Genomic DNA, 135,706 nt, shown 5'->3' with positions numbered 1-135,706 from the left:
CTCCTTTTTTATAGCTGGAATAACGCATCGCTTCTTGTAAAAAAAAAAATAGTAATGTTTGGAGGAATTCTTGCATTAAACGAGATGGTAGAGAAATTGTTACGAGTCGCGGCGGTGCCAGCCTGCCGCGACTCACTAGCCACGTCCCGGCAGCCATCATATCGACCGGGACGTCCCATACGATGATGTCATCCGCATGTGCAGGTGGGGTATATTCTGCAGTAGCCTTTAGGGGCTTCTTTAATTATTTATTTAGGTGGCTGCTGGATTCAGGATTCACCCCTAGGCTGCCATTGGTTCATTCTTGTATTTAAGGCAGGCAGGGCTTAGCCTCCCTGCGGTTATAGCGTTTTCTATCTGTGTGATTGCTGACCTGCTCATTTGTCTCCTGTTCCACCTGCGCTATGACCGCCATTCATAAACCTTTACTACGCAGAGCTTAAGACCTGGGGGCATCCAAGTACCTGTGAGCACATTCAGCTCTATGGGACAGGCGGCTGCTATAGGTGAGGACCTCGATACCTATTGTTCTAAAACTTTATCTTGGTAGCCGTTAGCTGTAACAGAAATCCTGTCAGAAAAAGTTGACTGCAGGTAAGAGGTAAAGAAGGGAAGAAGGGAGTAGAAGAAGAAGACGACTCATGAAAGAGGTTGTTATGTGCAAATTCTGCCCATGGTAGTGGGTCCATCCAATTAGCTTTATTATAAGAAGTGTAGATTCTAATGAAAGCCTCCAAGTCATGATTTCATCTTTCTGTTTGGCCATTAGATTGGGTATGGTAGGCTGAGGAAAAGTTGAGATGGATATTAAGACATTTACAATCTGATCTCCAACATTTTGGAATGAATTGAACTCCACAGTCCAAAACAATCTCTGGGGACTTCCATATAGACAATTTATTTCCTTGACAAATATTTTTAGCAAGAAAAGAGGTAGAAGGTAAACACTTATTGGGATGAAATGGGCTATTTTAGAGAAATGAGCCACAACTACCCAAATCTTGTTACATTATTTACTAGGAGGTAAATCAGTGATGAAATCCATGACAATGTGAGTCTTTTGTCTTACAGGAATGAGCAAAGCAAGTAGAGGACTGAAAGTGCTTGATGAGGGACTTTGTGTTGAGCACAGGCTGTACAGAAAGAAACATATTGCCTTACATCCAAATAGTTAGCCACCAATAGAAGTGTAAGGAATGCACTTCCAATGCAGAAGATTCTTTCGAGATTTGGAGGGGACAACGGTCTTGCTGTGAGGAGGAGTCACGGGGATCCACAGAAACAGAGGGGAGGAATTTTGGATACAGTATAGGACAATTCTCCAGATCTTCTAGATTCTGCGCGTCTTCAAATGCTCAAGAGAGAGCGTCTGCTTTAATGTTCCTGTATCCTGCTCTAAAGGTAATATAAAGATCCAACTGAGAGAAAAAATAAACCAGCAGGCTTGGCGATGGTCAAAGCATTGAGCGAATTGGAGACACAGCAGATTTTTATTATTGATAAAGATGGTTAGAGGAAAGCGAGACCCTTCAAGAAAATATTTCCAATCAACAAGGGCAGGTTTAATGGCCAGAAGTTTCTTATACCAAATTGTATAATGTCTCTCAGCTGGAAGGAATTTTGGGAGAAAAAAGAGTACACTTTCCACATAGTAGATCTCTGGGAAAGTATGGTCTCCACACCAACTGAGGAGGCATCAACTTCCAAAAATAAAGGCATAGAAGTAGGACTGGAGCTTAAGAGAACATTATTTTGAGGGAAAGAAAAGCTACTGAAGTGGCTGTGGTCTAATTCTTAACATCCACACCTTTTAAGAGTGAGAGAAATTATGGGAGCGGCTAGAGTGTAGCATCTATGAATAAAAATTGTCTGTAATAATTGTCAAAGCCGAGAAATCATTGGATAGCTTTGAGGCCTACGGATTGTGGTCATTTCAGGAACAATATACCTGAGAAAAGGCAAGTTTGATGGAACACTTCTCTAATTTACAGTAGAGGTGATATTTGCGTAGTGAAGATAAGACCACTGAAAATTGTGATAAGCTTGCAGAACAGGTAGTAGAGGTCTTCACCTATAGCAGCCGACTTTCTCGTAGAGCTTTTCTCGCTCACAGGTACTAAGAAGCACCCAGGTCTTGAACTTAGTGTAGTACAAGCTTATGGATAACACCATAGCGTCCAAGGGCATAAGCAAGCAACGAGGTGAGTTTCAGGCAAAGGGTCAGGGCCTGCAGATAACCAGGAATCACAGGCAAAGGTAAGGGTCAACAGCAATATATGACGTTCCAAGAAACTAGCCAGAGGTCATACACAGGAAGATCAATCCAGAAGTCCGCAGAGAATACAGGAGCAGGTCAGCAGCCAGGAACTGAACGTTATAACCCTGCCTTAAATACATAGATGGACCAATGTAGAACCAGGACTTTCAGCAGTGTAATCAGTCTCAGGAGGCTAGTACTTAAAAAAAACATATTGTGCAGGCGTCCGGAGCCCCTTCATGCTGGGGCGTGACGATTAGAGACAAGGCATCCCGATTGTTGCCTTAACAATGGCTGGGATCAAACCGGAAGTGACTTCCCCGTTGTCATAGAGATGGGTGGGACGTAGGCAGGGGGGAAACAGAGGGTCGTGGTGGCTGTAGGCACCACTGCGGCTCATAACATTACTTCCCCCCTTGAGGAGAGGTCGAGGCACCCGGACATTCAGGTTTCCCAGGAAATTTTTCTAAAGAACTCCTTGAGGAGCTTGTCAGTGTTGAGGCGCCCTTAGGGAACCCAGGATCGTTAATCTGCCATTGAATTTTCTTGGAATCAATAACTTTTTCCACAATGAATTTGTCACTCACTCCCATTCACATTGACTGGCTGCTGTCTATGTGATCTATGCCAATTGAACTTGCTAGGGGCAACAACAGGTTTCAACAGAGAACAATGGAATGTGTTCGGAATTTTATAAGATGAAGGCAGTTTAAGTCTGAATGCCACGGGATTGATTTTTTTGATAATTGTAAAAAGGTCCAATGAATCTGGGTACAAATTACTTACAAGGCTGCTTGAGTTTAATGTTCCGGGTGGAAAGCCAAATCACTGACTTTTAAAAGGCAAGCTCTACAATGGCGATCCGATAGAGATTTGAATCTGAAGGATGCCTGAAGTAATGCAGATTGCACCTTTTTCCAGATAGATCTGAGCTGTGAGGCAGTAGCACGAATTCCAGAAAAAACTTGAGTAACAACAGAAGAGAGAGTGTTCGCTCTAGGATGGAACCCAAGATTGCAGAAAAATGGAAATATGCAGGTTGAGGAGTGACAAGAATTATTATAAATGAACTCGGCCCATGGCAGTAGTGAGGACCAATTATCATGAAATTTGGAGACATATAAAAGCAGAGACTGTTCCAAGGATTGATTTTTTTCTTTCCATCTGATTGCTGGACTATGGTAAGTGGATGACAGGCTAACCTTCATTCCCAGTAAACTGCAGAAGGATCTACAAAAGTGAGCGACAAACTGGGAACCACAGTCAGAGGCAATGTCCTCAGGGAGACCGTGTAAGCGGAAAACATGTTGAATTAACAATGAGGCCAGGGTTCAAGCTTAAGCTAGTTTAGGTAATGGCAGGCCCGGCGCTCCTATTAGGCAAGGTTAGGCAATTGCCTAGGGCGCCGGGACCTGCAGGGCGCCTCGAAATAAAAAAAAAAACGGAAATCCACGGGGAGGAGAGGAGGGAAGGGGCTATTGAATCTTACCTGCATGAAGCTGCTCCTCTCTGCTCTGTCTTCTCCCCTCCGCTCACTGACAGTGACAGGCCGTGATGATGTCATCAGGTAAGTTAAAGAAAGACATGGGGAGGGGTGGGGAGGGAAGCGCAGCGGCGATTTTTAAAGGGGGGGCGGCGATTTTTAAAGGGGGGGCGGCGATTTTTAAAGGGGGGGGCGCCAATTTTCACACGGGGGGGCGGCGATTTTCACACTGTGCCTAGGGCGCCAAGGACCCTAGCACCGGCGCTGGGTAATGGTACAAAATGGGCCATCTTGCTGAAGCGATCCACAACCACTCAGATGATATTGTGGCCAGAGGACCAATGAAGTCCATCAAGAGGTGTCTCCTTGGTTTAGCTGGAGTAGGCAAAGGCATTAACTGACCCGAAGGGCGACTTCTGGAAAATTTCCTTCTAGCACATTCTTAGCAAGAAAGAACATAACTCCTAACATCGGAGGTCAAGGTGGGCCACCAAACCCAACGTGAGAGAGCTTTGATGTTCTTAGATACTCTTGGATGCCTCGCAAGTTTGTTTTCATGGCATTCAGCAAGCACCGCTTTCCTGAGATGAACAGGAACAAATAACCTGCCTGTATGAGTTGGGGAAAGAGCCATCCTCTGAAATTGGCACAGTGTAACCCCAAGATCTTGAGTTAAAGCACCGTGGATTGAGGTAGACGGAATGATGGGTCGAGGATCAGGAGGCAGGACATGGCAAGACATGAAGCTCCCGGACAATGCATCAGCTTTGACGCTTTTAGAACCTGGCAGAAAGGTGATTGGTAACTTGAAACAGGGAAAAAAAAAGGCCCATCGGGCTTGTCTAGGATTCAAGGTCTTGGCGGCCTGGATGTTTTGAAGATTTTTATAATCAGTGAAGATAGTGATTAAATGAGTCGCTCCTTCTAATCAGTGTTGTCACTCTTCAAAGGCTAATTTGATGGCCAACAATTTACGATTGCCCATGCATAGTTGATCTCAGCGGGTGAAAATTTCTGGGAAAGATACACATAGGGATGCAGTCCTTGATTCCATGGATCCTTTTGGGAAGGAATAGCACCAACCCCAACATCCGAACAGTCCACTTCAACAATAAAAGGTAATTCTGGGTTCGGATGCCTGAGGACTGGAGCAGAAGTAAAGGTGTTTTTTAGGGCTGAGAAACTTGCCAATGCTGCTAGAACTAATTAGTAGTATCAGCTTCTTTGTGGGTGAGAAAGGTAATAGATGTCAATAACAATGAGAATGAGTGGATGAATCTTCTATAATAATTGGCAAAACCAAGGAATCTATGAATGGCCTTTAAGTTGGTGGGAAGCATCCAGTCCTGGACTGCACTGACCTTGTCAGGATCCAGAGAGAACCCACTAGGGGAGATGACATAACCCAAAAAGGTCACATGGGTAACTTCAAACTCACACTTTTCAAGTTTTGCGTATAGCTGATGTTGGCGAATTATCTGAAGCACCTCCTGAACATGCTAATAGTGCTGAACCAAAGATTGTGAAGTAATCAAAATGTCATCCAAATAAACCGCAACAAATTTGACTAACAATTCCCACAGTACATCATTGATAAGATCCTGAAAGACTTTCAGGAGCATAACAGAGACCGAATGGAATGACCAAGTATTCATAGTGCCCTGAGTGAGTATTATAGGCTATTTTCCACTCAACTCCCTCTCTTATCCGTACGAAATTAGAGGCACCCCACAGATCAATTTGGAGAAGAAGTGGCTCATCTAAGTTGATCGTAAAGTACAGAGATAAGGGAAAGTGCATATGTGTTCTTAATTATAATTTTGTTCAAACCGCAAACGTTGATGCATGGTCTCAAACTGCCATCTTTCTTGGCTACAAAGAAGCATCCGGCCCCTATCTGATATTTAGATGGTCGAATGAACCCTTTCAGGAGGTTTTCTTCCACATACTGCTCCATCACTTGAGTTTCAGGAATAGATAGGGCATAAAGACATCCCTTAGGCAACTAATACCCACCCAGGAATAAGGTCGATTGCGCAGTCATACTCCCAATGAGGGGGGGGGGGGATGTCTGCTTTTTTCTCGGAAAACACATCCTGAAAGTCCTGATATGGAGCAGGAAGAAGTTCCAGAGTAGGCCGCAGATCTCAGAGAGGCAATGTTGAGCAGGTGGAGGAACACTCAGAACTCCAGCGAATGATCTCCCCTTTCTTCCAATCGATGAGAGGATTATGGCTTTAAAGCCAAGGATGCCCCAACATCAAAGGAGCAGAAGGGTCTGAGATCAGATAGAATGAGAGGGCCTCCTGGTGGAGTATACCCACAAACAATTGCAGAGGTGGAGTCCTGGCAAAGACTTTGCCCCCTGTCAAGGGGTTGCCATCCAAACCACAGACAGTAACACTCAAGTCCAACTTAATGGATGGAATTCGGAATGTCTGAGTCAGTTCTAGGTCTAGGAAGTTACCGCCTGCACTGTTATCAAGAAAAGCTGAAGCATCAAAGGACTGAGCACCATAGGTGAACCGAGCTTAGGTCAGGTAGTGGCGGGCGGTGAGTATGTTAGAGGTTCACGGCGGTGGGTGGGAGAGCATCGCAGTCAGCAGTTTGATTAGCATGTGGTGCTGTTTAGAGTTAGGTCAAGGGTCACTACCCCTCGTCGAAGTCTTTAGACTCTTGGTCAGCCTGTGTGGAAGACCCCTTGGTCGTATATATACAGGGAACACCATTATCTAGTCCAGAGGGGGCGTAGTCAATCCTTATCAAAAGTTATCACCTGCCAATAGATAAGGTATATGTTAGGTTGGTGGTATAATGATCTGACCTTTCCACCTTTTTTGGTTATTGCAAGAAATTAGCTGACTGCTCTGCTCCCGCCGCCACATATTGCTCTATTTGTTTAAATAAAACTGTGTTCTTCTTCCAAACCTTATATGTTGTCAGTGTCGTTTAATGAATAATGCAAAGATGTTGAAGAATCTAATGTGGTTGGTGGTAGGGACTGTTAGGAAGCATACAATCTATGCATTTTAATAAAATAAACTTGTGTGATCCTGAGTTAAATATATTAGTTTTATATATACATGTTGTAGGGTTTAATTGAAAACTGGCAGCTTAACTGACAGTAAGTAGATACATTGCTTCTCATTATCTTGATATGACATATCAACTATTTCATATCACTGTGTCGATAGCTCCTCTGTAAACTGATCGTATAACTGTCCTTTCTGTACTTCCATCAGTATAGTTAGTAAGCGCTGTTCAGAACTATATTTATACTTGTGCAGTCATGGGTTACAAATATTTTTGGTCCAGCCAGCATATGAAGCAAATGTATGTGGGTACAGACAATGCAGTTCCCATAGAGTTCTAAATACATTGAAACTGCTGTCACTGTGTGCTGAATGTATCTGAACATCAAATGCATGGGTCTGGTCTGGAGCCACAATTAAACTTCAGAGGACATTTCCTTAGTCACTAAGCATTAGACTGCTAGACTGCACTAAGCAGCCACACAGCAGATCACCTGTCCAAAGTGTTAGGTGGCAACAGTTGCTGGGAAGAAGCTGTGCAGACAATCAGCAGCAATCCCTATTATTGTAATCTGACTTGAGACAAAGGTTTGAAGTGTAATTCTGTTGGTGGTGGAGAGAAGAAGGGGTGCACTTAAACCCATTGCATTAATGAAATGCCCCAGCTCCTTGTGATGTGGTGTAGTTAGAAATATTATTAACAGTTGGATGCAACTGTGAATGGTAGTAATTTTGTCAGGCACTCCTTACGTTCATGAAATTCTTTTTAAAATGTATCTTTCACTTACGAGATATGACTGTAAACCTTACTTCACTTTGTTAGATTCATGTTGTAAATTAAAATAAACTTTCAATTGAGAAGCAGAGATTCCGAACCTCTTTCTCATTGACTCCGCAAAATATTTTTAATCTGTCCAAAGGTGATAACTGTAATCTTGATTTCCTCTTTAATTTCTTCCAAATAGTTGAAAGTCTCTGAATCACATCACTTCATCTGTTTCTCAGCAGTAGTAAACCATACTGTATAACAGCAATATTCAATACAGACTAATACAATAGCAACCATTTCAATTAAAATCCATCTTAAAAGTAGTATATCCAAATCCATACATTCTTGCCTTAAAGTGAATTAGGAAGTAAATTAAAACATAGGTCAGCCCTTAGGTGTAAAATCCAAAATATAGTTTTCTAAAGTTCATTACTTCCTATGGAACTGAGGTTACACTCAGGAATGGTCTCACTCTACTCATCTCTCTTTTTGTTCTCTCCATTTCTAACACAACATACTAGGGAAAAATCAAGATCTGGGTACGAGGCTCACAATGACCAGAGACACATTTCTTCAAATCAGGTACAATTGGTATTGGTGCATAGGTATAGAGTAGTACTCTTAGTAACATAGAGGATATTATCACCTGAAGGCTAGTAGAGGACTGTTTGATGTTAATTTTCTATAGACAGACACAACATTCAAGAATTAGCTGATAATAGTATTGTGGGGACTGGGTTCTGTGAGCAATGGGTCTAACCTGGGCTTTTTGTCAATGTAAAGGACACCATGGCCTATCCTCGAGGGGATTACCAGTCTCCTGCCTTCTAAGTCAGGTACCCAAGAGCAGTGTAACGATCCCCACTATTCAACATTAACTGTCTTACCAGCTATATGACTTGGTGACCCAGAGTTTCAGAATGGTGGTTCTAACTGAGTAACCATTGGAATGTCCAGGTGGGTGCTCTTTTGTTCCTAAAGACTTAATCAACCCAGCCCTCATGGTTGAAGTGAACTGAAACCTGATTTTTTTTTAACTCAGCAATTAGAATTAACAATTCCTTGTTCCCTGTAATCTCTCTTTACCCAGCCCCATCATGGTGGTGGTCTCTGCTCTACATTTCTGCAGACCAGTAGCTAGTGTTAGTGGTTTGGCATTGTGGGTCCAGTCTGTAGGCCGTATGGCTGCATGATATTGCTGCATATTTATGATAAATTCCTGACTGAAAGTTCTAAATATGAATTCAGCATATTATTCCATATGCATTTGCTACTATAAATAATCCTGCAGGATTAAAACAGATTAATGTCAATAAAGGGTTATAGTTTGTGGTATTGCATCATTAAGTACTTGGAACAGTATTATTTTTTTTTCATTTTCTCTCTAAACAAGCTATCTAGCTGATAAAAAGTACCATTAATTATGCACACAATGTTTGAAAGGGTCCCAATAGTAAATTACTGTCAAGCTGCAAAGCATTAATATCAATTTCTAATTTGGTGAAAAAAATTACTTTGCATACATGATTGATGCAAAGACATAGCTCAAGCTTTTCATATTATCTTATTGAGTGTTCAATTGGAATCCACTCATCTCTCTGAATGCTGATAGGTATCTTCTTAATGATGATTTTACTTGCAGCCTGCTCAGAAAACACCAGGTTGGATAAACACAAACAGGATGCACTTGCCAGGAAAGCCGTTGGTGGCATTGTAAATGCGCAAATATTGCTGTTTTGCTCTTGATGACTCAGTACATTACTAAAGGACAGATTAATATACATGCAACTAAAATGACCAAATAACCTATTTTTCTATGTATTGATTGAAGAGTAGTTAACATATAAAACTAATGCAGCATTGCTGTATGATATAAACCAGTAATGGTCAACTTTGGCATCTTGGAGGGCAGCTTTCGTGGTCCTCCAACATTCCATAGGGTCAGTCTGAGGAAGTACACACTACACTACCTCCTCAGACATTGTGACCTCCTTGCGTCACATTAGGAGGTCACATGATGCAGAAGTTGACTACCCCTGGTCTGGAAAAACATAGAAACATAACATAGAAAAATAGAATTTGACAGCACATAAGGACCGCTTGGCCCATCTAGTCTGCCCATTTTTTATTAACCTATGGTACCTTAAACCCTATTTGATCCTTTATTCTTTATCAGGATATTCTTATGTCTATCCCAAGCATGTTTAAACTCTACTGTATTTGCCTCCACCACCTCTGATGGGAGTCTATTCCACTTATTTACTACCCTTTCGTGAAGTAGTTTTTCCTCAAATTTCCTGTGAACCTACTTCTCTCCAGTTTCAACACATATCAATTTAGATGACTTAATATTCTGATTGGTTGTGTTGTAGACTGCTGAAAATAACTTGATTACAAACATCGACTTCTCTTAAAGCGCCGCTGGACGGAGCCGCCTGTTATTTATTTCCTGTATTATCTTAGGGGTTAGGGGTGTTAGGGTTAGGTGTTAGGGTAACCCTAATTCTAACCCTAACCCTAACCCCTAAGATAATACTTACAGGAAATAAATAACAGGCGGGTCCGTCCAGCACCGCTTTAAGGGAAGTCGGTGTTTGTAATAACATCATTTTCAGCAGTCTACAAAACAGCCAATCGGAATATGAAGTCCTCTGGATTGCGATCAGTAGTTTTCTTAGAAGGTCATGTTACTAGGTATTCGCATTCCTCATGCCGTTCTGTCCCCTGTCGGGGTAGTCAGTACCGTGAAACTGACTACCACCAAACATGTCAATGTCCCCACAAGCATATGAATGCAAGTACACACACACACACACACACTTGCCACATCTAATAAAGTACCAAAGTCACATTTCTGTCATGAAGACGTTAAATAAAGCAGTATTGTAAGTAGAGATGGGCGGGCTCGGTTTCCTTGAAACCGAGCCCACCCGAACTTCGGGGATCCGAGTACCGAGTCGGCTCAGTACTCTCGTGCCTATTCGGATTCCAAAACGAGGCAAAACGTCATTGTGACGTCGTCGGATGTTGGATCTCAGTTCTCACGAGATTTAGAGTCAATAAATACCCGTCTCCACGATGATCTAGCGCCATTTGAGAGAGGGACAGAGAAGAGTTAGGTCACAGTATAGAGCAGGAGTAGAGCAGTATAGAGCAGGCATTTTTCTGAATTTGCACTACAAAGTGTTTGGGGTCTCATATACCCCCTTCTAAAAAAGCTGAATTGTCTGAGTGCTGAACTCCTAATATAGCACTGTATTTTTCTGAATTTGCACTACAAAGTGTTTGGGGTCTCATATACCCCCTTATAAAAAAAGCTGAATTGTCTGAGTGCTGAACTCCTAATATAGCACTGTATTTTTCTGAATTTGCACTACAAAGTATTTGGGGTCTCATATACCCCCTTCTAAAAAAAAGCTGTAATTTGTGAGTGCTGAAATTTTAATATAGCACTGTAATGTTTAGGGAGGGCCTAACAGTGATTAAACTGTATTTTTCTGAATTTGCACTACAAAGTGTTTGGGGTCTCGTATACTCCCTTATAAAACAGCTGTATTTTCTGCAAAGAATGATGGAGGATTATTTTCAAGAGTTAATTGAAATCGAAATGCCAGACAGTCCCTTTCCATACTGGGAGGAAAAACAAGCCATTTGGAAACCCATGTACAAACTTGCTTTGTAATACCTAAGCTGCCCATCCTCCAATGTGTACTCAGAAAGAGTTTTTAGCACAGCCAGGAACCTTGTTAGTGATAAACGTAGGAGGTTACTTCCTAAAAATGTGGAAAAGATGATGGTTATCAAAATGAACTACATCTTCCACAAGGAAGGCCTTTACCGGCAAATACATCCAAGAACTGACACTTCTCTAATGGCGGATTGCAACGGAGATTAATTGATAGTCTGTGATGATTATGTACACACTGATGAGGGTGTCCTTATCGCTGAAGTGCTTGGTTTGTTATAGTGTGCATGTCCTTTGTAAGACCCAACATATGGATGGGTAGGAGGGCCCAAGGACAATTCCATCTTGCACCATTACTCTTTTCTGGCACTGATGTGTGTTTCTGCCATTACTCTAACAAGCCCATTGTTATCTTGTTTAGGGAGGCCCTAGCAGTGTATGTCATTGTATGTTATATGTATTTGTATCATGATTCTCTAAATGTACAGCACTAAATAATATATTGACACTTTATAAATAAGGGATAATAGGTGAGATGTGTACATCTGTACATGCTCAGTCTTGGGGCCGGAGGGGGGGGGGGGTCATATAAACAGGTGCAAAGCACATAAACAAGTTTTTCCTTGCAACTGCATTCACTTTAATTTTAACAGAGAAGAAGGTTTCACAGATAAGGTAATACAAAATACTATTGTATTGTGATTTTGTTTGTCTCTGTACGGCGCTGCGGATGCCTTGTAGCGCCTTATAAATAAATATTAATAATAATAATAATAACAGATGACAGATTTCTCCGGCCTCAATCTACTTACGGCACTCACCGTGGTCTCCATAGACTGTGCATAAGGATAGCACTTCCTCCTTTCGCCAGTAGTGTTAGGCTCAGGGGCGGATCTAGAGAATACTGCTACCTGGGGCGATGTGGGGGGGGGGGGGGGGGGGGGGCGATTTAGGCCCCGCCCCCTTTTTGACATCTGAGGCTGCCGGCGGCTGCATACTATGTGCAGGTCCATTCAGCAGTGACAGGCAGGGACAGTGTGCTGCCCGGATGCTCTGATTGTGTTTAAAACACAATCAGAGCGGCCGGGCAGCACGCTGGCCCTGCCTGTCACTGCTGAATGGACCTGCACATAATGTGCAGCCGCCGGCAGCAAGCCCCTGCTAGGGGGGGCGATCGCCCCGATTGCCCCCCCCTGGATCCGCCACTGGTTAGGCTGCTGGTGAATAGGAAAAAAATCTTAGTGGAGGGGGTCTTCATATGTGCTCTCCGAGCAGCCCAAACATGGTAAGTAACAGTGGTACAGCACTATACATTATTTTGATTGTTGGTAACCACACTAAATTGAGTTTTGCAATGTTTTCTCACTTGCAGTCTAGGACAGAATAAGCATAAAACAAGTAATTGAAATTGCTGAACATAAATGTATTTTTCTGAGCTTCAATTACTGTGTGCCTACGTGTCCTCATTGCTCATTGACCTGTTTGCACCTTGTTTGTTTCTTTGCAGATTAATGGTAACTGTTATATCCTGATAATGTCTTTTTTAATGATAGTAAACTAAACTAGCTAAATTCACTTTATTTGAACTGTCTGTCTAGTTGACTAAAACCAAGTTTATGATTTCATGAAATGATTAGAATTAAGTGTTGTGTCTTTAATGTCTGCTTTGTAAAACTACTTACTAACAGTTATTTATACATTTTTTTTCAAGTATTAGGGTCATTTACTGTGCCAAGTCAATTTATATATGACACCAGCAAAAGTGACCCTGTCATTGTCCACTACATAATCGTTTGGAGCAAGGGACGTTTCCTTACATAGAAGGAAGGGACTTTTTCTTACATATAAGAAAACGTCCCTTCAAATTAAGAATTCGTGGGTGACGTTTGTGCTGTCATTGATTCCTTGCTAAATCTAGATGAATAGCGGAGAATTCCTGGTGTATATTTATTCATTTAGGTGATATTCAATGTGTCACTGTATTTTTATACATATGTGAATATTCTGGTGATTCCTATTCTTGCTCCTTATGATATTTAGCTAATTAGGTGTTTAGCTTATTATGTTAAACACATATTTATTTTAATAAATTTTATTAAGTGCTTCTTACAATTTTGTTTATTTTATGGTGACATTTTCATTATATTTTTAGATTAAAAGATCTATAAAAAGATTGCCAATCCCGATCAAAATCTGATGAGGAGTCACCTGATGCCGTTCGGGACAGATGGTAAATTAATTCAGATGATGACAAAACTAATTTTGCCCTTTTCATTTGACCTGAGCGCTGAATAACAATATCTTTCACATTTGGCCACATACCTCCCCTTGCAGATTATATGAAAAACACCACCCAATTTTATGATGAAGTGGCTAGCTTCACCCTTCCTATCTTGTTTCCTGGACTTATCGGCCCAGCCTCTCCAGCTGATCACCGGATGGATGATATATTGCTTGTAGCGATGGGTCCTGGATCACACAGACAGCATATCATCATCATCATTTATTTATATAGCGCTAATAATTCCGCAGCGCTGTACAGAGAACTCACATCAGTCCCTGCCCCATTGGAGCTTACAGTCTAAATTCCCTATTATAGACACACACACACAGACACAGACAGAGAGGGGGAGACTAGGGTCAATTTTGATAGCAGCCAATTAACCTACCAGTATGTTTTTGGAGTGTGGGAGGAAACCAGAACACCCGGAGGAAACCCATGCAAACATAGGGAGAACATACAAACTCCACACAGATAAGGCCATGGTCGGGAATCGAACTCGTGACCCCAGTGCTGTGAGGCAGAAGTGTTAACCACTAGGCCACTGTGCTGCCCACAACATACATACAATCTATACAATGCTGGAGTTGTTAGTAGAGTAAAATCCTTTGGTGATTATGTTTTCAGCAGATTCTTTTCGTTACATGTTTCTTTGCCCCATGTGTTGGTGCTTTCATCAGTGGTGTAAAGCAGCCATCAGTCTTTAGGTACCTAAAGTGGAGGAGCCCAATAAGAGCAACCTCAGTCTAACTGGTACAGGTGTAGTAGAAAAGGTTATATATAATTGATTTCATGTTATAAAACAAACATCAAATATTATAACGCTGTTGCAGGTATTTGGATGATAAAAATTATTAAATTCTCAACAAATACACAGGAATGAATCCTCTGTCAGAAAATAAATAAATACACTCATGTTTTTAATCAGTGTGTCTCATTCATTATATTGCCAAAGTTACAACATTCAGCTCCGAGTCAACCACAAAATGAAACACATGTAGAAAACAAGCACAACCCCAAACATTACTTAAAAAATACAGTTATAACTATATAAACCCAAAAATTGGTATAAAACATTTTTTAAATAACATTGATATGTATTCAAGAGCAGAAGAAAATGTATTAAGCAGAAAAACGCGTCACAAAATCGAACCAACAACCTTGCCTTCTATAATAACTATATTAATAAGAGGAAAAGGGCAGAGAAATACTTTTGACCCAATCTACAAAACATTAAATTGTATTTAATTCAATTGATACTTAATACCTAAAGGCTAATGGCTGCTTTATACTTCTGATGAAACCGCCAACATATGGGGCGGAGAAACGCGTAAACTAAAGAATCTGCTGTAAGCTGAATCACCAAAAGATTTCACTCTAATCACAACTCCAGTATTGAATAGATTTTATGTTGTCTGTGTGACCCGGATCCTGTCGCCACAATCCAGTGATTGGCTGAAAGGTAAAATTCATATATATATATATATATATATATATATATATATATATATATATATGTGACTCCACTAGAGGAGTTCTGACTTTTATGTGGCTAGGGAAATTATCTAAATGCTATGGATTTCTGGGCCACTGAAAATCTCTATGATTGACGATGGATTTTAAAAGAAGACATACTTACCTCTGTATGAAGGGGTTTTTTCTTACACGTTTTCCAAATTAAGAATTTGGGAATGACGTCTGTGCTTTATGAGTGTTCTTATCACACAAATTTATTCCTTGCTATACCTGGATTTTTGCACTGAATAGCAGAGAATTCCTGGTGATAATTTATTCATTTAGGTGATATTCAATCTGTCACTGTATTTTTAAACATATGTGAATATTCTGGTGATTCATATTTGTGCTACTTATCATAGTTAGCTAAATACGTGATTAGCTTGTTATGTTAAGCACATTTTTATTTTATTCTAGCTTTAATAAATAGTAATTTTTATTTTGTTCTGTGTGCTGGTATTTGGATGTTATATAAGAAGGGAATCTGAGAGAAATGAAGCGCTTACAGTTTTATTTCTTTTCATTTTTTCCCTAGTGGCTTTACACACAGTTATCCATTAGTAGGAGCAGCTCCCCCTTTCTTTCTCCTATTCCCCTCTCTCTTTTTTCTGGTGTTTAAATCAAGAGAAGCTCTTCTGGTATTTACATCGTTTTTTTATTGACAAAAATGTTTAATATTTTTTTGTTGGGTTGAGCACCTGACTATTGGCTCTTTAAAATGTGCTCAGATTTTCAGTGGCCTGATAAATTTAATCCATCCAAAAAGAAAGCTAAATATTCCAATGAAACAATACTACCGTACTAAGCTACTAATACTTACCTATTGCTTTTAAATGTCAGACTGATAAATCGAGAGGTGCCTGAAGTCTGTGAAGTGAACTTATGCTAAAGCATATAGACATGATGCTAATAGGACAGTTGACTTTATTTATACATCCAATCTAAGTCAGTGAACTAGAAGTTACTACTGCTCTAAGAGTTTAAAAATGTTCTGCAAAAAAGAGTACAGCTGCTTCCTAAATTTGTATCAGTAACTCACTACAATATGCACTATCTTCTGTAAATAACAGCATTTTAAATGCTTCTGAGAAAAATATGAAAACCAATATACAATATTTTTCTCTCTATTGACATTTAAATGAAAAGTAAACAGCATTGTTTACAATCGTCTTATTGATTTTTATGTGTTTTTTTTTCCAGACAATTATTTAGATGTTAAACAGACTGCATCTGCTCTACTTAAATAACTAAAGTGATAACATATTTCAGTATTGAATCCCTAAAATAATCCTATCAATTTTGTATGCATATTTTCTGGTAATTTACTAAAGGCAGTGTTGGTACACACTTCAACCTGCTTTTACCCTGACAATTACCAGTGTGGGGTGCCGACCAGCCAGATCTTGTCCTGATTAACCAACTACCTGTGTGGCAACAGGATTGGCCCATCTGTGGCCAGCTGCAGTCTGTATAATCATATATATTGACTTATCTAAGGCTGTTCTGTATCAATTCTTTCCTGCAAACTGATCTTAGCATAACTTTAGTTTAATAAACATATCAGAGATAGGAATGTGCTCACTTAGGCTATACTTGGATCTCCCATAATTTTTTTTAAATGAAGTTCCTGTATCCAATAGATTGCTCCATGTGTTTTTTTTATTGGTGCCAGATAAACTAACCCTATCCCAACTCATCCTTTCAATTCTGATGCAGCATGAGTGTAAATTGTAGGACAAATAGCTGTTAAAGATTTAAGATAGATAAAAAAAGACTGTCCTGGGATAAATAAGATACTTGAGAGCCTTTACTATATAAATAGATCACAATGTATTATGGCAGGTACTAAATGAGGTAAGACCCACATTATAAAATTATAAACTGTTTTGTAGGTATCCATCGGAAAGAGGTCATCTTGATGTGGTAGATGGGCATCCACAGTTTCATCAAAATGTGCACTAAGAACCTCATGTTAATTCTAGTTCTATTATAGTTTATATTACTGCAGAGTTTAACATATATCTGTCTTTAATTATGTATAAATATGGTCTTAGGGCTTAAAGAGTGCACCTAAATCTTGATCACATATACAGTATATAGATCACCTAATACCTAGTACCTAATCTCTTGTGGCTGGCCTTCAAGAGACTGCCTTTCCCTGCAATCTGAGCCAGTTCATCAATTTTTATTGCTGCTGCTGGCTTCTCTGTACATTCTTGTGATCTGATCCTGACCTGCTTCCTAGTATTGACTCCTGCTAGTCCCTCCATTATACACCTCTTCTTGTGACCTAGGCTCTGGCTTTGTTTTTACCCTTTGACCATTTTGACCATTCTGACCCACCATTAGCCTGACACCCCTAGATCATTCAGAGCCTCAATGCTCCTGGTTGACATGGAATCCTGACACCCATGAATCATCCAGAGCCTCTTGCATCCTGGCTAAACCTGAATACTATTACTCGTGGTTTTTACAGTTTCTCCTGCTTTCCCTACATCTACAGCCTCAGAGGCTTACCTGGTAAACCTTCTACACTGTACTGTAGTACTCCCTCTGTGTATAGGAGCGAGAATTTATCCTTAAACCTGCCATCCCTGTTGTCTTGGACCTGCTGCCCCTTTGAACTGAGTTGCCATTAAACATCATTACATCTGTTAGTTCCTGTATAATCCGTGCTATACTTGCTATTTCCTGCTGACTTGAATCTGCTGCCTCTAAGAACTGAATTGCCGTTAACCATTGACTGCACCTATTGCTCCCTGTGTAACAGTGTTATCAATAAAGACATTCTGGTTTCATTACCATAACTCTCCATAGTATTCATGCTAGGAATCCTGACACCCTAGCACCCTTTCCTGTAATTAATTTCCCACCACAAGCATTCATACATTTTGCCATGGAATTTTAAAAGATAATTCCATCTTAGCTGCTGAGGTAGTCCCTACTCCGAGGCCCACATCCTCTGTGCTGTTGAGATCCCTAAAGAAATCAGATCTCCACTGTTGGCATAGCGGACCACTTATTGTATAGATGTATTTATATTATAAACTCAGTGAGTACACATTATTGTAAATGTAGAAAGGGTATTACGGTATTGACATTTCTGAGGCAGGATGTCCACAGAATGTTTGTGTAATGCTATGACACAGGATTTAGCATGTTTGTTAAGCCTGTAGTCTGAGCCTAGGTAAGGGGAAGGCAACATCTTGACAACTCCATTACTTTGACTGCAAACAATGGAGAATTCCAGTATCAGAAAAGATTAATAGTGGATATTGTCAATGATGAACCATATCATTATTTAAGCATCAAATTAACTGTAAATTGTGATTCATTCCCAATTTTATACAATGCATTGTTCTTTTCATTCAGAGCTATAGATGATAGCCATTAATATGTAATAGTGCTGTGGTGAATGCTGGCCAGTTTGCAAAAGGAGGAGTCTATCTTCATGATTATCCAGGGAAGTAATGAACTGCACATGAGCATAAAGCTCTTGCTCATTGGCCCAGTCAAATCTAGTCTTGATTGCTTGTGCACTCCATTCCCTCTCCCAGATTGACCACCCTAATCACATCACCCACTAGGATTGATTCAGTATTTCAAGTGCTTATTTGAAATTTATAGCAAGGTTCAAAACTGCCTTTGGGCCTATATAAAAATCACTGTAATCTGCCTGTATAGTGTATTCTCTGGTGTGTATTCCATATCAGTACATGTCTGTGTTGTGTAGCATGTATATAATGAACTGTTATTGAGCAGTGAACACTACTCTTCCTGCAGTTTCTGCTCTATTCTTACAAGACGCCTATATCAGTTGAATACCTGGGACCCTGCAGCCTATACTTTCAATGGGGTGTCTATATCAGCTTCCAGGTGCACTTTAAGTGGGTAAGCACATTTTTAGGAACATTTTAAACAATGTATTAACAAAGATGTGTCACATGTAATAAAGACATTGGGCTAGATTTACTAAACTGCGGGTTTGAAAAAGTGGAGATGTTGCCTATAGCAACCAATCAGATTCTAGCTGTCATTTATTTAGTGCATTCTACAAAATGACAGCTAGAATCTGATTGGTTGCCATAGGCAACATCTCCACTTTTTCAAACCTGCAGTTTAGTAAATATACCCCATTGTGTTCTCTCAGTCACAAAATTAATTTGAGACATAAATTAGGCTAAACAGAACAGTGTTTTAGGAGAAAAAAATTGAAATGAATAAATGGCAGTTTTATAGTTTCGGTAAACTGGACTTTTACTCTTTCCTCCATGCTCCTTTCCAGCCAAACTTGCAAAGTATGTATAGAGTTTTTAGATGTCTAAAAACAGGTAACAGTAGTTATTCTTTCCAGGTTGGTTTGTTAAAATCACTTTCTGATAAAACTGGTCAGATCCAGCCATTCATTATATGCTCTGGCCAAATAGTGGGATTCTATGAGACCTAATTGGTGTTCTTGGATATTGACCACACACATTGTTATATAGCGGTAAGTTTGCAATCCAGATGTTGGTCAGGAATAACTGTCATTTTGGGCCCAAACACACAGTGTTTACTAGAGATGGTCACTGACCCCCGTGTTTTGGTTTTGGATTCGGTTTTGTATCTGGATTACCGTCGTGTTTTGGTTTTGGTTTTGCAAAACCGCCATTGCGTGTTTTGGCTTTGGTTTTGGTTTTGTTTGGTTTTGTTTTGCTATTTTGTTGGAAAAATCAATGTTTTTGGGCCTAAAATAACTCAATTTAGTGCTCCAACTGTTTCATAGATAAATAATCTAATTGTAGAGGTAATAAATCATCCAAAAAACAGTTTAATTCCTAGTAGGTAGGCCTTCATTTATTCTACACACAAAACAGAATGTCTTCTTCTTCATCTATGCATATTGGCAATGCAGCCATCGTCTTTGGATGTATATTACACCCTACACTTATAGTTCAATATGTAAAGAAATGGAAAAAGGCAGTTTGCTTTCTGTCTCTATAGGCCCCCCTCCACTTGTTTAAAAAACCAAAAAATTCAGCCATTATAGACTGTACAATATTAAGAGAAATGGACAAAGCCAGTTTGGGGTCACTCTGTCTATGACACCCTACCCTTAAGGATGGATTGTCCAAACAGCAGCCTTTCAAGACGGTACGTGATATAGAAATGCCACAAGTCCCTTTCCTCTTTGGGGGTATATTGCACCCTACACTTACATAGAAAGTTTTAAAAAGATGTTATCGTCATCATCTTCAGCTTCATCCTCACCCTTATCAGTGTGTACGTCATCATCACAGACTATCAACTTATCGCCGCTTGAATCCGCCATTAGAGAACAGTCAGTGCTTTGATGTCTTGGATGGTGAAGGCCTTCCTTGTGGAAGATGTAGTTCATTTTTATAAACATCATTTTCTCCACATTTTTGGGAAGTAACCTTCTACGGCGATCACTGACTAAGTTCCCTGCTGTGCTGAACACTCGTTCAGAGTACACACTGGAGGGTGGGCAGCTTAAGTATTGCAAAGCAAGTTTGTACATGGGTTTCCAAATGGCCTGTTTTTCTTCCCAGTAAGGAAAGGGACTGTCTGACATTTCCATATCAACTACCTCTTGAAAGTAATCCTCCACCATCCTTTGCATGTTTATACTTGTATTGGATGGAGTTATGGGCAAAGTGACACATTTTTTTGAAAAATCCTTCAATCCAGCCCAGATGTTAAATTGTTCTGGTCTGCCCCCTGCGTCTTCCCTGCTTCTTTTTGGGAAATTTAATTTTTTACGAGCAGCAGCAGCTTGAGAAAGTGAAGGAGGACACGTCGTCAAGCCGAGACCCAGTTCAGCGGTCAACTTGCTGAGCAATAGCTCCTTGCAAAAGTTCACATCTCGCTCATTTACAAGTAAAGACTCAATGTAGGTTTTAAACCTTGGATCAAGCACAGTGGCCAAAACGTACTGATCCGAGTTCAAGATCTTAATAACTCGAGGATCATTGTGAAGTGAATGAAGTACTTGATCGACAAGGCCAACATACTTTGCTGAATTGCTTGCATTCAGCTCCTCCTTCATTTTCTCAAGCTGCTTTTCCAATAGTCTAATTAAAGGAATGACTTGGCTGCACTCACCTCACACGTCACAACTTCAAATGGTTTCAGCACCTTGCACAGCACTGAAAGGATTCCCCACTGTGCAAGAGTGAAATACATCCCCCCTCCTTTCCCAATATCATGGCTTGTGCAATATGCTTGGATGGCTTTGCGCTGTTCCTCCATCCTCTGAAGCATGTACAGGGTGGATATCCACCTAGTTACCACCTCTTGCTTAAGTTGGTGGCAGGGCAAGTTAAACTGCTTTTGGAGCTGCTGTAATCTCCTACATGCTGTGGCTGAATGCCTGAAATGGCCTTAAATTTTACGTGCCACTGAAAGCATCTTCTGCACCTCACGGTTATTTTGTAGGAAGCTCTGCACCACCAAGTTGATGGTGTGAGCAAAACAGGGAATGTGTTGGAAATCACCCAGCTGTAATGCTCGCACTATATTGTTGGCGTTATCAGAAATGACATACCCTGGGGAGAGTCCAAGTGGTATAAGCCATGCATCAATCACATCTCTCAGTTTGCGTAACAAATTGTCAGCTGTATGCCTGTTAGTGAAGCCGGTGATACAAAGAGTGGCCTGCCTGTGACAAATGTTACGTAGTAGTGTACATGCTGCTGCTGTTCCTGCTGGTTAAGGTGAATGACCAACTCAGTGGGCTGTCACAGTCATATAGTCTTTGGTTTGGCCACTTCCACTTGTCCACATATCTGTGGTTAAGTGGACAGTGGGCAGAATGGCATTTTTCAGCGCAATCTCTACATTTTTACACACTTTTTGGTATAGTTGTGGAATTGCTTTACGGGAGAAATGGTGTCGCGATGCAATTCTGTAACGCGGACACAAAACCTCAATTAACTGTGAAAAGCCAGCTGCATTTATTGTGGAGATTGGACACAGATCTAACACTAACATTGCAGCCATGGCGTTTGTGATTCACTTGGCGACTGGGTGACTGCTGTCATATTTGCTTCCCCTCGCAAATGATTGTTTCACAGTTAATTGCTGAAATGTAGAACTGCTCATTTTCTTGACCTGCCTCTGGGATGACGATTCACCCCCAGCAGCAGCAACAGCAGCAGCAGTGGGACTAACGCTTTCTTCAGAGGAATCATTAATAGTGCAGGAGTCATCCAGCCTTAAGTGGGATGCCGGGCTAACTCTGAGCGCTACTGAGGATATTGATGAGGATGGTGTGGTGGGTGTATTTTGTAGCCGTCGGGATGTCGGTGAGCGGAGGGTCTTAGCTGATGATGGAGTGCTTGTAATTTTTTGGGAAGAACTTTCAGCTTTTCCCAACACTTTGCCATGAACTCTCGTTAAATGGCGTAACATAGACGAGGTTCCAAGATGGTTAAGGTCCCTCCCTCGACTGACTGTGGCTTGACATACACTACAAATGGCTATACAATTGTCGTCTGGATTTGGGTAGAAATAATTCCACACATAAGAAGTGGATTTTTTTGTTTTATGCCCAGGCATGACAATGGCCTTTTTCTTGTCACGTGCCAGAACTGCTGCCACTGGTGCAGGACTGACACAAACAACCTCATCCTCATCAACATCCTCATTAGCGCCCTCGTCGCCTACACAAATCTCCCCCTCATCCGCTTCTAATTCCAAAGTGGCATCCTCAATTTGTGTATCACCGGCTACACTCGGGCTATTAAGGCACACATCAGCAGAATGCTCAAGATTAGACATCCCACTGTTGGATGGACTCTCCACAGGGATTGGTGTCATTTGTGAATCAGAGCAAATATTATCCTCTAATGCCTTACTGTTATCTTGCAGCTCGGCTTTGACGCGTAACAGTAGTTGTGCACCAATTGTAGGCTCGGTAACTTTTTGGGATCTGCCACTAATAGCCAAAGGTGAAGGCCTCATTCTCTCTTTGCCACTGCGTGTGGAGAATGGCATGTTGGCAATTTTTTTTTATCTGCACTTAACTTTTGCTCAGTAACACTTCTTTTTCGCTTCAACACAATAATTTTTTATTTTTATTTTGTTTTTTGGACTGATTTCGAAACACTCTGTAGTTTGACATCGCCTTGCCCAGATGTCGTACTGGGAACACTAACATCAGGACTGGTGACAGAACTTGGTTGCTCATTCTGATCATATGTGGACTGCTTTGAATCCATTCTGAGCGCAAAGCACTTGTAGTGGTAAAAATTATTTGGTAAGATACTGCTGACAAATATAACTTTTGACAGCCAGAAATATTTATGCACAATTATGGGGGACACCCCAAAAGCACTGGGGAGTGCTAAAAATTATTTGGTAGATACTGCTGACAGATGTGACTTTTGACAGCCAGAAATATTTATGCACAATTATGGGGGACACCCCAAAAGCACTAAGGAGTGCTAAAAATTATTTGGTAGATACTGCTGACAGATATGACTTTTGACAGCCAGAAATATTTATGCACAATTATGGGGGACACCCCAAAAGTACTGGGGAGTGCTAAAAATTATTTGGTAGATACTGCTGACAGATATGACTTTTGACAGCCAGAAATATTTATGCACAATTATGGGGGACACCCCAAAAGTACTGGGGAGTGCTAAAAATTATTTGGCAGATACTGCTGACAGATATGACTTTTGACAGCCAGAAATATTTATGCACAATTATGGGGGACACCCCAAAAGCACTGGGGAGTGACAAATATTACAAAAATAAAATAAACCTCTATCCTCCTCTCTTCTCTAGCGATTTTTGTTACAGCAATTGGAATAAGAATATTGTATTCTCTGTCCCTGCTCTAATCAGCCTGTGACTACACCCTGCTCTCTCCCTCTGTCAAATGGTGATGGATTGCTGTGGAGGCGTGTATTTATAATCTTGCATTATCGCGAGAACCGAGCCACGAGATCCGACGACGTCACGATGACGTTCGGCCTCGATTTGGATTCAGAGCGTGCGGGTGAGTACCGAGCTACAGCTCGGTACTCGGATACCCAAAGTTCGGTTGGGTTCGGTTCTCGGGGAACCGGACCCGCCCATCTCTAGTGTTTACAATCAGTTTAGTCCACAACTACCACATTGACCATATTATATACAATGTGTATAAGTGTACGATCAGTGTCAATTAACTGAAGAAACTAATTCTTTCATATACAGTAGGTTACGATTTACAAATTTCTAGGCTCAGGACTGGATTGGTGACCTGAGCCGTAATATCCTAACCCTTTTTTTCCAGCGGGGACCAAATTCTGGTGTATGTGTTTCAATAACATTCTCTTCTGTTCCCAGCGAGTAATTTGATAAACCCAGATTTAAAGTTGGGGAAAAAGCCTGGTGAGAATAAAAAAAACAATGATGTGCCCAGATCTTACAAAACTCATCTTATAAAATGGAATATTTTAAATGGTACAAAGCAGTCCAAGCCATGAGTTATTGGGTCCTCTTTGTGTTGCCCTGGGAACTTTATTTTGTGTGTAGAAAAAAGGCTCACTTATGGTTACCCGCTGGGCTAATGGGACTTATTTCCTTAGTTGGGTTATCCCTGCTATAGTGATACAATAAAGTTTACATATCTAAGTTGCAGAAAAGAGGGGCAGCTTATAAAAAAGAACAGTTCTGGTATACAAGCACTTCTGGTCCCACATATGACAATGATTTGGGCAATTAATTTTGCAGATCTGATTCATGGATGGCTGTTTCACAGTGGGTGCATCGGGCTGGATGGATCGTCATGTTGGTTGGTGGAATCTTTGAAGGTGACCATGTCCTCTGTTAATCTGAAAGTGCAATGTTGCTTGCCAGAGTTCAAATAGGAAATTTAGAAGTAGAAGTATGTAAATTTAGAAGTGGCGGTATAGAAAATGTAAGTGAATGGAATTTGATAGGTTTACAATCAAAACACATAACAGTAGGAGAAGTGACGGTATGGCATACCACTGATATGGTGTACCACATGGCTAGCCTATACTGTTCTGCTTCACAAGAACTGGCATTTTGAAAGGGCTGATCAAATTCTTGCCAGGGACCCTATTGGGTATTTATACTGCTCTGTTTCAGCTCACCTGTGTATCGTTTCATTTAATTGATTGAATGTTAATTTCTGCAGTAACTGTAGATATTACTTAGTTACAGTTACTGATTAAACAGTAAATGATGTCTGAACTCATTAAATCCAATATATACCACTGCAGAAAAGGTCCTCAACAGTTGTGAAAGTTTAAACGGTTATTCTTTTTTGGGTTTTATCTGCCTTTTAATGATTTGCTAATTTGCATTCTGCAGTTTTTCTTTTAAATTCCTATTTACTCCTTCCAAGAAAGCAAATAGGCCTGTTTGGCAAGATGTATTTTAGTTAAACAACTGCTACTTATATTGTTTTCTTTTAATAGATATTTCTGAGCATTGTTTCTAAGCAACCATTCAGGTTTCCCTACTATTAATTTCAGCCTGTTTTCATGATTCACAGGTTTTCGTTTTCTTAGATAATGTCCCCACATCAGTCTTAATTCAGTGAAATGGTACCAGGGAACTTTAGTAAATGTATCAACTTACATTTCTGCAGATTTTTCCTTTTCTCTCTTTTCCACACATTAAATCTTTGTCATATATCTTTGTATATGGTTTAATTTTATTGTATATTTTGTTTTCTTTTTGTGTTTTTTTTCCCATACCTACTAGCATTATATTTTAAGGTAATACTTCTATTATTAGTCAACATTTTCCTAACTTTTTTATGTTTTTACTTTTAAGAACCTACTATACCTTCCCATTGATTATTTGAGTACTACATGGCCCGCCAAATACATTTACGCTCTGGACTATCTTTGCCCCTCTACTGGATTTTATTCATGCGCAGTGAAACCCCTTTGAGCCCACAAGTGGGATTGTGTTAAACTCTTATAATCGCGGTGCCCTCTTACCACGCTTACCGGTTTCTGCCGGCCCTAGTTCCATTAATAAAAATGAAATTTCTGATATGTGGGATATTTAGACATGGGGCTCACTGATGAATATTATTGTTGATAACAGGCTATATATACATTTGTACCCAATTCAGGAAGTTCATTATTAGAGTGATACCTGACCTTACATCATGCAGAAGAATGGAAGGACCAGTATTTCTTTCACCACGGAGCAAGTTAGACTTGTATGGCTTTAAGTAGTAGTATTGAGAACTTGTTAAATAAGAATTTTATTAAGTCATTTAGTAACAGATACATTTTCACTTGTGTATGGAGTTCATTATTGTTTGTTGTTTTTGCTTCTGCCATTGTCAATTACTGAACTGCGAAAATAACAATTCCACAATGGCTAGCACTAATATTCATTATAGTAAAGGAACAGTTTTTCACTTACAATTAATTCTAGAGAGTCTCATTGTTCTGATTGAACATTTCTGCAGCAAGAGTATAGTAGTGCATTAATCTTATAAAGCAGCAAGAATTGCAGACATTTGTTTTTGTAGTGACAGCACAAATTTCAGATAAAATACTCACTGTGTTTTTCTATCTGGATTATTGTCACTGGAAATACTGGTGCCTTGAGCAGTATTGTTCAGACCAATGAATAAAGATACTGTGTGCACTTCTAACAGAACATTTTTGTGTTACATTATTATACACAGTGAATCAGTTTATTTTATCCCACATCCCCCCACCCATCCTATTATTTTCTTTTGAGAGTGACAAATCAACATACTTATTTGTAAACTGAATATAGTCTTGCAAATTATATGAGTAAATTTGCTACCATCTTTAATGCAACTCTCCTGCAGTTCAAGATTACTGCCTGCATGGTGAGAGCGAATTGGAAGCGATATGCTGCCAGCCAATCAGTGGCCGGGACAGTGAGCCAATCAGTGCTCAAACCACCATTTGAACATTTGGAACTGCAGCGAGCCTATCGGGGCTCGCCGCTTCAATACTCAGCGCCCATGCGACGGCTATTATATAGCCATCCCATTCAACATGGTTTGATTCTGTTGGTGAGAGTCAAGAAGAATCACTCCGGAAAGTAGGAGACAGATGGCAGAAGAGAGAAGATGGACTGCAGAAGGAGATAACAGAAGAAAGATGTTGAACAGAATAAGGAATTCAATCCAGAAGCCAGTGAAACCAAGAAGACAGACAGCGGCAGTGCGGTGAGGACTGCGGCAGCCAGTGGACATAATCAGGGCAGGGAGGAGACCAGCGGAGACTGCTGAAAGTAGGTAAGACATTCAGGCGAACCTCTTCCACTTCCACGCCTCCACTCGGTCCTTTTCATACAATTTGTACACTGGGCTGAAGGCCCTTTGCACATATGGGCCCTCGGTAACTAGGTAATTTGTATTTCTTTCTGTGGGTGCATTTGTGCCCTTTCAGGCTCAGCCTTTGTTTGCAGTTAATTTCAGGCTTAGCCTGTGGCAGCAGTTAACTTAAGGCTTAGCCTGTGGCCCCAGTAAAGATAGGATTAGCCAGTGAGCACGTCTAAGAACAGGATTAGCTTGTGGTCACAGTTAGGAGGTACCCTTTTGTTGTGAAACCATGCCCAGTCTGTCCCCACTGTATTGTATTTAGGGGTCCCTTTCACTGTACTTTATTACATTGTATTGTACTATATTATTGTGTGGTATTTTCCCTTCCAAGATCCAGAAGTCAGGCTCCCATCAAAGGTATACAACACAACAAAATACAGCGCTGATAACTGATGTACACATAAATTGGAAAGGTAATCCGTGGGGGTAATATAAACACTTTATTAAAAATGTAGATACAAATGAACCATAAAATAAACAAAATAAAATCAACACTGGCCAGCGGATAAGGATAGTACATCAAATGGAACCAATGAATAGGTATACCATATACTGGAGGTAGAAAAAATATATAGATATAAACGTAACAATAGCTCTCTAATTGATTGCAAATATGGGATCCCACAATGGAGAGTTGTTACTGTCCAGTAACCCAGTCACAATGCATAAAGTGGAGCCGGATTGATGGTACGAGTGTGGCCACACTGCTAGAACAAGATTAGTTGGTACCGATGATATAAGGAGCACCACTTATAAATCTCTGGCCCGTGAATCCCGGAGATAATGATGTCATAAATGCCACAAGTTAGATGTAAACTCTGTTAAACGGGAACGTGTCCCTGAACTGCTGTGGCAGAAGATAATATAATATATTCCACAAGTAAGATGTATACTCTGTTGAACGGGAGTCTGACCTTAGACTGCCGTGGCAGAAATCGCGCTACAGACCTGATCCCGATCTCAGTCCCGTATTGAAAGCTGTACGTGTGGTCTTCTCACAGCACGAAGCTCCGTAGAGTCTGTGGAGACACTGTAGCTGACTGATCCAATCCGATTGGGGAAATCTGAAGCGGTTACTGCAAGCGTGACACAGAGTGTAGATAATAAAACAACTTGAAGTGGTAATAATCTCGGGGAATTCACTAAACCAGAAGCCAGATGCATGAAACTGGGATGTCCAGCGGCTCAGTGTGATCTCCAAGTCACCTGACGCGTTTCTTCACCTGCCGGGTGATTTCACCAGAGGAAGTAATCGGCTTAGCTCCAATCCTTCTTTAAAAAGCCTGAATGCAATTAATCAATCCACAGCTGATTTCAGCTGTTTGGTTCAAACCAAATTAGCCGGTTCGAATATAATATTTACTGTGAGAACAGGTCGCCAATTTAAAGCAGCACTGCTGTCCTGTCTGCTGAACCAGATGGCGTTGTAACTCCATCAATGAGGACACCCATCAAAGGTAGGCTTTTGGTATCCATGTTTCCCTGTCATTACTAATAAGCTCCTTTGGATTTCAGTATCATCTCTAATTTATATATCTTCTCCTGACCTCTCACCATCTGTGTTGTCTCGCGTTACTGACTGTCTTACTGCCATTTCATCTTGGATGTCCTCTCGCCAACTCAAACTCAATCCTTTAAAAACAGAATTAACAATATTCCCACCCAACAATAGAAGCTTACTTTGAATAAAAAAAATGATATGCGCACTGAACTAGATAGAAAAGACTTGTGTCCAGTCCAAGCAGCTAGATTAAACAAGGTGATCCAAGCTTGTATTAGATATAATAATAAATGGTGATCCAGCACTAAAAGACAGTTCAGTAGATGGACATAAACTGTATATGAACAGTGCTTGTAAAATGAAAACGATTTTACTTTATAATGCTGTCGAAGTCATATAATTGGATGAATGAAAGTATATTGCTTAATATTGTTTTATCGCGCGATTGCACTCAGTACACATGGCATTGGGGCGATCACGCGGTAAAATACGCACTCACACACTCGCACTACAACATTTAGTTAATTATATATTTCATATTTATATTGATTACATTCCACAGTGATTTGTAAGCAGATAGTATTTAGTTTATTATTAGTTTATATATTATGATTATATGTACACTTTAGTGTTATTTAAGGTTCAGGTTACAGGAAATGTGTCATGTCTGGTATCATTTTAATCCCCTATTCCTCAGTCCGGTTGCTTCGCCGAAGAGATCGCACATTGCATACTCTAGTTAGCGATGTTAGGGAATAAATGTGTAAAGAAATACTGACTATAAAATGCTAATAGACTAGTTGTAACTGGATTCTTGGCGGGAAAGTCAGAGCACAACCCCTGGAGAGATGACCCCCACCTTTGGATATTTTGGTTTGAACTGGCCTATGACCTGTAGCACTCTGGACCTTCCTGATACCTGGACCAATAGAAGCAAGCCACACCATCTGCATTGTTTTCACTGTAACACTGAGTGTATATAATACAGCTCTCACTGGCACTGGCCTCAGTCTTCTCTGACCACAATATTCTGGAGTGAAGTACTGTCCGCGGGTACCAGTGGGAGCGCAGCTTAGCGAGCGCATGCGGGTGCGGTATGTATGTTTCTTTTTGGTATTGGCTGTCCTGTATTATAATTATGTATTAAACTGTTAAATTTTACATCTGCTAAAATAAATTACTTTGTGCTTTGGAAACACAATACAATCGCTTATGCAATGCTTATTTGAAAACTATAGAATTACTTTAATAATGCTCCTTTAATAAAATCAAAACAAAATTCAATATAAACAATTGACAATATAATGAAACATAGAATACATAGAAAAATACAATGCACATTTTTGAGGCAAAGATGTAAAGGGCTCCCAAATAACACAATGAGTCTTATATGGAAATGTCCCGATAACAATGAAAAATTCCAACTGTAGGATAAACTAACATGAATCACTGATAGGTCTAGAATGAGACTGCCTTTAGTATAGGAAAAAAGTTCCGAACATTAGGTAAAGATATGGAGTTGCGATGTCATCCCTTGAAAAAGTCACAGCAGTGATGAAACCGGTTGGGATGGATCACAGACAGGAGACAGGAAGCAGGAAGTAGCGTGTGTTCCACGGTGGAACGCACGCCCACTCCTGAACAAACAGCAAATTCCTCTAGCTGACGACATACATCAAGGAGCAGTTACTCTTCTGCAGGAGCACGCTGTATGGAGATTCAACAATCTGCCTTTACCATATCGCAAGTGGTTACGCTTTGCATCGTCATATCTTTTGCCTCTTGTTCAGGAGGAGACCATGGAGGGAGCCGGATCGCCAGCTGACAGCACGGTAAGTATTTTCTTCTTTTTTTGCAGGGTTTTTTTTTTTTTGCCTCCGGAGGGCCCCCCTGGGCTGCAGGGCCCCCGGGCACCTGCCCAGCGTGCCCAATGGGAAAGACGGCCCTAGATAGGGTACCCCATGCTACTGGTCTCTTTGCTATAGTTTGACCAGTCCAGACTGACATACTCGGATGCTAGTTGCCATTTTTGCAGCGGGGCCCAATGCTCATTGTCTCCCTGCTTTAGTGGTAACCAGCCCAGGCTATTGAACTGGTGTTGGTTACTTATTTCTAAAGGAGGCAACATTGATTTTTTTTAAATTGTTTAATTTTAATGTAAATCAAATTAATAAATGAATCTCTGTTTTTAAAAACTATAAAGACAGCAGTAATCACTATCAAGTTGATGATGATCATCTTTGCTCAAAAAACATCAAGATACTCTTTATGTGGCTGCATATTTACACTGTGTTTGGAGCTGCATTTATGAATTTGGGTTTTTCATATTTTGTGTTAAGAGCTCCTTTAAATAATTCTACCTTTATATTTTGATACCTATCTGAAAAATTGTGTTAAGTAAATCTGGCATACTATACTATAGCTTGTTGCAATTGATGATTTATTAAGACATTTATTCTTTTCGCTGACAAACTGCAGATTAAATTTAAGCCAGTACTGTAAATAGATTATATATCACTCAATGGCTGTTGCTTACAATATGCATTTTTGTAAGTTATTTTGTGACACTTGCACTGGAAAATATACTCTCACAGAATAATTATTACATGAAGAACTGCAGAATGAAGCTCACATAAAATTGCTTTATTCTAACTTAAATCTTAGGTCACATCAAGCAATGCACATAGGCATTATGCGATTTGCAGGTCTTTGTTCTGCATTATGTTTTTTTTCCAACAAGACTATTAAATACTGTGAATGACTAATGTGGGCCAGACATGCAGAGATATCATAAATTATATAATTAAATTGGTCTACTATAGTAATGAGGGGCCCAAAAAATGACCAACATACCCAATAATAATTTGTTCCTAAGTGATAAAATTGTTTTCACAGTATAATGGGCAATGTTGAAAATCTAGCTGACGGATGACTGCAGTCATCCTATTTTTGTAGTCATCTGCAAGCAGCAATTTTAAGCCCCCGTGCCAACCAATCCCTCATAACTAGTGTCAAAAATTTGGACATATCATCATCACCATTTATTTATATAGCGCCACTAATTCCGCAGCGCTGTACAGAGAACTCATTCACTCTTTATTATGTCAGGTGAATTTATACTTATGTAAATTAATTTAGACTAAAGTGGCTCTTTAATTCGCTAAATCCACCCCACCCCCATTCAAATCTTCCCCCTTTTACACACATATTTCTTCCCTAAGACAAAAATAGGGCGCACATGAGAGGTCCTCTTTAATTTATTGCACATGTGTCACTTGTGTGCATTGAATTATGGGTGGTGAAAAGATTCAAGGATAGTAGAATTCAAGCACAAATATGATCACTAATAATAATGAATGTATATTTTATTAAAAACAACAACAACATAAACACTCTTTAATTATTAAAAAAATATATTTGTATTTCCCAAATTCCATCCAAACAGCTTGGGCCAGGAATTTCTTCCCCAGGCCAAGCTTTTTGGATGGAATCTACTTAAATTAAAATAAGTGAATGACTAAATAAATAAATAATCCTCAACCATCCCCAGTGCTAGACAGCCTGATCTGGTATCCTCTTTAACAGGGAAACCATGAGCATGTGGTGGTAGCTAGCCCCAGGGCTGTTGTCACTAACGGAAGAGAAGCGGGCCAAAACAGGGTGTCCCCATTCACGGAGCTTTCCAACCCGGCACTGAAAAGCTCTGGGGCTCTTCCTGTAGGGCTAGAGTAATGTAAGAGAGAAGACTTCAGCCCATTATACCAAAAAGTATACATTAATAAATAAGACACAGAGACACATATTTTAAAATAAAATTTAATGGAATAATATAGACTGTAAAATCTTCGATTACCACTTTATCATAGAATGAAAGCTTCTTTCTTTCACCTTAATCTATCATGGTCCAAAAGGAATTTTTTCCCCATTTAAGATGAAACAACAGCTGGATACATGGTGGTAGTGACGAAGGGAAGTCCCTATCAGTTCAAATCACAGTCATTAAGTGGTGGGAACTTGTAGCAGGCAATTGTGTGATTGCTGCAATGTCCAGTGTGCTTGTGCCCAGACCATCATTATATGGGGTGAACTGCAATAAACTTTATATTGTTTTTACTACAACATCACTTTGTAGTCTTATGACTTCCTAACAATGAGATTGGAATGAGGATGTGATGAGTAAAGCAGAGGGCAGAGTCAAGAGTGAAGCCAAGGAAGCAGGTTTGGGAGACTGAGAAATTGTGGCATTATTGACAGTGAAGTAGATTTGAGGGGAGGTGATGACTCTAGGAGAGGGGAAGATGGTAAGCTCTGGTTTGCACTTTTGAGGCTTAGGTAGTGCTGGGGCATCAATGTGGAAATAACAGAGACAGTGGGTCACATGACATGTAGAGAATGGGAAAGTTTAGCGGAGGAAAAGTAGATGAGAGAGTTCTGAGGGACCCCAAAAGGTAGTGGAGTGAAGCATGTTCCAAAAATAGAGACACGGAAAATGTAGTTGGATATGTAAGAGGTGAACCAGGAAAGAACTGTGTCACAAAGGCCAGTAGATTGGAGGGGTGACGAAAGGGTGATCAACAGTGTTGAAGTGAGAGGTTCAGGCGGTTGAGTATGGAGAAATGAGTAATACTGGAAGAGTGTATCATATAGTGTACAATATGTGTATATGCTTGTAGAGCTGTACTTTATAATATACAGTGGGACATTTACATTTTGACAAAGGGGAGCTTTTTGTTTAGTTGACAGTTGGGATTTGCATAAAATGGACAATGGGTGACTATGCTATCTAATGGACAGTGAGAAGATATATTTAGTGAAGTAGACCGTACTATGTCCTGCACAATGGGGGTGGGTGGGTTGAGAGTATGTGTCTGGTGATGGGAGCTGTATTGTGTATTTACAATGGTAGCTATAATAGGCATTGAACAATGGGAGCTACAATATATGCACAACAATGGTAGTTTTTTTGAAGTTGTATTAAATGCATATTGGCTGTTATAATAGGAAGCCAGGTACAGCAGGCTCCAGCTTATAAATTGCATCTGGGTCGAGTGGCCTCTAGCTACACCGCTGCTCACAAAAACTATATTTATTTGCATTGATGTGTGGGTCATTATATTTATTTGCAGTGAGTTAAACTAATTTGGTGTTGTTTCATTTTCAATGGGGGAGGAGAAAAATACTCTTAAATAATCTATTGACAAAGTGGGTCTTCTTCATACATTGCACTTTTGGGAGGTCTGCCTCATGTATTGCAATAATGTTATAAGGCCTTTTTCTTCATAAGCCAATTTTTCTTGATCTTGCAAAGAGGTGCTACACATGACAGCTAAGTACAACCTGAGTGTTTCACAGGCAAAGCATACAAAATGCCTATACACGTGCTGCTGAATACCTTCACAGAGCTAGTGACACAACGCCATCCATGAGAGTAGTAACCACTATAGATGCTTAATCAAGCAAAAGTTCAAAGTCCTCAAACTTTATCAAAGACCAAAAATATTGAAATTCCTTTTTGATTCGACCACTATGGTGTATATTTTATAAATGTTAAGGTGTTAAGTGTACTTCAGTTTGAGTTTAAAGTTAGTATTCCCAGTTCCCAGTTAAATATGTTAATCTATGAAATGTTGCCTTTTTTTGCCTGTATGATATTAAGTTACAACTGTGTTTTTAAGATTTTTTTAAAATCGAATAGCAAACATTACTGTGTTCGTGTTTGAAGTGAGCATGATAAAAGTTAACAATACTATACAATGTAGCTATTTAAGCTCTAATCAGCTTGAAAATATTCAAACTGGCTGAAACGTTGTTGAACCTGTTTGCCTTTCTCAAATTTAACTAACATTTTTGGGTCCATCTAAAGTTCGTAAGCTTATTGCAAATTGTCAAGCTTTAGAACATGCTTAATGGACGGATTTGAAAACCACTTTGAAAACTGTTGAGCGTTTTTAGCAACAGGTCATATGGAACACAAACTAGACCAATAAGATATAGGGAATATCATGCTGGAGTGAACTAATGCCAGTTAAAATATTACTATTCCACATGAGGGTGAAAAGCCTCAGAGGGAACATTCAGATCTGTTGTAAGGAGCAAACAAGTGAGAAACTATAATTAAACTGCAGAGAATGCTGGTATATACATGCAGATATCACATCATAAAAACTTTGATCTTTTAAATCCTAATGTTTATACTATAATTATTTCAGTGCTTTAATGCTTTTCAAATAAAATAGTAATGTGTGACTATAAATAATTCAACGTATACCTGACATAAAGATTTTGACATTCAAAGATTTTAAGATGTTGAAATTTGCCAATTTAAAGGGGCCATTAGAGCTTTGAGAGAGAGAATAATAAATAGAAACACTTGAAGAACCCCCAGCATATTGAAAGCAAGGACATCCACACAATAGTGGCTCATGTGTCAATTAGACAAAAGATGCCCCAGCATCAGGGTTTTATACAAAAAGCTGGATTACAATTATTACTAGCATGGCTACAAGAGGAGAAGGAACTTCAGTGGCCCAGTGACCAAGATGTGATTAGAAAAGTGCACAGACACCCGTGTTTTGCTTTTGGTTCTAAAACCATCTTTGTGTTTTGGTTTTGCCCAAAAATCCTCATGTGGTTTTTCGTTTTTTCGTTTGGATTTCCCAAAAATTGTGAAAAACTGGTAAATCATGTGATTTTCAGCTGTTTTTGTTCCTACATTAGTATTTATAGCATTAATATTCATTTACAGTTTATTTTCTAATGATTTCTTCACAACTGTCAACATTTTCAAGAACTTTAGCCAAAGGCTGCAGTGTGCTGGCTGGCTAAAATTAGTAATATTGCAGCAGCACAAATACATGGTGGTTTAATAAAAGATACAATCTCTATGAAACATTGTGGCAGAGCAGTGGCAGACAGAATGGCAGTTTAATAAGGTAAAGGACACCTGTAAAACACAAAGGCAGAGCACTGGCTTATAGGATTGTCATTTTAGAAAAAGAAGAGATCCCATGGTACGCCCTGCCCACAACTGGTGTTTGAGAATGGTTTGGAGAGAATCACTGAAGCATAAAAAGTGTGAAATTCCACCTCGTTGCCACCTCTTGCTGGGTGTCACACATATGTTCGACAGTTACATGATCGGCATTTATATGGTCAACACTATAATATAGACAGGGCTGGAAAGTCAATGGTATTATTAGGTCGACAATTGAAATGCATCCCTAACCCAAACCCTATTCCTAGCCTTAACACTGACTATATAATACTGTCGACATTTGATATGCCAACCTAATAATACTGTCTACATTTGAATTGTTGACCTAATGATACTGTCTACATGTCAATTGTCAACCTAATGCTACTGTCTTCATATCAATATTTGACCTAGTCATAATGTTGTCATTTAAATTGTTGCTATAAGGATACTGCCGTCATTTCAATTGTTGACCTAAAGATACTGTCGTAATTTGAATTGTCACCTAAAGAAACTTTCGACCATGTGAATTGTTGACCTAATGATACTGTCGATCATGTGAATTGTTGACGTAATGTTGTCGACTTTCTGAATGTCGACCAAATGAATGTCTAACCATCGACTGCATGTACTCTTTCTTCAGTTGGTGGCATGGCAGGTCATTGTTTTTGTAGCTGCTGCAATGATCTACATGTGGCCCCTGTATGCTGAAAATACCGAGAAATTTTAATGGCCACAGACAGCATCTCCTCCACCGACCTCTAATTTTTTAAGAAATTCTGAACAAAGTTTTGTGTACAAATTAGGGTACAATCCCTATGAAACATTGCAGAGCACTGGCTGACATGATGGTCATTTTAGAAAAGAAAATAGACGAAGATGGCCCTGACTCAGAAATTAAATGTTGGGAGAAAGACTACGGACATAATATTTTCAATGTTAGACAGCATGTGTCATGGAAAGAAAAGAGGCAGTAATCAGAGCTCATTAGAGCAATATAGCACAAGCACTCCCCATTAGCTACTTATACCAAACATGTCTCTCAAGCAAACAATACAGAAGTGGAAGTTGCTCAATCAATTAATAGGTTCATAGCAAGTGCTTGAAAACGTGGGGTTATACAGAAAGGAACAAATATCCCCAGGAACACTGCTATAACCAGTAAAAGAGCTGCTATTTCTATTTGTACATAATGCAGAATTCTCAGTTGACCCAGAAGTGAAATGGTGGGAGAAAGACCACGGACACAATATTTTCAATGTTAGTCAGCATGTGTCATGGAAAGAAAAGAGGCAGTAATCAGAGCTCATTAAACAGACAGCAGCATCAATATTCAGACAAGTAGATAGATGAAGGTGGGCTGCGCCCAGAAATGAAATGGTGGAAGAAAGACCACGGACATAATATTTTAAATGTTTTTATACCATAATATAGACAAGGTTGGAAAGTCATCAATAATGATATTAACACTATTATTAGGTGAAAAATTTTAATGTATACAGTATTATTAGGTTGACAATGTAAATGTCAAATGTCAAATATTATATCGTTGACAATTCAAAGGTAGACAGTAGTATTAGATCAACAATAATATCCATATTCCTATCCCTAACCCTATCCCTATCTCTAGCCCTAACCATACCCCTGACACTTATTATTATTATTATTATTATTATTATTATCGTTTATTTATAAGGCGCCACAAGGTTTCCGTAGCGCCGTACACAGTACAAACAATGGACCGTACAGGGAATAACAGTACAAAACAATAAACGAGTAGTACCAAGACTTCAGAGTCTCCAGGCAAGGCAAATATATTGAAGTGGAGCAGAAGATAAGGTAGCGAGACAGGAGGGAGGAGGGCCCTGCCTGCTCATACGAGCTTACATCCTATAGGGAGGGTAGACAGACGGCAGGCACAAAGGGAGTCGGAGGAGGGGAGCAGGTGCTCCCCACTACTGAGGAGGAGCAAAGTGAAGAGAGTGAGCGTGGAGAGAGGGTTAGGTGGAAGGCTGGTAAACTTTGAGGAAGAGATGAGTTTTGAGTGCCCGTTTGAAAGAGCACAGGTTAGAGGACAAACGGACGGAGCGTGGGAGGTCATTCCAGTGCAGGGGGGCAGCTCGGGAGAAGTCTTGAATTCTGGAATGGGATGAGGTGATCAGAGAGGAGGAGAGGCGGCGGTCATTGGCCGATCGCAGGGACCGGGCGGGAGTGTGGATGGAGAGGAGATTGGAGATATAAGGGGCAGTGGAATGGGAGAGAGCCTTGTAGGTGAGGGTAAGAAGTTTGAAGAGGATTCTGTAAGGGAAGGGGAGCCAGTGTAGGGCAAGGCAGAGAGGGGAGGCAGAAGAGGAGCGGCGAGGACACTAACCATATAATACTGCCTACATATGAATCGTTGACCTAATTATACTTAGACTATGTGAATTGTCTATCTATTGTTGTTGACATTCTGAATGTCGATCAAATTAATGTCTAGCCAATGACCGTATAGAATTGTTAAACACAGGAACTACAGCAACAGGTATTGCCACCTTTGTGGCTGAAGTGTTTGATTTGTTTGGCCCCCCACAAAAGAGAACATTTTGTTTGTTGGTTGATGAACTTGAGAATGAATAGTGATTTTCACAATTTACTAATGGCATTTGGCTAACAGTGGTCATCTTCTTCAATGTTGACAATATCATCACCCTCATCTTCATCCTCATCACTGAAGTCAAGATCCATTTAATTGACATCCCTAGACCAATAAAATTTTAGAAAAGAAGATACATCAAGTAAGTAACTTTTAGGCAGCGTGTGACACCGGAACAGAGCATTATCAGTAGACACTTGATAGATCAAGGCCTAATGTTAGATGGTGCAAGCTGGATTTGATATGCATATGCACAGCTGTCATGGCTTTAGTGATTTAGTGTGCAACAGGATGCTGGCTGTCATACCTGGTTCCTCTTTAAAACGCATGCTTAGTCTTCTTGCTCTCCTTCTGTAAAGAAGTTTCACCCCCAACAGCAGTAGCAACCATAATGTGCAAGTATACCTCTTGGGAATCATGAATTACATTAGGGGTTGCAGTTTTGAATTTGGAAATTGGATGCTGGACTATACACTAATAATGAGGAGGTTGTTGATGAAGGTGTTGACGGTGAAGATTGCATGAGGTGTCTATCAAGTCTGCTGCTAGCTGATGCTGGACTGCTTGTTACTATGCATGATCCTTACATCAAGAGCTGAAGTTTTCTTTGAGATTGAGCATACTTTATTACACTTTCTTCCCGCAAAATCTTTTACTTACTAGTAGAGGTTGAAAATGTACTATTACTGCTAGCACTAGTACTGGAATGCTCCATGATCTATGATTGACAAGAAGAGTAAAACTACTTGAAGTTGGAAATACATGTAGCTGCCACTGCACCAAGTGAATGCCCAATGAGATATGGAAAGAATGGAATGTTACCTTACAATTCTTCAGACAATGATCCACAATTTAATTCATGCTCACAGTGAAACAGCACCCTGCTTTTTGTCCACTAAATAGTTCAGATGTCACTGAAACTAACTCTTGCAAAACTGCCTTCAGATTGAAACAATTGGGATTGCAAAAGTAAGAAAGAAATATTTTTTGTCCACTCTTAATTAGTTTACTTTATATACTGTACATACTATTAGAACCAGTTGCCACTACTTGTCTACTCTTCACTCTCTCACACCCAATTTATTAGCACATAACAATTCCAACAGACTGATCTCTAAATATAATGTTAAGATTTGTGCAGTAAAGTCATAGCCATTTCAATATACATTGCCTCTTTCACCCTGTCCAACCCTCTGCAAGCCATTTTATGAGCACAAAATTGCAGCAATTCCCATATGCTATAACTTCTAAAATGGCTTGGATTTAAAATTCGGGAGATCCAACATTTTACCAGAAATTACATTTTGCCTCATTTTCAGATCTGAATTTGGTACAAGAAACTGAGTCATAACTTGGTTCGACTTAGTACCCCATAATTCGGGTCTTTCGAATTTCTCCAAATCCAAACCGCTCATCTCTTGACATGATGTCATCATGGAACTCCATGCATTAATTTAAAGTACAAGGCAAAACTGGCAACCAACTAGAGCGCCAGGATCGTGAATTGGATGGAGCTACTAACTAGTATTGACACAACTGTGCAAGGAGTCTAACGCATCCCTGGTATTCACCAGGGACCCCTGCAAGGAGGTTTGGACTTCACTGCAAAGGGTGTTCAGGTAGCAGTTCTCCAGGACAGTTACCAGTGTAGTAGTGATGCGGATGGTCAGGACAATCTGGGTCAAGCCAATCGGACAACACAGTATCGAGGGAGATCCAAAGGAATGGTCAGAGTAGCCGAAGTCAAACCAGGAGATCAATCAAACCAAATCAGGATCCAGGAGAATGGTCAAAGAACAAGCCGGGTCAAACAAGAGGTCAATAGCAGGAGAATAACACATGGAACACTGGAGGCAGGAAAAGACCTGATACTCTGGCACCCTAATGGTGTCAGAGACAGGTACAAGGCGAGTGATAGGTCAGCGGTCAGTGACATCACAGACCGCCGTCGGGGAGCCAGAACAGCGTCCCGTTGCTTATCAACTGGGCGTGCTACTGCGCCTGCTCGGGGAGCATTCAGATGGCTGGCGGGAAGTAGCGTTTCTGTTGCCTAGCAACAGAGATTCCTCAGCTGGAAGTGGCAGGCAGCTGTCCCCATTTGATGGACGTGATGCGGGGACAGTACCTAACATAGGGATCAAATAATTGCATATTTTACCCTGTGGTGTGAGCAGTCAGATTAATAAAAAATGGTCAGTTGAGATTGCCACGGAGCAGGATACCATAGCCGGGTTACTGTGTATAAAACGCTCATCAAACCTGGCAATGCCGTTTGTGAGTTGAGTGGTACAAAGAGCACATGGACTACCGAGCAGTGAAGGAAAGTGTTATGGTCAAATTAATCATCTTTCACCATGTTTTCGACTATGGACGGGGTACATGTGGCACCAACTAAAGGAACTCTACAGCTCTAAGTGCTTGTTTTTAACAGTGACAGGTACTGCTTGTTCTTTAATGTTGAAGGATGTATTTTCCTTACATACTTTGAGTGTAGTCATTCCCTTATAAGAAATAACTACTAATAATACTGTTGCTACTAATGTTACTGAGTGATGACATCACCAAGCCCCCTACCGCACTTGTCACCTGATCTCCCCTCTGGGTTGTCCCGGAGGGTAGGTTTCAAAAGTCGTTAAGTATGAGATAGATAGATATATATATATATATATATATATATATATACACACACACACATACACACACACACACACACACACACACACACACACACACACACACACACCACAGCCCTAACTTGTTGGAAGGGGGGTCATTTTGCAGGTGCTCTGTTTTGATTGCAGACATACCCTGTCAGGTTGCTGCTTGCTGTGGTAAATAGGTTCTTCTAAACCACTTCAAAGCATGTAAGTTAAATCAGACTCTTTACTATTATTTTGTCACACATATGTCCTCCACCTGTATCTTCTTCACTTAGGTAAACCACTGTACAAATATGTAACTCTCTTTGCAGCCTTTCTCTGCAGATTGCTAGCTAAATACCTGCCTCCTCTTTTAGAAGCCTTTGTCACAATACACACACACACAAATTAACATATGCACATTTTACAGATCACAGCAAAGCTTTTGCATTTGCTTTGCCTTCACAGATTCTGAAGTACTTTTTTGTTAGATCTTAAACAAGAAAAAGGAAATTGGGCTTATAGTAGTGGTAATGTAACTTATCCTGATTATGTTAATGGGAACTAGGGGAAATTATTTAGCAATTTACATATATTTAGTTGCTCAATTATCTGGGCTGCTAGCTCTCGCTAACAACAACTGGATGATCTACTGCAAAGCAGTTTGGCATGTTATTATGAAAAGTGAAATTAAGCCCTGCACACAAGTAAGGTTGCATTCAGAAACAAGTACAGTAGTTTTCCACATGTTTTCTGCATAGACCATAGCACCAACTATCTGCTCCTTGATGGGCGGCCTTCAAAACAAATCCAAATATTTTAAAAATGCACTAATGACCATAGCAAGGGTACAGTAATCATAAGGCTACAAAGTGACTCAGTTACTATATGCATTCCCTTTAGCATGTTGCTAAAACTAAGCTTTAAACTGCACAAGAGTAAAACAATTAAGACATATTTACTATTTTGACTATTCTTTATTTATAAAGTGCTGACATATTAAACTGTGCTGTACATTGAAAGATCATTATACAAATAAATTATGTGCAATGACATGAAACTGGGATAAAGATGACCCTGCCCAAATGAGCTTACAATTTAAGAGTTGTGTTGAACAATTGGTACATAGGATGGAATAAGAATTTTAGATCAGTGGCGCACGCAGGGGGGGGGGGGTTCTGAGTGTCCAGAAACCCCCCCTGCGCTAACTCAGTGCCCTCCATATCGGCACTGTCCTATACAGCAGGCGCGGCGCTGTCAAAGAAGCATCCACGGTGGTGCTTTGTTGTACAGCACCGCCGTGGACGCTTATTGGCAGCGCCGCGGCTGCTGTATAGGACAGTGCTGCCGAAACGGAGCTGCTGCGCATGCGCGGGTTTTTTTTCGTGTGGGTTTTTTTTTTGGGTCGGGTGGGGGGAAACCCTCCCCCTGACAATCCTGCGTGCGCCCCTGTAGATGGTGGGGAAAGTGTGTGTTGCTGCTGTAAGGCTACAGCATTATCAACCAACACTATTAAAGCAACTGTTGAGATTTGATAATCTGTTTCAGAGGTTAAAGGTGTTATATTGACTATAACCTTTCCCAACAGTAAAGATAATGTGTTAGAATGAAGAAAACTTAAAGGGACCATTTGTACTTATTTAAATATTTAGGCATGGATACATAAACATGTTCTTGTTTCTTGGACTTTTACTAGTTTCTATGAAGGTGTTGGTACATGAGGCAGAGCTCACTATTTACTATGGTTTCATTGTGTTATGACTAACGACTACTACCATGAGCTTGTAGAACAGGATGTAGAGGTCTTCACCTATTGCAGCCGCCTTTCTCTTAGAGCTTGTTGTGCTCAGAGGTACTCAGATGCTCCCAGGTCTTACACTCAACATAGTACATTGCTCATGAATGTAGCGCAGCGCGGAATAGCGGTTGATGACAAGCGAAGCGTGGTTAGGAACAGGCCGTGGTCTAGGCTCTGAAGCAGGAGACGTGGTAAGGTACAGGCAATAGATCAGGGTTGGCGGCAATCAAAAGGAAGTCGAGATACCAAAACAGAGGTCAGGGCATTAAGCAAACAATCCAGAATCCAGGAGATCAAGCAAAGAGTCATACACAGAGAATCAATCCAAAAGCAGCACAGACAGGAGCAGGCAAGCTAATAGGGAACTGGACGCTCTAACCGACAGGGAGGCTAAGCCAACCCTGCCTTATAAACACAGACGGACCAATAGCAGGGTGAGAGGCACAGCTGGTGCAAATCGGCCCATTAGGCTCTAATTACTAATTAAACAAGTTGCGTACGTGCCCGGCGTCTACACACAGAAGCGTCCTGACCGTTGCCTTGGCAACGACCGGGACGCATCAGCCAGGGAGTATGAGTCACGGCGGCTTGAGGCACCACCGCAACTCTTAACACATTGTCTCACTTCTGTTCCCCATAATCCATGCTTGCCAAATTTTGCCTTATCCCCTCCAGGAGATCCCGGCAATGAGGTCAGCTGGTAAGTGTGGATGAGGCATCACCGTTTGTCAGTATCTGCCTCTGAATGCACTGTAGCAATGCCCATCGGGATGCTGCTTTGTCTCTGCAGCTTCTGTCTGCTGGACTAATGTTAGACTCTGTTTATTGTATCAGGCCTGCAGTACCTCTTTCTTACCAGAGATGCTGCTATTGTTCTTCTGCCTTTTCCTTCACTAGCAGGAGTTAACCTGCACCTCTTTATTACCACACTAGTGCTACTGACTATATATATGCCTGCTTTCCACAAGGCACCTTGCTGGTCATTGCTGTTTGTTTATCCTTTGGACTACCTGTATTGCTAAATTCTGTTCCTGTCAAATCCTTGCTCTTGCCTGTACCTGCTGTTCAGTACCACTTACTACTCACCTGTACCCAGTCACCAGGATGTTAACCTGAAATCTGTCTTATGCTTGGACATACTGCAAACTTACAGTTCCTGTAAATTACTGGCCCTCACTGTTAATCTTTGTTCAGCTAAGTTACCTGTACCTAGTATGTTGTTTTCATTACAATTTACTTGTAATCCTACCACACCTGCATGTGTATTTACCAAGCCTTACCTGGTCTGTGTTTACCTTGCATTACCTGGATTGTATTCTCGCTGCAATAAATAGTTTTTATGTTTTCATCATATTCCTGGCTCCACGACTGTCATTGCAAGGATCTAGTCTTTGGAACAGAATTGTAACATCCTAGCCCTGCGCAATTGCACATATGGAACAGGGCTTAAAGATGCAAATCACGTCATTAAGCCCGGCCTCTGACCGGGATCATGGAGAGTACCTACTCTTCCAAGATTCCCCGGAGGACTCCACAAAATTTGGGAGACTCCCGGACTTTATGGGAGAGTAGGAAAATATGCCATAATCCAGTTGTTTCCAAACTGTGTGCCACGGTTCCCTGGTGTGCCGCAGCCATGGGCAGTGGTAAGCAAGGTGGGGACTACTAGGTAATTATATTGGCTTAGGGGTGCCTTGAAAAAAATTGAGACCCTAAGGGGGCTTTGAACCGAGAAAGTTTGCGTATAATCACTTTATTTCCTTTCAGTGTTCTCCTGTAAATGTCAATACAATATAATAGCTAGGAGTATGGTCTAATAGCATGAAATCTGTGTGAACTCAGTGGGGACAAAGTATGACATACTTGTGATCAATTTAAGCCAGGTATGGAAAGGTATGAAAATATGACAGAGAGCAGGCAAAAAGACAGCAGACACAATCCTTTAAGTTTTCTCATAGCCTACACTGAGCTCTAGTGTAAAACTATGTCCAGCATATGAATACCTTTATGCTTGGCACAATTAAACAAAGGAAAGTTGAAAGGTGTCTATAACTAAAAAAACAACTTTTACACTATTACACTTTTCTAAAAGATAAATATAAATATGCTGAAGTACCTGTGGGCACCTGTTTCAGTACTATTCCTGCTGCACCAAGAGAGTTGATTCTCTACTTGGTTGTGCAGCACAGAGCTCTTTGCCAACAGAGTGACTGGCAAGCAGAAAGAACAAACAGGGTGTGCTGCCCATTACTTGGACTTTGCCTGTACAACTAAGAGAAGCTAAAGATGTTAAAAAACTATAAAGACTAAAATTTGTACTTGCACCCTTGAGTAAAGTAAATATATTTAGTATTGCTATTATCAGAAGTAGTATATTCTGGAGTATGTTTTTCAGGTTGCCCTAGAAGCATAAATGCCAGAATCATATATTTTTTTTACCTTTCTTTTCCTTCTATATTGCCAGTGATATAAAACATATTTACTTTAATATGCTACCACAGAAAGCACCAAATGTCATGAAATAAAACCCATATAATAATGCTGTACTAAGTAACATAAAACGTAGTATTGGTTTAATGAACACATAGCACAAAATGGGCAGCACGGTGGCTTAGTGGTTAGCACTTCTGACTCATAGTACTAGGGTCATAAGTTTGATTCCTGACTAGGGCCATATCTGTGTGGAGTTTGAATGTTCACCCCGTGTTTGTGTGGGTTTCCTCCGGGTGCTTCGGTTTCCTCCCACACCACAAAGACATACTAGTAGGCAGTGTTGGACTGGCCCACCGGGACACCAGGAAAATCACCGGTAGGCCCTTGCTGTCAGTAATCCCCCAGTCACTAACAGTGAAGGATGGGAGTCATCATTGTCTCCCTTACTAATTACATAGATGTGCTGGCTCTGGCTGCCGCTGCAAAGAGATACCAGGAAGATGGACAGCAGAGCTGTAAATCTGTGACTGAAGGAAGTAACATGTGCAGACTGAAAAGCCGGCAAGAGACCTGGTGCTGGAGGAGAAGAGAAGAAGAATAGATAACAACACCAGAGAAGCAAGATAAGGGCACAGCATAAGAAGTAAGGGGGCAGAAAATAAAGCAGAGACCAGGGATCATCATCATCATTTATTTATACAGCGCCACTAGTTCCGCAGAGTTGACCCTAGTCTCTCTGTCTGTGTGTATGTTAGGGAATTTAGACTGTAAGCTTCAATGGGGCAGGGACTGATGTGAATAAGTTCTCTGTACAGCGCTGCGGATCAGTGGCGCTTTATAAATAAATGATGATTATGATGATGATCTAGTTTGCCTTAGAGTTCACCATCGCATTTCAGTGATTTAAGCTGCAGTGACTGCAGTTTTAAAAGCATATATCACGTTCCCAACATGACCACCCATGACTATCTACCCTCAAACATCTAGGATGTCTTAATGATCCTGTTGTCAAAGCAGCCTACATATCTCAGGCAGTTGGTTCTTTTAAGGGAAATGAAATCTGCTCTGCAGTGCAAAAGGACAAGTAACGTAAGAGTATTAGAATTTTCATGTAAAATGTTGATTAATGGGAAATCTGGAAATAGGAAAAGTGATAGACAATTGTGGCTGGAAGGCGTATATTTTAAAAAGCATTGGTAAGAAAAAATAATTCCAACTGTAGTAGCACGTCCGGCCGTTGCATGCCGAGATGACTGCGCTTGCGCCCCGGCAATACAGGGCAGCCGGGCACGCTTCTCCAAGCCTGCTGGCTGATTAGGCTACTGTTTTTTAATCACCACTGCCTGGGAGTGTTTTACAGGGCAAAACCCTGATTGGCCAGTATCAGTATTTAAGGCAGGGAGGGCTTAGCCTCCCTGCCGGTTATAGCATTCAGATTCTCTGTTTGCCTTCCTGCTCTGTGCTGTGTTGGTGTATTCCCTGGATTGCTTTTCTTTGTATGACCCTCTGCCTGTTACCTGGACTCCGAACTATCGCTTGTTGCCCTGAGCTTCTGCCTGTACCTAGACTTTGTTTACTGGACTCCGCTATTTACCTATGACCCTGACCTCGGCCTGCCTCTGACCATCCGCTCCAGCCTAGGCCAGCGCCTCCTATTCTACCTGTGCTGCGCCATCTTTGATGAGCTTTTACTACTCTGAGCCTAAGACCTGGGGGCATTTGAGTACCTGTGAGCATAGAAAGCTCTACGGGAAAGGCGGCTGCTATAGGTGAAGATCTCTACCCTACTTGTTCTAAAAGCTCATCTAGGTGGTCGTAGGCCATAACATTGACTAGTAATGTTTTCACTCCTATAACAGTCTAATATGCAATAAAATCACAGATTTTAAGGCTCTGAGTGCAATCTTATTTTAAGTATGTTTGCTGGCCATGCTAAAACATCTGTCTATTGTTGTCATCTTCTGCCGCATCATTCTACTGATGTCATTGGATAACTCAATGCCCAATCAAATGTCTTGGTTTTGTGATGCAGCAGAGGAAGCCAGCTACTGACAGGTGACTTAAATGCACAGCCAATCAACATTTAGCTTTGACACATCTGATCAAATTGAAAAGTAGGGACATTTCAAGGGGAAATACTTTCCTGGGTAAAATCTTTAACACATAGCACTGTACCTAAAAGTTAGGGACAATGGGCAACTACACATTGGACATGTTTTTTTTAGATCACCTCATTTGCAAAGAGCACATTAAACAAGAAATGACAGTGTAAAATAAACAAAATATTCAAATATTCCTTTTGTCCTGTGTATAGCTATGCCTTTCAGTACTAAAAGTACAAGTTAATTAGAGACATCACTCTTTCCCTTGCAGTCTTGTGGAAGCTTAGAGTTAGGAAACATAAATCACTGTCATGATATAGGAAGGATCCTATCAGTTATAGTCAAAGTCAAGCAAATCTGACATTTTTAATGGAAATGTAACAGTTTGCTAGAGAGGCAACTTAAAAAAAAAAAGCTCCGGTTGGTAATGTTAATAGAGATACGCTTCAAAAGTTTCTTACTTGTAAACTCTGAAGAGTAATGAATTTTACAACGTGGTTTAAGAATGTTTTTTTTCTGTACAAGAAGATAAAACACTGTTTTATAATTTATACAACATGGTCATTTACTTATTGATAAGAATGTGGATGTGCAGCACATTTAATTTTGCTTAAATACACAGATTTGTCCATTGAATACATAATAAGGACCACACTCACTTTCTGATTTAAAAAGTGCCCACATGCAAATGCTCTGCGCAATCATTTGTATGGGTTCACTGTAAGATGGCAATGTGCATGGTGACGTGGGGCGCCAAGAGAAATTTTGGGCTTATTGAGGCCCCTTCCATATCCACGGAAGGGGGCAGGGCCACACCAGGTAGGTGAATTCTCCACTACACCTGCAAGCCAGGACCCTGGTACTTTGTAGCTGCTCCTTTCCCCTCTTGGCACCCCTGATGGTGACAAAACTTACAATGTCACTGTCTACTATCAATCTTGTCCAAACCCCTTAATAACTCACAACTTTTATATTTTTGTGGTAAAATACAGCTTGCTGGAGCTTTCTTTATGTTTTAAATGGATCATGACAGTAAGAGGACATTGGCACTATTTTTTATATGTGTAACATGTTAATGTTTTAAATTACATTGCCATGTGTGTGCATGATTTCCACCTCCTCTTAGCATGTTGCCTAGCAATGAGGACGCGCACGTACTGTGCATGTGCCCACCAGCCATAACCAGGTAGAAGAGTTACGTCCTGTTGCTAGGCAATAGGACATGACGGGGCTGCAACAGAAGAAGGTGTCCGTCCCTGGCACCAGGTAAATGTGCAGTGGACGGCGCCTGACAGTACCTCCCCCCTCTTCTGGAAGAAGGTTCAATTGATGATTGCTCCTTAAGAAAGTGGGCTAGTAGCCGAAGGGCATGGATATCTTCCTCATAAACCCACAATCTTTCTTCAGGACCATATCCTTTCCAATGAACAAGATATTGGGGGCGACCATGAAACTGGTGAGTGTTCAGGACATGACTAATCTCAAACTCATTGTGAGAGGCGGTACTCGAAAATTTGTTAAGTACCAAAGGTTTGAGTAGTGATATATGAAAGGTATTATAAATCTTAAGAGAGGGGGTAATACGGAGCCTGTAGGTCACGGAGTTGATGACTTGGGTAATAGGAAAAGGACCAATAAATCTTGGAGCCAATTTCATAGACGGTACTCGGAGCCTAAGATTCCTGGTGGAAAGCCCTACCTGGTCTCCGGGTTGGAGAATAGGAACAGTCCTATGGTGGCGGTCAGCAGCCCATTTGTATTGTTGAGCAGATTTTAGTAATTTGTCTTTGGTAGAAGCTCAGATATGGGACAGATCAAGAACCAGGGAATTGGCAGCCGGAACTGAAGAAGCAGGAAAATAATCAAAATCAGGCACAATGGGATGGGTACCAAACACTGTAAAGAACGTGGAGAAACATGAAGAGTCATGGACGTGGTAATTATGGGTGAACTCAACCCAAGGTAGTAGATTGCACCAGTCCGAGTGATTCCCAAAGGAGAAGCAATGAAGAAATTGGGCACCAAAATCCGAAATAATTTCCTGGGGGCACCCATGCAGATGAAAAATCTCTTTAATAAAGACTTGAGCCAGTTTCGGTGCCAAAGGGATCCCTTTTAATGGAACAAAGTGAACCATTTTCGAAAACCTGTCCACAACCACCCAGATAGTATTGAATTCATTACTGGGAGGTAGGTTGGTGACGAAATCCATAGAAACACTAAGCCAAGGACATTCTGGAACAGGAAGAGGCATGAGTAACCCAGCAGAAGAACGCCTAGCTGTCTTATTCCGGGCACAGACCTTGCAAGAGGCTACAAACTCTTGAACATCGGCACACAGTGTGGGCCACAAAAAACGCAGAGAGAGAAGACCATAGTTTTTTTTTACCCCGGCATGTCCTTCAAATTTGGTACTATGGCCCCAGTGAAGGGCCTTGAGACGCAAAGGAGGATAAAGATAGGAGCAGCCAACTGGAGAAGTCCTGGAAGAGGTTCTGGTTAAAGCAACAATGCTGGATGGCTCAAACATAAGTAGAGGCACTGGAGTAGGACATAAATCGGAGTCATCAAAAGATCGAGATAGAGCATCAGCCCAGAGATTCTTGGAGTCGGATTGATAGGTGAATCTAAGATCAACCCAAGAGAAGAAAGACGACCATCTGGCCTGGCGTGGATTAAGACAACGGGCATCAATGAGATAAATAAGATTTTTGTGATCAGTAAAAATGTTTGATCGCCAGTAATTTTTTGTCTCTGATCCCATAGTTGCCTTCAGAAGGAGAAAACTTTTTAGAGAAAAATCCGCAGGGGCGAAGGTCTCCGGAGGCCGACTCTTGGGAAAGTACAGCTCCTATGCTGACAGAGGGTGCATCTACCTTCATAAAGAAGGGTTTGTCCCGATCAGGATGAATAAGAACTGGAACCGACCTAAAAGCCTTCTTTAGAGCCTCACAGGCAGCCACAGCCTCGGGTGGCCACCGTCTTGGATTGATGGACTTTCGGGTAAGAGCAGTAATAGGAGCGATTAGAGTAGAGAAGTGTTTGATAAACTGCTTGTAGTAGTTGGAAAATCCTATAAATTGAATTCATGCCAATAGGCTGTGGCCAGTTGGTGATGGCTGAAACTTTATCAGGGTCCACCTGGAGATTGGAACCTAAGACCAGGTACTCTAAGAATCGAATCTGTGAGACCTCAAAAATACACTTTTCTAGTTTGCATAAAAACTGGTTTTGCTGCAGTCGAGAGAGTACCTCCATAAAATGAGAGCGATGAGAGGAAAGACCAGTGGAGAAAATTAGGATAACATCCAAATATATTAACACTGATTTGTACAGAAGGTCTTGGAAGATCTTGTTAATAAATGATTGGAATACTGCCAGAGTATTACAGAGCCCAAAGGGCATAACAAGGTATTCATAGTGACCATTGCATGTACTGAAGGCAGTCTTCCATTCGTCTCCTTCCATAATATAGATCAGATTATATGCCCCTTGTAAATCCAGTATCAGTATTTAAGGCAAAACATTTTTGGAGTCACTGATCCGGTCGAACAATTCAGAAATGAGAGGAAGTGGGTAACTGTTCTTAATGGTAATTGCATTTAACTGGCGATAGTCAATGCAGGGGCGGAGCGATCCGTCTTACTTCTTTATGAAGAAAAATTCAGCCCCTGTGGGCAAAGACGACTTCCAAATGAACCCTCGTTGCAGGTTTTCTGAGATGTTTTGAGACATGGCGCGGTTCTCTGGGAGAGAGAGAGAGAATAAATCCTGCCTTTAGGAATAGGTTTACCCAGAATTAGATTAATGGAACAATCCCAGGGCCGATGAGGAGGCAGAACCTCAGAAGCAGTTTTACAGAAAACATCTTGAAAAGCAGCATAGAATGCAGGAAGAGACAGAGGAGGAGGAGAGCAGGGGGAGAACATGTGACAGGGATCAGCTGTAGAAACAGGTTTCACGGACTACAGACATCCTTTGTGACATTGTGGGCCCCACAAAGTGACTTGAGCAAACTCCCACTCAAACTGTGGTGCATGAATTCTGAGCCAGGGAAGTTCCAAGATGACCAAAGTTACAGATTCCGGAAGGACCAGGAATTCAATCAATTCAGAATGTAATACACCAACAGTCAGTCGAAGAGGAATGGTAACCTGGGATATAGTACCGTTATAGATGCGATTGCAATCCACCACAGAAAGAAATAAGGGCTGTGACAGAGTTCCGGTAGATATATGGAGTTGTCATGCCAGAGTGGCAGAGATTAAATTTCCGGCAGAGCCGGAATCCACAAACGGATAGATCAAAAAAGGCCCGCTAGGACACTCCAACAAAATAACCATGGAAAAGTCCGGTCTGGTGAAATGTAGGGAGTGATAAATTTGACTCCTAGATCAGCCGCCCTAATACCGGCTATGAGGAAGTGTTTCCTGGTCTCTTAGCACATTTGGAAATCAGATGACTGGATTCCCCAGAGTACAAACAAAGGTTTTGTTTAATACATCTCTAACGTTCTTCAAGAGACAGACGAGACTGCCCGATTTGCATAGGTTCTTCAGGTGGTAAAGGTGGGTTCTGAAAATGAGGAGCCAGACAAGGGGAAAAACAGTTGCTCTTTCCTGAGTGCGTTCCTAGAAAACGTAAGTCCACACGATTGCAGACTGAAATTGGGGCATCGAGATCAGCAGGCAATTCACGGGAGACCAAATCATTCTTAATACGATCTGCTAGTCCCTGCCAAAAGGTTGCCATGAGTGCTTCTTTAGTCCACTTTAATTCGGAAGCAAAAGTGCGAAAGAGGACTGCATATTGATCCACTGTCTGAGTACCCTTACGCAGGTCTAAGAGACTGGATGCTGCTAAAGAGACCTGCGCAGGCTCATTGAATACCTTGCGAAAGGCTTCAATGAATGAGAAGAAGTTTTGCAACAGGGAATCATCTCGTTCCCAGAGAGTGGAGGCCCAGGCTAAGGCTTGTCCGTAAAGTAATGAAATTATAAATGCCACTTTAGTAAGTTCCGAAGGAAACAATGTTGAGTTGATTTCAAACTGAATTAAGCATTTATGCAGAAGTCCGCAACACTTTTTAGGATCCCCATCAAATTTTTCAGTAGGAGGAATCCATAAAGTAGTAGCGGATGTTGTTGTGGAGTTAGAAGCAGACTGTGTCACTTCTGAGGTGGTAACAATCGCCGACTGGGTGGTAGTTAGCGAAGCCTGCAGAGTATCCAGCCGGGAAACTACTCCCTGAATACATTGAAGTAGTAGGGCCTGTTCAGACTCCTGCTTCTCAACACGGTGGGCAAGTTGGAGTAACAGATCGCGAGCCGATGGTTCACCTGTGCCTTCAGTGATCATGGCCAGAGTGTACTGACACAGATAGAAGAAAACTGAGGCAGTCAGGATGCTTGGGAACAAACAGGAACGCTGGAACATAAGGGGACCTTGATACTCTGGCACCAGAATGGCACCAGAGCCTCCTTTAAATAGACAATAGTGCTCTCTCATTGCTGACAGTGAATAGGGCAGAACAGCTGACCTCCAAACAGCCAGCGTCCCGTTGCCTAGCATCGAGGACCGGATTCCACACAGTACAAACAAAGGTTTTGTTTAATACATCTCTCATGTTCTTCAAGAGACAGACGAGACCACCCGATTTGCATAGGTTCTTCAGGTGGTAAAGGCGGGTTCTGAAAATGAGGAGCCAGACAAGGGGAAAAACAGTTGCTCTTTCCTGAGTGCGTTCCCAGAAAACGTAGGTCCACACGACTGCAGAGTGAAATTAGGGCATCGAGATCAGCAGGCATCGAGAACAGCATGCACCTACTGTGCATGCGCCTACCAGCCGTGACCAGGAAGAAGAGATACGTCCCGTTGCTAGGTAACAGGACGCAATGGGGCCGCAACAGAAGAGGGCATCCGTCCCTGGCACTGGGTAAATGTGTGTATTTTTTAGATGGTAAGCTGTTAACTCACATTTTTCTAGTTTGATCACCATGGTCGAACCTGTTTGCTTCGCTTGATTATAGCTAAAGTTCAAGAATTTATCACAAATTATCCAGAGGATCAAGAATATGGATGAGTTACCTAGACAGGTCCTCTGCAGTAAGAGTTTATGACTATTCTTGTGAATCTTTCCACTCTTACAAAATTCAGTTCATGTAGTGATATTGGCTATATTCTTTGCAACTTTCTTTCTTTATCCAATAGGAAATAAAGCTGAAGATATACTATCTCCCTTCTCATTCTCTTGGATCTCTCAGCGGCCTTCGACACCGTTGACCACCCGCTCTTGCTCCACACCCTTCAATCCTTTGGCCTCTCCGGCTCCGCCCTGTCCTGGTTCACCTCTTACCTTGCTGACCGTACCTTCTCCGTCTCCACCTCTGGATCTATCTCCCCCCCCTCCTCCCTTCCAGTAGGGGTCCCCCAAGGCTCTGTTCTCGGACCTCTTCCCTGGTTGAACTCATCAGCTCCTTTGGTCTCAAGTACCACGTTTATGCGGATGACACTCAACTCTACCTTTCCTCTTCCGATCTCTCTCCCTCCCTCCTCTCCAGGGTGTCCGCCTGCCTCTCCACCATTTCCTCCTGGATGTCCTCTAGATTCCTCAAACTTAATCTCACTAAAACCGAACTTCTTGTCTTTCCCCCCGCTCACTACCCCTCCCCTTCCGACCTTTCTATCACCGTTCTCAACTCCTCTATTTCCCCTGTTTCTCAACTTCGCTGCCTCGGCGTCACCCTGGACTCCTCTCTCTCCTTTGCCTCTCATATGCTCTCTCTTGCTAAATCCTGCCGCTTCCAGCTGCGCAACATTGCACGCCTTTGGCCCTTCCTCTCCCGCTTGGACTACTGTAACCTCCTTCTTACTGGCCTCCCCCGCTCTCATCTCGCTCCCCTTCGCTCCGTACTCAATGCTGCCGCTCATTTTCCTTTCTCGCCACTCCTCTTCTGTCTCCTCCCTCTACCAATCCCTTCACTGGCTACCCATCCCCTACAGAGTCGTGTTCAAGCTTCTCACTCTTACTTTCAAGGCCCTCTCCAACTCCACTGCTCTATACATCTCCAACCTAATCTCCATTCACGCTCCATCCCGCCCTCTGCGTTCGGCTAACGACCGCCACCTCTCTTCCCCCCTGGTTACCTCCTCCCATGCTCGCATCCAAGACTTCTCCCTCGCTGCCCCCCTCCACTGGAACCAGCTCCCCCGCTCCATCAGAACTTCCCCCAACTTGTCCAGCTTCAAATGGGCCTTAAAAACCCACCTTTTCCTTAAAGCCCTCCAGTCCCCCACCTAATTGACCTCCTCCCAGTGTCCCCCTACCCCCCTCCCACTCCTGCCCTCCCTCCTGTCCCCCTCTTACCTCCCTCTTTTTCATTCTCCTCTCCCCCATCTCCGTCTCAGCCTCCGTTCTCCCCATTCCCTCCTCCTACCCTTGCGTCTCTGTCCGTCCTACCCTCCCCTTAGATTGTACGCTCCTTCGAGCAGGGCCTCCTCTCCTTCTGTTCTCCACCACCTTAACTCTGCTCTCCAGCTCCTTGTCTCTTCCGTGAGGTCCTCCTACCCTTCTACCCCTCTCTCTACCCCGCTGGGGGCTCTCACCTCTCATCTAGCTGTACATCGAGCTTCTGAGGTACTGTGCTTTTTGTTAACTGTACCGTGCTGTCTCACCCTGTATCGTGTTTCTGTCTGTCCCTGTACGGTGCTACGGATACCTAGTGGCGCCCTATAAATAAAAATTAATAATAATAATATCTGGAATGCTTTTTTTTCTGTCGTGTTATTACTAGTGCTATTATTGCAGTGCTCTTTATTATTGCACAAAGTATCCACATTATCCTTGAAATAGCAGGTCAGGGTAGTTCAATTTGTTACAATTTGCAAGTGATCATTAGCATGCATTTCAATTAAACTTAAATTATTTTTAAGTAAAGTTCTTCTTATGTTCAAATCAGAAGACAACAAAACATCTAGTATTAGGACCCTATACATGGAGAACCCCAGGAAATTTTACAGAAGGGACAATATGGCATCAAATTATGAGCATTAGCAAAGGGGGAGTGGCCAGGCCATAAACTAACCCACTGAATTGACTGTTCATATGTTGATTATAACCCCACAACATGATTGCCAATTAAGTCCTCAACACACAAACCCACAAACTCTCTAATTGCCTGTCACCTGTTTTGAGTACAAGACGTTTCCTAGGCAGATGCAGCAAAACTGAAGATGAGATTTTGATCATGTTTCACTCGCATAAGACTCCACAGTACAGAAAGTATAGCAGAGAATCAGAATGGAGGATTTTCATTCTAATTCACGGCCAGATTGTCTGACCTCACTGACTTATGAGAATGTGCCTCCCAGTCACAACTTCTGCAGCCTCAGAGAGACCTGGTACGGGATAGATACATGGGGGCATGGAAAAATGAAACGGAAATACTACCGTAGTATTTCTGTCCCAGGTTCACTTGTATCCTTCTGTCACAGTATTACTACATGTTATGGGTGGCGAAATTCACTCCACTCCTTCGTGCCTTTCCAGCAGACTCACATGCCCTGTGATTATTGTTCAGTCCAAGGAGAAAATGTATGTTTTACAGTGGAAGTTGTGACATGAAGTTAAAGACATGATTGATTTGCAAAGGCCTTTTCATTTTTTAGATATTAAGTATATGGGATCAAGGATTATTCAAAATTAAAGTGTTGTTCGAAAAACACTCTTTTCTGTTTGATATATTTGTGTAAGTTGTGAGCCCATTCAAAATTACCCTTAAAGAGACATAGGCTGATCAATAAATTTACAAAATGATAGGTCTTCCAGACTATGGGGTATATTTACTAAACTGCGGGTTGGAAAAAGTGGGAATGTTGCCTATAGCAACCAATCAGATTCTAGCTTTCATTTATTTAGTGCATTCTACAAAATGACAGCTAGAATCTGATTCGTTGCTATAGGCAACATCTCCACTTTTTCAAACCTGCAGTTTAGTAAATATACCCCTATGTTTCACTATTTTCTTCAGTATATTTTTTATTTCCGGCTGATTGATACTCTGAGCTAGATAGACTTTTTATTCATAAAGTAAGATGAATTCAAAGGCATCTGTTATATTTCCTCATATATTTATGTGCTTATTAATGTGTTCTGGTTGGTACCTTCATGTTTGGGAATGTTTATTACTTGGGTCTATTTACTGCTGGCCAACCCTTTTCTTAAGCTGATCGTATGCAGGCAAATCTCTTGTTTGGCCTGAGCACTGTCCTGTTGCATATTTGTCCTACTTAGTCACCAATTGGATGGTTCTGATTGACTGACAAAAATAACTAAAATTAAGTCCTATAAGATCTTTAAGTCAATGATGTACACACATTTCAAGGTCAGTCACCTACTGACCAGTTTTTCTAGTAGTCCTGAGCAATATTGAACAAGCACTGATCAAATGCTGTACACTCTGAATGGGAGTCTGACATTAGAAGAATAAAGACATTGCCATGTCCAGGAGGAAGAAAGGAAGCCTGCTTCACTTGCCAAAATAATGAATGATCACAGACTTGCCTAATTCTGAAGAGAAAGGGGTATTATCTAAGCTTTCTGCCAAAGATAAAGATTACTATAGAGATACCTGTCTTTATGAGCACCAAGTAGTATCTAGAGCTGTTAAACTGAAAAATGCCTATTACCTTTCCCTTATGGAAATGGAATTGTAATGATCAGTCCAAAATAAGATCCATTACTCTGCGAACAATTTGGACCCCAGCAAGAGAGTAATGGCTTTTTGTGCAAGGAACCCAGAGGTTGGGGTCCCTAGGCTAATCTTTCTATGCTGCTAACAGATCAAGGTTTCGGCTGGCAGCAAAGGGTCACAGATGGTAAATCTTGCCAAGGGTTAGGGGCAGGCAGCACAAGTTCATGAATGGTAAACAAGACTGAGATCAAGTTCATTGGAAAATAAAGTCAGAACAAACCAGATCAGTACACAGAGAATCAGACAGGAACACAGTACACAGCATATGGCACAAACACACAAGGTAGCATTTAATATGGTTAAAGAAGCAGGCAATTTTAGTTGGAAGGAAACAACAATTTCAGGGAGGGTAATAATGACTACCCCTGTCTGAATGAAATAAAGAATGCCCTAATCTTAAAATACTGATTGCCCCATCTTAAAATAATAATGATTGCGCCTCTGTTAATGAAATAATAATTGCCTTCGTTTTGCCAAATAAAGTCACCATAATAAATAAAAATTTTTGTTCCCATAAAAATTTCATAAAAGCTGGCTCCATAATAAATACTAACTAAAATCTTCTTTTCTCCTTGTTCTGCCATAATCCAATGAGAACAAGGTAATCCATAAGGAGAAAGAAAAAAACACATTGAACAGATGGACAGCTCCAAAGAGTCACAGGATGCAATATCAACTAAGCTCCTATATCATGGGATGCGCCTAATTGGAATCATCTATAACAGTGACAATTTCTGGTTATAGTGTCCCAAATTGTCAGCGATCTTGCATCTCGATGCATCTCAATGTTCCCCTGTCCACCAGGTTTTTCCTCCTTCCACTTGCCATCCTGACAGTCACCAGAAGTCATAACAAACTTTTCTGATATATATTCTCTCTAGCTTACTCTTCTCTTTGTAACTTTTGTGGACAAACACCAGTTGGATGGACTGAATAGTGGCATCATATTCTTAAATAAGCCCGGTGGGTTACACTGATTTATACAAAAGTGGAAGCTGCTCAAATCAATTTATAGGCCATAACAGGTGCTTGAAAGGGTGGGGTTATCCTGCAAGGAACATACACACAACATTTTTTCCCCCAGCACACTGCTATAGCCAGCAACAGATCTGCCATTTCTACTGTAGATAAAAATGCAAAAGTCTTTGTTGCACACATTTGCAAGTGTATGTTTAAGCTTACACTGATTCATCTCAGTTATTTAATCGGACTGTAAAATGGTGGAGGAATGATTTCCTGACCTCCAACCCCCTATTTCTGGATAAACAGGGCGCCAGCAACTCCTGAAGCCCTTACAATGTCATATATTCTTGTAAGGGGGATAAATGAAGGAGTTGACTTCATTACTTGGGATCAAGATGCTTATTAACCAGTTTAGACCACTATTGTTCTTCCCTGGACTCTAACTGACATTGAGGCACAAACTCAGCAGGGAAAAACTCCAACCCCTAGACCCATCCTGGGCAATCATGATGCAGCTGATCTGAGGACCCTGCAGGGGGAAATTCAGGGTGTTGGCAATTCTATTGAGTCTGGTGGTAGAGTGTCGTCTCTTACCAGCTCAATTGTGTTTCTTGTTTTAAACCCTGCATCATATTCACATCTTCAGCTGGACATCATGAGAGAACTCTGATCTAACATGAGCTGCTTGTGAATCTGCCCTAATTTAAGGAGGTGTTGCCTCTACAAAGTAAAAGCCTTAGTAAAATACATTGTGGACCCAGCGCCTTCTTAAATTATCCGTTTAAGAGCACAAAGAATAAAGTCGCATTTAAAAGTAACGTCCTTTACAGCTGCCTCCCTGTCAGCTCATCGCAATTCTTCAAAATCACTAAAATAAACATTCGGATTGATAAGTGTGTAGAAAAACTGAAGGTCGGGTAATCCCTGTCAGGGTAAGCAGTAGCGGGTTGGTGGTAGTCGCTGAAATGACTACCACCGGTATTGTTATGCACCCTTGGCTCTGCAAAGAGATATGGCAATAGCTAAGCCAACGCCATCTTCAAAAGTAACTCTATTAGCCAACTAGTGGTTAAAATGGCTATCCAGCCAAAAGTAATCACAAGTGCCAGGAGCAAATGCTAAGGGAAAATGCCACCTAAGTGCCAATTTCATAGTGGGTGGCACACCCTGCCAACAGAGAAAGGAAGATGGAGCTGTGTCTCAGAAAGGGAAGTCCAAAGTAAGGTGGTCCCTGGAACTAAATTACTTGTGAGTCCCAGAAGAATGGAAATAGACCACAGTCCAGTGAAGAATATTAACTCAAGAAATTAAACAGTCAAATGCTACCAGAGGGAAACCTGACATGGAGGACTGTTGCAGAGGGTATAGATGTGTTGCATAACCCCATCACAATGCAGGACATTTTTTGATTATTGGGACAAGGAGTGCCCAAATATTATTATGTGGAAAGGAGAACATGTTTTATGTGTCCTTAATGTGCAACTAGGATGCAAGTGCCTGGAATTTGCAGGATGAACCAGAATGTGATGGGTTCACAAATGACATTATTTGTACTATACAGAATCTGGCCAAGGAAAAACCTAGTTAGGACAACAATCAGCAGTACCAGTATGGAATGTTATTTGCAATCAAGACTGAAGGAAGCAATGGCCAAAAGGGACTGTGACAACTCAAACAGATGCCTGATGACACCCCTCCCTGAATGTAATCCTTTAATCATCACTTAGATGGTTCCACCTACCTGCTGTACATGATTAGCATGGAGGAATAGTAGAATGTAAATAGTAGAATGCCAGATCAGAAGTGTACCTTATCAGTACTGCACCCACAGTGATTTTCTTCAATGTCTTATTAAAGATTAGGCAAATCCCATTGATATCTTCAGTGTCTGAAAATGAATGCTCAATTTAGGTACCCACAATCCAGTCTGGAAGCAAACGCAATGCCTGCAACAGAGCTTTGAAAAGGTATGGTAGCAAGGACTCTTTGGCGCTGAAATATAGCATGATCAGTATTAACGAGTACATAATGAGAGATGCCAATTACACACATTCTGGCGCATCATGAAATATTGTCTGCCCAGTCTATTAATCTGTTGAAGGTCAGCTAGAGCATAGAGATATTGAGAGTTGTTATTCAAGAGCCCCCGAGATTTGAGCCACCTGATTCCCTTTTCTGGATTGGAGGATAGTGACATTATCTTGAGAGTTCAAAATTACTCTCATGACAGCATTCTGTGGACATGCACTGATCAGGAAGTGTTGTCATCCGCCTCTTTAGTGAGGAGCATCACCCACCCCAAAGACTCTGTTGCCCCTACTAACCAACTGTAGGAGGTCCTTCCTAGTTGATTATACACAGCTTCCCAAGCTCATATCTTGGGAGAGACTAGAGAAAAACTGCTTGGCAACAATAATGTTGCAAGCCTTATTAATTGGCAAGGATTGGATGAAATCCTCCCATATGGCAATTTGGATGGAAGAGAGACTCCATGTAAGTGCCAACATTATTGGTACCTGAGACGGTGAACGAGATTATAATTATAAAATAGGCCTGTTATCCACCACTGTTCTGCCTGAAAATGTTTTAGCCATAGAAGTTAATCAGAAAATACTGTGTGTCCACTCCCCTACAAAGGATGTTCAGCTGTATACAGTTATAAGGGAGAAGCAGGGAAAAAATAACCAGGACCAGTATACAACCACAGAGCAGATCATGGCAACATACTGTACTACAGGACCTATGTGGGAAAAAAATAAAGGGTGAACATCATTTATTAATGGCAATAAAAGAGAAAGTACTAACCCGTAAAAATAGAATGTGCCTTTATGACAAAGTTCATAATTTCCACTTGCTACTTTCACTCCTAATTTCCTGGTCAAGATAATGGTGCATTTAGCATTGTTTCTATAGTAAGTTTTCATTGTTCATTGTTTATTTATTTTGCAGCTTCCATATGGCATGTACACATGTGTATGAATAGAACTGCAGAGAAGATGCCTTCTTTTTGCATAAAACAATATTTGAATTCTCTTTAAAGCATATCATACCTCCCAACTTTGGACTACCAGGAAGTGGGAGAGGGGACATGGTCATGTTGTGAGTGAGGTGTGGTCATGTGACAATGAATTCAGGGGCGCACGCAGCTCTATTTCGGCAGCGCTGTCCTATACAGCAGCCGCGGCGCTGTCAAAGAAGTGTCCGCGGCGGTGCTGTATACAATACAGCACCGCCGCGGACGCTTCTTTGACAGCGCTGCGGCTGCTGTATAGGACAGTGCCGCTATGGTGGCCACTTAGTTAGCGCAGGGGGGGGGGGTTTCTGGAGACTCAGAAACCTCCCCTGCGTGCGCCACTGGAATTGTCACTACACCACCAGGAGGCATTCCAAGCATTTTAGATCAATAGTCTGCGCTTTAGCCCCCCTTCCCTCCTAACACCCATTGTTAGCAGTGCACACCTGCCATTGTGCAGAACAGTGGTAAATGGGGGAATACCTCCCAACTTCCTGACCTGTGGGACACAGCTGTACCGATTCGGCAGTGGGACATTGCCCTCAAATTGGTACTGTCCCACCTAAATAGTGACAGTTGGAAGGTATGAGCATATCATTACAATAATAGCAATATGTAAAGTTATTAAATAAAGGTTATTAATTATTTTTTTTGATGTAAAGAAATATACTACAATATGACCAGAATCGTTTACCAAATCGTGACTTAACATATAAACTGTAAATATAGATTGTAGAAGGGCAAACAATTTATTTTGCTACATTTCCTACCCAGCTTACTATATCACAGAGCCTGAAAGCCCGAATATTGTTGTAAGGAGCAAGAAAATATGCCCATCCCTATGCTTAGCGAACCATATACAATATTAACAGCATTATAGATACAAGAAAGTACAAAACTACAAGTCGAAACCGCATTCTTTTTTATGTCGCATAAGTCTGCAACACTAATTTTGCAAAAAATATCAGTGTTTTATTAACAGTTGTTAATAAATTGTGCAGTAACAGACACTGCAATAATACAAATAGAAGTGTCACACTATTAAATTTGAGATCCCCTTTTGGTACCAGAAACAAATGCCTAGGGCAGTGTTGTACAAGTAATTACATGAAGAGTGCCACATACATGCAATAGCTTTGTGCATGTGAGCCAAATATGATTGAATAATGTCATACAATACATCATCATCACCATTTATTTATAAAGCGCCACTGATTCCGCAGCGCTGTAGAGTGAACTCATTCACATCAGTCCCTGCCCCATTGGAGCTTACAGTCTAAATTCCCTAACACACACAAACAGAGAGAGACTAGGGTAAATCTTCTATCTAGTATGTTTTTGGAGTGTGGGAGGAAACCCACGCAAACACAAGGAGAACATACAAACTCCACACACATAAGGACATGGTCGGGAATTGAACTCATGACCCCAGCACTGTGAGGCAGAAGTGCTACCACTTTGCTACCGTGCTGTCCTACAATCTATTGAGTTTGTCAGGAAAGGAAACATGCTTTAAACTGGTATGGGGGAGCAGAGAGGGTCTGGTAAATGAGAAAGGCATGATGTAAAGGATCCTGGTTCATTTTTTACATATTTTTATAGGAAAGCTGCATTTTTGCTGTGGAAGTTGATTTATTGGCATATGGCAGATAAATGTATTTACAGAAAAATATTTTTCTCATTTTATACAGCTCTCTCTTCCCTTCTTGAAAATAAAAGCACCAGGGACTCCCAGCAGTTAAAAGTGATTTGTTTTGGATCTGGACACTGAAATGGATTCAAGGCTTAAATGTACTTATCGAAAAAAAAAAGCCTTTATATGCAGTTTGCATTGAAATTTCATGTTGCTATAATGACCATAGTTTCCTGTGACCAATGTATATAAAATATACAAAAGTCATGGTGAAATAGATAAAAATACTAGATTGAAAATGGAAAATGTGAACAAGAGCTCAATGTTTAGAGGTGATAGAAGATAATCTTCAGCTAATGCCTCTTATTAGACATGGGCCGTACATGTTTTCAAGCCTCATTAAACTGACACTAAATATTTCCAGCTGTGCAGGAAAGGGCACCGAGTTAATAATTGTTTGTTTTATATGTCAACATTCAACAACGTGCAACAGAACATTTTTAGAGAAAGTATGGTACACAGATAATCAATGACCATCATCATTATATTGTGAGATTACTTTCCTAGGTGTAAACAAAGCACAAATTACAAAATTGTTGATTGTTATTAAAAGGTTGAATCCTAATTTTGTAGGAACAACTTCACTATCACTTAAATATATGCTTATTAAACTCTTATCTTGTTAATACCTTTATACCTAACATCTTTAGTGTACTAAAAAAAATAATAATATTCTTTATACAAAGCTTAAGTTGTGCAATGTTCAATATTCTCTCTGCATGAAAAAATATCCCTGCGGTGAGAAATTTAAAATCTTTAAAGAATTAAATTACATTTTTCTCCTGGAGCAGTGTGAAAACAATAATGTGGCAAATTCTTATTGCTAGACTATAATAACACTATATGCATAATCACATTTATGTAAAATAAACTTTAACGCATATACTTTTTTTTTATAAAGATTCAAGTATCAATCATTTTATTTCACAGTTGTAATAGACAGAAAAAATAATTTCTGAAGCTGCATGCAGTACACACAACATTTTACTAGAACTAGGCTAATTATGGTCTTTAGTTTTACCAGCCTCCTTTCCCTTAGAGCTAAATGTGTTCACTGATACCTGGTGATACCAGGTCTTGGCATGCAATAGTCAAGGCTTTTCCAGAAACTGATCCTAACAGAAGAAATAATGGAAACACCGCAGAGTCCAGGAATAGACTACATTCAACAAAGCCTCCAGGAAAAAGTCCAATGCTATGATCAAAGCAGGCAGTGAACCAGAGGGTTGATAAAGTTCAATGTAGAGTTTAGGGCAGGCTGCAATCCATAGAGTTGTCGAAGTCTAATGCAGAGGTCAGACCCAGAGCCAGAACCAGACAAAGCACAAAGCAGTAGTTCCACATACACAGTGTTACTGCACCTATCACGACCAGAGCAACATGGACCTTCCTGCACTATAAAGAATGGCTCTCTTGAAAAATATCAGAATGCCTCTAGTGCGCCAGACCCCCTTTTGCAATACACATCAGTGAGATCAAACTATCTCACTGCATCACCTGCCCAGTTGCTCAGAGGCATCCATTGCAACTGAGCAGCAGGCTGGGAGTAGGATATCAATAAATGGTGATGATGATGATGAACAACAACAACAAAAAACATTATGAAAGCTTTAAGAGGGAGAGATGGAGTGAAGGAAAATGTGGGGAAGGAGTGGAGAGGGGAGGTGGAGACCACCAGGAAAAGTGAACTAGCTAATGTAGGGCAAAGCAAGAGAGGACCAAATTCTCACTACTTAGGATGGAGAAATAGCTAGGTCAGGAGAGCTAGCTAGTACATTAAGTCAGAAGGAGTTTGATAGAAATATATGGTATGGGTGACCATGAGTCATGGAGATTGAAGAGTTAGCTCCCCCTCATGCCTGACTTGGGACACCTTTTAGATTTTTGAGACACACTTTCCTGAAGAAGCAGATTTAAGCAGATCTCATCGTCTCTTATTCTCATGTCTGCAACTGTGCCTGTATTTTTTAATAGTATGTGCAAGAATTGAACATCTCATCTCATCCTCTCTTATTCTCATCTTTGCAACTGTGCCTGTATTATGTAATAGGACTTTGTTACTTGCTTAACCTGTGTTTAGTTGCTGCTCACTGAACCAATTTTATGACTCTGGCCTGGCTCTCATATAGCCTGAGTAAGCCCAATAGTTCCCCTTTCCCTTCTCTGATCAGCTGTCCAATTAGCTCAGATGTAACTTATTTTGAAATCAGCCTCACTATAACTTACCATATAGTCTGGGGGAGACGTATGTTTTCTACACTGAGTGGTTTTCTTCAAGAAGTGTTTAGAAAACACAGTTAAACAAGACAGTTGAACAAACTTTGGACAACAATTGAAGACCTCTAGAAATAATTTACATCTGCTGCAGCTTTACTCTGCTACTTCTGATTGCACAGGACATTACAACTAGGTAATTATTTTTATTTCCTGTATTTGTTGCTATTTTCCTTCCAAATACCAATGTTTGACAAATAATTTTTCTTGCTTTCCCTCCATGGCATTATCTTTAGAACTATATCATCCTTCACACTTCCTGTAATACACACCTCTGTCCACATTGCCCCTTCATTACTTCACTCGTCTCTAGTTAACACTCATGAACTGTTGTCCTATTTAAATTCAATCGTTATAACAGCCTCACCCTGTCGCTAGAAACTAAAAGGACAAACATCTTACAATCATCTTTCTTATCTTTCTTCCTCCCTGCTTCTATTAGCCAGGAAAATGCTATGGGAAGATGCCACCTAAGTGCCAATTTCATAGTGGGTGGCACGCCCTGCCAACAGAGAAGGGAAGGTGGAGCTGTGTCTCGGAAAGCGAAGTCCAAAGTAAGATGGTCCCTGGACCTAAATTGCTTGTGAGTCCCATAAGAATGGAAATAGACACCTAATCCAGGTCCTCCACACTTCTCCCACAAGCATATATCTGAAAGCTACCGAAATCCAGCAAACCTCAAACACATCACCTGTCTCCCGCCTCTTCCAAAGTCCTTTAAATGTGCCCTTTGGAATGCACGCTCTGTTTGTAACGTCTCCATACGTGACCTCTTCCTCTCGTACAATCTCAACCTTATGGCAATAACAGAAACATGGCTCATGCAATCAGACACTGCCTCACCTGCAGCCCTATCACATGGTGGTCTCCATTTCATCCACACTCCCAGATCTGGAGGCAGACAAGGAGGTGGGGTTGGACTACTTATCTCCCAACAGTGCACGTTCACAGTTCTACCACATGTCCCATCACTCACATTCACATCTTTTGAAGTACATACTGTTAGGATTTTTTATCCATTCTCTATGCGTGTTGCTGTCATCTATCGCCCCCCTGGACTCCACCAACAATTTCTTGAACACTTCTCTGCATGGCTCCCTCACTTCTTATCTTATGATATCCCCACATCATCATGGGTGATTTCAACATCCCAATTGCTAATCCACGATCCAATGCTGATTCCAAACTATTCTCTATAACCTCCTCACTTGACTTGCCCCAGTGGATTGAATCTGGTACTCATCAGGATGGCCACTGTCTTGATCTTGTTTTCTCTAGATTATGCTCAGATTCTAATTTCCTTAACACTCCTTTCCCCCTCTCAGATCATCACCTTATTAGTTACAAGCCTCCTCATAACCGCAGGAATGTTAACTCTGATATGACTAATTAACTATTGATTTTCAACAGTTTTCCACCTCTCTCCAACACATTCTCTCCCCAATTTCACAATTCTTCTCCCCTGAAATGGCAGTTACACATTTTCACCAAACCCTAGCAACTGCCCTTGATCAAGTGGCTCCAGCGACTCTTCAGACTCCGTCTAGACTTTGTTGTCAACCGTGGCACACTAAAGTAGCACGAAATCTACAAAAACTTGCTTGTAAAGCTGAACGTCACTGGCGTAAATGTTATACCTCTAATGATTTCAGTGCATATACTGGTTTCTACCACTTCTATCGAAGTGCTCTGGACACTGCTAAACAAGCATACTTCCAATCTCTCATCTATGCTTAGGCTTCTAACCCCAAACGCCTTTTTAACACATTTAAATCTTTTCTCAATCCTCCCACCCCAAACCCTTCAACTAGCATCAGTGCTAAGGATTTTGCTTACTATTTCAAGGACAAGATTGATAAAATCAGATTTGAAATGGTATCATCTCCCTCGACTAGCACTCAGCTCAATTCCTTCCCAGCATCCTCTGACACCCTCTCTTAATTCGATCCCACAAATGAAGAGGAAGTTTCTACTCTCTTCTTATCTTCCTACCTTATCTCCTGTCCTCTTGATCCCATACCCTCACAAATTGGTAGGTCCTTGTCTCATGTGCTCATTTCACTTCCAACTAAAATCTGTAATCTATCTCTCTACTGATATCTTTCCATCACTATTCAAGCATGCAGTGATTACTCCTATTCTAAAAATAAAAAAATTCTGACCCAAACTCTCTCTCAAATTACCGCACCATCTCTCAGCTCCCATACCCCTCCAAACTTCTCGAGAGAATTGCCTACACTCGCCTCACACGTTTCCTTTCTGCAAACAACCTATTGGATCCTCTTCAATAAGGCTTTCGCTCTTAACACTCCACAGAGACTGCGCTGACAAAGGTTGTCAATGATCTGATCACAGCTAAAAATAAAGGTGATTACTCTCTTCTAATTCTCCTGGATCTCTCTGCTGCATTCAACACTGTTGACCACTCTCTCCTCATAGAGATGCTACAATCCCTAGGTCTTCAGGACACTATCTTATCCTGGTTCTCATCCTACCTATCTAATCCCTCTTTCAGTGTTAATTTCTCTGGGGCCACCTCTGCTCCGCTTCCTTTAGCAGTTGGAGTACCACAAGGCTCAGTCCTAGGTCCTCTGCTATTCTGTATCTTCACCACTTCTCTAGGAAAACTAATAAGCCCCTTTGGATTTCAGTATCATCTCTATGTGTATGATACACAAATTTATCTATCCTCTCCTGATCTCTCACCATCTGTGTTGCCTCGCGTTACTGACTGTCTTTCTGCCATTTCATCTTGGATGTCCTCTCGCCAACTCAAACTCAATCTTTCAGAAACAGAATTAATAATATTCCCACCCAACAATAGAAGCTTACTGCCTGACATTTCTATTTCTTTTGACAATGTGACCATAAATCCCACCCCGCAAGCTCACTGCCTAGGTGTAATCCTAGACTCGCAACTATCCTTTGTTCCCCACATCAACTCTATATTTACATCATGCTTCATACATCTAAAAAAACATTTCCAGAATACGTACATATGTCACACAAGACACTGCAAAAACTTTAATTCATGCACTCATCATCTCCCGCATTGACTATTGTAATTTCCTTCTTACCGGTCTTCCCAAAATCAGACTCGAGCCCCTACAATCTATTTTGCATGCAGCGGCTAGATTGATTTTCCTTGCAAATTGTTTTACATCTGCTGACTCACTCTTTCAGTCTCTACATTGGTTGCCTGTTTTTCAACGAATCCAATATAAAATTCTTCTACTAACATAAAAGGCCATCAACAAAATTACACCAACATACATCTCGTAACTTGTCTCAAAATATCTCCCAACTCGACACCTCCGTTCTGCACAAGATCTGCATCTCTTGTCTACTCCCATCACTTTCTCCCATTTTCGGTTACAGGACTTTTTTCGGGATGCACCACCTTTATGGAATTCACTCCAAAAGACTTTCCTCTAGTCTTCAAACCTTCAAGCGTTCTCTGAAAACTCTCCTCTTCAAACAAGCTTTTAGTATTCCTCTTCCACCCTCTTAATCTTCCTAGGCTACTCTTTTACCACCCTCTACACAGCTAACACAACAACCCTCTGACCAACATAGTTGTGTGACTGAACATACAGCGCACTAAATACTTTGAAACCTTTGCATTCTAGCTGGACAAATATTCAATATGATGTAGCAATTACCCTTGTGTATCAAACCATTGTCCCATAGATTGTAAGCTTGCGGGCAGGGCCTTCTTACCTCTACGTATCTATGTATTACCCAGTATTGTTTTATTACTGTTTGTTCCCAATTGTAAAGTGCTATGGAATCTGCTGGCGCTATATAAATAAATGTTGATGATGATGATTTAAGGGTGCAATTCTACCAATGCCTTAAATAAATTTCAAATATAAGCTTGTGACAGCCTTATGTACAGGCTGAGGGTAGAATCACTTAAGAAAACAACTGGGGAAGTACAAGTGTACTTTATTTTCTCTCTCTCTACATTTATCTATGTTTATATATCTATAGATCTAGATCTAGATATAATCTTTCTACCCAATTCTACCCTAATGGGTCTATATGCACCAGTTCCCTTGGAGTGCTGTCCTGATCAATGAGCCACAGTATCTACTCATCTGCAAGTGGGGCAGGAACAAGCCCAGTCCTGCCTTTGTAGGTGCACAAAGTAGCCAAGTCCACAGAAACTTCCACAAGCTGAGCAGCAAGCACGATCCTATGATCAGCGCAACAATGAAAACTGTCCATCCAGGCAAGAGAGAGAGCAGGATGTGCTCTTTAAAAAGACACAAAATCAGTCCCCACCTCTGCCATAAATTCAAATAAGCGCATGAATTCCTGCACAATCCGGGTGATATCTGAGCAGAGTAGCCAACCTGACAGAGGGGGTAGGCTACTCTGAGACATCCAATCTGGACTACATTTCATTGGGCCAATGGGAAAAGGCTTCATGACCATGTCTGTTCATTTCTCCCCTGGAGGTCAGAGAGAACAGATCTCTTATCCTGCAACCAAACTGCTTTTCACCACAAGGATTATTATTCATGTTGAGCATCAAGGTGTGGGTCACCTGAGAGTGAAGCACAAGAGGCTAAGATTAGATTTTACCCACAATATAAAATTATCTGTAATTTAATCAAGATTGGTATGTTTCACTATAGTACGCCTATCATATTCTCCACTGAAGATTTCTTACACACACACCAAACATAGGATACAATTGTTTGATCACTTCTCCTTGCAGACAAAGCAATGCAATTTATGGAAATGACCCCATCATTACCGTAATCCCATCTGCGGAGAGATGCTCATTTACAAAGGACTTCCTCCCTCACACTCTCTTAAAACTCTAAAGCACACATATGATAATGCACTTTAACAAAAACTAATTAGCAGTTGCTGGTGAGAGTAGATGCCTACCTTGCCCTAATTTCCACTGTGCACGCACCCTGCACTCCCCCCACCCCACCCCCCCCTACCCACACATCACTTATTTGAACATAAATGATAGTTGACCAAGCCGTATTTTATGAGGGATAATGAAAATGTCCACGGTATTGAATATCTTCTGAAGTTATAGTCAGACAGTAGTTGGATGTGGTACACTTGTGGTAAATACACTAAAATCAATCTATTGGAATTGCACATTATTGAGAATTCAACATGGAGTTCTTGTTATATTTCTGAATGACTGATTGAGCTAATATAAAACATAAATAATTATTCCTGTATCCTGCATGTAAAACAGGGAGTTATCCAGATGGATACGTCTGTTTTTATCATAGTGTTTTTGTAGCAGATGTGTTTTTAGTAGGGACACTCTGTGGTGTACTTTCCTGCTGAATATATAAATAGCAGCCATTAGATTATATGTACACAGTGCCCAGACTGTAGCAAAAAGGATTTTTCTAGAGCATTTTGCTTTGAAAATGAGGACATCTACATTATTTTTAGAGCAAATGGGAGGATGGTTATACCAAGTAAGACGTGCAAGTGTGTGCGAATATATTTTTAATGTGATTTTATCCTTATATTTTAGCTTTCCTCTTTCCACCTACCTAAGTGTGCAGAGCTACTTGTTAAAAGGCTGCTTGCAGATTATTTCACTCAAGAAGGAAGTGTCAATTCGCTACTAATGTGTTGCTTTTTGTATAGTCTATTAAAAACTTTCCAATAGCCGATCAGCATTCTAAAACAATGGCAGTAAATTCCTCAGCAGAAAGTGTGCTGACCTTATTTCAACTCTGCTTTGCTCATAAAACGATGCCTAAGTAAAATGCAATTGAATGCATAGGTTAATATTTTATTCTTTTGACAATTAAATGTGGTACAAGAAAATTAATTTAATTTTAATGCATATTTAACAGGTCAGGTCAGACTGGATTTCTCATATGATAAAGAGGAGTGGTCCACCAGTTTGGGGAGTGGTCAGGTTAAATTAGAGTCATGGTTGGTGCTTCGGGTGAATAATTTTATTCATGGATATTTAGAGGTATGAAGTGTGAAGGTCTGAACACACACAACAGGGTCTAAAGGTTTTTTGATTGGTGGATTAGGGGTCCTAACATTGCGGGTCCAATTCTTAATACTCTTAACTTTATATTTAAAATGTCCCTCTGTTTAATAGATACTTGGTTAATCTGACAATATGAGCTAGAACACAACCACCCACGCTCAAAATAATACTCAGTAAGCCCGCACATCTCCAATGCTTTGAAAAACACAATAAAGTGCATTTATAATAAGTTTGTGCTATTTGTAATTTAATAAAAATAATTATTGGAAAAAAAGAGGACAAAAGAGATGAGGGTGATTATTTAAAAATCATTTTATTTTCTAAAGGAGGACTACTGGGTGATGCCCAGTATAATTACAGCACTGTAACCTGCTCTGTTACTTAAATACAATTGTATATAATTATGTTCTGTGCAGAGGTTCTCTATAGAGATATCTAATAGTAACCTGTTAAGTGTATGGACTAAATTCAAATAATAATAAGAGATAATAAGCATTTGAAAATGGCTTAAAAATAAAATAGACTAAAAACAAAAAATATAAACTATAAAACATAATAAAAACTGCTTAAAAATAATTTAGGCTACAGTAACTAAGGAGTTTAGCACCCTACAATGACCTAAGAAGTAATGGAAAATAAGGGACCAGTACCTGCAGTGACGAAAATTGCAAATGATTTCATTGGCACTTAAATTTTTTGCTTTATGGGTATAATAGCATGTGGTAAGTTACAATCCTCTCAATGATAGACTTGAATGTTTTTTTTAAGGAAAATAGGTAATGATTAATCAATAGAGTGTCAACATGCGTGTATCTTTAGTCAATGATGTCAAACATTATTTTTTTAGGATGTGACCTTTGGCACCTCAGTGGGATTACATATTGCATTTGCAAGCTTCCCCTATAATTACACCCGTATCTGCTGTGTGTTTTACCCTCTGTGTTGAAAGCACCAGCATGATGTGTTCAAACACCTCAAGCAACAGGTTAATCCATGACTATTTGGTATACTGATATACCGAATATACATCCAATACATCCATCCAATCAGGTGGCAGGATATATATATTTACAAATGATTGAAACCTGGGGTCATGGTTTGCTTGCTGTGTGTTGCACTGTGTTGGCACAGACTAGGTAAGACAGGAGGGTCTCATGAAAGCCTTTGGAATTCCATATGCAGTCTATGGACTGTCTATTACTTATCAATGCTCTATACAAAGGCAGGCTGGAGGGTTTGGAGGAATCTGCCCCCCAGCCAGTACAATTTGCACTTTTTGGATTGTGACTTTACACACATTTGGAAATGCTGAGGAGCATCCACTGCTTGCCTCTCTGCTGCCAGACGCAGCCATGCACTGTGCGGCTGCACAATTGACGGATTATGACAGGTTTCTGTCATACCCAAAATATGGCTCCCAGCCAGTTGAAAGGTGGATGGTGCTGGCCATTTTCCAATCAGAGCACCACTGGAACTAGCAAGATAAATTGTGTCAACCACATATACTGGATCCAAAATATAAGGATCCTATAGGGATAACGATCTCCCCAAGGAATTAATAAAAATAATCAATTAATGCCAATTTTCTACTATGTTTCAGAAGAATGTTATATCTATGAAACCTATTACTGGAACTGCTCTTGGAGAAAAAGCAATAAAACTGTTGTAAAAAGGAATAGCATACCAGCACACCTCCTGATGTGATGTCACAGAGGAAAGGGATTTGGGCAAGAAAGAACAAGGTTTAAAAAGCCTTGAAATTATTTTGTCAGCTTTTGGGGATTAGTCTGCTACTGATTGTTGTATAAAACCTATACTCTTTCCCCAGGCATCTGATAGTGTAGTTTTTCTGTATCTGTATTTTATTTTTGTTTTATTATAAAGAAACTGTTTTGCATTTATATTTCAATAACTATTGTGACTTGTGGCCATGTCAAATCCCATTTATACCACTTTCATACTGCCGCCCCGGCAATATCCCGGGTTGTTAACCCAGGATATTGCCTGGGCACAGGGCAGTATAGATAACAAGATTCCCGGGTCGGGTGGGTTCATACTGCACCTGCCCGACCCGGGTTTTAGAAAAAAAAAAAGTGTTAAAAAAGATTTTAATGAAAAAAAAATACATAAGAAATGTTTACTTAACTTGTTTTCAGCCAGCGGTGTCTCCGGTGCGTTGCCGGCTGTCAGGGGGACCTCTGGGTACTAAAATGACGTAATTTCTAGTCCATTAGAAATGACGTCATTTTAGTACCCAGAGGTTTCCCTGACAGCCAGCAACGCACCGGAGACACCGCTGGCTGAAAATAAGTTAAGTAAACATTTCTTATGTATTTTTTATTAATTAAAATCTTTTTTTTTTACCTCACAATTTTTTTTTTTTACAGTATGAATGGTGAGACCTGGGAATTACACGGGTTGCACCATTCATACTGCAGGCGAGCGGGGTCCAACACGGGAATTACCCCTCGCAAAATCCCGGGTCTAAGTCCCGGGATTTTGTGGTTGGACTATTCATACTGCACCAAGACCCGGGTTTTTCAGCGTGCCTCTGCAAAAACCCGGGTTTTTGGTGCAGTATGAATGGGGTATTAATAACATTCTGTCTTTGTGTTCTAAAATAATTAATGTGTCAGATAGACTTGGATTTTATAATGCTACATTTATGGGTGGACTTTTGTTTTGCAGTAATTGATTAAATTACGGTGTGATTCAATTTTGAGATCAGTCAGGAAGTAAAAAAAGATTTTTAAAAGTGTCTTTAATTCAATCTTAGTGGTGGAAGAACTTGGGTCTGATTCATTAAAGATCTTAAATTAAGAAGTTTCTTATTTAAGTCTCCCTGACAAAACCATGTTACAATGCAAGGGGTGCAAATTAGTTTTCTGTTTTGCACATAAGTTAAATACTTTTTTCATGTAGCACACAAATACTTGATAGCTTATTTGTACACTGAAATTTAAAGTTGATATGTGTGTGCTACATGAAAAAAACAGTCAGTATTTAACTTATGTGCAAAACAGAAAACTAATTTTCACCCCTTGCATTGTAACATGGTTTTGTCCAGGAGACTTAAATAAGAAACTGCTTAATTTAAGATCCTTAATGAATCAGGCCCCCTTGTGTTTATTAGAGTATTAGATACATTTTCGTGTGATTTTAGCCCTTTGAATATAGATCGGGTGGTTTTGTTTTGTTTTCACACCCAGGTGAGTCTTGTTGAGCCATTCATGTTTTCCAAACAATTAGATGAACTGTACACATAGTTATTCATTTTTCTGCTGCCTTTTCTGGTTGAAAAACAACATTTAAACATACACAATTTGCTGCAACACAAAGGGTTAAAGGTTTTGCACAGTCCAACATCATTGTTGTAACAAAGTAAAAACCTAACTGTATTTTGTTGCCTGATAAATTCTGTTGTAGTTGATAGGCAAGGGATGTGAGAACCTACACCAGAGGTCAGCAACCCATGGCCATTTGCCAGACGTGTCATGCAGACAAATTCTGCCTGGCATGCTGGCGCTTCACAGCTACTTCACTAAAGCAGTTGAGGATGGCCGAAGCGGAGCTTCTGCGCATGCGCAGCAGCTCAGTTTTGGCCATCAACGGCTGATTTAGTGAAGCAGCTCCCAGGTTTCTGGAACAGAAGAAGTGTCTCCAAAAGTAAGCTTGAGGCATACTATAAATTGAGGGGCACATCTAAGTGGCATATTATGAATTGAGGGGGACATCTATGTAACATATTATAAATTAAGGGGCACATCTGTGATATATTATAAACTTAGGGGCACATCTAAGTGGCATATTATAAACTGAGGTGCACATCTAAGTGGTATATTATGAATTGAGGGGCACATCTATGTGGCATACTATGATTTGGGGGCACAGCTATGTGGCATATTATGAATTGAGGGACACATCTAATCGGTATAACATGAATTGGGGGCACAGCTATGTGGCATAATATGATTTGGGCGCACAACTATGTGGCATACTATGAATTGGGGACACACCTAATTGGCATAACATGAATTGGGGACACAGCTATGTGGCATGATATGAATTTGGGGCTCAACTAAGTGGAATAATTCAAAGTGTGTCATAATATGTATTGGGGGTACTACTATGTGGCATAATTGGAACTTGTTGTCCGCATTATATTTATTGTATGAGATTAGCACCATAAAATCAGACATAATTAAGTATTATATAATCACACACACACATAAACACACACACACACACACACACCCACCTGGCACACTTGGGCTTGACTAGATTTTTGCTGGCAGACTGGTAGAAAAAGGTTGCCAACCCCTGACTTAGACTATTACTTTACTACATGATTTGATACAGGCCAGCTGAAACCTCCGCCATGCAAGTAGATAATTTAACTTTTGTATATTTTTAGTTTCCCACCAAAAGACAGTAGTGAGGTAAAAAAAACATTTATTTTCATTTTACCATTATTTTTTTAACTGTGTGTTGTAAATTCACTGTTTGGGAATATTGGTGTATTTCTCTTTTAAGTAAAAGTTGTACTGCAGTGAACAGAAAGCACTGTAAAGATTTGCTGCCATCAATCACTAAAAAGTGTTATGTGCTCTAAGTTTGAAATGTGTGACTTTCCAAAGTGGCAGAAAATTTGTCAGTTTGATTCTTGCCAGTGTTGTTAAACTGCATATTTTGTGAATGATACTGAAAAATGTACGTTAACTTATGTAAGTGCAGCCACAATTGTTTGCATCCCAAAGACTTTTTGTTTTTTACCTGCAGCTGTCGAGTCACAGTTGATACTGATAGACTGTCATACTTAAATTTTCTACACACAAAGCTGAATTGAACTTACGCCAGTATAGAGAGTTACGTGCATCTCACACTTACACTTCTTTACGGCTGTTGAGGTGACAGGTGGGGAGGGAGTAGTCTAACATAGGCCATTTACAGTAAAGACATGTTCACGCTGGGGCAGAGTTACATGGAAACGTATATATGCCTGTCAAGAGCTGTACCTTTTGCACCTGCTAAAGGGAGGTGCAAATTGCACATTGATAATTATGACAGTCGCCAGCACTAACTAGCCGCTTCTGACTGGCTGATTGTGAATTCACCTGAAGCTGATGGTGCTTTCTTCATTGATCACGCATATATTATAGGATTCTCGTATGCAAGAAGGAATATTATATCTGCTACTTTATATCATGCCTGATATCGAATGCATTTTTCACTATCAAAACAAATGTGCCATGTTATTTTTATGGGTGACTTTTTTTTAGTGTAAATTATGCCGAACATGCATCCAACTCAGCATCAGGCCTCGGTCATTTTACTTACACAGAAGGACTTGAATCTCCAGCCACCTGAGGTCCAGGAGATTTGGTCTATATTAATATTTGGACACATTGTAAACCTTTCAGTTGCACTTCTGTGGTTAAGCTCATTTCTTTGGCCAGTGTAATAAAGAGCTTCAAACATACAAAAGTGTCACATGCAATAGACAGCCCTGATATCCTCTCACTTTCATGATCAATTTAAGCCGTAAATGAGGCTAAACTGACCAGTATTATAAAAAAAAGCATTGAGGATCTGCAAATTTGCAGTTCATATATGATCCTCACTGTATAGAAAGTTGAATGTTCTAAAGTACAGAGCCTATACAGTATAGATAATACTTGACTAAGTATAATACAATGTTTTAAAATTGTAGTCTGAAGGGTCGCTCTGTGGGCCATATTTCAATTACAGTCAGTACGTTCAGCCCTGGCTAGCTGGTGTGTACGAGCAACCAATACCAGAGGACCCTTTCCCTCCCAAATACACGGGTGTTTAACACAGTGACATGTGGGCAGACTCTAGTGCAGTGGTGTGGTGCAGTGCAAATTAAACATTTGGCGCCAGGCCATTTCAGTTTAAAACAGAATAAAACTTTAATGCAGCACACAGTTTGCAGCAATAAAATATTTCTGACAGTTCACGCACCCGATGTTATAGGAACAGTCATTAGACAGCATCAGCAGAGCCAATCATATATATATATATATATATATATATATATATATATATATATATATACATACAGGCAGACGGTAGGCATGGTCCAGAAGTTCTCGTACTATGCTTGACGGGGACCTTCCTTTAAAACTTGTAGCCACACTGCCTTGATGCAGTGATTTCCCCCCCCCCCCTCAAGTATGGGGGTGCTTTCCAAGGGGGCTCCTACTGCTGTTGTACAGAGTAATTCCCCATTATCCAGGGATCTCCTCTCATCTCTCTGATGAAGCTGCATCTAACTATCTGGGGAAGATTTTCAGATTATTTTATACTTGTCACACATTCCAGTGGTCAGGGGCTTCTCCATCACCTACTCATAGTCACACGCTGGCTCACAGTATCCCTTGACAGCAGGGTACAACCGTACTGTTACACATGGCACTTTCCCTCCTGCTGAGGACACTCAAATTAGTCTCACAGAGTATCTGGCCATGAACTCTCTCCCCTGGTGCTGACACTGATCGGGACTCTATCCAGGGGCTCTCTTTTCCCCGTCTTTTGTAACATTTAAGTCTTATAAGTCTTTACAGACTCTGGCTCCCGCCTGTTTACATCCATCTCCTGGCGCGCTGTGCCATTGGCCACACCCCCAACCAATAAAGCGCCCGCTCGCATCACCGGGGCGGAGCCTGAAGGCTGCCGTTCTTACATTTTCACAAAAAATCTTACCTCTAATCTTATGTCTTAGACTGCTTCCTAAATGAGCTGAAGAAGAAGTTTCACTCCTCAATATTATTATGTTTTGTAAACTAAATAGCTATTGCACTTCACAGTCAGGGGCAGAGGTAGAAAATACAGGACCTCCAAACAACTCTCTAGCTTAACTTCATTCACAAACTAGATGTCATCTGTCCGAGAACAACGCTTACCATCTCAATATTAATAAAATATGTATCAATCTGACATAGTTGTCTGAACTATATGCACATTACTTTTTCCTCAGTAGTTTCAAATTCCAAACGTTGCAGGAATAAATCAATATACAGCCCAATTGAAAAAGTCAAAAGGGCAGAGCCATTAACATGATCAATTTAATATGGGAATTCTTTGTCCTGCTTTACATAAATTAATAAATTGAGCCAAAAATAATTTAATACGTGTTCCAGGTGCAGCCAAATATCTCCTGGATTAAATAGGCCAGATAAATGTCTCTGGTAGGGTCACATGTTTCCCTATGAGTCTTGAGATTACTACTGGGCTCCTTAGCTGTCGCACAGGCTATGTTTCTGCCCAATCAGTTTTAATATAACAATGGAAGAGCACAAAAGCACAGAACTGTTCAAAAAAATTCTCCAAGCACTTATGCCTGGAGAATCAGTGGGTGTGGGGCCCACTGCTACAGTTAAAGCAGAAGTGTTTATGGTTAAGAAATAGACTGCATTTAATTTTCCTCCTTTAATTAGTAAGGTATATGGCCTAATATCTGGGTACTTTATTCAATGTATTTAATGTAAATCTGATCTTACCCCTTACTTAAGACCCATTCCTGTAACTGTCGACAAAATCAGACATTTATACCCTCTTAGAAATAAACAGAATTATTGTAAGAAAATATTACAAATAAATATAATTTTACCATTGCTTATATTTTCACTGTAAAATAGAAGGTACAAGTGTATTTATATAATGCAATGCAAGTTCTAGAATGTTTTCATGGGAAGGTTTTAAGCTCTATTGTAGCGTTAAAGTGCATCTCCCACCTACACAGAGTTGAGGGAGACATATGTGAAATATCTAGAAAGTGACATCACTCAGACAAAAGGCACAAAAAGAACTGATTGGCTGCACACTCATAAATATTTTTTTTTCGTCCACAAAAAGACTGCCTCCACTGTCTGCGCTAATATCATAGTTGTCTACTCTCTGGCATGTCCTGGAGACTCCCGGATTAGCGTGAGCAGGAAAGACTCCTAGGAGGGTGCTTACCTACCTGCCACCAAGCACCACCTACCATGGCATACACTAAGTGCTAGTGGTATGATGACAAAATGATCCCCCATCAGTTTATGTGGACAGCATCAAGTCTAGCCCACTTTTTATTTCTTCAGCCTCTCTCATAATTGAATATGGATATCAAGCAAGCATGCATAAAGCAACCGAGACTACACCTTGTTTATCATTCAAATAACCTGTTACATTTCTATTTTTCCTGTGTTTCTTGCAGTTAATCTCTCTGTCAAGTATCTTGCCTTTTAGGCTACTAATTCCCAGTAGCATTATATATCTCATAACGCTTCAAAATCTTAAAATTGCTGCTTAGCAATCTTTTAATTTTTTACACTGCAGGGAATTTCTTCAATTACAACTGCTTTTCCTATTTTTATAGATGATCATTTCTGTCATTCTTACACTAGCACACCCTGAGGATTTTTAATTATTTAAGAATTGCAAAGCAAATCTGCAAAAAATCAGTTATTTGATAGAGCTCTTTCCTTTTCCATGAGAATCCTAAAGTCTGAAAGTAGTGAAGATGAGCTATCCAAGAATTGGGAAAAAAATCTATAGCAATTAGGAGTGGATTTGAAGGTTAAAGTGGCCCTGTGAAATTGACCTCATATTATAGGGACAAAACTGACAGGTAGTGAGGCATTGTATGTTCTGCCACATATCAGGAATGACATTGTTGTGGGTGTAGCCCCAAAGCTAGAGTGGGTGAGACCAGCATTCAAGAGGGCGTAGCTATCACTTTAGAAATGTTAGGCTGCCCTCCAACTGCTTCTTCTTAAAACTTACTGGCAATGCTGTGCATACCACCGTTAAGTGCATGTTGCTCCACCACTATGTTGCGTGAAGTGTGACATATCTATCAGTTGCACTTGCAGTTGGGAAAAGTCCTGACTGCTCTTGACAGTCCACTAAATTTGGGTTTGTTCCACCAGAATGAGGACAGAAGGCAGTGCCTCTTATACCTGTTCTTTCACTACCTGCTGCCGAGTCATGTAATGTTGGGTCCCTGTTTGGAACAGGGATAAGTATTATTCACTTTATGGACAGCCAAGCCGCCTTCCCCCAACATTAAATCAATAGTACCACATTTAAAAAACTAAGTCTATTTTCCCCCAACCACCCCTTACATTAAATTAGTAGCATTCACATTTAATAAATATCCCACCACCAACTAGCCTCTACATTAAAGAGGGAAAGGATAGAAAGAGGAGAGATGATCATATCCAATACTCTACTCTTAGATGCATACAATAAAGCAGCAGTGATGAGCCAGCCATTAAGAAGTGCACAGCAATAGTGGGACCAACTTTCTATTGTCAGGGCCTGCCATAAGTCTGATCTGCTCAGACTAGGGCGTTGGGTCCCTGACAGTCCACCCTCTCTCCTACATTTTTTGCTTTGATTTTTCATTTTTTTTTAAATGGATAGATTAAGAAGTAATGACTCTGGTGGCTCCATGATGCCCCATGAAAAACTCCAGTTGAGGCCTATTGCCAATCTGCCACTGGTTACACCTCGCAGACACTGATGTTGGGGATGAGTATCTATGCATATTAAAAATGACACATTTTTGGTGGATATATGTACTAACTCCCCAAATGTGAAATCCTTGTTATAATATAGACACCTTGGGCCTGATTCACTAAGGATCTTAACTTAAGAAACTTCTTACTTCAGTCTCCTGGACAAAACCATGTTACAATGCAAGGGGTACTGTTACACACCTAGGGCCTGATTCAAGTCCGATTGCAACTTGCACATAAATTGCATTTGAAAAATGAACATGGAACATGCGTAGTTCTGACTGTATTCAATTCCAGGCGTATCTCAAGATACGTTTCCATTTTTAACTGGGTGTAATTGCACTCTGCCTACATAGTACTTGCAGTATGTAGACACACAGGACAAACTGCAGTATATGCACAAGTGTATGTACAATTAAAGGTTGCATCAGAATGTATAAAATAATTTTTTGATCACAAATTAAATTAACTGGTATCAGCAAATCATTTATATAAATATTACATTTCAAATATATATTTTTTAGTTATAATATTAATTACATTAATAAAGATGATTTAAATGCATACTTTACATACAATACTTACTTTATAGTCTATCTTACTATCAAACTGACCGGCTACCTACAAAAGTGCTCCCGCACTGCAGAGCACCACTGGAGGGATTCCCGTTCCTATCCCGATTTTCTTCCACTATAAATTCACCCTTTCATCTTTTATTATTATTATCATTAATTTTTATTTATAAGGCGCCACAAGGCGTCCGCAGCGCCGTACAGAGACAAACAAATTACAATACAATGGGAGACAGCACAATACAGTAAACAGTAAGCACAGCAACTCAGTAAGCTCAATGCACAACTAGAGAGGGCGCGGAAGACAGGGAGACCCCCAGGGGGGAGGAGGGAGCGAGAGTGGACGTGGGGTGGAGGATCCTCGAGGAGGAGGGCTAAGTAGCTGGAGAGCAGAGTTAGAAGTGGTGGAAACAGGAGGAGAGATGGCCCTGCTCAGAGCAGCGTACAATCTTACAGCACTGCCCTTTCAAATGCCAAACAAATATTCTTCAAATCTCTAATATCCACCCAGTCTTCTAACCCATGTCGCCACTTTGCCACCTTCAACTAATTTCTCTGACCACCTGCACCTCCTCCTCCTTCATCCCCTCACTGCCCATGATTTTGCCACCTATTTCAAAGACAAAATTGACACCATTTGACAAAATATTTCCTCATGCCAAATTCCACTCACTCCACTCACTCTACCCACCTTTAGCTACACTCCCCAATCCACCCTTAATTCATTCTCTCCAGTAACTGAAGATAAAGTCTCTGTACTCATCTTATCATCTCACCCTACAACCTGTCCCCTCGCCCCTATTCCCTCCCAACTACTCCACTCCCTCTCCTCCACTGCATGCCCACCTCTAACTCACCTTTTCAACCTGTCTCTCTCCACTGGCACATTTCCATCCTTCTTTAAATATGTGCTCATCTCACCTATTCTAAAGAAACCATTTCTCGATCCAGCCTCTCTCTCCAACTACCGCCCTATTTCTCTCCGCCCCATTGCCTCCAAATTACTTGAGCATTTAGTGTACAAACACCTGTCTCACTTTCTCTCCTCTCATTCCATTCTCGACTCCCTGCAATCAGGCTTTCGCTCCCAACATTCCACTGAAACTGCTCTCACAAAAGTGATCAATGATCTACTTACTGCAAAATCTAATGGTAATTTCTGCATACTCATTCTCCTGGACCTCTCTGCTGCTTTTGATACTGTTGATCACCCTCTTCTTCTACACACCTTTCACTCCATTGGCCTTCGTGACACAGTTCTTTCCTGGTTAACTTCCTACTTATTGAACCATTCCTTTAGTGCTTCTACCTCTGGCACATCCTCCCCTCCCCTCCCACTATTTGTTGGGGTCCCAAAAGGCTCTGTTCTTGGCGTTTTTTCATTGTACACCTCTTCTCTTAGAGCACTAATTCGCTCATTCGATCTCCGATACCACCTCTACGCTGATGAGATCCAAATCTATATCTCTTCCCCTGATCTCTCTCCTTCTGTACTATCTCATGTAACAAACTGTTTTTCTGCTATCTGCACATGGATGTCCCAATGCTACCTAAAGCTCACCATGTCTAAAACAGAGCTTATTATCTTCCTTCCTGCCAGAGTCACCACCTGCCCTCAAATCTCCCTCACTGTCAATAACACCACAATTTCCTCAGTCTCCCAAGCCTGCTGCCTTGGTGTCACACTTGACTTTGCTCTCTCCTTTATTCCTCACATTCAGAGTGTAACCCAGTCCTGTCGACTCCACCTTAAAAGCATTGCCAGAATACACCCTTTTCTTACTCAACATGCTACCAAAACTCTTATCCATTCTCTCATCATCTCCCGTGTATATTGCAACCTCCTGCTATCTGGCATTCCTGCCGCCCATATATCCACACTTCAATCCATCCTAAATTCTGCTGCAAGACTGATCTTCCTCTCTCACCGCTCCACATCTGCTGCACCACTTTGCAAACCCCTACACTGGCACCCTGTGTCCTCCAGAATCAAATCCAAATTACTTACCCTTACCTACAAAACCCTCATCAACACTACCCTTGCATACATCTCAAATCTCATATCAAAATACTCTCCCTCCCACCTTCTTAGCTTTAACTCTGACCTGTGCTTTGTCTCGTCTCTGGTAACTACCTCTCTCTCCCGCCTACAAGACTTCTCCCATGCTGATCCCCACTTATGGATTTCCCTACCATGCTCAATCAGTCTTTCCCACAGCCTTCAAATATTTAGATGCTCTTTGAAAACACATTTATTTTTTTTAGGTGACCTTATCCTCGATAACATTATTGAAACTAATGCACCCTCTGTCACGGGCACTAGGAGTCTTTACCCAGGGATCACCAGGTGATAGGCTTACCAGAGCAGTATAGGTGGTAATATGGTACTCTGGTAGCAGGGTGATCACGGAACAGGAAATAGCAGATGATGAGATGCTCAGGAAAGTCTATGACTAGCAGCACTGGCAATATGGAGGTAGTAATACACGAGGAACTGTATGGACAAAGGACACGTGAAGGTAGTCAGTGGTCTGCGGTAGCAAGTTGTACCACTGCTATAGTGAGGAGGAATGTCCAACAGAAACGAGGAGGTGATGAGAGTCAGCGGTCTGCGGATAGCAAGTTGTACCGCTGTCTGAGTGAAGGAATGGAATCCAAGTGGAGGTATCCGGGGAGTCAGTGGTCTGCGTTAGCAAGTTGTACCACTGCTATGTGAGAGGATACTGGAGCAGGTGAAACTGGAAACAGGGGTCAGTGGTCTGCCACTAGCAAGTTGTACCACTGAATATATATGTGAGGAGGTGCACGGGGAGAGACTGCAACACAATATATACACGGGCACCTTGACTTTGATCCACAGTAATATGCACAATATAAATGTATAAATGACTGAACAACACTGCCAATATAGAAAGTCTCTTGAAGTAATCCAGCATGAGATAACACAGTCAATGATGGCAATAGACTCAGCGGATAGTACACTCCAGAGGAGAACCAACACAGTCCAGCAAGGTATGCAATACACAGCACAGTCAATGGGAAGTATGCATACCGTGGTTCAGGAGAAGGCAGTCAGACAGAAGTGCAGAGATACCTGAACGGCAGGAGGCCGGCAGGATGCAAAGTCCCTGGATGGGTGAAGCGGTGGTCTAGCAGGTGCAGCGCACAGGTAGGTAGACCAGCAGGGAACCCAGGAAGGCGTGGAGAGCGGATCAGCAGTAGATGGATGCGTAGCGCTGAGAAGTAACAGCAGCGGGTCTCTGCGGGAACACGGAGGTAGCCAATAGCAACCAGCAGGTGCAGTAACGATGGGACACCAGAGCAGAGTTGAACTGGAACAGTTGATCACGGAGAGTAGCGGGTAGCAATAGTGGCAGCAGACTCAAGGAAACACGGGAGAGTTGACAAGGGCTGAAGACTGAAGCGCACAGAGGCGGCGGATAGGAATCAGCTAAACAGTCACGATGAAACACAGACGGGTTGCAGGTTGAAGACTGTAGTGCACGGAGGCAGCGGATAGGAATCAGCTAGCAGTCACGATGATGAAACACAGACGAGTTGCAGGTTGAAGACTGTAGTGCACGGAGGCAGCGGATAGGAATCAGCTGGCAGTCACAATCATGAACAGGTGAGTGGATGTGAATGAAAGACTGTAGTGCACGGAGGCAGCGGATAGGCATCAGCTAACAGTCCCAATGATACAAGGTAGAGTTGAAGTGGTTAGAAGACTGTAGTGCACGGAGGCAGCGGATAGGAATCAGCTCACAGTCACGATGATACAGTAGATGGTAGAAGTGGTATGGGAACCACAGTAGTAGAAGTGGTTTGGAAACCACAGAGGTAGAAGTGGTTTGGAAACCACAGGAATCAGCTGGGCTGAATAAACGAGGAAACACAGGAACACCTTCAGAGACTCATGGGGAATGAGACTCCAAGATCAGGCAATGTGGTGATGACCACAGGTGCTTAATATAGGGAGGTTGCCTGATCTGCCAATTAAGTTAAAGGAACATACACTGGAGGTATAGAAAGGGCTGCGCATGCGCAGTCCCTCAGGATGGAGGACGGCCACGGTTCCTAAATGTCCGGGAAGAAGCACTCACAGTCCGGTGAGTGACAGTACCCCCCCTTTTAAAGGTGGGCACAGAACGCCTGGAACCGGGCTTGTCCGGATTTTTGGAATAAAACTTCTTCAGAAGGGCAGGAGCATTAAGATCTTCAGCTTTGATCCATGAACGCTCTTCAGGACCAAAGCCCTTCCAATGAACGAGGAAACGGAGGACTCCTCGCGAAATTTTTGCATCCAATACCTCAGTAATCTCGAAATCCTCCTCCTGATGAACTTGAACTGGCTGCGGTGCTGAGGGAGGAGTCGAGAAACGGTTGATGATGAGAGGTTTGAGCAAGGACACATGGAAGGCATTGGAAATCCGAAGATTCTTAGGAAGAAGAAGTTTAACACATACTGGATTGATAACTTGAATGATCCTATATGGACCAATAAAACGAGGGGCGAATTTCATAGATTGAACCTTCAAACGAATATTTTTGGTAGATAACCAGACACGATCTCCAATTTTTAGTGGTGGAATAGCCCGCCTCTTCTTATCTGCGAAAGACTTATATTTATTAGATGTCTTCTTTAAACAGGTTTTGACCTGAGACCAGATATTTTTGAAGGTTTGACAAGCAGTCTCCACAGCAGGAACTTGGGTGGGCGGGAGGGCAGGAAATTCCGGAAAAGACGGATGGTGACCGTAGACCACAAAGAATGGAGTTTTGGATGATGACTCATGGTACATGTTGTTATGGGCGAATTCAGCCCAAGGGAGCAATTCTACCCAGTTGTCTTGGTTGGCTGAAGAGAACATCCTAATAAAAGTCTCAAGATCTTGATTGACTCGTTCCGTTTGTCCGTTAGATTGCGGATGGTAAGACGATGAGAGTGCTAATCGTATGCCCAAGGTTTTACAAAGGGCCCGCCAGAATCTGGAAACGAATTGTACTCCTCTATCCGACACAATCTCAGACGGACATCCATGGATGCGGAAGATTTCTTTAATGAAATGTTCAGCCAGAGTAGACGAGGAAGGTAAACCGGACAGAGGGACGAAATGGGCCATCTTCGAAAATCTGTCTACCACTACCCAAATAGTATTGTGATTCTTACTTGGTGGCAAATCAGTAACGAAATCCATACTAATATGGGTCCAAGGCTTGGACGGAATGGGTAGTGGTCGCAGCAACCCTGCTGGAGTTCTGCGGGAGGATTTGAACTGAGAACATAAATCACAGGAAGCAATAAACTCTTTGACGTCTCTCCTCATTGAAGGCCACCAGTAACTACGAGAGAGAATCTCAAAGGTCTTGTGTTCACCGGCGTGTCCAGAAAAACGAGAGGCATGGAACCACGAAAGGATTTTCCTCCTCAGAGTAGGAGGCACAAGGGTCTTCCCAAATGGTAGCCTTTTGGTGGATGAAGCAGCCAGAGAAATACATTTGGGGTCTAGAATAGCATGGTTGGGAACCTCTTCTACATCAGAGGACGTCACAAAAGCTCGAGATAGAGCGTCAGCTTTCTTGTTCTTAGCGGCTGGTTTGAAGGTTATAATTAATTCAAAACGGGAAAAGAAAAGAGACCATCTTGCTTGACGAGGGTTCAAGCATTGAGCAGATTGCAAATATGACAAGTTCTTATGATCCGTGAAGATCGTCACCGGATGGCGAGCTCCTTCCAACAAGTATCTCCATTCCTCTAATGCAGCTTTGATGGCCAGCAACTCCTTGTCCCCGATAGTATAATTTTTCTCTGCGGGCAGAAGACCCCGAGAGTAGAAGGCACAGGGATGTAATTTTTGTTGCTCCGAGCGTTGGGAGAGAATAGCTCCTAAGCCCACATTAGAGGCATCTACTTCTAGGAAGAAGGGGAGTGTCACATCAGGCTGTCGCAGAATGGGAGCAGACGAGAAGGCCTCTTTGAGGATTTGAAAGGCTTGGAGAGCCTCAGATGACCATTGCTTAGTATTAGCCCCTTTCCGAGTTAGGGCCACAATGGGAGATGCAATGGATGAAAAGTCTTGAATGAAGCGTCTATAGTAATTGGCAAAACCTAAAAAACGCTGGATGGCACGAAGAGTAGTTGGCTGAGGCCAATGTAGTACAGCATTTACTTTGTCTGGATCCATCTTCAGGCCAACTCCGGAAACTATATACCCCAAGAATGGAATCTGGGGTAACTCGAATGAACATTTTTCCAATTTACAGAACAACGAGTTTTTCCGTAGTCTGGAGAGGACCTCTGCCACATGTTGGTGATGAGAAGGCAGGTCCTGTGAGAAGATCAATATGTCGTCTAGGTAGACAACGACACATACATATAATAAGTCCCGAAAGATCTCATTGATGAAACCCTGGAAAACAGCGGGGGCATTACACAGCCCGAAGGGCATTACTAAATATTCGTAATGCCCATCTCTGGTGTTAAACGCGGTCTTCCATTCGTCACCGGAACGGATTCTAATTAAATTGTAGGCACCACGAAGATCCAACTTAGTAAATATCCGAGCTCCCTTGATGCGATCAAATAGCTCAGTGATCAGCGGAATGGGATACCGATTCTTGATAGTAATGGCGTTGAGTCCACGAAAATCTATACAAGGGCGTAATGATCCATCCTTCTTTTTGACGAAGAAGAACCCAGCTCCAGCGGGAGAGGTGGAAGGTCGAATGAACCCACGCTGGAGATTCTCCTGTATGTACTCAGATGTGGCTTGAGTTTCAGGTAACGAGAGAGGATAGACCCGACCCCTGGGAGGAGTCTTGCCAGGTAGAAGGTCGATCGGACAATCCCAAGAACGATGAGGAGGAAGACGTTCAGACTGAGCTTTATCAAACACATCGGCAAATGAAGCATACTGAGGAGGGAGTCCCGGGGAGGAAGATGAGATGGAAGATCGCTGTACTTTAAGAGGAATAACTTGAGAGAGACAACGATGGTGACATTCAGACCCCCAAGACGTAACTTGAGGGGTGCGCCAGTCAATCTGGGGAGAGTGACACTGAAGCCATGGAAGGCCTAAGACAATCGGACTTGTCGTAACTGGAAGAATTAAAAACGAAATTTCTTCATGGTGTAGTACACCAATCTGAAGGGTTACTGGAGACGTACTCTGGGTGATGAGACCATTGATGAGGCGTGATCCATCTATAGCCGTCACAGTAATGGGTGTTTTTAAAGTGATCACTGGTAGGGACCATTGATTCACTAGTGATTTAGAAATGAAATTTCCTGCTGCTCCGGAATCAATCAATGCCTGTGACTCAAAGGATTTGGTAGCAAAGGAAATCGTAACATCAAAAGCGCAGACTTTAGATTTCATAGACAATGGAGAGGACTCCAGGGACCCTAACTTCACCTCTCCAGAACTAGTTAGGGCCTGGCATTTCCCGATCTCTTAGGGCAAGAGCTGAGCATATGCGTGGAATCAGCACAATAGATACAGAGTCTATTCTTTACTCTTCGTTTCCTTTCCTCTGAAGATAATTTGGAACGTCCTATCTCCATGGGAATCACAGAGGATGGAGCTGGACGAAATTGAGGGTTTAAACGAAGAGGTGCTTTGACAGCTGTTGTTTTCTCAGACTCTCTTTCACGAAATCTCATATCTACACGATGGCAAAGAGAGATCAAATCTTCTAGTGACGAAGGAAGCTCTTGGGTAGTCAGTGCATCTTTAATTTTATCGGAGAGCCCCTGCCAGAAGGCGGCAACTAATGCTTCAGTGTTCCACTGAAGTTCAGAGGCTAAGATCCTAAATTGAATGACATACTGTCCTACTGTATGGGAGCCTTGTCGCAAACGAAGAATGCTGGAAGCAGCGGAGGTCACACGACCTGGTTCATCGAACACACTTCGGAACGTGGAAATGAATTTGGCACTATCTTGTAGAATTGGATCGTTTCTTTCCCACAGGGGGGAGGCCCAAGCCAGGGCTTGTCCCGAAAACAATGAGATAAGATAGGCCACTCTGGAACGATGGGTAGAAAAATTTTGAGGTTGGAGTTCAAAATGGACTGAACATTGGTTAAGGAAACCTCTACAAGTTTTGGGGTCCCCGTCATATTTTGACGGAGTAGGCAGGTGAAGCGTAGGAGCTGTAGACACCTGGGATGGCACTGGGGAAACGGAGGAAAGCACAGGAGCTTCAATATTAGCTGTAACAGTCTGTCCAGATGTTCCTTGGGAGGTTAATGATTGGTAACATTGAAGTAACAGCTGTTGGCGAGCATCCTGTTGCTCCACACGGCTGACCAGATGCTGCAGCATCTCTTTAGCGGTAGGTTCCGTATCTGGGTCTGTCATGGCCTGATCTTACTGTCACGGGCACTAGGAGTCTTTACCCAGGGATCACCAGGTGATAGGCTTACCAGAGCAGTATAGGTGGTAATATGGTACTCTGGTAGCAGGGTGATCACGGAACAGGAAATAGCAGATGATGAGATGCTCAGGAAAGTCTATGACTAGCAGCACTGGCAATATGGAGGTAGTAATACACGAGGAACTGTATGGACAAAGGACACGTGAAGGTAGTCAGTGGTCTGCGGTAGCAAGTTGTACCACTGCTATAGTGAGGAGGAATGTCCAACAGAAACGAGGAGGTGATGAGAGTCAGCGGTCTGCGGATAGCAAGTTGTACCGCTGTCTGAGTGAAGGAATGGAATCCAAGTGGAGGTATCCGGGGAGTCAGTGGTCTGCGTTAGCAAGTTGTACCACTGCTATGTGAGAGGATACTGGAGCAGGTGAAACTGGAAACAGGGGTCAGTGGTCTGCCACTAGCAAGTTGTACCACTGAATATATATGTGAGGAGGTGCACGGGGAGAGACTGCAACACAATATATACACGGGCACCTTGACTTTGATCCACAGTAATATGCACAATATAAATGTATAAATGACTGAACAACACTGCCAATATAGAAAGTCTCTTGAAGTAATCCAGCATGAGATAACACAGTCAATGATGGCAATAGACTCAGCGGATAGTACACTCCAGAGGAGAACCAACACAGTCCAGCAAGGTATGCAATACACAGCACAGTCAATGGGAAGTATGCATACCGTGGTTCAGGAGAAGGCAGTCAGACAGAAGTGCAGAGATACCTGAACGGCAGGAGGCCGGCAGGATGCAAAGTCCCTGGATGGGTGAAGCGGTGGTCTAGCAGGTGCAGCGCACAGGTAGGTAGACCAGCAGGGAACCCAGGAAGGCGTGGAGAGCGGATCAGCAGTAGATGGATGCGTAGCGCTGAGAAGTAACAGCAGCGGGTCTCTGCGGGAACACGGAGGTAGCCAATAGCAACCAGCAGGTGCAGTAACGATGGGACACCAGAGCAGAGTTGAACTGGAACAGTTGATCACGGAGAGTAGCGGGTAGCAATAGTGGCAGCAGACTCAAGGAAACACGGGAGAGTTGACAAGGGCTGAAGACTGAAGCGCACAGAGGCGGCGGATAGGAATCAGCTAAACAGTCACGATGAAACACAGACGGGTTGCAGGTTGAAGACTGTAGTGCACGGAGGCAGCGGATAGGAATCAGCTAGCAGTCACGATGATGAAACACAGACGAGTTGCAGGTTGAAGACTGTAGTGCACGGAGGCAGCGGATAGGAATCAGCTGGCAGTCACAATCATGAACAGGTGAGTGGATGTGAATGAAAGACTGTAGTGCACGGAGGCAGCGGATAGGCATCAGCTAACAGTCCCAATGATACAAGGTAGAGTTGAAGTGGTTAGAAGACTGTAGTGCACGGAGGCAGCGGATAGGAATCAGCTCACAGTCACGATGATACAGTAGATGGTAGAAGTGGTATGGGAACCACAGTAGTAGAAGTGGTTTGGAAACCACAGAGGTAGAAGTGGTTTGGAAACCACAGGAATCAGCTGGGCTGAATAAACGAGGAAACACAGGAACACCTTCAGAGACTCATGGGGAATGAGACTCCAAGATCAGGCAATGTGGTGATGACCACAGGTGCTTAATATAGGGAGGTTGCCTGATCTGCCAATTAAGTTAAAGGAACATACACTGGAGGTATAGAAAGGGCTGCGCATGCGCAGTCCCTCAGGATGGAGGACGGCCACGGTTCCTAAATGTCCGGGAAGAAGCACTCACAGTCCGGTGAGTGACACCCTCACAACTATCCCAATCTCCACTCTGAAACACATTTACTCCTCTTGTTTCAGCTGTGCCCTCTTCCATTTAGAAGATAAGCTCTCTAAAGAGCAGGGTCCTTCATACCCTTTGTTTTCATGTCTGCATTTATTTTGTCTACCTTGTATGTCCTTGTTTTATGTATGTACTGTTTCCCCTACTGTACGGTGCTGCGGAGCACTGTGGCCTTACAAATCTGTGATAATAATAAATAATAATAACTTGCATGCAGATGTGTGCTAGCTATTGGCTCACATACATGTAAATCAAAGACTATATACCATGACAGTCATCACTATCAGCTGGCATTTACACCAGCCCTGTAGTGGGTGCAAATGATATGCCGGTAAACAAGCGCACTTACAAGAAACCCAGGACTGCGTCTGCCTCTGAACGCCCTTACTGTATATGGCATTCTTTAGTCTGCATCTTCCCTCCCTCGTCCTACCTGTCAGGTCATAGGTAGTAGTAAGTGTCATTCACATTCAGACATAAATTGCATGCAATTGTGTTACTGGCATAAGGTTCGCGTCTGAGCATGGGCATGACTATATCACACTAGATAAGCTACACAAATGGACATACATCTCAACATTTTGGCTTTCCTTCTTTATTTTTGCTCTCCTCTGTACCTCCAAATTAGAACTCCATGGCCCTATCCTCCACCACACCACAATAAATGTTTTCTTCCAGTAAATAAATATGATAATGTATTTTTCATGATGACAGGCATATATGAGGCTTCCTGAGAAATGAGAGTTGCATGGGCGGATTGCGGCATGGTTTGGGTCGATCGGGTGGTGGCCCAAATTTACCTGATTTTTCAATCAGTATTGTTTCATGGTATATAAGTCAGATTCTCATACTTCTCCCTTTTGGCTGTCCTAGGCCCAGATTATGTGCCTGCATGAATTCAGGTGATTTTTTGGCATAACATTACTCTCATTTATCAACTTTGCTATAAGATTAGTAAATATAATAATAGATTTTATGTATTTAGAATGCAAACTATGTATAAAATGTACTGAATATTATTTAGTGTACATTTCCTGTGTCCTAGTCCAATATAGTATAAGAACTAAAAATAAAACTAGAATTTATAAAATAATATAAACATAACGACAATGCTCTAATGCATGCAGAAATATATGTTCTCTTTAAATGTAGGCACATTTGGGATATGTGACTGTGTGAAATATATTGTTTCCAGCCCACAAAGAGAAGCAATTTCCCCTGAACTGAAAACTAAATTATCCACTTGGCAACTAAGAGAGTGGACCCAGTTGCAGAGTAAGAATCAAATGTTATGTGACTGTTGTGAGCAATGCTGTATATTTAGTCTGCTGCTGAGAGGTTCTTTCAGATATAAGTGACAGGGAAGATGTGGCTCCTTTTATAGAAAGTGAGAGATAGAGTTGTAAATAGATAAAAATCTAAAATGAGCAAAGTCCAGGAAAAAAACACTTATAAGACTATTTTAGACTTTCTAGAAAGAATGGAGATATTGTAACATATCATTAAGAAGTATTAAGCAATTTGCATAAGATGTCATTCAAATTCACCTCTTGCCCTTCGCTTCCAGATTCGGGAAAATGTCAGCTATAATCATTTCTATACCTGCTATTCACCTTTGTTGTTCCCAGCTAAATGCCTATTATCACAGCTCTCCATGACCTTAATTCTTCCATGTCTTACAATATATTCTGCCAGGAATTGAAAGTTATAATGATAGTATGGTTTTATACTGCCAGTCATGTGTGCTCCAACACACTCAAACCCCTATCATATGTACAGGTACATGGAGTTTTTAAAGATATCGGGCCTAAATCATTAAGAAAAGTATGGCAAAAAAAAAGTTTTGTCCTGGACAAAACCATGTTACAATGCAAGGGGTGCAAATTAGTTTATTATTTTGCACATAAGGAATATATGCTGTTTTTTTTTATGTAGTACTCAAATACTTGTCAGCAATATTTTACACTGATATTTGAAGTTGATCTAGGACATGACCTATCTCAATTATAAATCTGTCCCCACAGTTTAAATGCATCTCCCCCTCCAATGCAATATGGTTTTGCCCAGGTGAAAAGTTACTAATTTTTTTTGGCTTTACTTTCCTTAATGAATCAGGTCCATCCAAAATGCCTGATCTTTTCCAGACAATTATATAAGTCATTCAGAAACAACAAATAAAAACAGTCTGCTCTATCATCTTGTTGGGAGATTTTAACAGCCCATGTTGGAGATTCATAATTTGCAAGTCACCTGTGTCTTCATCTGTGTCATCCAAATTTTGGGGTACTGTGACAAACCAAAGTTTCTTGTGCCACTTACGGGTATGAAAACTATTTAAAATATAATTTCTGGTAGAATGTCGGATCTCGAGTTTTGGATCAATAATTTCTACATATAGCCCTCCCTCTTGCTCTCAGCTGCCATTTTAGAATTGATAGCAGGTGGGTAGGACGCTTGCTGCAATTGTGTGCTCATAAAGTGGGTTGTAGAGGGTTGGAAAGGGTGAAAGAGGTAATGTATATTGAAATAGTTGTAATTTTACTGCACAAATCTTAACAGTTTATTTACAGATCAGTCTAATGGAAATATGTGCTGATCAATTGGGTGTGAGAGAGTAAAGAGTAGACAATCAGTGGTTGCTGGTAGTAATAGTATAGCACACCTCCCAACCATCCCAAATCAGTCCTGATTTGAAGGCTCGGTTCCTTCATTCCAATCAGTACACCTTTGTCCCGTAGAGGAAAATTCTGTCCACTGCTGTTCTGCATGGTAGAGCAGCTGAGAACAGGTGCCTTGTGCACGGCAATTAAGGGGTTTGGAGGGGAAGAGAGGAGAGAGTGGGGCAGCCTTGTGCTTCAAAAGCCCTAGACATGCCCTCATGGGATGTGGCCACATCCCCAGAAAACTGGGGCCACGCCCCATCCCACTACCGGAGAGACCAAGTTTGAAAGGTATGGTATATAAGTAAACCAAGAGTGGCCAAAAAATATTATTTCTTGCTTTGAAAATCAAAGTTTTATTATCTGAAATCAGTTGTCAAAGGGTCAGTATCACTGACATCTGAACTATTTAGTGGACAAAAAACAGGGTTTTAAAATCCAAGTGTTTGGCTGTGAAGGTAATTGTGTGAGGGGTACTAGTAAGCAGCCAGAAGAGAGGTGCTGTGAAGGACCTGGCATTGTGTGCTAGCGCACTATGCTGAAGGGATGAGAATGATGTAGATAATGCTACAGACGCTTCTTCTGGTGAAAGCGATACACTTACCCACTGGGCTGTCACAGTCATGTAGTCTATTGTTCAACCAGTACCGCTTGTCCACACATCCATAGTTAAGGGAATGGCTGTTAAAATTTTCTAGGGACGGAATGATGTTTTGCTTAAGCTCTCGGTACAGCTGAGGAATTGCTGTTCGAGAGAAATGTAATTTGGTATCGTGGACCCATGGGGCCATATTTTGCAGTCAATGATTTCATGGGCAGAATGAGGAGGGGAATGGGTGTATGCACATAGTCAATGTACAGTAAAGACGTGCCAAGCTTGAGCACATGCAGCAGGGTCTGATTCAAGCTTTGGGCATCTCTAAGGTACGTGTTCTACTGTTGTATCACTTGCACCAGCTACAGGTCAGGTGTAAGTGCAGAATGATAGTGATGACAGTTGCATATGTATGCTAGAACATGTGTTTGCAATCAAGAGAAACTGTAAAAATGTATTTTATGTACAGTAGATATAAATAACATCCTGAGAAATGTATTTCATGGGGGAAAAAATGAAAGAATTTTTTTAACAAAATGTTTTTTCATTAATGACTATACTTTCAACAGGTCAATTAACAGGTCAATAACTGAATACTTTTTTCCTGTGTGGTTTTCTGGTACATTCCACATAGGTATTGTACGTATCCTGCAGCGTATAGTGTCTGTCTCAATACAGCAAGTGCAGTGTAGGCAGATCGTACATACACCTGAATTCAAAAAGAGACATTTCTTCAGATCTGCTTGTAGTTGAATACAGATGTGCGTATGCACAAATTATGTGTGTTTTTTAAAAAAAACGCACAATATGTTCATTTTGCATGCCTTAATAAATCAAGCCCATGATCTCCACTAATCTGCTAATACCTGATGCATTGATTCAGGAAATTGAACACACATCCAATGCTAACATAGCTGCCATGGCTGTGGTGGTCCACTGTGCAACAGAATGCTGGCTGTCATACTTGGTTCCTCTTGCAAACGGACAATTGTTATTTAAAACTATGCTTACTGTTCTTGTTCCCCTTCTGCATAGAAGTTTCAGCAGCAGCAGCAGCAGCAGCAATCTATGCTCAGATTCATAGTACCATGATATATTTGATGATATTATTTTATACACATATTAGTGCATTTGCAAATAAATGCAAAATCAGTGAATGACAATATTTAACTATGTGAAAATATCTGACTCCAGAGTCCTAAAAATTTTTCTGTAAGCGTGAGTCAGGTTGGCATTACCCTTCACATGTCCTTCACGTTTCGGTGTGGTGCTGCTATCACAGAATTACATGCTCTGCACATGTATCAAAGAGGGCAAATACTGGGCACATGCTGACATGATTTGCTTCACCATGGCCCGTTATGACACATGCTGTACTATATGATATTTATGAGTTATATACTACACTATACATAAGTCTTTTATATGTTTTTCATGCTATATTGGTCTGATAAGAGGAGTAATTTTGCCACAAGATTTTTTTTTAAAGAATTAGGAATGGCTATTGTGTACTTATTGATGTACACTATTTAAATTCTTCAAATTATTTTTCATTTGATAGTGGTAGTAACATTGTATGAAGCGCCATTGTTTGCCTATTTTGTGTACTCCCCAACACAGAGTCTAACTTCCTTTTTTTAAATTTTTTTATTTTTAACATATTCTAAATAGCTAAAGAGGCTGTTACAATCATATAAACATAAAGATTTTGAACAGTCTCTTTGAATTAAGAAGCTATATGAAGTGTGAATTTGGAAGGTTATCACAAGAATATTGGTATTTACCATTTTCCCTTGTTTTTTTTAGGCTGCTCATAATTATTTATGATTCTGGACTATCATGGCAACCACAGTCACATGGTACTTAATGTAGTGAGCAAAAAGTCAGTGGAATTCCTTCTTCCAACTCTGCCATCACATGACATACTGAGAGTTGTAAGCATGTGCCTGTGTAGCAGAATGATCTTGAGTGGCAGACATTTTTGCTTGCCAACCAGAGTTTTGAAAATGAGGTAATGATTTATAGGATAGCTAAGAAAGGGAGTTGCATATGCATACTTAAAAGGTATGTATCTTGCTCTCTTAACTCTCTGCCTGTCTGTAATACCCAGTCTTGATTTATTGCTATGTTTGTTCCCAATTGTAAAGCACTGTGGAATATGCTGGTGCTCCATAAATAAATGTTGATTGATTATCATTTATAGTAAAATATCTTGTCTGTGGGATTGCTGCTTTAAGAACATTTACAAATTCATACTGAGTTTGGCCCTGTTGCTAAGAGAGTAGATTAAATGTAACATGATACCATGATAGATATTAATATAACGTCAGTGATTTTGGAGAATTAGAAGCTATTCTTTATCATGCATTATTAATGTACATACAACTCTACACTGAGGTGTCATTCATTTCTCACATTTATTGGGATAACAAATAGCAAGATTTAATTTTACTGGAGATGAAATAATGCAATCACTTTTATTTCTCTGGTTGACCTTTCCAGGAAGTTATTTCATTTCAAACAAAACCAGACACTTCCTTTATAGGCATTTTGAAAGAGTTCATACAAGGTTTCTTCTGCCATGCATACGTTAATATACAGTAATGCTCGCTAGTGATGATCATGATTCTGTTATCTCTACTGCATATGCCAACTTAATGACACTAACTCAGTTAATGTAAAAGCTGCACTCTGCCAGAAGGAAGAGGGACCAAATAAGGTTAGTGGTGCGGCATGATTAAAAAAAATGTCTCCCTCATTTAGCATGATAGAAAGTCAATTAAAATATATTTTTCCACTTGCGCTTCTGAAATTTCTCATTAACAAGTCAAAGTTATAAATGATAGGTAAGTGCTTGTTCAGAATTTGCTGCCAATGTTGGTGCTTTTAATTTGTTTTTAAATAAAGACGCTCTACTGGGACAACACGTTCAATAGCAAAATGGATTTATTTTCTGATTGGTTAACCAATACCAATGATTCCTACAATACCTTGTAAAAAGATAGCATTTTGCTCCTAATATAAAAAAGGCCTACAGGCAAGGGTGCTAATGTATAGGGGTCCATCATTTTGGAAAATTAAAACTGGGACATCCATCTGATCTGATAATTGCTCATTTTCTGAAGCTACCACTACATTACTTTTGGGCAAATATAGGGAATTACTCCCATTAACTCATCTGAGTCTTAATTCTAGGACAATAAAAGTTAAATGTTACAGAATTCCAGTGAGAAAAAAAAGTCTATTAATGTATGAAGCTAATAGCACAAATAGAGGTAAAAACAAAATAAGTAAAGATAAAATTTGATCAGTCAATATGTGCTATAAGAAAAAAATAATTTCACTTACATTTGTGTGTGCCATAGTAATTGTTCAAATTGACCGCTATTGAAAACTCTGACACCCTCCTAGATGTCATACCTACTGTGGCTTTTCCTAAACATTGTACATCCTGGTCTAAAACACTGAGCTGGAATGAACTTACTTATACTCTATTAGCATACTTGCCTACTTTCCCAGAACCTCAGAGAGATTTCGAGGAGTCTGGGACATAAGGCCAGCCATGCAAATTCCACCCACTTCCCTACAAGCCAACCACGCAGGACTGATGGGAGAACGTTCTTGCAGCGTCGGTACCTTTGCAGTGGCGGTACTCTTGCAGTGGAGATAGTTCCATATCATCAGCCCACAAATACTGTAACTACGCCCATCAGTGACATGATTTAAGATCATAATTGGTTCCACACTGAACGTCAGACTGCCCCCTAAATACTTATAGCTCTTGTTGCTTGTATGAATTTAAGTTTATGATTCTGCCTAAAGTTGAGGGTTAGGGATGGGAATAAGATTAGTATTCAGACTAGCATTACAATTTTCCAAACCATCAGTGATTTTATTTGGGGGGGGAGGGGAGGGGTTGTATGAGAGGAGAATATAGTAATGAGGATTAGTGACATTGTTCCTTTAAATGTAAAGGCTGTACCTGTAGATGTGGGTGTAGAAAGACCATAGAGACCACTCTCAGGAGTGAAACACAACGCGAGAACAGGAACTTAGTCAATGACCTCACTTCCAGCCAGACTCTGGCAGGTCATACATTTACAGTACTTATGGTGCATATTTATCAAATGGCAAACAAACCCTGTAGACAGTAAAAGATTTGCCTGATTTTGCCAGAGAGAGCTTCACTACTCAAAGCATGGAGCAGCCTATTTAACAGGCAAGTACATGCACCACCGCAATAGTTGTTCTGCTATCGCCATCTCAGGATGGCAAAAACAGAAGAAAATTAATTGAAAAAAATGTTTTATTCTTTAGAATGGTCAATATTTTTAAAATATTTTTATTTTTAAAAAATATTTAAATCTATTTTTTTTTTTTTTTACAATTCTAGTGAAACTGAATACCCTAGTCTGGGCTTTCATGTAAGAACTGGCTAGCCTGATAATGCATGCCATATGCCCAACACTGATCGCTCCAGCCCTGTATCGCCAAGACAGGTGAGTATCGTTCAGCTGACCCAGCAAGATTTTATGGATAAATTCCAGTGTTAAGTGATTTTAGTGCTAAAAAAATCATCTGTATTATCGCATATTGATAATTAGGCACTTATGTCTTAGATCCTAATTTTTACAAATGTATTCGGCCCTGTATTTGGTACGTATAATATTTTGGACCTTTGACTTAATGAAAACATAAATTACTGAAAAATAAAATTTTATGATGTAAAATGTTTTGAAAACTATTGTGAAATCAGAGAAATGGACCCACTAAAATGCATTACATAATAAGGTAACTGTGGAAAGAAACTGCAAATTCTGGAAAAGTGGAAAAATCATGAAATGTAAAATGGGGGATTTGATTGAATATAATTTAATTATCATTACACTTATTAATCTAGAATATTATTTTATATTTTAATTTCAGACTGTTTTATTGTGTGCTTTTTCAAACTGTGCAGAACAATATACTGTGTTGAAGTAAAAGTTAATTGCCAAATAAAGTGATAAAAGTGTCTATACTGCAAACAGAAGTGTTGTAGCCAGGTAAAAAATCAACTAGGGCAAAGGCAGACATAATGTTTATCACACTACTGTATTCTAACAGAGATAATCATTAACTGCTCTGTAAATACAGAGAAGATATCAAGACAGTTTAATTTAACTATAAATTGTAGTTTCTAAAGGCATGCAGCCTTGTGATTTTACCTGTATTAAATTAATCGCAATATATTTTGCCTGATACTTCAATCTCATTATATTTTGCTTGACAATGATTCATGGTTTTAGAAGTACCTTAGGTATTACATTTCAGCATATTGAAATGTTTTTATGCTGTGAAGTGACTGTTTTTATGTCAGTGGATTAGAATTGAGGTTTAAGAATTCCACTGGCATAATGTCAAAGTGAGAGTAGGGGAGGGCTGGCAAATTTTATCCCATGGGGCAAGACTCGACATTTTAAAGGAAAACAAATGCAGGTGGCCCTGTGCCCCAGCCCAAGGTAGCCCACTATGGGACCGGCCCGGGGAGCAGATGCCCCCTTGCCCCCCAGCCCAGCCTGCCCCTGAGTGAGAGGTTAAATATCATGTGCTACATCTTATTAGTACAGACCACTAAGCGTCTCTTACAATATAAACACATGGGGGCATATTCAATTCTCGCCGTTTTCCGTGGCGTTAAAACTAATACCGTTATTACGGTAATAGTAAGCTGGATTTCAGCTCGAGGCTCAGGGAGCTGCGAGCTGAAATCCAGTTAGAAAACTACCGTAATAACGGTATTTACGCGCACTATTACCGTAATAACCGTAATAGTGTGCGCGCCGCAAGATTTTTGGTGTTTCCGCCAAGAATTGAATATGCCCCATAGAGCGGCTATAACAGGTTGCTATTCTAGCAGACAAATCTATAGCCATGCTTTATCCACTAGTAGCATGGAATCAATTTAACAGAACTCCGTACTCAGCCCTTTATAGAAACTGTACTGTGTGGGACTAAACTTATCCTCTCTCACGCTCACCTACTAATTTACTGTTAACCCCTATTTTAACTAGACATATTTAAGTGTGATTTGCCACTGATAAGAAGCACCTACCATGCTTGTCTGGTCCTTCTGTTTATGTGTTTGTTGAATACTCTTCATATTGATTGCTGCAGTTCCTTATACAACATACTTCAACCACATCCTCTCCTATCAGTATTTCTTTATGTCCTTTATGTAAGCCCCATTCATCATCATCTTATTAACACAATGAGATACTGATTTTTAATTATTGCCTACCAGTTTTGCCTTTAGTTATCCTTATGTTGCTTGAAAGATTAGTTCACTTCTGGGATTTTTTTTCATAATTAAATGTAATATTTTGAATATTTTGCAAATACAATTGCATACATACAGTTTAATCTACAAACACTACTTTAAATTGTGGTTATACTTTACTAGAGAGTGTTTATGGGGAATCATGTGTGTACGTGCCAAGATGGCAGGTTCTGCAGAGGTGAAAAAGTATACACCAGCCTTTCAGAGTAGTTGGGGATAAGGCATATGAGCGAGTCTGGTTTCGTAGTGCAGTGCAGAAATGAGATTTTTGCAGGATGAGATATTTAAATGAGATAAAGGGGTAGTGAGGGCGCATTTAAAGGAGTGAACCTCGCTGCGTGAGAGGATGCACAGTATTTTCCTCCCCACGGGAGTCCTGAGAATCAGGTCTTGTCAGTATACTTATATTCGCACGCACTTTGCACATTCCATTTGCACTTTTATGGGAAAGCATATTCCTATGTGCACTTCCTCCAATGTAATAAAAGAGCTTTAAACACAAACAAGTGATCCATGTAATAAACACAGCTCCAATGTTCCTTTACTCCCATGATGAATTTAGGACAATATTGAGCAATATTTTATAAAACAAAAAGAGAACATTTTAAATGAATAAGGGGGTGGTCCTTAAGGGATAGTAGGGTGACAAAGAGGGCATATTTCTACAGAGACAAACAAAAATAATATTTCAGAAAACTTATTATGTGGCATAACCAGTGCTCGCAGTGGGGCGGTATGGCTGTATGACATACCGGCACTTCCCTACAGGCAGCCAGGGCCGATGGAATGCAGGGTAAGTAAGGTGGGGCACCATGCCTGAGATGTGTGCTGCTCTGCCTGCCTTCCCTGCTTGTCTACCAGCCCAGTAAATACATACCTGGTGATGCTGGTGGCACCCTGCTCCCTTCTCACTGACTGTCGGGTGTGCATTCATCATGTCCAGACACTGTTAGTGAGGAGCGGTGCAGAGAGGAGCTAGCACAATGAAGAAAAGACAGAAGAGAAGAAGACAGAAGAAAAGTCGATCATAGAAATTTAAGTAATGAATGGACGGGGATACATTGAGATGAAGAGAGCAGCAGTGTACCCTTACCCTTGTGTATCAAACCATTGTCCCATAGATTGTAAGCTTGTGAGCAGGGCCCTCTTACCTCTACGTATGTATTACCCAGTATTGTTTTATTACTATTTGTTCCCAAGCGCTATAGAATCTGCTGGCGCTATATAAATAAATGATGATGATGATGAATGAAGTGGGCACAATGTGAAGAAAGAGGGTGCACAGTGTGATGGATGAGGGAGGAGGGGGCACAGTGTGAAGGAGGAGGGGGCACCGTGTGATGGAGGAGGGGGCACAGTGTGATGAAGGAGGGGCACAGTGTGAGGAAGGAGGGGCACAGTGTGAGGAAGACGGCTGCTGTGTGAGGAAGAAAGCTGCAGTGTGAGGAAGGATGCTGCTGTGTGAGGAAGGAGAGGGCACAGTGTGAAGGAGGAGGGGGCACAGTGTGAAGGAGGAGGGGGCTCAGTGTGATGGAGGAGGGGGCACAGTGTGATGAAGGAGGGGCACAGTGTGAGGAAGGAGATTGCAGTGTGAGGAAGAAAGCTGCAGTGTGAGGAAGAAGGCTGCAGTGTGAGGAAGAAGGCTGCTGTGTGAGGAAGTAGGGGGCACAGTGTGAAGGAGGAGGGGGCACAGTGTGAAGGAGGAGGGGGCACAGTGTGATGGAGGAGGGGGCACAGTGTGATGAAGGAGATTGCAGTGTGAGGAAGAAGGCTGCAGTGTGAGGAAGAAGGCTGCAGTGTGAGGAAGAAGGCTGCAGTGTGAGGAAGAAGGCTGCAGTGTGAGGAAGAAGGCTGCAGTGTGAGGAAGAAGGCTGCTGTGTGAGGAAGGAGGCTGCATTGTGATGATGGAGGCGCAAAAGTGTGAATTCACTAGTGAGAGGGAATAATAGGAGCAGGAACAGGAATTGATAGAGAGTATTAAGAAGTAAGAGAAGAACGAAAGAAGCAGGATTTGAGGCACAGGTGAGGGAGGGGAATACCTACAATGAAGATCGGGGTACATAGGAACAGAGAAAGGAAACAGATCAGAGAAAGATAAAGGGTAACAAGGAAAATATAAGGGAGATATTTTGGAAAGTTTTATTATGATATTATGGAGATATGAGGGACAGTGTAAGTACACGAAAGAGACATGATGGAGAGGTAGAGGGACACAGAGAAAAGGTAATAGGACACAGTAGAGGTTGGGGACACAGGGTGGATAGCCTTGCATCCATTAATGTGTTTCATGTTATACTATATAGTGTTAGAGTGAAATTAGTTTTAAATTCATTTTATCAAAATCCCTAAACCTTCTGAGGGCCATCAGTGAAAGTTCCATACCAACACTTCTAAACTGCCACTTCAATCACTCAGTACAGGAATTTACAAGCCATGCATTTACAGTACAGCACATGAAACAGAAGGAACAAGGAATATATGTATAATGCCCCTTTGGGTAAATGTGTGTGATGCTCCAAATTGGGAAAAGTGAGGAGAGTAGCAGCAAAACTAGTGAGATTATATTCATAATTGTTGGGTGAATCAAGAATTCAGAGCTAAGTGATGAGATCCAGAGATAGGACTATATGAGGTTCCTGAGTATGAGATGACGAGAGACAAGTCCAGTATTATGCTAGCAAATATGTCTACTATGGATAAGTATAACTGAGAGGGCAGCTAAACTAAATTGCAGTTAAACTTGATCAATGAGATAGTTGGAATCCGGGAATGTGGGTACACGCTAAAGTGAACCGTGTGTGATGTAGTATGCAAAAGCCAAGTACTGCAGTCAGAGCCATAAATAGAAACTTGGCACGTGGAGCAAGAAGGAAATGTGACGCCCCTAGCCCTTACCTGAAACCTAAAATAATAATATAGCTGCGGCCCTTTCAGCTTTGTAGCCTGGGTGGTTGCCCCTCTCGGACAGCCCTAGTTACAGCCCTGACTCCAGTATAGGGGATCTCCCAGTAATGAGGAGGGTGGAAGCAATAATCTGCCACCAAAACCCCAGAGCAGGTGAAGAAAAGTGGGGAGCACCTGTTATACAATTAGAAAGTGTCCCGGATCTCCTGATAAGCTTGATGATAGGTGGAGCAGTAAATAATTGATTAACTTTCATTATATTGCTGCAGTGAAATGTGCTCAAGAGATTTATGATACAGTGACTACTGAGATGTGATGACAAAATAGTTTTTAAAAAGACTTTGTAAATAATTAGCCTCTAAATAAATACATAACAATTTATTCATAAAAGAAGATGACCAGGGGGTATATTTACTAAACTGTGGGGTTGAAAAAGTGGAGATGTTGTCTATAGCAACCAATCAGATTCTAGCTGTCATTTTGTAGAATGTACTAAATAAATGATAACTAGAATATGATTGGTTGCTATAGGCAACATCTCCACTTTTTCAACCCACAGTTTGGTAAATATACCCCCAGATATCCATTATATTCAACAGTCATGTCTGTGTATTGCTTTACCTGTGTCATCTATACTGTTTGGATCACCTTCATTACCTTGCATATGTATGAATTCGTGTTTGTCTTTTCTAACCCACATGAGCTGGAGAAGGAAAGAACTAAGCAACAGCCAAGCGGTCAGACCTGGAACAACACTCGATAGGAGTCATGGAAGACACACTGCCACACCACACACAGGTGAGCAAAGACTGAGGGCTAGATTACTAAACTGTGGGTTTGGAAAAGTGGAGATGTTGCCTATAGCAACCAATCAGATTCTATCTTTCATTTATTTAGTGCATTCTACAAAATGACAGCTAGAATCTGATTGGTTGCCATAGGCAACATCTCCACGTTTTCAAACCCACAGTTTAGTAAATATATACCCCTGAATGTTTTATACTGGTCATAGAACTCTAAGATGACTTCATGTATCCTTATATATAATATAATATAATTCAATTCAATGCAATACCTGAATGAAACAATATGTGGCCACCTTACTGGTCATTAAGTAGTATGATTAACTTCTCACCTACTAGAATAATGTAATAGCATAAATGCACTTCATCTGCAGAAAATAAAATGGTTTTTTTTTTGTTTTTTTTTAAAGTTTTATTTTTGAGAGGTCAATAGTAAACATCAGTCCAAGATAGTATCCATAACAATCAAATCAAACAAGTTCAAGGACCTATACATTCAGTGTATATCAAACAAATAAAATGGTTTTTAAAAAAAATGTAAACTAAAACATTGAGAATAATTGTGATTTCTAAGAAGTATAAATATATTTTTGTAATTAGAATCTTACAAGTGCCTGCATTCTATTTTGGTTATTTTAGATTTGACTTTTCTGGACCTTTAGTTCTCCATTAATAAACAGGTGCAATCCAAATAACACACTACAAAGTAAATCCCCTGGACATAACTCACTAATATAACATGTTTAAAGTTTAGTACATAGACTTTTTAAAGTATTCTGATAAAATCAGAACACAATGCAGCATTCATTCTGCAGCTCCCATCTTATTGAAGCTAATACATGTCATAGAAGACAACTGTGAAAAAAAACAATAAGAATCTAATGTGGTTAATAATTAAATGTAAGAGAAAACACACAGGACTCATGCTATGAATAAATTTTGTGATTCTTATTTTGCCAGACGATTGTCATAGAGGTTTAATTAGCACTGATGAAGAAAATGAATAATTTAATGAAATTAAAGGGTAAGTGCTAGAAGCATGCTGAACTGGTACGATAAGGTATTACTGCTGTGGAGGTAGGCAAGTTGTACTGATCGAGTTGTACTGATTCTCATTCTGTAGATTGAATTGTGTGTCTCAGGTGGTATGAATAGATGAAATGGAAATTATGCTAACTGCTAGTGCCAAGCAATATAATGTAAATTGTTCAAGATGACACTTACCTAAAACTGGCTAAAATGTCTTTACTATCCATGCGCTGTAATTTATTTGAGTAGCCCAAGGCCAGAAAATGTAAGAAACTATATTTTGCAAGACAGCTAAAGTTTGGCTTTTGCTTGGAAGCAACACATAATTCAAAGTTCTCTGGAGGGTTACCAACATTTCCATTTAAAAGATGAAAGATGTGTAAGGATCATAGAAACTGCATACTGAGCTGATAAAATGAATGACTGTCATGGCCCCTTTCAGGAATTGTGTCTTATTTTAAAAGGGTGGTACACTCTCCTAGTGTTATATGTCAATCATTACTTTAAACAGAGATTAGCCCGAAGAAATGGGGAAGGTGGTGTTCAGTTTATGAGAAGTTTTTGAGAGCTGCTTATACCAATCAGATGCTAAAGCAGGACTCCCCATCTCACTTTTAATTAAACTTTTTCTGGTTAATCATTGTCAGAACATGGATTGTCATTTAACACAAGAGAACTGTACACCCCCATTAAATATTTGGATTAAAATCTGGAAATTATGACACAATTGTTTTGGCTGTTGGACAGTCTCTATTCGTATTTTGAAAAATAATTTAGGGTTAATATCATGTTAAGAATGTAACAGGAGAGTTTTTGGAAACAGAGTTATTTTTGTAACGGAAGGCCTTGCTTCAAAGTAGCCTATGTGTTCTGATGGTTATTGTCAGACACTTCAAAGGGTTTCAATACTGGTGCCCTTCTCACTCTTATTATTTTTAAATCATTGATGTACAGAAAGGAAAATCAGGGAGGAAAACATACAAAGGGGAAATAGCAGACTTAAACAGATGTGTTCAGTACCAGTAATAATAAATGCTTTTGGTAAAATTTGCTCTAATGCAATTATATATTCACTATTAGCCTAAAAGGGAATACACATAGCTATGATGTTATATGAAAAGTACCAGCACTGTCTAGTAACTCCTGTTTTAATAATGATAATGTATGAAAGGTAATGTAAGGAGCTAAAGACTGTCTAATTGAAAATTCTGGGTCAATCTGATTCATATTTTGTTTTGTTGAGGTCTAGTCATTTAACTCAATGCTGTACACATGTCACTTATGTGACCTAACTAGCTGGGAGGATATCATAGTGGAGTATTTAAGCCCTATGATCTCCATTTGTCTTGGCTATAATTTTGTCTAAGTAAATAGGCTTGTGCCTATACTGCATTCTCTTTTGTTTTGGTAACATATGACAAGTAACATTTAGGCATAGGTTTTTTTATTTTCTATAACGTTCTTGGTTACTGCCGCAAGTTTATGATGCAATTCCAATTGCGACCGTCCTTAATGGTGAAGGTGGGAATGTGTTGCGCTGTTTGTGCTACCATGGTAAGCCGATATGTCGAGACAATATGAATTTTAGTCTGTGGATCCTAATATATTTTATGCAATAAAAATGTGGTCCACATAAATAGGGACTTTCAAGCTCTCCACAAGTGTTGATACACTATGGCCATGTACAATATGACCATTTATTAAAAACATCATCCCGGGACAGAGCATCCAATAAAAGGCTATCCCAGCATTAACTTTACTTTTACAATAACTCTGGGGTCTGACGGAGTCTTTAATGTGCATGTATGACCTTCGTTTGGGCATGCGCAGAGCCATGTTTCATTAGTTAATAGAGAGGAGGGCACGAAGGATGCCAGAGAGGGATCTGACAATCCATCTCCTGTAATAGTCTCTTTATAGAACCAAATGGCTAATGCCATCTTCAGATGCATTTTGGAGCTTGTTAAACTGGCCCAGAATGCAGTCCCCATTAAGAACTATGGGGAACTATGGGGATCTATGATATATATCTATGATATCTCCTGCGTTAGGATGTTGATAAATAAATTTTTTATTTAGAAATGCCTAAACCATGTAGAAAAAAATGTTTTGCATGAGTTAAGGTTTAATAAATATGCCCTTAGATGAGTACCATTATTTATCTCCAAATTTGCTGACAGGAAATCATTGCTAAAAGTCTATATGTATATAGTGTAAGTATTGATTGCAAAAATCACAAATCTGAAAGCCCAAATTTGCTTAAAACCTGCCTCATTTATCCCCAACGGAGTCTATTGAATGCCTTCTCTGCTTCCAGAGAAAGCAACAAAAATATTCGCAATTCCCAGCATGAAAAACTATTATATTAGCCCCTTCAGTGTTAAAGATAAGCACCTATTCTTTAATAGAGCTAAGCACAAGTCATACTCATCCTTAGCACACACAGAATTCATATACCTACAAGTTATACTTTCCTGCCCTTCGGGGAAGAGGCTGAGCATATTGACGTTATTCTGCCCACACCCCCATCAAAAGTGCTCAATCTCCCCATACTGGCTCTTACAGACTTAGGGGCACCCTCATTTGATAGTGGGGAGTCTCTTCTTCTCTTCTTTCAAATGCCATGGCCCCTGAAAAGTTAATTTTCTGGTGATTAAGTGGGATCACCAGAAAGTATCCCCTACATTGCAGAAATCATTAAGAAGTCCAGGGATTGGAGAGACTCTCCCCTATCCTGTCTTCAACAAACTCAGAGGCAGTCTAAGAAAGTGATCCTTAGGAGTTATTTTCTGCAGATCACCCTACACTACAAAAATACTAGAAGAGCCAGGAATGATGCATCATCATCATCACTAATTCCGCAGCGCTGTACAAAGAACTCATTCACAACAGTCCCTGCCCCATTGGAGCTTACAGTCTAAATTCCCTAATATAGACACACACTCACACAGACAGAGAGACTAGGGTGAATTTTGATAGCAGACAATTAACCTACCAGTATGTTTTTGGAGTGTGGGAGGAAACCGAAGCACCCGGAGGAAACCCACGCAAACACAGGGAGAACATACAAACTCCTCACAGATAAGGCCATGGTCGGGAATCGAACTCATGACCCCAGCGCTGTGAGGCAGAAGTGCTAACCACTAGGCCACCGTGCTGCCCATTAGGAGTTATTATCTGCTAATCATATGTGATCACTAAAGTGATCATGGTGGAAAGTGATCATGGTGGAAAGTGATGAGACTTGCTGTGTCACAGTGCTGGTATCATGGGTTTGGTTCCGATCAAGGACTTGTATATATAGACTTTGTATCTTCTCCCTATGTTTGTGTGTTTCCTCTGGTTTCTTTGGTTTCCTCGCACACTACGAATACATACTGGTAGGTTAATTGATTTCTGTCTACATTAACCATAGGGTATGTGTTCGTTTCCTGTTTGACATATTTAATGGTTGCTTTTATCAGTAGCAAGACATTCAAAACTCAAAGTCTGAGATGCCAGATGTGCTTAAATAGACAAAAGAATGTCAGATGGTTATTTGCTGCATGCAAAAGCTGAATAATTTGGTCTAAGCTAAATGGTGCTTTTTTACTGACTTCAGTTATCGCTAAGTGAAAAATCTTCATGCAAGACTGATTCTATGAGATCTTGCTTGTCTTATCATTGATATTCAGAGAGCGAAATGATAACGAATAAAGGGCAATTCCAGGTCCAGGCCCATGTGACAGGACAGGAGCCAGGCACAGAATAAATTCCTAGAACAGTCTTGACAAGGTCTTAACCTCTAGTATGCCACCAGGAGTAATGGGAACTTATGTAAGTGTTGGCTCTGTGCAGGTGCACAGGAGATTAGTATAGAAATTAGCTGATGTTTCAGTACAGATCTTGGAGAACAGATGCAGGAGGATAGCAAAATGACTAATCCAGCAGAACGCTAACACAGAGTGAACCAGTGGTCAAACTGAAATGATACTACTAAGGTGCGGTAAGAGAGTGTCAAAAACAAGCCAAGGGTGATGTGGAGCCCTATGTTGGGTGTAGCCCCTGTCCAGTTGTGAGGTGGTTTAGGTGCAAACTTCAAGATACCTACCTCTAGAAGTTCTCTTACTGGCCACCCAGGTCAAGCTCAGTACTCTTCATCCCAAGAAACAGTGGGTATTTACACAGGTGCCCCTGCAAATACAGGTTTAATAAAAAGAAAGTTGAGTACTATGTGAACTCATGCTTAGTACATCCGTACAATCACAGCTGTAAAATGAGTGGGTGCCAGACCATCTGTTACTGATGACATAATCACTTTTATTGTATATTTTCACTTGAGCACAGTTCTTGACTGTATAAATCAAAGTTGATGTATAACATAATTACCCTCAGAGCCTGCATACGCTCTGATTGAGACTCTGTCTCTCGTTCTCCTGCTACTGCGTTAACTCCCTGTTCGATCCTGGGCCATGCCACACTTAGTACTATTGGGTGGACAGTCTCAACTTGCACACCCACTAGGATGCCTCACATATACCCTCCTAGCTTTCGATTTCCTGAAAAGTCAGGCTGACAGCACCAGACTTGGATCAAGCTTTTACTGCCATTCCCAGGAGTATCTCCAATTTCTATTGCTAAAGCTGGGTCTTGGAGTCTTGCTCTTAGGACTCACTCTGGCACTCAATTCCCCTGACAGCATTATCTCTCATTATCTCAGGCCCGATTCTAGTTGGCATGCGTTAAAGGGTTTCTCCCTTCTCACGCCCTGAGTTTTCCTGCACACTGAGAGATTTTCTCCTGAACTGACAGTGTTTCTTGTCCCAAACCAAGGGGGATTTTTCCCAGGCTGTGGATATTTCAATGCTGTGGTCCCACCACTACACTCGAGTCCTACCTCAGAGGTGGTTCCCACATTCAGGGTTAGTCATAAATGGTATTCACACATGATGTTTGGCAAAAGGAAAACCACTCCTTCTGAAATACTATACTGTTCTTTGCACCATGTCATTAAAGAGTAATTAAAGCCAATATCTGACATTAATATATATTAAAGTTAGTGCATTACAGAGCAGAATGATATACATGAAATACAGTAACTGGAGTGTTTATATAATGTAGAGATGTTCAATGAGCCTCGTGTTTTGTTTTTCGGGTTTGGGTCTGGATTAACTTCGTGTTTTTTTTCTTGTGCTAAAATCACAAAATTTGCCTCTTTTTTTATCCCTACATTATTATTAATAACCTCAATAACATCATTAATTTCCAGGCAATTTTTGTCAAGTGACAAGAACACTGCTTCCCCTGTTTCTGTGTGAGCAATGATGCTGGATCTCCTGCAGAGGGAGGTACTTATGGAATTCAAAACCCACGAGATCCGACAACGCAATGACATTTTGCCTCGATTCAGATCAGAGGACGTGCGAAAGTAACAAGTCGGCTCGCAAGCCTACTCGGATCCACCGGGTGGGTTCTGTTTTCAAAAAAAGAGCCTGAGCATCTCTAATATAATGTGTATATAATTTAATGTAAATATGGGCTTTATAATCATATCCATCTTCAGCATATTGCCATGTTACTCAATTCCTAAATCAGGTAGTCACAGAGTGAGTAACAGTTTAGTTATACCTGCTAACTATCCAGATTTAGGCAGGACAGTCTTGATTCTTGGATACTGTCCCATTGTACCGACAGATTGGACGCTTTCCCCACTGCTGAGAATTTTGGGAGGAATGTCTCGCTATTCCATAATCAAGTGGCAACTCCTGTTTATTATGTGACCACACCACCATCACCACAAGATAGCCACACCCCCTTGCTGATCCTGAATATTGGAATGTTGGCATGAATGGCTTAGCAGAAAACACTGTGTCGATTTGGTTGATTGATACACAAGGTTAGTGCCAGTGAAGTCACAAAAGTTCACACCACTGCAGTCACAGCTTTTTTAACCTGCATCTGATCCAGAACATATAGATGATGAGCACAACATATGGTCACCTACATTATTTATACTGCAATTCTTTTGTATAAATTTAGAAAAAGACAATTATTAAGCTAAAGTTACTGTGAGAAAGAAAATCAGGAAAAAAAAATGAGCAGAAATGTTCTGAATTTAAATGTTCATGTTATATTTAAAGCACATATTGAACAACAGGAAATCAAATGTATTTAATTTAATACAACCAAATTATTAACAAAGAAAAAACTAAATATAAAAATTATGTCTTTGGAAGTGCTTGAGCTTCAGCTAATAGTTAAACAAAAATCCCCAAAAATAGTTTCACATAATCAAACATCCTAATTTGGGCAGGAGAATCCTGATTTGAAGGCTCTGTCCCACCACCCCAATTAGGACAGCTTTGACAGCTTTGCAGGAGGGAAATTTGTAAAATATGTGTCATTCACTGCTTCTCTGCAATGTTATTTTTGCAAACAGGTCCAACTTATTTCATAAAACTAGTGTGAAATAAATTGAGAGAGTTACCAACATATTTAGCCTTTTTATAAACTAAATGTATATATCTCTTTTTCTCCCAGGAAACATAAAGAGAAATATAAAGTTTTCTATAGCATTCTCCATTTTTCCATCGGACATCATATATGAAAGTAACAGCCCTGTGGATTCCTTTTACAAACCCCATATGTCAAATACTGGTGGAATAATCACCCACAAGTGACTAGGAACAATAAACCTCCTATGTCATTCAATTTGTTTTCATTTTAGACAAGCAAAAAATGTTGCTTTTATGACAGCAATGCTTTTAAGGCCGATTGTTATAGATGAGCGCAGGACAGAAATAACAATGGTATTATGGGTATCTGCTAAATGTACTGGAGTGATATGACAATCTACTTCACTGATACAATATATAATTCATTATAAAGCAACTGCCATTTGCAGAGTCAGCCATGCACAGCTCATGTAAAGCTTGCCCTTTTATCGTGAGAATAGAAAACGCAGAACAAGGATTGCATTGGTATTACAAATATGAATACTGAACATTACTGCTGTTCTACTTCTCTGGCAGCTTAAAGGACCACCAAACTGGAAACGCAAACTGCTTCATTACATACAGCAAATAATGCTATTTACACACACACACACACACACACACACACACACACACATATAGAGCAATGAATGTACAATAAGGTTTCATTTAGAGTTGCATGGAAAGATGCGCATTCTGTATATGAGCAAAAATGCATCTGCATTTTTTTACATCAGCATTTCAAGTTCGTATTACAATATACGCAACATAAAATAGGTCACACAGATGCATCTGGCACAAATATACAACAGTCATCACCAACTCATAAACTTGCACACAGCCAACAGATGAACAAAGATACGCTTCCTAAAAGGCACAGAGGCTGTGATAATCTGCAGATAGATGTGCTGGAGACTCAGAGAACAAGTAGCAATAATCTGCAGAGCGTTACCACAGGATAGTGGAGTAGTCACAGAGGCTGTGTTGATCTGCGGACAGATATGCTGGAGACCTCAGAGAACAGGCAGCAAACAGGAGCCAGGGAACAGGATATCTGAACGGGAGAGAAGACCTGAAGATCTGGCAACTTGGTAGAGAAGCAGGTGCTTCAAATAAACAGAGCTGACAGGCAATTAGCCAATCAAGAGGATGCAGGAAGTATTGAACAAACCAGGTGTGTGCGTGCTCAGTTCAGACCAGCAAGTGAATGCAGGAAGAGAGAAACATGTGAGAACAGTGACCATAATGCAGGTTTAGCTGGTGTAATGTGTGACACCCAATTTAACAGTGGGGAGACTAAAATTAAATCTACCATTCGTAAACATTGGTATATTTTGAAAAAAGACCCAGTATCAACCAATATCTTACCAGATAAACCTGTAGTTATGATCAAGGCAAAAAAAAAGCGTGCCAACGCATAGTGTAACTCTTAAAACACTTTAAATAGGTGCAAAGGTACCAATGGGACTCATACCAAAGCAATAGAAATAATGAGCTTATCTGGTATATATAACCAACGGAGGGAATGTAGAAGCATTCTATCAATTTGTGAAAAAAAAATTCTATAAAGAGGTTAGTACTAAGAATTATAAGAAAAACATTTCAGTGTTGGAAAATATGTGCTTTAGATAATTTAATGAACAATGAAAAATTGGTTATTAAACAGGCCGAAAAGGGAGAGGGGATAGTTATTTTAAATAGAAGTCATTACATAAAAGAGGGATTATTGGGAGATGTGGAGTCTTTTATGAGGTCCTGGATGTTGACCCCACTAATGATTTTGTTTCTAAATTGAAGATTATATTATATAAGGCTTTAAATAATGGCATAATTAATCAAGATGACTTATCCTATATACTTCAGGAATATCCAATAATCCTTATTTTTTATTAACTTCCCATAAGTACATAAGTCCGTGCTAAATCCCCGGGTAGACCAATAAATGCAGGTATAGACTCCTTAACTTTTCATGCTTCACAATATGTTGAAATTTTCTTGAAAAAATATGTAGTAGATTTGCTAACTTATTTAAAGAATACTACCTCTCTATTGCAGATTTTAGAAACTATCTGTTGGAAACAAGGGTATAGATGGGTAACCATTTATGTTCAGGCCCTTTATAAATCTATAGATCATGCTAATGGTATAAAGGCTATTGCTTACTTTCTAGGGCTTGATAATACCTTGAGTGATGCTCATAAGGAATTTATATGTATATTGGCCATGTTCATTTTATCACGGAATTTTTTTAAATTTTTGGATGTCTTCTACTTCCAAATATGTGGCACGGCGATGGGCATAACATTTGCACCTAGTCTTGCAAACCTCTACATGGGAAAATGGGAATTAGACCTTGTACATAATGATAATAATCCCTATTTGAAACATATAATATTTTATCATAGGTACATTGACGATTTTATAATGATTTTGGAAGGCCCAATAAATGTGCTGGAAATATTTTTTAATTATTTGAATAGAAATTATCTGAATCTGAGGTTTAACTTTTTGGATCTGCCCTTGGAAATAAAAAATGGGTTGATTACTGCAAAGACATTTATTAAAAAGTTATACTAATAGGTACTTACACTATAGAGGCTTCCATCAGAGGAAATAGAAATAATATTCCTTTTTCGCAATTTAACCATGTTAAAAGAAATTGTACTGCTGAAATAACCTGTGGCGAGCAAATGCAAATTTTTGTGGATCGGTTTAAAGAAAGAGGATACCCTGATCAGGTCATTAATGATGCTTTAGCTAAAACACAGAGCCTTGATAGAAAAGAGAAGCTTACATATAAAATGAAGAAAGAAAAGGATATTAAAATTACTTTTATAACCGGATATAATAGAGAAGAGAAGAAAATCAGATGTATTCTTAATAAACACTGGGGTGTCATTCAGATGGACCCAATTTTGGGTAAAGTAGTCAACAAAAAATGGATATAGTATTTAAGAGAACAAAAAATTTGAAAGCACTTATAGCACCTAATATGCTAAAAATGAAAATAATACAAAAGGGACTTTTTTAAATAAGACCATGGAATTTTACAGATACTCCAGTTGTAATATGTGTAAATTGCTTGATGTGAAAAATAAAACATTCACAGCCTCTCGTAAACAGCAAGAATTTAGAATTGAAGATTTGATGAACTGTAATACCCCCCCTGTGATCTATGTAATAGAATGTCGCTGTAATGTGAGGAAAACAAAAAGGGCTGTTAAGTTGAGGATGCAAGAACATATTAGGGCTATTAAGAAGTTAGAGCTTTATTCAGTCTCTAGGCATTTTTTAAAATATCACGGGGGAGATTATAGTGGTTTTCAGTTTAAAGAAATAGAACATGTCAGTTTGGGAGATAGGGGTGGCAATCTGGATAATAAACTTGCATGCCGGAAGATGTACTGGATTTTTACACTTGATACCCTAACACCTATGGGGCTCGATGAAGGCTTTAAGATTGCCCCTTTCATCTAATTATTATTTTTTTCTCCTTTTTCTCTTTCTTATGTCTTTGTCTAGGTTTTATGTGATTTTATATTTATATTTTATATATTCAAGTTTTTATATATTTTATATGCGTTCTGTATATAGAGGGATTTCATGTTTCCGGAACTGGTTGTTGCTTATTTATGTACATTTATAGAGGGATTTCATGTTTCTGGAAGTAGTTATTGTTTAACTAGTTCTATTTTAAATCCATGTATAAATCTTTGTATAAATTATATGATTTGGAATATGTTTTTTTGTTGTTATGATACATAAGGCAGTTTTATTCGATCGGAAGTGACACTCCGAATCAGTATTATATTAGTGTAATTGTTTTATCAGCAATATACCAGTATATGCTGCCAATATCTGAATAGGGGCCGTTCAGATTACCGGAAGATGTATTCCGGAAGTTCGTCACCTGAAGTTGACGCGCGGCTATACGAGATAAAATGCCGGCGTCCATGTGATTGGGAAACACAGATTATTTAAACCTTGTTTTTGTCACAATATGGAGATACCCTTTGAGAAAGTCGTAAATTCCGAAACGCGTCAGTCAATGGCGGACTGTATATTTCACTTGTAGTCGTGTTGGGACTTTATTTTCCTCATCTGGCCGGGAATCCTGAGAGGAATGTTCCATTTGGGGAACTACAGATAACCCCATTTATATGATTTTTATGTACGGGCTAGGAGTTAGGGTTAGCTCTAAGTCTTAACCCTAACCCTAGCACCCCTAACATATATATGTGTGTGTGTGTGTGTGTGTGTGTGTGTGTATATATATATATATATTTGTGTATATAATGTGTGTGTCTGTCTATCCATCTATCTATCTCGTAATTTACCACATCTCTAGGGACAGGTGAGATTCCAGCGAGTCTGCAGGTACTGGCTGCAGAGTAAGACTCCTAGCTGGAACATGCACAGGTGGAGGACAGGGTCTAATAAAGTAAATAGAATACTGAGTTATTTGTGATGTGAACATTAAAAACATAGTTATCCAATTAAGAAGTTGTTGTACCTCTCATCTATCGGGTTTCAGCATGTATATAATATTCAAAAGATCGGTTTAGGGGTACCATCTCCTGGGGTAGACGGCTGCACTTCACATGCAAGTAACCAAGTATGTCACACCAGTCTAGTGCTTTGGTTTTAAATAGCCTCAGCTAGTTTTATTTACTCACACAGCTCCCCAAGACCTGGAGAGGTAGATCGGGGCAACAGCAGTACTCCAGGGACCAATTGTCCCTTTCCTGTCAGGGGCAGAGATTAATATATATCTCAACACCAGCCTGACCTCAGCTATCACTCTTAGTGAATGCCAACTTGCTGTTCTCTAGAGCTCTCATTTTAATCCAGAAATGCCCTCATCAGCAATTCCAGGACCAGCCTGATTGGTCCTTTCCTTTCTTTACCTTTCCACAGGTAAACATACAGATGAGGAGATAGCAGATAAATCATTCCTGATTTAATTAGGAACAGATATTGTTATGTGGCTATACAGGAAAGTTTGTTTTAACAGAGATCAGGATCCAGACACCTTTACATTTAAATACACAATGCTTTCCTCTGTAATTAAACTTCGACCTCTGTCTGTAGACCCATTTCCTATGCTAGCACACACAGACCCACAACTAAATGAAGACAGGAAACCACCTGGTGTGATATCCATTCATACAGGACTGGTGGACACTAACCCTTTTGCCTAGACTGAAAAAATGGCCTAGTCTGCATGCTAAATATACAGGCTGGCAGTTACTTCAATACAGAATATACATAAGCTAAAATATGACTGACAAATATGGGCAAACCAGAGGGCTAGAAAAAGTATATGTTTGATAGTCCGCAGTCACCTCATTACCTCACACCCCCCTTTCCCCTGGTGCCCCTGCTCCTAACATACAAACCTTTTTCATTCTTTTGGTCAACATATGGTGCACCTTGTGGCTGAATGTCATGTTGAATCTGATTTGCAGTTGATTAAGATGTTTTCTCCGTCATTCGAACAATCCTGCCCTGCAAACTTTGAGCAAGTTTTCTCATTCCAGGGAGCTTGGTTACAGTGCCATGGCCCTTAAACTTCCTATTAACATTACGTACAGTGGAAATGGGAACATCAAAGTCTCTGGAGATTGATTTCTGAACTTTGCAGTCAACTCTTTTTGTTTTCTCCATGATTATTGCAGTGCACAAAGTAATTCAAATAGAAGAATGAGTCATTTTCTCTATTTCTGCTTTAATGAGTGATTTTATATTACAGGCACCTGTTACTCATAGTCATCACCATACTCATCATCCAGCTAATTATTTCTAACTACGACTGTAAGGTGCTTGTTCAGCCCTTGTAAAGATGTCTGTGTGGAATAAGCTACAACTTATTACATGTTCCTGCTTTTTGTGTTTCATACCACTGCAAACCAAAGATGCAGACACCAAAATATTTTTGCATTTCAACAATTTTCAGGAAAGAAATGGTGACTGTTTATATCAGATTTTATTTCTTTATGTTCTCCCCAAAAAAACTTTTCCCCAATCAATTTTTATATATATATAAGTTAACCCATGCATGATACTCATGCATTCTAGTCAAATCAAGATACTTAAGGTGTTAAAAAGGTTCTTGTCATGCATTTGGGCCATAGCCCAGGCCTCCTCAGGGGAAGAGCGTTACTTCCCGACGCAAGCGCCCTTTTTTAACGTGGTTTTGTCCACATGTCACCACCTCATCATTTTTCTCCATCACCTCATCCTTCATCTTTATCGCCACATCTATCCAGATGTCTATCCAGACACAGGGATCTCTTTCAGCGGTCCTGAGTATCACACTCCTCTCGCTCTGTCACCCTCGGCAACCACCAACCACTCCCTACTGTCACCCCCAGCAACCACCAACCACTCCTCACTGTCACTTCTCCTTCAAGAAATATATATATATTTTTTTTAAATCTTTATAAACACTTTTAACAATTAACAAATTAAATTAACAAATTAAAAACATCTTAGTATACCAAATTTCAGCTCTTTCTGAGTTTTTTTTCCCCACACACACTAAGAATTTAGTAGGTCAGTGTATAACTCCGCCCAGCAGGTGGCGCTGCAGCTTGTTTTTTTTCCCCACACACACACACACACACACACACCGACTAACACACGCCACTAGGCTTTTATATTATAGAGATATATATATATATATATATATATATATATACCGTATATATATATATATATAAAATTCTCTCTCCTACTAAGCAGCACTATTCGTAAGTAAAATATTATTTGGGATTAGTTCATAGGGACACCTGCTAGAGGCCTAGAAACACCTATTTGCTGATTTGTTGTTCTGCCTGGTGAGAGATGAAATTTATTGACTGTGAAAAGTCAAGGTGGACATGCAATCAATGCCTTTTCATATTAATTTTGTGACTCTACTGTCAGCTTTCCTATCACTGCTAAAGGAAGAAGCATCCGCAGCAGTGATTTTCACTGCTTACAGACAAGCATCGAAACCAGTGGACAGACAGGTGACCTGTAGGCCTGAAATTATGCTTTGCATATTATTTCTTCTAAAATATGGGTGTGTTTATAGTCCACAAAAAGTGGTATTTAATCATTTTGTAATATCGGAGAACAATAATGTAATTTATTTCATATAAACTGATAAATACTAAATGTAAACAGTAACTAATGTGCCTATTTTTTATTAAACCCAGTTTACACAGGGAAGAGATCAGAAAAAGGTTGCCGTGAAATTTCCCACATTTCAAATTTTTCAGCAGAGCAGACTGTCTTGCACCGGTGCGAAGTTCCAGCAACACAAGTCTCGAATTTCGCATTTGCTTCACTATTCCGCACTGTAGTTTATAGTGTATGAATAGAATTGAGACAAAGACGGTCAAACTCTGTTGTGTGTTTGGACTAAGAGTAGGAATAAGACTAGCACAGCAAAGCGCTACAAGAGTAATAGCAATAGTAATAATAGGAATACAGCAGCTGAAATTCACACAATTTGCTCTTCGGCTGCTGCCTAACACAATTACAGTATTGATCACAATGAGAATTGCACTGTTCTGTTTGACTAAGTAATTGTCTTTCACAAACTTATGAAATACTTATTATCTCAGACTTGGTACTGTTAGTTCAGGACCACATACATACATACATTGGCAGAATACACTTTTTTATTTCTGTGTCTTCCTTTTTATCCCACTCATTTTATAATTCTGTAAGTTTCCCTTTTATTTCTAGAAATAATTCGATTTTAAGTATGGTAAGTATAACTCAAGAAAAAACATCCCAAAGTTAAACATCAACAGACACAATGTACAATTAAATACACCACTGTGTTACACAGGGAATTATTATATGTTTAGATACAAACTATCCAGGGATATTGCTGAGGCTTACTGACAAAGGAACATCACTGCATTTTTAGTATTGGAGAGAATTGGACAGTATTAGAATTCATTCATGCAGGTGCAGTAGGCAGTGTCAGCAGATTTCCACACAATAGGATTTCCTTAGAAGAAAGAGTTTTCTGACCTGAAACACAAAACACTGATGAATCTGCGGAGTGTACACACAGGTGCAAATTGCCCAATGCAATCTTGAATGTGTTTTTTCATGCCCATTAAAGCTGGGATGTGTTATTCCATGCCTTGACTCTGCATTGCCGGCCTCAGAAAAATCACTAATATTTTGATATTATTTTCATTTGTAAATTATTACAAAAGTGGGATCAGTTTTTGCTCTCATTTAAAACAACATATATGAACTGTTTTAACATAGAGATACAGTATGTTTGACACAGCAATTTCACTGCATCAGTTTGACATGAACTTCAGATCACTTATCTGTGGGTACTTTCAACTATCTAACTCTCAGCTGTGGCGTCCCACTTACCTCCATTACCTTCTTCATATCATGACTGTTCTGTTACAATCATCACTGTTCTCAATCACAAGAATGGACAGGTCACGGCCTCCACAAGACTCACCCTCATATCTTGAAATACTCTGGGCCTCATTTACAAAATGCATTTGATGCACACCACAAATACACCTTGATGATCTTCCCTAAGCAAGGTTCTTGCCCGCAAACTAGAATTTATCCCATGGGTAATTTAGTTTGGGGGTGCACAATTGGCAATATATGATGAGACCCAAACACCAACAGCTCTAACCTAATGCAAAATTTAACTTCTTTTTTGAAGTGGAAATGACTGTATCACTTCACACAACAAGAAACGTTCTTAAAAATAGCCCCTCTACACACACTTGTCTGATTTTTACAATCTTGCTCTGCAAAAGAAAATTACATTTTGCCACTGCTCCGGTGCTAATCTGTACCTTGCTAGGAGTGACTTCACACCACCCAACTTCTTCCCTCAGGCTGTGTAAACTTCTGCTCTTCTGCAGATGCCACCATTGTGCTTCACAGACCCTATAGCGCCTTAATGGCACTTAGGTCTGGAGATTTTTTCCAACTGAGGTGCACAATTGGACAAAATTAAGTTTGAACTGCGGGGTGTATGTTTTGCACTTCATTCCTCCCCACTTCAATACAGTGGACAGACAGGTGAGCAGGAGATGCAAATTGATAACAAAAAGGTGGTCTGATTGTAGTCAAGCGCACAGTTGCTATCTCTATCTCTCATTCTGTCATAATAGTTGGGATATATACTATGCTAGAAAAACCACCAGTACCTGGTGCAGCAACACCTCTAAATTGAAACGAGTGACATGCTTTATCAAATATTGAAATATGTGCATATATTGTTGGTTGAAGGTTATTAATTTTTTAAGCCTGGCAATTGTGTTTCCTGGGGTTCATTTGCTCAGTTCAACAAAATAAATCAAGTTTGTACAACTGGTCATTTAAACAAAAAATATTTGCTGTTCAAAAATTACATAAAAGAGACATAAATAAAACAATATCATTAAGTATAGTAAAATGTAATTATGTAATGAAATAGTGGTCAACTTTTTTATTCAAATGAATTCCAGTTGTCTGAGTTAGTCATTAAGAAATACTGCCTTGGATGGAAAAAGTATTACTTATCAAATCACTTATCTGGTTGTCACAGGACTGAAAATTCCAGGAGCCAGTAGCCAATGTGCCAAAAGTATGGCAGGCACCTACAGCTAATGATGTTTTATCTATTGCTGTAAATGGATGTACATCTTCCATGGCTCCTTAAATATCATAATCAATGTTTCATTATGTAGGGTACCTCAAGGGAGAGGGGTGGTAAATATCACTGCTAGGGTAATCTCACATCTTTCTCAAATCCTCAAATACTGTGCCGCACCTGACTCATATTCTCCCCTCGTTGTTGCAGATATTTGCAGGGTCCACCAGCGGTTGGCTCGGCAAACCCTTGCCCAACTCCCTACAAATGATTGCTGATAATTAAAGATATGCAATGACAATAGTACAATATTAATGCAAAGGATTAACTACACAATGCCATTTATTAATAGCACTGAATGATGTCAATCAATAATGGCAACTTATAGCAGATATATAACATTGTTAAAATGTCAGGTTTAACAATGGCAAACTCTTAGTAACTCTATTTAGCAATATATTTGATAACTATTCTAGTTTTTAAAAATGTGGCTGTGTAGCAGTACCATGTTAAGTGTCTCACGACTTGCCTAAATCACTGGATTGGGAGTTTTAGAGTGGGTAGCTTTCCAAATCAAACCTACGAGCACACATCCTGATCTAAGTATATCCAGTTGAATGTAAACTCTGAGCATAAACTCTCTCTCTGACTTATAACAAGATGAGGCAGCAATATACAGTATTAGAAGTCTCTGCAACAACTATGGTGATGAAGATAATGATGAAGAAAAAGGAGTCTCTTTGCAATGAAGACAATAAAAATTATAACTCTCACTCTGAAGAAGAAGAGAGGTAAAACAGGGATTATGTAATGTTTGGTTGGAAGACAATACTGATAGTAGTAACCCCTTGAATAAAAACAACATAGATAAGTATAACAGATGAGTACAGAGTAGTCTCTGTGTAGGGCAGCCCAAGTCCAAACCTCTAGCTCAGGTGGGTTGCAGTAGTGGATGTTAACATGTGCATAGTGAGTCTGTAACAGATTACTCATACTTGCTGTAGACACTAACCAGAAAGTCTGGCTGGCTCTTGAACACAGATCAAAGGCCTGAATTATTCTCTAGTGATTGAAAGACTGTGATATAGTAATAGTAACAATAGCAGGCACCTGGAACAGTTGAAATGGAACAGGAATTTCTGCAAAAAACGAATGATTCCAGGCACCTTCTGGACCACTGGACTGGTTGTGAATTCAGACTCTGTCTGGACCTCTTGAAATGACATGAACTCTTGGACCTATGAACTACACCTTGACTTCCTCTTGACCGCTAGACTTCGACTCCAACTACATGTGTGGACTGGACCTCAACTACCTCTGGACCTATGGACACAACCTGGATCTGGACCTCGGGCAGTTTGTACTGGATCTCTGGCAATGGCATCTGGAATTGACACATCCCTGGAAGCTCTCTCTGGTAATCTGGAGTTTTTCCTGATAGATAGGTAGCTTTTTCTGAAGGACTGGCAGCGTTTTCTGTAAGATTGGCAGCTTTTTCTGTCAAATATACAGATTACTTTCTCAAAATTGTGGCTTTGTCTAAAAGATTGATAGCTAATCTCATCACCAATAGTCTCTATATAATATTGTTGCACTTTATGGGCCTGAGTCATTAAAGAGAGCAAAACAAAAAAAAAGAGCAACTTTGCACCTTGGCAAAACATGTTGCATTGGAGGGGGACATACATTTAAAATGTGGGAACAGATTTATAGTTGGGGTAGGGCATTGCGTAGATCAACTTTAAATTTAAGTGTAAAAGTAAAGCTATCAAGTATTTGTGTGCTACATGAAAAAGCAGACAGTTTTTAACTTGTATGCAAAGTAATAAACTAATTTGCACCCCTTGCGTTGTAACATGATTTGTACAGCGCTGCGGAATCAGTGGCGCTATATAAATAAATGGTGATGATGATGATGATTTGCCCAGGATCAAAATTAGTTCATTTTTTGCCTTTTGGCGCGCGTACTCTGTATTTTGTACTGTACTAAGTAAGAAACCTCCTTGGCCTGTGCAAATATCTGCTTCTCCACAATCATTATCATCTTTCTATGTAAACCCATGCACTTTGGTGGAAATCTAGGTGCATGATGATTTTACACTGAGCCCATTTTGTGTGTCATATATGATCTTCTATAAGTGCTTATTATGTTCTTACAATGCATGGTTGATTAATATAATGTGACGATTAATGAATACAGGACAAAAGACATTAACAATCTTCTATTAATGACAAGATCCATGCATTTCTCTTGCCCTGTTTGTCTTTGGCAGTAATATAATGTTTTCATGTACGAAAAGTTAAAAAAGCCCATTTTAAATGTTTTGTCTCAAGCTTCAATAAGTAGCTAACTCTAATAAAAAAAAACCCCCAAGCAAGACACTAATGTGCAATAGGAGTTTGCAACAAGAGGAAGAGAGGGGAAGACTATGGTGGTTGCCAGAAAGGGAAGGAGAATTGAATTATCGCGAGGAGGAGTCGGTGAGAAGAGGCAATCACAGTCCGGAGAAGCGACACAGAACCTGTACCTCAGAGTGAGAGGTGTGTGGAGCAGCTATGGCCAAGGGAAGTTCTGGGGATATAGTGAGATGGCTGAGGGAGGAGAGTACAGATGTAGAGAGAGAGCTCAGACACAAACCAAATTGCTGAGACAGCCTGGAAGCAGGGAGACCCACAGAGGGAGAACTAGCCTGAAGCACCAAGAGGGAGAAATCGTCTCCAGCATAGGAGAACAAATACAGAAACTTTACCCCTGCTCTGGATGTGGTAAGCGTTTTGTTCCCATCCCACCATTTGCCAGAAATCAGGGAAGAGGCAGAGAGGACATCAAGCAAGTGAAGGCCTGGCAAGAAAACCAGTGGAAATGCTGCAACTTTCGGGAGTAGCAGCACTGAAATATTTACACTTGTGTAGTACATGAATTGGGGTTGTACATGAGAGACTGAGCTACTTAAGCCCAAATCCCAACTATAACACCACAGCCCATTACAACCACTTGCTAGATGGAGAGACATATTGTACAGGCTGTGTCAATCAGCTTACCTGTTATGCCTGGATCTAGTCACCTACCCATAAGTTCACATGTAACTTGTGCTACCAACCTATTATGTGCACCAATTGTATCCAACGAGTTTAGTATTGAGACATTGGATCTAATTATTACTGTGACAATTTAGGTAGAAATGAGCATGTGAGCCCTGTTGTGTTTTCCCAGTGACGTGTGGTGTGTAGGAGAGTGAATTTACAAAACTAGACTCATTTATTTGTCTGTTATCTTTTATCTTTATTGTTGTTGACCTTAATTATATCTGTCATTCGATTATATTTTATCTTGTCATCCATCTCTTAGCTTCTGTAAAAACCTCCTAGCTATATTTATTGTTAAACAGGGTGTTTGGGAGATTGAAAAAGGAATCGCACAGTATATGAAAGTTCATTGTAGATGTCTAATTAACGGAAATCGTGTGACGGACATGGTCCAAGGGAGTGAATATATTTTGAGATTGTTCCAGCTATATAATATCTAAAGGACTTGAGCAGAGTGAAATACACCTGTTTGATAAGATCTTTAGTAGGGAACACATAATCTAAGTGGCTTTGTAACCAAGTGCAGGAGTGGGTAGTGGAGATGGTCATCTATGGAATCACTGTGGGATTAACGTAATGTTTTTCCTTATTAACAGAAACTGCAGTAGTGGTGATATACATGAAGTCTCTGTTTGGATGTTAATAAAGTTCAGAGTTGCTGTGTAGCAATCTTTATATAAAGTAAAAGCAGAAACATTGTTATAATAACAGAGAAAAACAGATAACTTGCTGTGATAAGGCATGAGATCATGAGATATTGAAATATTAAACTGGATTGAATTATGTTCTCCCTATAAATACAACCTGGATCAAGTTCATTTGAGAACTTAATAATCGACAGGTCTCAGCAAAACTTTTAATCACAGTTCTAATTCTTTTTTAATGGAGTTGCTGTTATTTTAAGAAATTGATTAAAGGTTATTAAGTGTTAATTATCTGGCTGAATAAGAGTGTTCTCTCGTATAGAGAACTATACTGTCCTTCTCTTTCTTTTTTGTGTATGAATATACTATTTTTTGGGAATACAACAACTTTTTCTGTGTAAACTGTGAAGATCATTTGCAGCTAGATCCAATATTTATTATTTATAGAGAGAAACGAAAAAGTACAGTACAAAGTAGATAGACTGAGTGCAGATTCACCAGTTCTGGCAGCAGGGGTTTTTCAATTTAATAGAAATCGCCCATATTCCTGTTTCCAGCAGCGAACAGATATAGAAAATATTTGATTCATTCAAGTTTCTAGTCACCCGTGAAACTTGCACAGCTGGTAAATGGTGTAATGAAATCTATAAAAGTATTTCTCGCGATCACAAGGGACCAGTTACAGAGTAGAAGAAGGAAACTGCTACATTTTGGTGGATTATCGGATTGGGTACAGCTGGGACTGTAAACTATTTTACGGTGGGCCAGAGAACACACCAGACAGAGTATTGAAATACACAGCTAAGTTGGTAAGACTGCAAGAGTATAAGTCAGATCAATCAGTTCTACTGCTAAACGAAATATTTACAAGAGTTATATGTAATACGCTAAAAGCCGCAGGTGGTCATACAGATTTACTAGCCTTTTAGTCACAGATCCAGACCAGTCAAATTAAAACCCAAATCCCTAGATTCACACTCGTTTCCATGGAAGCTATTAACCATAATGCTGGCTGCTAAGTGTAAATCACGGACTTCAAAACATGTCCATGAAATAATGCTTTAATCAGCTTGTGTTAAAGCACTTCTGGTTGATATGAAGGGCAGGGAATTATTGCAGATTTTTCAGCAGTACACTTTTATAGCTGTGCCTTTTGTACAGTAACTATAATTGCCTGACATATAAAATGCTACAAGCATCATGTTGGGGAGTAGTGTCATTTTTAAACAGCGCATCACAGGGAGTCAGTGACTTTGTCCATTTACAGTTTATCTGAGTCACTTTTTATATGTACACATAGAAATGACCCATAAGTCCTGCAGCTGCTACAGGGTTTCATACAGAGCTGCATAGTCAGAGAACACAGTTTGACCCGTTCCCTTTAACATTTTCAAAAGAAGAATATGACAATCATGCAGCAATGACAACTGATCTATAAGCAAGTTAGATTGTATGCTCCCTTGAGCAGGGCCATCTCTCCTCCTGTGTCTTGCACCTTTAACTCTGCTCTCCAGCTACCTTTCCCCCCACCCCTCTGGGGGTCTCCCCGTCATCCGTGCCCTTCCTCTTGGGCTCCGGCGCCTGCCGGTCTTCCCTCCCCCCTCTCTCTAGCTGTGCTCTGAGCTTACTGAGTTACTGTGCTTATTGTTTACTGTATTTTGCCGTCCCACCTTGTACTGTACTTGTTTGTCCCTGTACGGCGCTACGACACTGAGTGGCGCCTTATAAATAAAAATTAATAATAATAATAATAATAAAGTTAAACAGAGTTTCTTTTAGGGCCAAACTGTAGATAAAAAAATACTTTTCCTCACATACTCCATCCAGACATCTCTGGGTGGATCTTCTGTCACTGAGCTAACATTCACAATTCTTAATTGCCACCAAATAGCTCCAACTTTTTCACCGTGCACAATCTGCACAGTCTGAGTATCTGAGGTCTACATTACACAAATCAACATAATCATTTGTGTAAGTAATGTACACTGCATAACACAAAATATGGTTACTCCATTCACTATGACATAAGGTGCAACATGTAACATTTAAAAAATGTATTTGAATATATAGTTTTACTGACAACCTACTAAGAGTATTTATAGCCAGTGGTTCACTGCATAGGTTATGGTTTGCTTTTGTGTCACATGGTGAGTAGAGCAAGATCAACACTTGAAATAGGGAATATTGATCCCTATGTTGAGTATATTAACTATACACACAGCACTTCTATCTACATTTTATGGACTTAAATAGATTAGGTTGAGTTCAAAATCTTTTACAGTAATGAATTTGAAGCCGTGTTATTGAAAAATCAGATCATAAACTGTTAGTCTAATTTTATTGTTAGTTATATTGTGTAATAGCATACCGTTAGCAGGGGAGGGCTGGCAGACTTCAGCCCGGGGGGCAAGCACACAGCACTGGCCCATAAGTAGCGGCCCATCCTTAAAGGGTGTTTTTTTTGGTACAATATATATTTATCTATATAAAAAGAGGCTATTTTAATGCTGCTTAAGCCATATATATATTTTTATGCCCAGGCCCAGAGCTGGATTAAGGCTCTGGGGGGCCTGGGCACTTTAGACAGGGTAACCCCCTATGATGTAGCATGGTTATAATTTTAGACAAATAAACAGGCAATACTGTGTGCACTACTGTTAGGTGCACACAGTTCTGCTTTCACGAGCAGTACACGGTGAAGCGGGACATACCTCCCAACTGTCCTAAGCGAAACAGTCACCCAAATTCGGGACTGTCTCACCAGATTCAGGACAGTTGGCAGACTGTCCTGCTCTCTCCTACCTGTCTTGTCACTGTCACCACCTGTGGCTGCTGGTTACTGTCACAAAAGAAGCCAGCCTATTGGGTGGGAGGAGGAGCTTTCGGCATGTGGCCAATGAGAAGGTGGCTGGTCCTGGAGAAGTAAGTGAAATTAGGGCTGGCCCAAAATAGTGTTTTTTGGTCCGGCCCGGGTGACATCTGCCTCCCTGCCCCCCGCCCCAGCCCGCCCCTGACCGTTAGTTCCTGGCATAAACCTTTTCATAAGATAACCACATATTAAAATGTGCACTACATGGTAAACTATAAAATAAATATGAAAAAAGTATCTCCCACAGAGAGAAGCTATGATAAAATAAGGCAAAGTTAAAAGATAATTCCACTTAAAAATGCTATAATTCCTAATCCATAATGTCCTAGATGACTTTTTAGCAAATTACATAATCTGATTTTATGGTTTGGATTTTTAGTTACAACTGAGGCAGTTTTAAACCCCATCCTCGTCTTGGAGTCCGGCAGTCTTTCAATAAAATGGTGACTTCCAACTTCTTTCCCAGGGAGCAAGAAAAAGAACCATTGTTTTGGGAGACACATTGGAAGTTTTCAGGTGCACAAAACTTGGAATAGGAATTAGTCAGTGGAGTGGAGATGGGAGGATAATGGGTAAGGCTATACAGTGGTGAGCCACCATTGTTGCAGGGGGGTGCAGCGACTACAGGAGCAGGTGGAGAGGGGGACAAATGGGGCTTCACTGCTCAGAAAAGCAGAGAGGGGACCACAAAAGCACAGACTGCATACTACCTCAACCCTTAAAAAAAAAAAAAATCTATAGGTCCTGGCAATGTAGTGTTTTAACTATTGGGCTATATTTAAAAAGTGTAGCAATTTAGTTAGGAGACACATTTATATGATTCAGGTATCAATGACTGACTTACAATATTACACTCCATGATGGCTTTTATATGATTGTAAATTTTACAGCACGGTGGCTACGTGGTTAGCACTTCTGCCTTACGGCACTGGGGTCATGTGTTCAATCCCGACCATGGCCTTATCTGTAAGGCGTTTTTGTATGTTCTCCCCGTGTTTGCATGGGTTTCCTCCGGGTGCTTCGGTTACCTCCCACACTCCAAAAACATACTAGTAAGTTAATATTGGCTACTAACAAATTTACCCTTGTCTGTGTGTCTGTCTGCCTGTGTCTTTGTGTGTGTGTGTGTGTCTGTCTGTCTGTCTGTCTGTGTGTGTATGTTAGGGAATTTAGACTGTAAGCTCCAATGGGGCAGGGACTGATGTGAGTGAGTTCTCTGTACAGCGCTGCGGAATCAGTGGCGCTATATAAATAAATGGTAGTAATAATAATAATAATAATAATAAATGGTCGATGATGAAACTGTGAAGACCTGCTGTCCACAACCAGGAGCAAATAAACAGTGTCCCTTGGAGCATAGATAAATCAAGAGTTCACAGGAGCACCAAGATTAGTGTGAAAGTATTGCTTTATAAATAAACAGTGTTAAAAACAATCTGTTTCAAAGGGAAGTCTGCGTAACATTATTTGCATGCCTCTTAAATAGATTGTTTTTAACTCCTTTCTCAGTCTTTCTTACACCTTTTATTTATAAAGTAATATTTTTTCAGTGTTCCTGTCTGCTCTTGTTTCTCTTTACTTATGAAGCAGAAAAGAAAACTGTTTGTTCCGCCTAAGTTCCAGTACTGTATGTGGGAACTGAAGTGGGGCAATTGCAAGTTGCGCGGTGTCCACTATCCTTCTGGTAAGGAGCTGAAATTGTGTTCAGCTGGGATCTATAATTACAGAATGGTAAGCAGCTGAAGATAGATGGGACTCAGATGGAATAAGGATGGAGCAAATGGAATAGAGATGCTGTAATTTGGGAGGGGCCACCAATCCCCTATTTATCCCAAGACCCCAGGCTGGTGGGTGATGTTGTAAGTGCAAAAATAGCATTTTTATTTGTAGCACTAATGGTCCCATCAAGTCTTGGCAGCCATGAACTACTTGGGACAAGTACCTGCACACCCATGGCTTCTAGAGCATACTGACACTTGTACAAGTATATCCCACATTCAGATAGGCTTAAGCATATCCCAGTGCATTTTAAATGTATCTTCACGCAGATCATCATCATCATTTATTTATATAGTGCCACTAATTCTGCAGTGCTGCCCCATTGGAGCTTACTGTCTAAATTCCCTACTATAGACACACACAGACAGAAAGACAGAAAGACAGAGACTAGGGTCAAATTTTTTTTTTTATTATTTTTTTTTTGCAGCCAATTAACCTACCAGTATGTTTTTGGAGTGAGGGTGGAAACCGGAGCACCTGGAGGAAACCCATGCAAACACAGGGAGAACATACAAACTCCACACAGATATGGCCATGGTTGGGAATCGAACTCATGACCCCAGTGCTGTGAGGGAGATGTGCTAACCACTACGCCACTGTGCTGCCCATATGCATTCTAACACTATGCTTAGTGAGGCGTATCTCAAGATATGAACCAAGATGCACCATTTTCATGGCATGCATTTTACGTGTATGTTTTGGAACCAAATGCATGCATTTCTATAAATATATGGAGAGGCACTTTAAGGCTTTTGGTATTCCATCATATAAGGCTTATAGCATTTGCAATATACTTGTATATAATCTATATAATACAATGTGCTTGCAGGTTAAGATACATAGTCAAAACGAGGTAACAATTGAAAATCAACATCCTACAGCATCAGCAGAATAACAAAAATCTTAGGAATAACAAAAATGGGTCTTTGAATCACAGTGTCTCAAAAATACAAGAAGTAGCTAGTTACTTTTAAGCTCAATAATAACACAAAAGAATGAGGCGCAGAGTTGAAAAAATCCTATGCTACTGTTAGAAAAACACACTGTCAAATCTTTACATAAAACATAATAACAACCAAAAAACTGAGAGCACTGACTGATAATATCACAGTATTTTTAAAATTATTATTAAATTAACCAGCACTTTTAGACATAAAAACATCCTTAAAACAATATCAGATTCACATTTACCCTGGGACTAGTATTCTGATGGTGACTCTACAAATTAGGCTCATAGAACACGTAGGACTACTTAAGAGGTTCTCCACTAAGCACCAATTAAAATTAGGAGTGTTTTTAATTCCCCACACAGATGATTCAGTTAATGTTGGTCCAAGTCCCAACAGTTAGTTTATAGTCCTTGCATGTATCCAAAAGCTTGAGACAGTCACAGACTGTGTAAAAGCTAGAGATGTTTACTGACCTCGTGTTTTGGTTTTGGATCTGTATTAAGTCTGTGTTTTGGTTTTGGCAAAACCGTCCTCACGTGTTTTGATTTTGGTTCTGTGTTTTTTTAGAAAAATTGATAAAATATGCTAAAATCACATAATTCTGCTCTTTTTTTGTTCCTATACTATTTTTAACCTCAATAACACTAATTTCGAGTAATTTCCAGTGAATTTCGACACCTCACATGTCACAATATCATTTTCATACATTTTCAGACAAAGTCTGCAGCAAACTGGCTGAATGCTAAGAGACAGAGCAATGACACAAACACACAGCAGTTCATAGCACATCTAGGAAATATTGCCACACAGCAGTGGCAGAAAAAGAAAAGTGGTGTAAGATGAAATTGTCCTTGGGACCTCCCACCCACCCATATGTTAAAAAGCTTTAACAAACTCAGGAGGGGTAGCAGGTACAGTTTAACAAAGCAAGCACCTCAGCAACAAGGAGTGCCACTTTTGCGTCTGAAGTGCTTGGCTTGTTTGGGCCTCCACAAAACAGGCTAACAATGGGCTTAAGGCAGCTAAGCTAACAGCGCTGTTAATGAACTGTAAGACTGCAGCAAGAGGCTGGTTAGAGCAATGGCACAAACACACAGCAGTTTATACAAGTGCTTTAATGACAGCACCGAAATAGACACGTCATACAGTGCCTTTACATACTGGGAGGAAAAAAAGGCAATTTGGAGACCCATGCACAAACTCACTTTGCAATTCCTAAGTTGCCCACTGTCCATTGTGTACCCGGAAAGAGTTTTCAGCACAGCTGGGAACCTTGTCAGCGATCGACGTAAGAGGCTACTTCCTAAAAATGAGGAAAAGCTGATGTTCATCAAAATGAGCTACAAATTCTACGAGGAAGGCCATTGCAATCACATCAAAGTACAGAGACTTCTGTAATGGTGGATTCCAGCAGCGATGAAATAGTATTGTGTGAGGATGATGTTCACACGGATGAGAGTGAGGATGATGACATTGTAGATTGCAGGTGCTGGGATCTAGCTGAGAGAAGGGAGCTAGCTGATGCTGGTATGCTGGTTAATATTTTGGGTTGAATGGCATGTTGGCAATTTTATGTCTTTCTACAGTCAACTTTCACCTTTATTAGAAAGGTGTTTTTTTCTTTGAAAAGGTAAAAGCTTTTGTTTTACATTTTTGTTTCCCTGACTTAAAAACACTATGCACTTTAACATAAGTTTTAGCAGATAACGTAGAGGGATTACTATCATCATGATTGGTGCCAGCAGCTGCTTGGTGCTCCTGGTCTTCTGTGAACTTCTGTGAATCCATTTTGATAACACAGTACAATGTGACTGCAGATTTAGAACAAGACTGCCAGCCCTATTATTTCTATTTCAGCAATGACAATTAGTAATGAAGCAATGGAGCTCTCCTGTTTGTGTGTTAGCTATATAACACAGTACAATGTGACTGCAGATTTGGAACAAGACTGCATTTCTATTTCAGCAATGACAATCAGCAATGGAGCAATTTAGCTCTCCATTTTGCGTGTTAGCTATATAACACAGTGCAATGTGACTGCAGATTTGGAACAAGACTGCATTTATATTTCAGCAATGACAATTAGCAATGGAGCTGTCCGTTTTGTGTGTTAGCTATATAACACAGTACAATGTGACTGCAGATTTAGAATAATACTGCCAGCCCTATTATTTCTATTTCAGCAATGACAATTAGTAATGGAGCAATGGAGCTCTCCTGTTTGTGTGTGAGCTATAACTCAGTAGAATTTCACTGGAGACTTTGAAAAACACTGCTACCCCTTCTCTTTCTTTTCTAGCTGTGAAGCTGCCCAACTGCACTAGAGACTGCCAAGAACTATGCTACCCCTTCTGTGACTCTCTGTGAAATGGTGCTGGATCGCTGTAGAGGGCGGTACTTATAGAATCCAAAACTCGTGAGATCCGACAACGTAATAATGATGTTTTGCCTCGTTTTCAATTCAGAGGGAACGCAAAAGTACTGAGCCAGCTCGGCTCGGTACTTGGATCTGCTAAATTCGGGTGTGCTCAGTTTTTGGAGAACCGACCCTGAGCATCTCTAGATATCACACTTTCAGTTCAGGTTGAAAAAAGCATATCCACTAATTTTAATAAACCTGTGAATGCTAGTATTTATTTGTGTCATACATGTGGACTCCTCAGGCCATGGACAGACAATATATCTAAAGGCCAAATGGGACGCCTAAGGAGATATTGTATATTAAATCATAATATTGCTACACGTGCTGAAAGAAGTCTCTTGATTTTCTGAAAAGTGGGTATCACTTTAATTTTATAGAGTAATTTTATAATATATTATTGAACCTTCCAATGTGTCTAGGGTTAGCCCTTATGCCATCATCCTAAATATTAACCAACCCAAATGAAGCGACTGAAAACCTGTTTAGTCCTGCTCATCATGTTGCAACACTGCAATCCTCAATCCAAAGCTCAATCCATGTTCCAAAACCCAGAAGCCTCCTCACAAAGTGTGCCCGACCCTTGGTTGCGCTTGTCAGTTGGGCTTCTACTTATCCCACTTTACTATGTGAATTTCTTTGTCTAAGGTTTGGTTTGGATTTCTGTTTTCAAGGTCTGGGTTCAGCACCAGAAGTACGCAATAGCTTGTCTCCTCTTTCCTGGTCTGCATGTGTCTGCTGCATGCCCTGTGGTCATTTTATTGGAAGTTTGTGCAGCTCTAATGAGACAACACGGCTTGCACTGCACCCTTTTTCATTCCCTCTGGAACATCAGGCAGGAACTTTTCTTACAATGGATCCAAAGCAGAATATAAGTATTTATGTCTAGTGTCTTTCTTTTTTCACAGACACTGCAGGATGGTTGTCATGAAACAGATCTGGAGACAGCACACTCCTTATTGCCAGCCAACGTTTGAGTTGGCAAAACAGAGGCATGAGCCAGATTCATCGCAAGTCATGCGTATGCTGATTTTAAGTCTATTGAATGCAAAATAACTCAAACCATGCCCAGGGCATGGAGATATGGCCGTGGAAGCAGCCCTGTTCACTGTGTGTTTGTACGCAATGAACACTTACTACAGACTGCACTCATTCTAATTTCCGGAAGTCAACTGGACGGGAAGGGGCGTTTTTTTCACAGTGAATTTACAGTAGGGACATGCCAAACTTGAGAGCATGCAGCTACGTCAGATTCAAGCTTTGGGCATCTAAAAGTTACTTGTTTTTCTGCCCTATTTCATGCTGTAGCTAAAGGGTTAGTCTAAGTCCTGAACAGCAATGATGACATGTATTACATGGAAAAAAACTAATTTCTTTAAAATGGTTTTAAGAATTAATGCGTTTATTATTATCAGGTAACAATAATGCATGATTATTTTCCAAGGTGTTCTTTTGCGAATTTATAATCCACATAGGTATTGGACGCATCCTGCTGCTTCCGGTGTAGTAGAGCACAGCAGACCTGCCCCCGATTTCAAACACACATGCATCTTGAGAACCATGCCTTGCTGCAGTTGGGCAGATGCAAAGTCTAAATACATCCATATACTACTGAACGCAGGTTGGACTGCTGGGTGATCCACTGGTAAATATTTGATGCAAGGTCTAAGTCAGAATGGAGGAGATGAGTGAAGCAAACTGGGGTTTGGTGCAAAAGCAGTGAAGTACCAGTTCGGAAACCAGAAGAAACATTTGGACAAGCCAGGGTCAGGAATGGAAAGTCATTAAACGTAGTGCCAAATTGAGGTGGTAAAGTAAACTCCAACAAGCTAGGTTTGCTAAAGTGATAACTTTTGACTGGTATCAATAACTGGTCACCTCTGACTTGTATATGGTGGACACACCTCTGGCTGGTGTATAATCATGTGGACACCTCTGGCTAGTAAATAATCATGTGAACAACTCAAGCTGGTGTATAACATTTGGTGTGTGACATCTGGCATGTGTAAAATCACAAGAACTATTCTGGCTGCTATATAACCCTTATATTATTGTCATATAATCATTTTGGCTTCTCTGTTGTCTTGTAAATAT

General features: G+C 40.5%; 1 long non-coding RNA gene across 1 annotated transcript; it reads left to right on the top strand.

Moving 5' to 3' along the window:
- The first annotated feature begins 30,514 nt into the window (after positions 1 to 30,514).
- LOC142157668 (uncharacterized) lies at positions 30,515 to 133,683 on the top strand. The gene is made up of 4 exons (XR_012692559.1): positions 30,515 to 30,701; positions 99,111 to 99,216; positions 104,644 to 104,738; positions 133,493 to 133,683. It is a non-coding gene; the product is annotated as an uncharacterized LOC142157668 (long non-coding RNA).
- The last annotated feature ends 2,023 nt before the right edge of the window (positions 133,684 to 135,706 follow it).

The sequence above is a fragment of the Mixophyes fleayi genome, chromosome 5 (assembly GCF_038048845.1).
Source record: "Mixophyes fleayi isolate aMixFle1 chromosome 5, aMixFle1.hap1, whole genome shotgun sequence".
Lineage (NCBI taxonomy): Eukaryota > Metazoa > Chordata > Amphibia > Anura > Limnodynastidae > Mixophyes > Mixophyes fleayi.
Note: the sequence above shows the minus strand (reverse complement) of the source record. Positions and strands in the feature narration are given on the sequence as shown.